Source organism: Calonectris borealis, chromosome 13 (assembly GCF_964195595.1).
Source record: "Calonectris borealis chromosome 13, bCalBor7.hap1.2, whole genome shotgun sequence".
NCBI lineage: Eukaryota > Metazoa > Chordata > Aves > Procellariiformes > Procellariidae > Calonectris > Calonectris borealis.
This window is the reverse complement of record NC_134324.1, coordinates 23,318,908-23,456,188: the sequence shown is the minus strand read 5'-3', so window position 1 is coordinate 23,456,188 and position 137,281 is coordinate 23,318,908. Positions and strand designations below refer to the sequence as shown.

At 47.6% G+C, this 137,281-nt stretch overlaps 7 protein-coding genes across 10 annotated transcripts; 4 read left to right on the top strand and 3 right to left on the bottom strand.

Annotated features, from left to right (window-relative positions):
* Nucleotides 1-24,229: 24,229 nt before the first annotated feature.
* On the bottom strand, nt 24,230-36,552 carry NSDHL (NAD(P) dependent 3-beta-hydroxysteroid dehydrogenase NSDHL). 4 transcript variants are annotated; one of them, XM_075162555.1, is made up of 8 exons: nt 36,521-36,552; nt 34,604-34,654; nt 32,116-32,277; nt 31,026-31,172; nt 29,482-29,610; nt 27,555-27,697; nt 25,942-26,044; nt 24,230-25,235 (listed from the first exon to the last, which is right to left on the bottom strand). In XM_075162555.1, the coding sequence occupies exons 2-8, from the start codon at nt 34,622-34,624 to the stop codon at nt 24,900-24,902; spliced, it is 1,041 nt and encodes a 346-aa protein (XP_075018656.1). In that variant the 5' UTR covers nt 34,625-34,654; nt 36,521-36,552; the 3' UTR covers nt 24,230-24,899. The 4 variants fall into 4 exon arrangements, with proteins under 4 accessions (XP_075018656.1, XP_075018653.1, XP_075018654.1 ...); XM_075162552.1 differs by having other exon boundaries at nt 36,480-36,535; XM_075162553.1 differs by lacking the exon at nt 36,521-36,552 and adding an exon at nt 36,461-36,491.
* Nucleotides 36,553-36,792: 240 nt separating this feature from the next.
* On the top strand, nt 36,793-41,029 carry LOC142087845 (centrin-2). Its single transcript, XM_075162551.1, has 5 exons — nt 36,793-36,912; nt 37,187-37,345; nt 38,481-38,609; nt 39,311-39,448; nt 40,290-41,029. Exons 1-5 carry the CDS (start codon nt 36,910-36,912, stop codon nt 40,377-40,379), a joined length of 519 nt encoding a protein of 172 aa, XP_075018652.1. The 5' UTR covers nt 36,793-36,909; the 3' UTR covers nt 40,380-41,029.
* Nucleotides 41,030-41,802: 773 nt separating this feature from the next.
* LOC142087903 (uncharacterized) lies at nt 41,803-45,454 on the top strand. The gene is made up of 5 exons (XM_075162691.1): nt 41,803-41,829; nt 42,140-42,298; nt 43,591-43,719; nt 45,004-45,141; nt 45,368-45,454. The coding sequence occupies exons 1-5, from the start codon at nt 41,803-41,805 to the stop codon at nt 45,452-45,454; spliced, it is 540 nt and encodes a 179-aa protein (XP_075018792.1).
* A 1,987-nt stretch (nt 45,455-47,441) lies between these two features.
* Nucleotides 47,442-52,998, bottom strand: LOC142087528 (glutamine amidotransferase-like class 1 domain-containing protein 3, mitochondrial). Its single transcript, XM_075161829.1, has 4 exons — nt 52,847-52,998; nt 50,490-50,661; nt 49,495-49,696; nt 47,442-48,161 (listed from the first exon to the last, which is right to left on the bottom strand). Exons 1-4 carry the CDS (start codon nt 52,952-52,954, stop codon nt 47,969-47,971), a joined length of 675 nt encoding a protein of 224 aa, XP_075017930.1. The 5' UTR covers nt 52,955-52,998; the 3' UTR covers nt 47,442-47,968.
* A 3,299-nt stretch (nt 52,999-56,297) lies between these two features.
* LOC142087537 (uncharacterized) lies at nt 56,298-65,358 on the top strand. Its single transcript, XM_075161841.1, has 9 exons — nt 56,298-56,358; nt 57,098-57,211; nt 58,813-60,498; nt 61,089-61,188; nt 61,865-62,013; nt 62,185-62,297; nt 63,097-63,186; nt 64,093-64,215; nt 65,035-65,358. Exons 1-9 carry the CDS (start codon nt 56,298-56,300, stop codon nt 65,221-65,223), a joined length of 2,625 nt encoding a protein of 874 aa, XP_075017942.1. The 3' UTR covers nt 65,224-65,358.
* A 24,701-nt stretch (nt 65,359-90,059) lies between these two features.
* On the top strand, nt 90,060-96,127 carry LOC142087527 (cis-aconitate decarboxylase-like). Its single transcript, XM_075161828.1, has 6 exons — nt 90,060-90,080; nt 90,665-90,719; nt 93,534-93,721; nt 93,872-93,964; nt 94,256-94,461; nt 95,209-96,127. The coding sequence occupies exons 1-6, from the start codon at nt 90,060-90,062 to the stop codon at nt 96,125-96,127; spliced, it is 1,482 nt and encodes a 493-aa protein (XP_075017929.1).
* Nucleotides 96,128-100,907: 4,780 nt separating this feature from the next.
* LOC142087844 (exocyst complex component 1-like) lies at nt 100,908-132,203 on the bottom strand. Its single transcript, XM_075162549.1, has 18 exons — nt 132,138-132,203; nt 128,833-129,039; nt 127,342-127,469; nt 123,096-123,255; nt 122,115-122,308; nt 117,488-117,715; nt 115,786-115,918; nt 114,528-114,637; nt 113,220-113,369; nt 112,504-112,597; nt 108,253-108,371; nt 107,912-108,022; nt 107,487-107,557; nt 106,656-106,896; nt 105,624-105,807; nt 104,192-104,391; nt 101,879-102,073; nt 100,908-101,761 (listed from the first exon to the last, which is right to left on the bottom strand). Exons 2-18 carry the CDS (start codon nt 128,954-128,956, stop codon nt 101,606-101,608), a joined length of 2,598 nt encoding a protein of 865 aa, XP_075018650.1. The 5' UTR covers nt 128,957-129,039; nt 132,138-132,203; the 3' UTR covers nt 100,908-101,605.
* Nucleotides 132,204-137,281: the final 5,078 nt, after the last annotated feature.

Sequence of the window (137,281 nt, the reverse complement as noted above, 5' to 3'; positions counted from 1 at the left end):
TGTTTCAGAGGAAAAAAATCAAGGGCAACTTCCAGCTTTTACAACCCTCCATTCTTTCCTTGCCAAAACTATCTGCTGAACCTGGATTCTTAAGTGACTATGTTATTCATTAATAAAAATGCCCAACCCTATTCGGGAGTCTGTGAATCTAAAATTAGGTTGTTATTATCTGCTGGTGGGCTTGTCCCTGCAATATTGCTGCGAAGCCACACGCCCATAAGGAATGCCGAGTGCTGATCTCATAGCATTGCTTCTTGGCAAAATCTCCTCCTTTGGCTTGTCTCAGCCGAAGATCCACTCCTCATCCAGTTTGCACTGGGATCATGAACAAGCTCTCTGCTATTACCCCAAGGCTCCCTCTCCCTTTCGCAAACACTCCCAAACATTAATTCAGCTTTCACCATGAGCAGACAGCCCACCTCTTTTCTTATCCTTCGCAGATCCCCCTTCCCACGCAAATTTAATTGAGCCTGCTATTTAGAGAGAAATAAAAACTGTAGCATTGTCCTAGATATCCATGAAGAGCCTCTAAATACTTGGGTGTCCTTATACTGAAGGAGGACGACATGGCTGCAGTCTGCAGGAGCACAGCTGACAGACCTGTAATCTGGCAACTTTGGGTTAAAAAGAAACCACAGCATCTTGGACCTGCACAAGAGAAGCCATGGCTTCATTACCTACAGTGTCTGAGCGAGGCAGATTCAGACCACAGCTACCCTGCCAACTGCAATTCAGAGGTGCATTGGGTGCTCTCTTCTACTTATTAAATTCTGGACAAAATGAAGCTGAAGCAAGTGGTGGATGAGAAGCGGTGGAAAAGAACTATCCCAAGAGTTTGACATGGCCCTGATCCAGGGCAAATCAGGGGCAGAAGTAGGTATAGGCTACGTGCTGTAATGGAGGTACTTGGAAGCTGGAGAGCTGTTACCTATCTAGCAGCATAACTGAGAGGCGATTAGACCCCCAGCACAGATCTTTTAGAGGACTAAGCAGAGGTTTAGGAGCATGTAGGAAAGATTCTCGGGAAGGGCTGAAGCGAGGGCTGGCGCTCACGGAGGTGCAGCACCGCAGCTCCACCTGGCACGTACTGCAGGCATAGCGTGCCAGCCCTGCGAGAAAGGACATCTCCATTTATTGCTTAAACAGAAACTTCGCTTCTTACTCACACAATTCCCCTAACAAATACACCCAAAAGGAAGGGAAGCCGCGAAGGGTGGCACTCAGCATGTGTATAAAAACGTGCCAGAAACTACACACTGGCCAAGCCTTTTCCTCTGGCGCTGCCTTCCCTCTTCCTGGCTCACATCATCCTGGGAGGGACCGCAGCAAACACTGTTGTACTCCACTGATATTTCTGGCTTTACAAACAGGTGTTGGAACACGTCGGTGGTGCTCGCTGGGCTTGGCTTTGGGGGACCGGCAAATGTTTTCTGCCAGCCTGCTTTTTCCAGCTATGAATCATGCGATGGCAGCAGCAGCCCGGCCGCTCCAGGTCAGGCCCGCTGCGGCGCTGGGTGTGTACCTGCACAGCGCGACCGATCGGGACGTCTCTGCTGCTCGACGGGCAGAAACCGCTGGGGGTTAGAGCCGGCTGTCCTCCTGCCCCACGCTGCAACAAAGGAGTCCAGAATGAAGCTTTCAGCAAATCTTCTGCGACAGGTGCAGAGGAGCGCAAAGGTCCTTCTGTGAGAGATGGAGGGAGTCAGCTCTTTGCCTCCTTAAAACATCATTTTCTCTCGTTCATTAATGAAGGCTATCAAGTGGCTATTTTCACCTTTCACCTGAGGATTAAGGCAATACAGCCTAAACAAGATCACCAGAAGCTGAGTGGGTTCAGCAAGAAAAGAGCAATTCAAGTACCCTATTTCTTGCCCATAATTTTTAATCACCTGCTGTAGGCTCCTGTTGGACATAGGATACTGGGCTTGGTAAACTTTTGGGTTTATGTGTGCTTAGTGCCTGCTCAGTGACTAGAAAATTAAAAGACAAATCAACTCAGGTTATACCATGAATCCTGCAGTTAGAATAACTCAGCATTTCTCGGATGAGAAACGAGAAGCTCATTCTCTTGTTTTAAAGCTAGCTGACAGCGATCCCTGGCAGATAAGCTGACATCTACGGATGCCAAGATAGTAGCTGTGATGAAGAAACAAGAACAAGAGAGACACACGGGACCCACTAATTCAAACCAAAGACAGACAGATAGGCAAAATCAGGAAAAATGCTTGCATCTTTCTCGTAACTGTATTTGTCCATGTTTTGATATTCCAGCAGTTGGTGATTAGAATAAGAAACAGTAGATGTGGCTTCTCGGGCTGCAACAGGCCGCAATGGGACCACATCCCAGTCCATCTGCTCAAACTATTCTGCTGTGCAGAAAGAAGTACAGGATTCATGGGGCCAAAGAGAATTAGCAAGAGGGTGTCTGGCTCTGGAGTACCGGTACAACACTCCTGGGAAAGAAAGTGCTCCAAGGACGGCTTAGAAATTGAAACAGTTCCCCTCTTTGGCAAAATTTGAATTTAGGCTTCAACACGTGCTATAGGACCTCAAAATACGTTTCAAAGCGTTTTTGCCTTTATATTCAAATTTTTGTGAGTCTGCAGTGCAGTAAATCTCAAAGACCTCAGTTCTAGATTTGGAGGGGGTGTCTTCAGCTGTTAACACTTGCCTACCGTTATTCCCACGAAAGGTTGTGACAAGCCAACATGGAGCACTTACTTACAAAATCTTCCTTACCAAAATGTTGCTAGGGAATGCGTTTCTTCAGAAATATGCTTTTATGCTACTGGAACCTCCAGGTGTGATGTTAAGTTACAAGGGCAAGAAGTGTTTTTGTTGGTATAGCGTATTTGGGAATTATTAGCTACAGCCACAGGATACAGCAATTTCCTCTATTGGTACAGAAACAAACGCACTTGCCTAGTGCTGGAACAGACTGTAGCTGATCCCAACAGCTCTACTTCCCACCTGGATAACAAGAACATTATCTGCCACTTGAATGAATCTTGGAGATCTGAACACAGCAGGTGAGGGGAAAACATTGATACTCAAAAAGCTTCCCATGGTCTGCAATTCCTCAGCTCTGAGCATCTCCAGACAAATGCTTTTTCTCCCAGTGGGTTAAGTCCCAGCCTTCACTGGAGTGGGTAGTATTTCTGGAGGTTTTAGGGCCCAAAAGCAGCGTTCCATCTTGCAAGACTCATTTAGAAGCTGGCAACATGGCCCATGAGTTTGGGAGCAAAGAAAAACCTCTCTTCTGGCAGTGCTGAGGGATACCTATGAATCTCTGGAGCTGGCTGTGAGCATAGTCTCCAGCTATACACCACTGCAGCTATTTTTTCAGGACAGATTCTCAAAAAAGCCCCAGAAGAAACCCTTTCCTCTACGCAAGATGCCAGAGGCATGCTGTTCCCTGGCCTCCTCTTGCCAGCACAACTCAAACATTAGCCCAGCACCTGACAGTTGTGGCAAAATGAGAGATGAAAGGGAAGAACGCAGTTCAGATGACTCGCCGTGGCCCAAAAATGATGCTTCAGGACAGGAAATATGGCAATGGATCCCTCTGTGTTTTGGACACTCCAAGTCCCCATGTCTACAGCATCCTATTGCTGACAGAGAGCAGTCTGCATGCACAGGAACTTCCAGACCTGTAGCACCACGGAAATGCACGTAGCACTGGAGAGGAGAACGACAGCAAACAACTCAATTCCTCTTTTACTGGTACGCAAAGGTAGCTGTCCCCTGAAACCCTCCGGGACCCTTATCTCCTTTCACCAACAAGCAAGTCTCAGATTTTCACGCACTGGATGAAAGACAAGCAGGTAGAGCTGAAGAGTTTGTAACCTTTCCCACTCCTGTCCCCCACAGAGCCCCTGACTACCTCTGTCCTTCATTGTCGCATAGTCCTTTCTCCATCTTTCCACTACTGCAGAATCCCATTTTATCTTTTTTTTTTTTTTTTTTTTAAAACCTATCCACACTGGCTTCCCCACCTCTGTAATCACCTGTTTCCAAACACACAGAAGCAAACTCTCGTCACCACGCCTACAAAATGCAGCGATCTCCACCTCTCATGTAGGCCAAAACCTCTTCTCCCTCAAACTAGACCCATCCCTTCCCTCTTGCCTTATAGTTAGAAAATAAGCTCTGCCAGGCTGGACACACCTTTTTGTCCTCTGTTTATTCATTACCTAATACAAAATGCTTCTGCTGTGTGACTAGGAACGTCTCTATTATAAAAGGACATACAGTAAGTCATCAAGTCACTCTGTTTTAGATACCAAACAGAGCTGTTCAGGAATATATTTCTTCTCCCAAACATTCACTACAGATATAAAATCTGAGACAAAAAAATCCATTTAAATAAAAATCCCTATTCCCTCGTTATTTATACAGAAGGTTTTCCTTCAGAAGTCCAGTGGGAGCCCTTCGGAGCCAACTGCCTCCTATTAAGTGTCTGCACACCACCAGTGCAATAGGCCCCTGATCCTAATTGGCACCCTTGGGTGCCATCGTTATGTAAATGAGCAATAATCCTTCTTCACTTCCTGATCCAAACAGTTATTGCAGGCTCTGCTGCACCGTTAAGCATTGCCCAGTTTACTCCGAAATGGCTGCACTTTGAAGAATGATTCCCTTACCACACTTTCCCTGCACAACCTTACAGAGCTGCCTCGGGCTTAATGTTTGCAAAGTGCCCTGGGATCCTAAAATAAATACGAGATTGGCTTGCAAAACACCAGCTCTGAGAGGTGATTCCCCTCTGAAAACAGTCACAGAAAGGAAGGAGTTGCATCTGGCTGCAGACAGATGTCCGTTTATTTCCTTTGCTGCTGAGTAGACTGAGGCTGCACCTGTACCACGGGACCTCCCAGGTTCCCCGTTCGGTCTGTGCTTCCGCCGTGCCCTGACTCCTCACTGGAACAAAGCCGGTGCAGGCACTGTATTTCCTCCCAGTTATATACTGATTTCTATGTGGACAGAGTGGTGTACGACAGCAGGTCTTTTACCGGGCAGAGAGAGAGATGGGACCGACATGAACTTGTGAGCATGACCTGCTAGGGAGACATCAAACAAGCGATAAAAAAGCCCAGACTGACCATGGTGCCTAAGCTTGTCTGTTGGAGCGACTCCTTCCTCAGCAGGGAGAGCTGGGCATTGCTACAGGCAATACTTAAGACACAGGTAGGTCCGTCCATGACCTACCCGTCAAATACAAAGTTAGGGAAAATTTCTAGGTAGCGTGAGGGGCAGAATTCAGTTCCTCCTGCACCTTCTTACAGACTTCTCCTGAGCTAAAGTAATTTAGATTTCATCTATTTTAAAAAGTCTGTGACTCACAGAGCCATGTATACTGTCCATGAAGAGCACAACAGAGTGCAACTTCAAATACCACCTACCTTCAAAACAGTTCACAGCAATGTCTGTAGGTTACAAACACTGCAGCACAGTGCACAACGCAGTGCACAGACTTAGACCAAGAATATATATGCTGAATCCTTTCTGTGGCTTAATCTGTAGTTAGGCATAAATGCATTATACTTTTTCTATTCTACATACTTCCTTTTTCTTTGGACTCAGTAGAGTCACTGCACATTGGTACTTCTGCACACGCAGCTCTGAATGGATGTTTCAAACGGTACACAACACTGGGACTTGTGTTCTTCCAGCAAGCATTAAGAATAATATTTGGACAGTGTTTTGTTTTTGTTGTTTTTTCTCCAAAAATAAATATTTTTGGAGAAAAAAAAAAGTAGACTGGCAAATATGTGACAATTTCACCACACTTTTTACTTTAAAACAAAATGAAGATGTAAGTGCTTTACTTGCAAAAGCACAGGGCTCTGTGAGAAACCCCTTAGCTGGGAACAGTAAGAGAAACCAGGGGAACTTCTAAGAGCTGTCACAGTAAGCCCCAATCCCAGTGATGCTGGACACAGGGGTTATTAACACCCGTGGCCATGAGAAACAAACCCCAAACCTGGTGAGCAAACACACCTAACTGCAAAAGACCCCTCATGGGCTGAATGAAACCAGCTACTGAATTTCTGAAGAAATAGCTTCACAAAAGCCCATCTGCGTAACAAGGTTTAAAGGGAGGTAACAGAATCGAAGTGATTCTGTTTCCCAGGATAAATACCTACAGGAGCCTTCATCTTCTGATCCTTAAAACCCCCAGGGTCCTGTGGACAGCTTACAAGAACAAGCCCTTACCGAATAAGTCTGGAAAGGCTACAGCCAGGACGTTTAGTCCCCAAGCAGTGAAGGTGCATCCATAGAAAATGCAGTCTGCAGACTGGAAAAAGCTGGGGGGAAAAAAAAAATGCCACAGGTTGGCTCTCTAATGAAGGGAAGAGCCCTGAGCCGTACAATGAGTGACTGGGAGCCTGTTACATAGAGGCAGCACCGCTGTTATAAGAGGGGTTAACTCCTGACTGCCTTAGCTTGAGGAAAGGAAAACCAAGTCCCCGGGTGCCATCTGAGTCTATTTAATAAAGAGGATAAAAGAAGAGGCCCAACACGCTACTCGGTGCCGCACGCAGCCCAAAGAAAACACCTGCCTCTTTGTTGAGAGGCGCTGACGTGGCCGGCGTCAGCAAGCGGAGCCGGTGGCATTGCCCGTCTCGACTCCCAGAGCGGCTTCGTGTCCTACACAAAGGCGTCCTTTAGAGGTCTTGAATCATGCCCCGCTGCTGGCACGTAGGGAGGGGGCATTCATCTCCCCTCTCCGTAATCTGCTTTTTCAATGCAGCAGTGCAACGCTAAGAGGAGTGGGAAATTAGCGGGTTATAGGCTTACTCATTTCTCAGGCATCATTAAGGAACAGGCAAAAGATGGAGGATTTTTTATTCACTGATCATTTCCAGTATAGAAAAAGGTTGTTCTGGTTTGACGTGAGAACACAGCTTTCAGCAAACGGAAAAATTCAGACAAGATCGTGACAAATCGGCCAAAGGATTTAATTACATGTTATACTGCTGTATATGTTTTAAACAAAATTAAATGAAAATTGAGGAAAAAAACCACATTGTTTCAAAACATAAAATGAAAATGTTTCGTTACAAAAGGCTTAAGTTAGCCTTTTGTTTCAGGTTTTAACTTTGTTTTTCTTGGGAACAAAAACTTAGTGAAACTTGCATGTATTTTTGAAAGGGTTCAGTGTTGCTAATTCTGAAGAAAAAAAAAAAAAAAAAGAAATTGCGCAAGTCTAACCACAGAGCTGTATCAGGTTCACCACTCCCAGTCCAAGCTCACAAGGCAAAGCAGCTACCAGCTACAGCCTCCCCAAAGTACTCCAAATGTCTCCTTTACCACGATCCTAGCCAAAAAAAAACCAACCCAAAAGCCCCTGAGACAACCCTTCCCCTTTTAAAATTCACCAAATGCTCTACCCAAAGCCCCAGCTTTGAATTCAGGGTATATCTTCACGTGATCCCAAGGACATACCTGTTTCAGTGGAGCTGGCCTCTGCTCTACTCCTCCGATGGATGTGTCTCCCTGCCACCCTCTGCTCTTAGGGAAGAGGTGAAGCTTTATCCTTGCTACAGGAGCGTTGTTCTCCTCCCAGCTGCTGCCTGGAAGCAGCACACCATGGGAGTGTTTTGCAGGAATACCCAGCGGTGGCCTGCTTGTGCCCTCATTAGCGCCTGTGGTGAAATCCTACCCTGGGAGCAGAGTTGGGACAGTCTGTTGAAACTTGGATCTTCTGTACCTGCTTCACACCCAGCACTGGATGCCAGGTGAGCAGAGGGGCAAGCATGGACCATTCAACCCTTTATCTCAGTGTACCGCTCCAAAATGGGATCCTTCTACAACAGGATAAATAGAAACTCTGCTCTTCCAAACCTTTCACCTTGTTCTCTTGGCTTGCTGCAGGCTTCTCTACCCCATGTTCATCTCCGGTGTGCTGCTTAGCCCTGATACCACTGTCATCTCTTTCATCTGTTATCTCCTTGTTTCCCAGCCCTGTCCTTCCCTCTTGCTGGATCTGCCCACGGCCAAGATTCAGATAGGCTGGCACCTTACTGAGGCTCTGACTTCACGGGATGTTTCCCACATGGATCATAACAGCACAGAAACAGGGTCAACTAAGTTGCCACCAATGCCTTGGTCCTACATGCGGGAGAAGTGACACGCTGGCCACCGGACAGAGCAATTTTTAAATTCATCTCCTCTCCCGAAGTTCTCATGAGCCCTTTATGAGTCAGGATCTGACCAGCTTCCAGGCAATTAAACCCAAATTGCCTCTCCCCTCCCTGCGATAGCAGGTCTCAGGTATGTAGCACAGGTGGAGCTACGTGCTGGGTATGCTAGGGAAGGTGAGGTTGATCATCTGAGTGATATTACTGGGAGAACCTCTGTTGATAAGCCAGGTTTCCTTCTCCATCAGCTATGCAGGGCTGATTTCAGGGAGCAGCAGGGATGAATTTGTTCCAGCTATGACAGTTTACAATCTCCTTAATTCTGCAGAGCACTTCAGAAGACAGAGGGATCTCCAGGCCTCCTCCTGCTTCTCTCTCCTGCCCTTCCCTATGAGCAGCATCAAGATACAGGAAACTGGTCATCCCTGGGCAATATGAATACATGACAGCTAGATGCTCTTTCTGATATTTGAAATCATCTGTGATTTACAGTCCAGCTCAGCCTCATGTTTCTAGTACAATATGGCCAAAACACTCTCACTGCAAGTCCCTCAACCTATATGCTGGCTGATTGCAACTAGTGCTCAGCTTTCAAACGGCAGCCTCTGGGATATAACACTGGGATGTCCCAGGCAACAGGAGACCTATAAAAATGATGTTACGATGGCTAAACTCCTGCTGACAAAGCATCCAACATGAGCACCCCAGCACAAGAAATAAAAGTTCTGCCTGTGCAGGACTGAAATCCTATTAGACTGTGTCCTGAGTCTGCATGCTTCAAATGGAGCTGCTAGCTAAATCCATGCTAACTACTTATACAAAAGCCCTGATTTTCAAAGGCACGGAGCACCACCAAGACCCTCGACCAAGCATGGTCCTTGAAATCACAAGCAGGTTATGTCCACTTCTGGGAACCCCTGGGGTGCACCAGCAGCTTTGCTACGGAGCTAGACAGGCAGACAGCCCTCGCTTCGGAGTCAATCTGCTGACTGCAGGCAGGAAGGGCACGGTGCCTGCCAATACGCTGTCTCCCACTGAAGACACTAACTCTGAAGATCTTCATCACGTGAATGAAAGCAATTACAAGCTATTTAATAAGGAAAGGGGAGCTGAAACCTTGTTTAGATTTTAATCTCCAGGGCGCGTCCGTCTGCGGGCAGCCAGCCAGCTCAGCTCTCCCTCTGCACGCTCCCGGGTGCTGCAGTGGTCCCTGCCCTGCCTCGGGTATTTCAATGCGCTTTGAGTTCTTAAAGCAGCTTCAAGGTATGGCATTGCTGCTAATGGGATAGAGAGTCTCTGTCGCTCAGCTGCGCTTCAGAGAGCAGCTCCTGGTGAAAACCCTCACCCTGCCAGGCGAGCAGGCGGCTGCGCTACGTGAAACACGCTGAAAAGCTCAGTTTGGCTGCCCGGGGCAGGCGATACACACACAGCCATAGCGGTGGGCACCGTCATCAGTGGTACCCGCAGAGGAGCTGAGAGATGGCTCAGGGACCACAAACTCCTCTCTTATCCTTAGCAGGGGGCGATCCCTATGGATCACAGCCCGTGGGCTGAACAAGGGAGTAACTACAGCTGTGCTCTTGTCTGTCCCCACGGCCACCGCTCTCCCCAAGGCCACGGAGGCTGCAGCTGGCAGAGGGAGAGGGTGATATATCCTTGCCCACTCACGCAGTCCTCTGCGAAGGAGCTGATGTACAGCCAGACCAGCACTCTTTGCTAATAAATTTTCCAAGTGCCTGAAATCAGCAGCCCATCACTTAATTGGGAATGATTTGGCTTTCCATGTAAGCCACTTAAAAAGATGTAATTATATCCCAGGAGATGAAACACTTACTATTCTTTAAAAGCTGACTGCAGCTCCTATTACCTGCAAACGTACAGAAGAAAAACCTGCCAGCCATCCTCCTTTTTGATGGCTCAACTGCAACTTTAAAATGTTAATAACAATTTTTTAGCCTGCTGTTGTCAGGAGTTTGTAGGGCACTTGCGGTAATAGCCCCTTTGCGCCTAATAGCCACCTTGTCCTCCGTTCATCTTGGTGATGAGCTGGATCCGACATTGGACCTAGTTCTGAGGACTAAATGAATGCCCTGGGAAAGGAAGCAGAGCTGCTTTGATCCTGTAAATACAGCTTTCCCGGGGAGCGCCACAGGGTGCCTTTAGACTCCTGAACTGTCCGCACAGCCCAGGCCAGCCGCCGAGTTCATGTTACAGTGCTCCCGTTCCCAGTGCCTCGCTGCCCGGCCTCAGGACGGGATCTCCCTTTGATGTCCGGGGCACCAGGCTCACTTTACCGTGCTGGTCCTTGCGAGAGCTGCACGGTGAGATGCTCTGCGCCAGAAAATGCCGTATCAGTCAGACCCTTTCTGGACGGGTACCCCACAGCTGACCCATGCACTGCTGCCTTCCCTAGTCCATGCAACAGGGAGTTAAACTCTTGGTGCCTCAACAGAAAAGTCATTAACAGACGACTGACTGTGTCCTAAACCAGTGTTACTTTCCTTCAGCCCAAAGCCCACGTGGCATCACTTATGCGACCAACTGCAAAGCAACCCTGACCCGCCTACAGTGATCCAGGACCGGCAGCCAGCTCTGGGGTCCGCTGCCTGCTAGCAGAGACCACCCGTGCTGTCACGCTGCTTTCCAAGGAGCTCTCAAGAGCTCCTCCTGTTCCGGGGTAGAAGCACAAAACTCATTTCACCAGCTAGGAACTTGTGTACTAATGGAGGACTTGGCCAGTGACCTGAATGCTGGCCCTCAGCCGCAAACAGGACTGAGGTCAGTCATGAGGAAGAATATCCTGGTTTAACAATAATTGATGCCTATTCTGACCTTCACAGTCCTCAAATTAAAATGTATTTAAAGCTTGCAAAAGATTTGAACCTTCTTCATTTGAACCTCCTAAACTCTGCTGAGAATTTTGTCATCTAGACCTAAATCCGAGTCCAAGTCCCTACTCACCAGCCCATATGGTGAAAGGTGGGACCTTGGTTTAACCCTCTGCAGATCAAGCCCAACTTTTACAAACCCACAAGAAGGAAAGCCAGGGAGAGAAAGCTTCTCCACGCAGGTTACATGCAGCCACGAGACACCCTGCCCCAGAAAGGCAGTATTCAGGCTGCAGGATTGCTAATCCAGATCTGTGCACTCTCAGACTGCCCTCCAGTGATCGGGATTAGGCGTGGGCACATACTTGCATTTCTCCTGCATTAGCCAGAGCACACAATGCAAACTTTGTGCCCATGTTATGCTTTTATGTCAGCTGTTACCTGATCTGCTGTGAAGTGAGAGCAGCGTGGATAGACTGTACCTGATCTAGCATAAACCCTGCCAGAACAAAGTTAACCCTTTAAATTCATTTCAGCAAGTTCGAACCAGTAAAGGAAGTTTATGCTGGATTAGCACTTTATGTCCAGCGGCTGTGACATTTTTGAGCCAGTATTCTTAAAACTAGATTTATTTCACCTTTGAACTCTGACTTGAATGACATCCCGTGCCTGGGAAGGGTGGACACTTCCGTCCCACTGTTTGCACTTGGGGAAATGAGTGGCAACAGGAATTACACTTCAGGCTTCACACTGTGAACTCACAACCTGCAATTTAGGATTTCATCCCACCTCATGCACGCAGGTGGCTGGATGTGTTTGAAGTGGGAGGTTGTCAGTCAGTCTCTGAAAGTCCAGACCCACAGCCCGAGGCAAACTCCAGGACCTGGACTGAGCCTCAATGGCAAATAACAGTGGTGTCCTGATATGGGCTCAGTATTAGGAGGAACTGGATGGCTGTGGGCTTTCAAATGGAGATAAACTCATGCATAACCGCCTCTGAACAGCAGAAAGGTTTATAATGCTAAACCCCAGCTGAATGGTCATCCATATAGGCAGGGTGATGAGTCCTCACATTTTAGACAATGCTTAGCTTCTCTGAAGGACCAGCTTTTTACTCTTGCCTTCCTCCTTTTCCATGCAGTGACTATTTAACACTGATGCTGTTACATATGCACTTGGTGATATTTAAGAAGCACTAGGAGATTTCTAAAGTCAAACTTGCGAACGATCAGGAATGCCATAGTTGAAGCAGTCCAGGCAACCTTAAATCAGCCATTCTAGGCTCGTGCAATACAACAGCTCATCGCTACCTTGTTCAGCGCATGCAGAGATGCTCTAAGGAGAAGCCAGGCTACAAGAGAAGTCAGGCGTCAGCTGGAGAGGATGGATGGTTGCTCCGCAGCAAGTGACATTTTTTGTCTCTGCCACAGTTCTTCCATGATGCTAGTCAAGTAATTTAAGCTGCATCATGGTCATCAAACTGCGTGCCCACCTTTTTCAGGGTGGCCAACACGACCCTGAATAGGAACCGCAGAAGCATCAAGCACTTGTAGCTGCAGCGGAGCCTGGCCGGCTGCGCAGGATCTCTGTGAAGAGCCTCAGCCTGGCACCGCGGTTCCTCAGGATCTTGGTCACCGCTACCTGGGGACAGTGAATGCCTCTTCTTCCCCAAGCATGGGGAAAAGAGAGATGAAAACCTGCAATTGCCATGGGAAAGCCTGCACAGAATTCATTAATATAAGCAATGCAGACATGTTTCAGCTGTGTCCAAGACAACAGCTGTAAAGCTGCAAATGCACAATTATAATTTCTTTTAATTCACTTGCAACCACATACCCCACAAAAAAAAAAAATTCAGTCCGACCAGATGAAGTTGGCAAAGACATGAGCTATTGAAGTCAGGAAAGTGTGGCATAAACTTAATTAGAGCAGCACGCAAACCTGCCTATCCCAAGAGATCATCTTGGGGCCCTGTTGTGCTAGGAGCTGTACAACCCTACACAGCATGACCACCCCCAAACACAAAAACTCACTGCTGTTACTGCCAAAAATTACTAGATCATTTTTCACTATACTGGGTATACAGTTTCATTACTCTAATTACAAGGCATTAATTCCTAATTGCTCAACTAATTTCTGTATTTGAAAAGGAAGAAGGATGTAAAGGATGTTTACCGCACCCACACGCCATTGACCTTAAGCCTTGATGTCTAAAGATGAAAGCAAGGAGGAAGGAAAAGTTCGTTTTCTTTCAAAGGCAGAGCTTTGCGTCTGTGATACTCACAAACAGAGCAAGACAGAAAATCTTACTTCTGACAGCTTCATGACATCACAGAGAGAGTACAAAAAGTTTTGCCAAGAAAAAACAATGTTTTTGTAAAAGAAAACTAAAATCTGTCATTTGTGGAAATTGGGACTTCCAATTAAAACATAATAAATTTTTGGGAACAAATTTAATGCTTTTTCTTTGGCTGGATGAATAAAATAAACTAGCCTAAGTACAAGGTCCTGATCAATCTGATGAGGGAGGACATCTCTGCTCTCCAGCTTGTGGTGAAGCAACCTGCCCACCTGAATCCAGCTCGTCCTCCTGTTAGGGGTTTGTTCTGGAGCAGCCAAGGGCCGAGCAGAGGGGTGGGGACGGGGAAATGGAAAGACATTCAGCAAGCTTGGAGGCAGGATGAAGCAAGGACTGAGGGAGGTGCTCATCTTCTCTGTACCAGCTTTACCACTCCCATCCCTTCCTTTCCAGGGTGCTGATTTCATACTAATTCAGAGAGAAACAAAACAAGGCAGAGCAGGAGAGAGAGAAAAAAATCTCTATCTGCACCCCTCTCCGTCCCACACGGGTCCTGGGGAGGTGGGGTTGGAGAGGCAGAAAGTGGTGCAGCTTACCCCAAGCCTCTCAAGAGGTTGTCAAGGGTCACAGGCTCCAATTTTACCCGTATTGTCCAGACTCTGCTCACTCCTGCCCACACAGACTTTTCCCCAGTTAGCTCACTGCCATGCCCCCGGCTCTACCTAGTAAATTAAGGGGGGGACAGATATTAGAAAGATGTGGGGCGATGGGCAGGGAGGGAACTCAGTGATCAGACAGGGGCAAGCAACAAAGACCGATATCCAAACCTCCCCTCTTCCGCCTCATTTGTGTACTTGTACTAACACCATCCCTGTAGTACCATTTTAGATCCACACTTTGGTCCAGCTACAGAAAAGAGCTTCATTTCCCCACGCAGGAGGAGGATTTAAGGTATCAGTTCAAGTCTCCCTCATCCCCGCCAGATCCCTGCATCAGCAGGTTAGGAAAGGACAGCCCTCCTCTTCCTCCTCCTCCCCAGGCAGACAGAGCAGGTGAAGCACAGAGGGAAGCAGCACCCCAGCTGCCCTCTGCAAGGCTCAGAGGACCAGCCTCCCTGCCCAGCCCTACCTGCGGAGGCTCCTCAGCTGTGGCTTCCCCCCAAAAGACCGATGCGGAGCAGTCTGCAACCAATCTCCCGGCACTTTTGCCCCCCAAGGGCTCGCAGCAGGTATCTCCGATCCTCCCTGGCAGCAAAGGCAGCTGTGGGCGAAGCTGAGCGCTTACCTGCCGGGCGGACCGAGAGGGCTGGCTCCTGGAAGCCAAGCCTTGTTTTGAGGAGGAGACTTGGGTGTGTTTTGCCCTTCAGGGGAATCAAACAGGTTTCTCCATTCAGACAGCATGGTCTCCCCTCCCTGTAAGCTCTCCTCTACATTCCTCGCATTCTCCAGCAAATGTCATGTTCCCCAGCCCTGTGCTGCAGTGGGACAGCAGAGAGCAGCCCCCCAGCTCTCACCCCACTGAATTTCTTCTCAGGCCAAGCATTGCCAAACAGGCTTGTGCCGCAGGAAGGGGGAGCGGGCACCCCACTGCCACTCAGGTACCGGCAAGCCCTTGAGTCTCAGAGCCACTTACAGCAGTGGTACTCAGGTAGCATCAGGGACTGGCACTGCAATTAGCACTCAACGGCGATTGTCTAGTTCTAACTAATTAAATGAGGTACACAGGTGTGATTATCGCTATTCACTGCAGAGGAAATTGCCAGGTATTCTGCTCTTCCTCAGTTTACTTCCCCTTCTAATTGCTGTGGTCACCGCAGGATCCCCGAGGGCAAGCTTTGGTGAGTCTCTGAACGGACACAGCAAGACCCTTGGATACACTTTTTGCCAATTCCTAAAGACCGGTGGTTGGGGACGTGAGTTTAGAGCACTTCTGAGAAGTCAGAGCTTCAGCCCGGGACTGCCACGGGTTGGTAAGAAGAAGGTGATGAAGCTCCAACCAAGCATCCGTCAGGACCTCTATACCCACCAGCACACACTGTCCCCTGCCCCTGTGAACCGATCAGAAGCAATGCCGAGTCTGTAGTAGATGAGCTTCTGGAGAGAAGCGTTCCTGCACTCTCCTCGCAGCTCTGCGATGGATCTGCTGTAGGATGGTGGGCAAACCACCAGCGGGCTGGGATGTGCTATAACAGGGCTAATAACCCATCCCTGGCTCCCAGCAGCACAACGAAGATAACGTCTGAAAAGCCCTGATGTCAACGTTATTACTCCAGTCCCAGATCTTTCTCTCTGATCTACTCACGCTGCAACACCAGCAGCAGCGCAGGCTCAGCTGAGCTTTCTCCCCCAGAGGCTGCTGGTGATCCCAGCTGAGATAAGCACAGGAGAGAAGACGTAGTATTCACAAAGCCACACCCTGAGCTCGGAGTGGGCACAGAGAGGTGTCCAACTCAGGAAAATTTAAAATGTTTAAAGTGGGCTGGTTAAAATGCAGCCCAGACCCTACCTCAGTAAAGCATTCTCTGCGTCAGGGCTCCAGCTGACAGTGCAGCTTTATTTTCAGTAACCCCTGAGTCATCCCATCGTTGCTGAATGTTCGTTCAGGTTCCTTCCTGAAATAATAGTGACTAATAGCCTGGCCAGCCTTTCGGGTACAATAGGTCCTCTGCCAAGCAAGCAGAAGGGACACCCCAGGGTCTAAGGACTATGCTTTTTTTTCCAGTGTGAACACACTGTTCCACAATGAATGTTCAAAAAGAAAAAAAGCACCTATTATGAGCACCTTAATATTAAGTACCAAAAGAAATGGATAAGGAGATCCTAAAACAATACACACAGGAGCTGAATGTTGTTTTACTAGATGCAGACAGCTATTTTGTTGAACTGGCATATACACAAGCTAAAACATTAGTTGTCTATGAGCATTGCTCTCTTCCTCAGAAGAAAGGAACAGCAAAGAATTGCTTTTCTAATTAACTAAGAGGAGATAGGTGCAGTATTAAGTAACATGCTGTTATTAGCTTGAAAATACAGGTCCAAGCATATGTACAAAACTTCCAAAGACAGGTCTTAAAGTCAGGGGTGTGGTGGCAAAGTAGAACAGCAGAGAATGTATTTCCGAGCTGGCAGCTCCATCACAACTTGGGTGCGCAAGTTGTTAATGAAAGACACGCTGCGCAGCACATAGCCTAGTGAGATACAGAAAAACGCGACGCAAGACGCTTCTCCTCCACAACATGAACTACCATTCAAGCCCTGTCAAACTTGACTCTCTAAAGAATCCTCAATCTTCAGCCTCTGTGTTCAACCTCCTCCAAAGCCCCACTGATTCAGCACTGACCTTACATAGCCTTCCTCCATGTCAGGAGTCAGCTCCCTTCCTACTCCAGTCTGAAATCTGTACCAGTCCCACACAGGGTTCTCCACGCTGTGCTAATCCTGTGGCAATGCTCCTGAGAGAAGGGACAAAAGGAGACACTTCATTTCACTTAATTTAGCCATGGTTTTCTGGTGCAAACACTACCTACGTAATTTCAGCTGCTGGCTAACACAGCTGCGAGACGTAAGGCTGTTGCACTGCAGCACTTGTTGAGTGAAGGAGAGCATTTGCTACTCACTGCAATACACCACGCTGGCCACATGCAGCTTCTTGGGAGTAAAGCAAGAGAAGAGTTAAGGCTTGTCTGGGAAAGCCAAGGGAGAGCTATGATACTGCTACAACTGCCACACATGGACAGCCCGCGCTGGAATAAAAGGGACTTTATTCTGCTACATTTACTCCCCCTTTCAGCTAATTTCCCATTTAAAGAGGGTACAGGTTCATTTTATTTAAGAAGCCATGATTCACTTGTGAACTGCAGTCCTGGGGAGGGGTAGCAACACACAGCTTCTCTTTCCCCTTATGTCCATGGTCCCTCCAGTGCCGAGGTACCAACGTCTCCTGAAAGTGCATTGCTCCACTGTGGCAACGCCTGCGCTTCAGCTGGTACCTTGTATGAAAGGTACCGGCTTATCATTGCAATTAAACCTGAAACCTATCCAGCAGCTCCGGTCGTCTGTCTCCCATCTGTTTTGAAGCAGTGTAGCCCCTCACTTCAGGGGAGTTCCTTTCATTTGCAGTAATGTGCAAGGAGAATCAAGCTCATGCATTTCAGAAACTCAAGGTCTGCACAGCAGTACCACCAAGGGCAACATCGTGTCCCTAAAACGCTGCACCCTCATCACCATTTAGCACATAGCTGACAAACACCACTTTCTGCAGAAAGAGTAAAGCAGAGAAACTCTTCTAACCATGGCTGTTGCTAAAGAGGAGCAGAGAAGTGGATGCTCCAAGGACAGCATGAACGTCACGGATCTCTCGGGGAGTGGGTTTCCCAATTAACAGCAAGAAAGAGAGAGCACTTTAAAAAGTCTGGAAAGAAGGAAGTCTCAAGAACAGTTGTCTTCCAGGACTGGCAGAACATGGAAAGGGAACTTCTATCTTTCTCACATGGCCTAGGACAACATCAGAGGATCAGAGACATTACATACCATGGGACATGAAGTATATATGTATATACATGTTAGTATACTAATGTAAACCACAGCTTTGTCTTTTATTTCCCAGTAAGGACAGTAGGATAGGAACACACTCTGTTTGTTTGTTTTTCTTTTTTTCCCCTGTAGAAAAGGCTTTTCATACTCTTTGTTCAGTTGAAAATAACCATGGCCAACCATGCAGACAGCTTACCTTGAACTGGCGATTTCCAGGGCTGTCGTGTCACCACAGGTCACAGTACTCCCATACTGCAAACAAAGCTCAGCAAGTACATCTGTGGTGCTCAGCAGCTTGAACAGTTAGGGACAATCAGTCCCAAACAAGTCTTTGTGGTTTTATCCCAATTAAGCTCTTAGATAAACCACTCTTTCCAAAGTATAGCTGGATGTCACTCACACCAGCAGGCACAGAAACCCTGATGGGTGTTTTTCTTCCTCACAATTACAGGAGCATATTCAGTTTTTAATGATATGGCATTTCAAAATCACAGCAGTGGCCAGAGGCAGGTTTTTTGCCAGCAAGTGGCAGGCCTGTGTGACATCTGGAAAAGCACCACGCCACAGGGCCGCTGAAACGCAGCACCACCAGGTCGCTCCAGACCAGAGGCTAAAAGACTGTCCAGTAAGTCTGTAGGGGAAGTCAATTTACTTCACCTTAGGCACTTAACTGAGACAATCAGATCAGGAGCTTCTAGAAGAGTCTTAGGGATAGAGACTCCAGATTTGTGTTAGGAATCCATTCAATATGCAGGGGGGGTGTGTGTGTGCACGTTTGTGTAGGGGGAGTGAAACTGGGTCTTTTTGATAATATATACAGCAACAACTACAGTCCGATACTACTTTGAAGCTAGCAAAACTATCGCTCTTACCACTGCAAGAAGTAGCACCTTTTCCAAGCTAGCAGCTACAGTTTAAATACTGACAAATTCACAATGCTTCAGGAGAAAGCTACCAAACTCAGTCTCACTGGCAAGACCAGCCTCATCTGGAAATAGCACAGTTAACCTGCATGCCTCTGGAGCAAACCCTGCACATACTGAAGTCAACAACAAAAAGTCCCTTATTTTCATCAGTCCGGGAGCAGAATCCCAAGAGGGGCATTTTTTCCTCTGTACCAGGTTAAAACCAAGAGGGTCTGGCTTGAAAACTCCCCCACCCTGCTGCAGATCTGGACTCCTTCCTCGGGCCACAAGCCAAAGGTGCAGTTAAGGCTGCCATCCAGGTGTGCCGGAGAAGCCAGCACAGCCCAAAGCAGGAGGAACGTCCTGTCGCTCTATTTCAACAACACAACCTTCTCCAAGGACACACACATGCTCCTGCAGCAGGGGAGGAGGGAGAGGCAGGACGGAAGAGCCACTCCAGTTAGGAAATGCTATTTTTCTGTAAAAGCTGTGGGTAAATTTGAGCCTGGAGTATCTGACTTTACCAGGAAATGGATTCTCCCTGAATCTCCTTTATGAAAAAGCAGAAGCACCTCTCATAAAGATGTTTCACAGTTAGCACTGGTTGATGCTTGTTTCACTGCTGTTTATCTGCATCCCTTATATTCTTAGTGCACTGCAAAGCAGATAACTTGGGATCAGCGAGACATGAGAATTACATCACACAAGGAAGCTGCAGCCACAGAAACCATTCGCAGGCTGCAGAGAATGCCTAACAGCAAAAGATTTAAAGGATTCAGGCCGTTTAGGTAAAAAAAGTTTAAAAATAATTTAAAAAAAGAAACAGAAGTGACTTTACCATAGCGTAAGAGAACTATCCAGGAGAGAACATGGCAGGTATGAAGGGCACTTGCATCCAAGAAATAAAACCAGAAAAATTGAGGACTGAGCTGCAAACTAGACACTTTCCAATGAGAGTTTTTTTGTTTGGGGGTGGGCTGGTTTGGCGCCTGTTTTTGGAAGAGCAATGTGCATTTAACACTGCCAGTGCTCTGAAACACCAACAGATGAGCTCTCCATCTCTTCAAGTCCAGAAGCTGTCCCAGAGAGGATCCCTCAGCCAAACGGCAGCAGATGAGCCATACAGAGGCAAGCGCAGGAAAGCTCACCGCTAGCTTCAGAAGGTCAGGCTAGCAGGTTTGGCTGGCTGTGAACTGCAGTTATGCCTACACTGTAGTCTCTTCTTGCTAGGGCAAATCAGCCTGCTCTAAGCTCTCTTCTGCCATGGGCACACTGCTACCACGTCCAGAAACAGCCAGTTTAAAACCAGTTTGCATAATTCTACAGAATGTTCCTTTCCAGAGGTGCAGTACACATACCTTTAGAAACAGCGATGTCTACGAGGCAGGAACCTGCTCAACGCTTGAAATCCAGGCAGCCAATTTTATGGGAAGGTGGTTGTACCAAGCAGCATAGCAATTCTTGTCATTCCTATGGCAGCAATGGACTTCTGCCCAGAGGCATGCAGCCTCCCTGACCAGTCCAGCTGGTATTTGAACAGTTACTACAATATATTCTTAAAAATTTTTGAGTATTTTCTAGTCATGAAAAAATTAGTCAACACCACTCAGAGCACTGAATTCCATTGGAACATTTCCTGCTTTTTCGATAACACTTTCTCCTGTGTAACTATCTGGCCCCCATCCTTGCACTGAAGGTGGAAGGAAGGTGACTAACCCATCGATCCTTTGGGCCTTTGCCAAGGTGACAGAAAACCAAAGCCTCAGTAGAGACTGAGCAGAGCTGTGATGAGTAGAAGGGTGTAAAACCACTACACCCATTTGTTACAAGGGAATCAAACTGGTTTTTCATAAGGTGTCATTACAAAGCACTGCCAAAATGCCAGACCTCACCTTCCTAATAGCAGGTAGCAGAACAGAATCGTATATCCTTGACTACTTAGTGCTAGAATACAATAATCTCACCCATGGTCATGAAGACACACCTGCACAGGAGGTCAGGAGCTCTCAGTGCTGAGACAAAATGATCTTGTCAGCAAACGCAGGGCAAAAGAGAGGCTGTGGCTACGTGCCAGCCTGATGGCATTGCTAAGACAGTAAAACAACATGTGCAATCTGGTAACAGAAACACCTCAAACATGCTCTGTTGCAAGTAGGGAGATGCCTATTTATTTCTCATTACCAGCTCAGCAAGCTTCCTCTGGGCTCTGAGGCAAACAAGTTGCTTTCCTTCTCCCATAATAAGGACCAAGTTGCACCATCACTTACATCTGTGGACTGGCACTTTCCAAAGGCTTGCACAAGCATCAGCGAAACTTGGTAAACAATTCTCTCAAGGAGCAGAGTCCAGCCCACTCGTGCCATGTTTGGCTCTGCAGTGCTAAAAGGTGTGGAAACTCATACTAGTGCTTGGTGATCACCAGCATCAGCAGATTTGAATAACACATGCAAGGATCTACTGAGTCAAAAGGTACCCCCTTTCACAGTTTCACAAAAGACTGCATTTGGGCACTGTAATGCATTGTAGGTCCCTGCATTTATAAGTCACAGAAGGTACTGAGCTTCCACAGTGGTAACCACACGCTTGCGTGATGCAAACGTTATCCTCCTGAAACCTCCTACATATCCACCTCCGGCTTGACTTAAGTTTGCCTCCATGCCTTTTTTGCTCACTGGACATGCAAGATAATTTCTGACCTGCTTTTTCATCAATTGCTCCTCTTACCTGTTTCAAGTAATTACAACCAAACCACCCTTTTTCCTTTTTGGCACTGAGGTGTGTCTGGACAAGAGCTTCCCTGACACTTTAAGGGCAAGACTGAAAGGTGCTTCTTAGACTGTAACACTCCTCCTGTGCATATGTCCCCTTTGCAGTCTCTCTGTAAGCAGGGAAATGGGGCTCTCGGTTACCTTAACTCCACCTAAAAAAGCACTTGTATTCCTCTCTCTCTTTCCCTCCCTCTCCTTTCTCTAGCGTAAGCAACAGAAGATATCTCCTTTATCTCTCCCACTGCTTGTCAAACCAAAAACAGTCTCAGGTCAGCAAAATTAGGAGCTGCAGCAAGAAAAAGCCAGGAAAGCAAAGTGAGAGAGATAAGAAGTTTGACAACAGTGCTATAGGAAAGTCTTTGAAGTCTTTAGCAGCTCCTCTTGAGCATTACTAAGAACGACAGATTGCAACTGCATTTGACCCTAGATATTTGGAAGGAAATATCGATAATGGCAGTTTTGCTTTGTAGCCTCCTGCTTGCTTGCTTGCTTGCTGACACGCTCACAAGATACAGGTTGCGAAGAGGTGGCACGACAAATAAATCACAGGCAAGAAATTACAGAAGGATCTCATTGGCTTGCCCAGAAAACACAAGATGGGACTTACGCAGGTGCTTATTAGGATGAGAAAATGAGTTGAGAGGAGGAGGCTTGATCAGGGATAGAAGAGGCTATGGATAAAGCAAGGTTCCTCCTCTGTTGTGGCCAGAGGTATAGGCTCTACCACAGCAACAATGCCTGTTTACTTCTGTTTTGGAAAACTCTTTTGGAAGCTAGTCAGCCTGCCAGAAGAAATGCTGGGACCTAATTATAGAGAGAGTACCAAGTCAAACCAACTTCAGCATGATGCAAAGCTTCTTTCCATGCCCAGCTCTGGGAAACTGCTCGCCCCCATACAAGCAAACCTCTGGTTTACCCTTCTTGCATTAACCAGACTCGTGAGGGAAACCATATTGCCTGCTGCTTTTTATCCAGCAGACTTGAACTTCCAGTGCCTCGTTTCTGTAGCACCTTCTGGTTGTTACCTTCACCTCTTACCTTGACAGACCTCCAGAGACATGGGGAGATGAGTAACCCTCCACTGGAACGGTGTCCAAGGACTGAGAGACAGCCTTTTTGTGACTGACTGAAGCTGCAAGGCAGATCTAGCTGGGAAATGCCATCTAGAGGCCAAAATGTGCTTTTACCTATTTTTTAATGTTTGATTTCAAGTAATCGTAGTGCTTGCTCCCTTCACTTCAGTACAATCCTAATCTCTCACCACCCCTCTGTGCGAGGGCAGTGTTATCCCTACTTCGCAGATGAGGAGCTGAAGTTCTCTGCTGTGCTGCACCATGAGTCCCAAAAGCAGCACCATCTTTTCTGCGTACACTGCATCTGAACTAGGACACGCTGTCCCTCAGGGCTTTCTGTACGTACCAGCTTGGGTTTAGCAGCTACCTCTACTGCACATAGCAGAGGTGCGTCCCAGTTGTCCATTTGCACAAAAGGCCATTCTTCCAGTAACAAGCTACAAGTTTAGTGTCAGTCAATTACATTACAAAAACTACAAGTGGGCCCAGCTTTACAGAAAGGAGGAAGGAACAAAAACAGTTCAGTCCTTCCTCACCCCTTAAAGCAGGTGAGATGCCTGGCCTTTTGCAAAATCTTGGGAATAAAGCCATGTCTCTCAGCCAGGCGTGGTTTCACCATGAGTGTTCTTTTTATATGTCACAATTTTTTTTTTTTTTTATATAGATGGGGCACTGGTACACACTTACAGAAATAGTGAGGGAAGAAAGGGTCTTTCCATTAACAGTGAATTTGTGCTGGCACATTGATGCATCACACGCAGGTTAACACAGCTCAGACCTTTGAAAGCAGCATCTGTCTCCCACCGAAATGGGATGTGGGATGACACAAGCAGATTCCAGAAAACCTAGGAACCTAGGTTTTTGGGGTTTTTTTTAACAACACGCTGCTATGAATTGCACTCTAGAATTCAAGCTTTAAATATTTCAGGCGGGGGCAGGGTGGGGAAGCCCAAGGTGGCTGACCAGTGCAAACCAGAACTCTGTGAACTGGCCCAAGCAACTGGCTAGTATTTACTTCAAGATCAAGCAAGGCAAAGGCTGGTAAAACTAGCTAGATGTTAAAGGAGCAAATAAAAATTTGCAGAAAAAAAAGCCCAACATAAAACTCTCCAGAAAATAACCAGAAGTTAAAATAGAACGGATTTCTAAGCAGCATATCAAGCTCCCAGATGAGGTTAAGGCTCATTGAGTGAGGCACTTCCCATACTTCTGAAATTTGAAATACCAAAACTCCTGGGGAGCCAGGAACTGGCACAGAGGGAAGTTCCAACTCTAACCTAAACTCTTCATTTAAAAACAAATCAGAACTGACGCACTTAGAAAGATTATAGGGTAAAGTACACTTAACATAAATGTCAAACTAAACAGCTTGGTTAACATAGTATTATGATAACCATTTTCTTGTGGAAAAGAGGTTTTTTTCATGTGCTAAGTGGTCAAAGCAACAAAAATCCCCATTACCAGCAATAATATGTCAGACAAGATGAGAGCTTTGTGCAGCAGGATCTTCCAACCAATGTAGTTCTTATGGGAAGTGAGCGAGCTACGGTAAAATAGTATGTGCTGACTGACAACAGCCACAGCAAAGATTTCTCCCCCCACAAAGGGAATGATTAAAATCCTGTTTATGCTGAGATGTTCAGAATGGGATCTGCCCTTTCAAAAATGGAACACAAAATTAGGAAGTCGCCTCTTCTTGATTTATTTAGGTTATTTTTGAATAGAAATAGGCTCCTACAGAAACAAAGGCACAGGCTTCCTTACAAAGAGAGGGCTAGCATGCCTTTTCTCAGGTTTCCTTCTGATGCCTCAGTAAGAAGCCAAATCACCCACCAATCATGGAGGGAGTAACAAAATCAGTTTCAATGATTTAAGAGATGGTGGCAGAACTCCTTTTTGGCATGACCGTCTCTTTCGTTGCTCTTGTATAGAAAAAAGCCAAACCACAGAGAGGCACCAGTCATGAGAAGTATTTCATGAACCAGTCTGCAGCTATGAGAAGAGGCGGCTGTTATCACCAGAGCAACAAAACAGAGGACAAGGGTGGAGAGGGAAGACGAAGGAATGCTGATGTGCTGGGTTGGGATTGAAGAGGGCACAGCAGGGTGTTTATTCATAGTCCATAAGGTTCAGCAGCTGTTTCAAAACAAGAAGTCACATCAAAGAAAAGAACTGTTAGCACAGCTCCTACATGAGTGTTTTTTCAACCCAGATAAAGCCATCTTGATAATGGCGAGGAGGAGGAGGGACTTCAGGAAAACTCCCTGGTCCAGAGAATTAATGAAATTTGCTTCAGTGTTCATGTTAAGATGTCAAAGCAATTACGAAAATCAAATCCATCTAGGACTTCTCAGGCCTTAGCCCGGCGTAGGTGGGGGTAGCTCTGCAGAGTCCTGTCTATTGCTTCATCCAGGCTCACCACTGGTTTGTAGCCCATGTCTCTTTTGGCCCGTTCACAGCTATAGTAGTGAAACGTTCCAGCTAATGCTACCCGCATAGGGGTAAAAGTGGGCTTGATGGTGACCAGTGGACTTAGCAGCCACAGCACTAGAGACAGGAACAGGGCCAGGTAATATGTCAGCCAATAGGGAATATGGTACTTGGGAGGATCGTAGTTCAAGCCAGTCAAGATACGGGACATGAAAGCCCAGAAAGGAACTGGTTCATCATTTGTGATATGAAATGCCTGAAAGAGAGGAAGACAAAAAGCCAGATGATAAAATCATTAGTTTTCACAAATTTGTCTCTGTGATGGCCCATCTCATGTTCACGCTGAGGAGACTGACATCCCTGACTTGACTGAGAACACATTTTCATGAGAAACTGCTTTGCACTAACCACCTCTCTCTGAAAAGTGATGAACCCCTTCTTTGCTAAGAAAGCCAGCTACCTCTGACACTCCAGAGGTTAAGATTACCCATAAATGGTCAAACAAACTGAATGACACAACACAATGCAAACACATTAAAGCATCCTAGCTGTATGTACAGTGCACGCCCAGAGCACGGTGGTGCCGTGAAAATCTCCTGTCCTGAACTCTATCGTAAAAGCTGAATCACTATGTTTCTTATGTACGCATCTTGCCTGCCCACAATTCTGCCTGGATTTCCTTTCACAAGGAGTTTTATAGCATGAAGTTAAAGTATATTCATACATCTTAGCCCATGTGGTTGCACACAATGGTCACCAGATGGGCAACCATTCATTACACCCACAGACAGAAAAAAATTGACCCATTTGTGTGCTAGTTCCACTCGTCTCCAAGACAGATGTTCAGTACAGATGAAAATCAGCATGAACTACAGAGCAGACACATGGAGCCAAGCAAGGCTTGCAGATGAAGTTCGGCTAGGGGACACCCACTCCCCTCCCCTTGCCAGGTCCCTCCTTACCTTCCCACACAGGGGAGAGTCTTTCTGAAGATTTTCTGCAGCTAGGATGTGTCCATGGACCACGTTTTCCACGTAGGTGAAATCTACCAAGTTCTTTCCATCCCTGCACAGACAAAAGGAAGAAGTTTAGCCCTAAGGCAAGTTAGGCTGAAAATCTGCTTGTGGCAAAAGGAAGGACTTTCACACAAGATATATTTATTCCAAGTTTCCTCTTCTCCCGCTCTCTTGTGCTGCAACTTCAGGCTATACCCTGTCAGAGAGATGAAATTGCTACATATTATTTTGGAGACAGAGGAAAGGCTATTATTATCTCAGCTCTTGTCAAGGCCCTCAAAGTTTACATTCCTGTAACAGTACCATTTTTAAACCTCACAAGTTACCAAGTTTCTAGGTGTTGCAGATCCTACAGGTCTCAGAATCAGCAGAGTGATCCACAGAAGCAGAACAAACAGAAACAGAGTGGTAGCTAGCACAAAAAAAATCCCTTAAGGACAAGATTTTAATTATGAATTTCTTAGCTCATGAAATTCTAACTTACCTCCCTCAATAAGCCAACTTCAGCCCTAGCTGTTTCTACACGGGTACAGAAAATGAAATGAATCTGCATATCACTTTCAAGAGCCCAGCTAAATCAAACAAATGGTTTGTTACAAAACCGTCACCACACTCATTTGGCCATAAAACCGGTATTGCTGCAATCCATCATTCTGAGAAAGAGTAATTTTTCATTTCCTATGTTCATGGATGAATGGCTATCTTATTTGCTTTCTTGGAAGGGATATACAGGTCTGTATAGCAGTAGGAAAACTCAGGAAAGCATGTTTGAGCTGGAAGAGAATGCAGACTTGCACCAAGTGGAAACCTTGAGTTTGTGTAGCTTTGCTGTTCACAGATCAGTTTGAGAGATCAATTCAGAAGTGAACTGTAAGGAAGAACAAGAACAAAAAAAACCAAATCCCAACAGCAAAAATCCCACAACCCTCTTCCTTTTCTTCCTTCTACCCCAAGCACATATTCACATGTGCACATATATACACAAACCAGCTCCTTGCATGTAATAAAAATCTATTATAAAGAGCACATTTCTTTTGAAGAGCATAATACAATCAAAAAAAATAGTTCAAGCTACTACTAAGGATATTTCTTGCTCTAAAATTTCCATGGTCCACTAGAAGCTCTGCAGGGCTTGATAACAAGGCAAATATCTTTGATCTTATAAACAGAAATATTAAAACACTGCCATATGGGCTTTTTAATTGCAAGAACCTCAAATACCAGAAGTGTATATTAATTAAATTAACAGTAAGTAATCTGAGCGCTCTCATATTTAAAAGGACAGCTCTTTAGACAATGCAAAGACAGCTCAAGCTATGTCAGCTTTCCCTACTGATATTCCGTTTGCATTATGAACACTTACCATCTGAGTGCATGAGTCCCTAACACAGAAGGATTTTTAAAAAAAGAATCCTGGATCACAAGTCAAAAATTAAAGAAATGTACTTTTTCCCATGCCACAACACCACTACTGATTTAATATTATTCCCTTCCAAAAGGGCTTTGTAGGTTCAGCATCAATTTTAACAAAAGCTATGAAATGACTGAGCCTTGCTCACCCAATTACGAACTTCATTTTGCCGCTCTGAGCTGCTTGGATGAGGATGGGAACCAGCTGAGGGTCTCTAGGACCAAATATTCCATGGGGACGAATAGCAGTAGTGAAGAAATTGTTGCCTGGGTCATTTGCACTGAGCACTTCCTGTAGGGAAAAAAGATAACCAAATCAGGAGCGAAAGGCTGGGAAGAAAAATATGGCTTAGTAATATATTCCAAGATCATCACTAAAGGGGGTGAGCGTTCCCCCATTTCCTTGGGAAGACATCAGTGGAAGAATTACTGTCCAGCCATATCTTTACAAATGAACCTTCCTTTGTTCCCATCTCTTCTCCCACTTCTCTTTAATGAGAAAAACAGACAAACATCTGTTTTCATTATTGAACACCTAATGAATTGACAGGCAAAGGAAAGGAACTCTTCGCCTCTCTCAATTAACACTATAGAAACCAGAGGAGCTTTGAAAGTTCCTTCACTCCCTGAATTCTTTAAGGACATGTTGGAGAAAAGGAGGACGCTAAGCAACGCAATCTCTGTCTCTCTCATCAATCAATGGAAGATTTCCATCACGGGCCTTCTCGATTGCATTCAGAAGGAGTGTGATCCCATTTTCCCAGTAGCACCAAGTGCAAAGCAGATTTAGCAAGGCATCTTTGAAGAAGATTTAATTCTATTGGGAGTTTCCAAACAACGTGTTCTACTAATTTTTAACAGCTGCTGGATTTTCTATTAAAAATCCAAGAACAACGCATACAAACAAACACTGAATACTTTCACTGTTTCACCCAAAAGAAAGACATAGTTACAAGCATATTGAGCTAGACTTGATTGCTACTCATAAGCTTCCACTTTATTAGTCCACTTTACTGCAAAGTGGTTATGCTTGCGAATAAACAGCTGTTTTTACGCTGTGTTTTCAATTAAGCTCTTTTCAAGGAACATAAGAAAAATTCTTAAAGGCTAATACTCAACTTTAGAGGACACACTGTCAGCTTCAGTATGGAAGCAAGTCTAAATTCATCTTGCAGGAAAAGCGTAGATTCTTTACATGATGTTATTACATGTTATTAGGCTGGTATGCTCCTTAATTCAGACCACATCTCCATCTCATCTTCGCTTTCCCCAGGGACTTGTTCACAATCCCAACTGTAATTTCAGGCTGCAAATCGGGTAGATGTGGTTCTGAAATAGCCTTCCAGAATGAGCAGAGAAGGCAAAACACTCCCCTCAGCTGCTCTTAAAACAAGAGCTGGATCAGTTAAGAAATGGGATTATCACATGGCTCTTGCAACAAAAGTGAGATCTCTGCCAGTTCTTTTATTCTTTCTCTAGAAAGAACCTGTGTAGTGTAATACACTATTTCATTCAACTTCCCTGGTCATGTATGTCACAGCTTTATTTTATTGTCTTTTTATTAAGTAATACACTACTTAGGAGTTTCACCAGCCAAGGAAGACATAACTGACTACTTATGTATTTGGACTGCTAGGCAGCTGCTAGGAAAGCATCCCCTGGACCAACCCATCGGCCTGCCTAGGGAAAAGGATGTGGGTCACCTGTGAAAGACGCAAGCGGCAGCCACCTGCCATACTTCTCTTAACAGAACAAATGAATCCACAGCTTGCTAGCCTCCATGCTGAGAATAAGAGGGCTAAAATCTGACAGATTTATCTAAAAGAAGGGAATTTTCTGTTTCAGTTATACTCTGAAAACTCTAGCAGGCATTGCTACATATGCATGATTCTGCGCAGATTTTCTTTGCAATGGTAAGAACGAGATACTTCTTTTTAATGAAAGAGAGATTCTGGAGAACAACAGAGATCTGTTCAGTCTTGAAGAGCCTGTTGTGTCCCCTAGGGCATGCCCTACTTTTAGAAGGGCAGTTTTAAGCATCGAAAATAACAACGTTAACCATATGATGACAAATACCTTCTCCTGTAGGATCTTCGTCTCTGTGTAATAGTCAATAGGTTTTTTTGCATAAGGGAGGTCTTCTGATCCATTTTTTATGTCTGTGCCCTCAAAAACTACACTGGCACTGCTAGTTAACACCAGTTTCTGCAATAGATGTGAAAGAAAACAGTTGTTTAAAGCCTAAGACAAAAGGGTCATTATTTACGAAGGCTGAGTAAAGACAATAATAATGTTTAATCAACTGATTCTACAGATAATAAACTAAGTCTAGAAGAACATGGGCTAACAGAAGATGATCTGAAACTGCAGGTAAGAAAACTCCCACTCTTTTAATTGATTCTGCCACATTGTTTAGTGCTACCTAAAGGAGCATTTCATTTCAACAAACATCCAAAGCACTCAGTCAAGGGGAAAACATCTCTAGGAAAATCAGAGTGCCCACTTGGCTTGGCACATTTTAGCACTTAACATGCAATGAGTGTTTTTAAGATATATTTGCTCATCTTGACGATAACAATATCACGGTAGATTAAATCAAAAAAGAATTCTTATCTTGGATGTTTTTGTTGGATAAAAACATACCCTAGTGGATTCAAAACAGGAAGTCAGTGATGTATTTGAGTAATCAGAAACATGTGGTTTTAAACAAGATCTACATTGTAATAGAAAGATGACTAGATCCAACAAGTTCCAACAAGACTTAACTCCTTGCTCTGACAGAATCCAGACTAAGCCTGAAGGTAAACACTGCGTGGCCCATTTCCTACAACAGCTTATGACACAAGGGGGTAAAAAAAACCCCAACAAACAACAAACTGTGGGGCTGGGAGTCCTATGGAATAGACATCATTTAATTCTAAACATTATCACTTCCATATTTGGACGTGGACACTGCACAAAATGCATGCTTTGGAGGCAACATCTCTGCCCAAAATCAGTAAGGGATCTTCACATGCATTGCGCTTGAAAATTTGCTACGAATTTAAATGAAAACTCCTGTGACATCAAAATAACATAAGGAAAAACAAAACAAAACAAACTTGCCTGAACAGCAGCCTGGTTTCCTCTGGCTCTTTCTTTTGTGAGCAAATGACTTTCTAAATCAAATTATACTGAGATTATGGCACAAGTGTGTTCCTTCTCATTATATGTCAAAGAATTCACATAGGTAATAGATACCATGAATACTTCCACTGCTGGAAAAGCTATCTTTAGACCTGTCCCCTTATTAAAGCATGAAAGAATCCACTTGCCAGTCGTGGTTCTCCCGTAGGTGATTCCCAGGCATCTAGCAGGACAAATTTTAATGGATGCTTTTCCTGCAGTTAGGAAGATTGCAACGTGTAGGTTTTCTGTGGCAAACATGGACTGAGCTTACACCAGACACTAAGCGGGAGACCAACAAAGTCTCTCTCTTCTACTTATTTTCACAGAACAATAGGAGTTCAGTATTTCAGAGACCTTTGCCCCTCTATCAAACTAGATTGAAATTGGTCCGTGCTGCAATTGTTATAGTCACATCAGCGTCTTATAGTCTCCTTGTGCTTTTCTACCCTTACCTGCACTCCAGCTTCTTTGCAGGCTTCAATGACTGCTTTGGTTCCCATAAAATTCACCTTATAAAACAGTTCCCTGTTGTCACTTGAAGGCGCTGGTGATGCACAATGAAATGCCACTGACACACCTTGTAAAGCTGGGAGCAAAGCCTAGAAGATACATCGCATGAGACAGCAATGAAGCAACAGCAGTAGTGTCTACTCAGAAAAAAAAAAAAAAAGGAAGGAAATAAAACACAGTTCTTTTTCTCATGGAAACAAAACCATTAAATTTCAAGTCATGTTCCTTCCATAAAGGTGAGCAGCTGGAATAGGATTAGCGTCCAGGATCTTCACAATGTCCTCTCCTTCCTGCTAGGCAAAAAAGCACTACATCATCTTTTCTTTCCAGAGAAGAACCTGGGAACTTTCTGAGACCTGGAGGCTATCTAGACTTAACTACTTGCAATAGTCTCAAGTGCAGGTATGAGACTCAAAATTACCTGGAGATAGGAGTTAGAAGACTCAGCAAGCAGCAGGTTTAACAGCCAACAGTACCCCATGGCACTGTCTGTGTTTGAGATGACTGTCATAAAGCTCTGAGACATGATACTTTATACTGGTGGGGAGATGTCTCTTAACATTGCACACAAATGTTTTTGCCGAGGCTCACACACATGACTGAGTTAAAGCAAGAGGTCTTAGCATGCCTTAACTGCTAGGAATAATGCATTCTGCTGTTCTCATGCAGCTGAGGTTAGCTAGGAGAGCACCCACACGCAATTACCAACAGTGACTGTAATTAGAACGTATATCTAAGCTAACAGTAATGCAAATCATAATACAGAAACAAGTTCTGTTCTTTTCAGCTTCAAGCAGACATCAGGTATAGTTCTTTAAATGTTCCAGATGAGGGTTCCACAGAAAACTGCTTAGGCTACTGACTTCACAGGGAAAGGTTGGGGGGCACACCTACATACCCTTTTACAACCTATGCAATGCCTTCAGGTGTTTTAGTGCTTCAGGCAAGGCTTGGTACACTGTTTGAACGAACATTTATTTAAACAGACATCCTTTCTATCTACTCGTGTCATGTACTGTTGTTAGTCTGTACCTCTTTGTCGCAGAGATCTCCCAGGAAGAACTGCACCCTGTCATTGTCAAACCTCTTCTGAATATCAAACACATTGACTGTGTAACCCTTCTCCAGGAGCTGCTCCACCATGTGCTGGCCTAAGAATCCTGACCCGCCGATCACTACACATTTCTTACCAGCCTGCAGAGACAGGGAGAAAAGCACTTTAGCAAGCAGAAATACACCAACAAACTGCACAAGTAAACTGATCTGAAATTCCCGAGATCTTAATGTGCCGGAATTTTGCACAACTCGTCAGCAGCTAGTTTAATTGGAGGAGTCTAAATTCAGATATCAAAAGACTCTTCAATATGCCGGTGCTATCACAGTAACTTAAAAGTTTAGACATGGTCCACATGGCTCACATGCTGGTTTGTATTTGGCAGGACTCTGCCTCACAACCAAGTGGTTCACGTAGTAGGGAAGAAAAAGAGGACTGGCTCCAACAAACTCTGCCCTGATGGTAAAGCAAACAATCTGCTTCAGCCACATGGCACAGATAATTCAGAATACTAAATCTGTCACTGGTAGCAAGGACAAAACCATTTTCAGAGCATGTGAAACTCAGGCTTCTCCAACCCATGACAGCAATCAGGTAAAGGCAAGGCTTATCCTTTTTAGTTAGTCATTAGTTCTTTCTTTCTTTTCTTAAGCTTTTTAAAATCAATGGCTAGAGTCATTGATTAACAGATTCCAGTCTGGTCACTCCTCTAACTGGACTGAGACTGAAGACCTTACCGCCAACACAAAACATACAAGCAACGAGTCTGAGGAAGCTTTTGTACAAAGAATGCTTTGTCTTGTTTGGAAATAGATTTGCTCCTTATTGTTGCTAGGCAAAAACCCACCTCTGCAGTTATACTATTGAGCTGAAGGGAATTTTAACCCAGTGAAATCACACAAAGACAACAACTCTTCAGAAGTTTCTAAGTTCTACTGCAAAGTGTCAATTATCCACAACAGAAATTAGAAGAGTTCACTGCAGTTGCTCAGTTACATTAAAGCATTACCAATTATTTAGAAAGATGCATGCAAAGTACAGTCTGATTAAAATAATTTTTAAAAAGTTCTGATGGGCTGGCCCAGTGGTCTATTTGGTTTTGATAGTTGCACGAGAACAGACGATATAGAAAGAATATGTGAGTCTAAGGACTCTCTGCAGTTCACTCTCCTTGTACTCCCCCACTACAACAGTTTTGCATCTGCTTTACCCGTGAGCTTCCTGATTCTCTAAACTCAGTCACATCCCTCCTCTCTGCGGTGTCCTCTCCCTGTTGAGGGGTCTAGCCTTTTCAGCTTCTCCTCAAAAGGCAGACGCTCCGTTCCATCGGTATTTTCACTTGTCTTCCCCTGTACCCTTTCTCATTCCAGTGTGTTCTTCATAAAATGAGAGCACCCGAACTGCACACTGCACTGAGATGTGCTGAACCAAAGTTTTACAGTGGCAGAATGACGCCCTCTGTCTGGCTCTAAATATCAGAATCCTTTTCTACCAGTACAGATGAGATAGTCCAGGCTTTTCTGTATGATAGTCTTCCACTCTCCCAAGTAAAGGACAGTATTCTAACCAGTAATGAGAAGCAGACTATTTAAATAATCTTTAGTGCACATTTATAATATGCAACATACCTCCTGGGAAAGTACTAAATAAACAACTCAATGACCAGAATCAGTATAACTGCAGCTAACAGTGCTGCACCTGGATTAATTAGCTGTTTTAAAAAATGCAGGTAGAAAGCCAGGCTACGCATGATTATATTGATTTTAGAATATGAATTACTACCTATCTAGTGTTGTGCTGTGAAGATACAATGGCTTGTTCATGCTCTCTAACATGATGCTACATTGGTTTTTTTTTTCTGATTTCCTTGTTTCCTAAATATCTGAGGTTCACTGGTCTTCCATAAGCTTCATATGAATTAATGAGAAAACAGTTCAGAAGGTAGAAGTTTCTCTATGAAGAAGAACCACAGGTAATGCAACAGAACAGCATAATAAATTGTACTCTTAAGAGTAATGTCCAAACATCTCTCTGAGCTAAGCAAAATGTTGTTCTCTTCATATTCTAACCTCCTGTATTCAATGCAGTAATCATAGAAAGAGGTTACAATGTTCTCATAGATCTCAGGGACCTCAACTGGGCCTTATCTGCACTACAACATGGAATAATGTTACAAGGCACGTAGAAATGATCCTGGAGTAACTAAATCTCCAGACCAATTGATTTGGCAGCACTGACAAAGCCACTGGTGTTCTTGAGGGGGTGGAGCATTCCTGGATCTCTTTTGAACTAACGGCAGCAAATGATTTTATGGAAAATCACATTTCCCCTGACAATATCTCTAGAGTTAGTATTAATGCAGGAACAGCCTCGTGTCTTCCCCAGTAATGTTCAGAAGAAATATCTATGAAAATATGTTTCTGCAAGATAAATCTTCATAAAGCATCATTTAAGTCCTCAACTTACCGATCTGAGGCGTGTGGCCATTTCTCAGATGATTCACTATCAACCTGATTCCTTTAAAAAAGGAGAATATTATTTTATTCACAATACAATACTTTACTTAAGCATGCCATTAACACAAACCAAACTTTTTTTTTAAACACGTTTCTAGTTATAGGAATCAAGGTTTGAAGCCATTATGCTAAAGCAGAAGCATGAAAAGAATGAGCTAATTCTCTCTGCTCTGCTGAACAAAATAAGCAGTACAAGAGTAACAGTGACATCAAATAGCTTTCTCAAACGCATAATTTTAATATAATAAAATACCCTTGATAACAAAGGCACCATCTTATTTTAGCTAGCATTAGCTTCATGCGCTTCCTTTAAGTCTAAATATTTAGACTCCAAATAACATGAACACAACTGCAGGGTTTGGCAATGTCCTCTTCAAAAACACAGTTGCTCAAGGGTGTTAGGAACAACAAATGAAACTGAAGTTCAAGCATTTCAGCAGCACCATGCCTGCCTGCTGAACAGCAGCAGACACTGCACAGAAGAAACGCCGGCACTCACTGGTGCCCATCAGCGAAGAAAGCGGAGCCAGTGGTGAGATTTTCCAAGTTTTCACATCACAGGCTGTTGATGCCACCAGTTTCATTAAAATACGCTCTTCCTCCCAGCAATAGCAAACAAAATTCCCAACTCAGCTGGGATCCTACTGTGCGGGGTATAATTGTAAGACAGAAAAAAGGCAAAATGCCTATTGAGATCTGTTTCCAACATAAAGACAAGCTGTACAAAAAGACTTCTGATGGCTTTACAGTCACTTTAAACCATCACTATGATAAACTAGTGCTTTAGAGGCTGATTTGATTCTCCTTATTCCTAGTCAGTGCTTCCCACTACCTCCTACTATTCATGCGCTGAGATGGATGAAGGCTATGACTAGCTGAAAATTAATCATTTTCTGCCTGGGTTGGTTTTCAGCCAGAGCAGCTCTCTGACCCGTCTCATTTGATGAACACCAGTGCCAACACAACTGGATGAGATCCAGGAACAGCTACACCAATGTTGCTATAAAATTATCACAGTGCCATGCCTCACGCAAGCAAATACATCTGTTGGACTGGCTCACCCCACAAGCTACACAGTTTAGCACTCCTCGTTTTTTACTTTTCTGAAAAGCCCTTTGAAATGGCAAGGATTTGCCATTTGCCACCAACCCCCAAAAAGGCAGGATTGGTGCCGATCCAGCCAGGAACACCAAGCTGGTTTGAAAGTATGGGCACAGGGTGATCCACCCTCCACTTGCCCCCTCTTCTCCCTCCACGTCTCCCTTAACACAGGCCTTACCCCTCTCCAAAATGCAATTTACGAACTGTTCCATCTCATTTCCTGCCAGCTCTTTCAGCCTCCCCGTCCCAGAGCCCCCCCCCCTTCAGCCACCCTCCACACACCCCCAGCTTCTCCCAACCCCAGCTTTCCTCACTCGCCTCTACAGCCTGTCCTTCCTCACATCCCTCACCCCCAGCACCTCAGACCCCAGCTGCCCACTCCACACACCCCACAACCTGCCCTCCAGCCCACGTCTCCTCACACCGCCCCCACCTTCTCCGACCCCCAGCCTGTCCTTCCCCCCGTGCCCCAGCCCTCTTCACATCCCTGCGGCCTCCCCCGCCCCCAGCTCCCCTCCCCACAACCTACCCCACGTTCCCTCACAGCCTCTCCTACCCCGCCTCACCCCTTAGCTCCCCAGCCCCAACATCCTACCCCAGCCCTCCTCACAGCCCTGCAGACTCTGCTGCCTCCCGCCCGCCCCTCCGCAGCCCCCATGACCTTCCCCGCGCCCCAGGCCTCCTCACACCCCTCAGCCTCCCTCACCCGACCCCTCCCCGCTCACCGCACCGGCGGCGCCCTCAGCCCTCCGTAGCCCGCCCTCACCCCCGGCCCGGCTCCGCCCCCGCCTCGAACCTGTCCCTCCTGTCCACCAATCGGCGCGGACGCTTCCAGCAGACCCCGCCCACTCCCGCCGCTTCTCCTCCCTCGCGTCCTGGGCTGAGCATCGCGCTAGCCTGCTATCGCTCGCTGATTGGCCCACGGCCTCCCCCCTTCGGCCAATCGCGTTGACGGAAGGAGGAGAGGCTCTTGGATCCGCCCCAGCCACATGTTGACCAATAACTATCGCCTAAGCATCTCCCGCGCTCGCCTCTCCACCAAATAGGAGTGAGGGTTGCCATAGCAGCGGCGTAGGGGCATTAGCCAATAGGAAGGGGCGGCATTGAGTCTGGGCCTGCCAGGACTGGAGCCGCCCCAAGGCACCGGCCGCCGGGATGGTGAGTGCGGCCCGGCCCGGCCAGGCCCGGCGCGGCGGGGCGCCTCCCTCACCGGCGGCAGGAGGGGTCCTCGGGCCCTGCGCTGCTCCGCTCCGGCTTCCCGGCCGCGGGGCTGCGGGGGAGGCCCCTGTCAGCTCGGAGCGGCCCCGGGGCCGCGGTGTGGGCTGGGGGCTGAGGCGGCCGCTGTCCTACGGGCCTCAGCCGCCCTTCCCGAGGCGGTGCGTCGCCGCGGCGGCGGCCTGATCCTCCTTTGCTCTTGTGTTGCTGTGCCAAGGCCTCCAGCTTTAAGAAGCCCTCGCTAGGAGCCGCGACCCAGAGGAAGAAAGCGAGTCCCAAGCTGGAGCTCACTGAGGAGCAGAAGCAGGAGATCCGGGAGGCTTTCGACCTGTTTGACACAGACGGCACCGGGAACATAGACGTTAAGGAGCTAAAGGTAAGAATTTTCCTGGTGCCAAAAGTGCAGTTCTACTGAGGTTATAAAGTAGACATTGAGGCATAAACGCCTAAATGACCTTAAACAGGAAAGGAGAGATTTTTTTTCTTCCTCCCAGCATAAACCCTTGTTGTCAACAGGTACATTTTTCTCTTTAATTATAGCTCTTTACTGCTGTTATCAGGTGTCTTTAGGGCCGGGCTGGCCAAAATACATTGACAGTTCTGTATTTTCTGTACTGTCTCCTTCTCTGTTAGTAAAACTTCAAAAAACCCCAACATTTTTGGGTTTTACTAACATAAAATTGCATATTAAAAAAGTGGGAGGTTTTGCCCTTTTATGTGTTGTTGAGAATTGCATGCTTTGCAAATTAGGTTATCCAAGCTATGGAATACACCAGTGTTATTCATTTTCATGCTTTTATTTATTGCAAAACATTTTTGGTCCCTCCCCACCCCTGTCCTTTGGGAAGAATAGTAATCAATAAATTAGGACTTTCGCTTTCAGAATTTGCCCTTCCTGTTTGCTAGCTGGATGTCCAAGTTACTTAAGACCATAGGGATGAGACCTGATTTCAAACTTTCCGCTTGTCCCTTTACCGAAGGAGGAAAAAGTGAAACGCGTAGGTGCACACGCATGTGTCTGCAAGTGAAGGCATCCTTGGATATGCTGCTTATAGGAGTGTTGTCAGAAAGGCACACAAAGTGTTTGAATTGTGTTTTCCCAACATTCATTGAAAAAGATTTTTGTCACTAGAATGAAAAATTAACTGATTTAAGTTCCCTGTGGTCTACCAGCTTAAGACCTTCCACGTTTGTGCCATCAGATCAGGTTGTTAGAGTTTGGTAGAGTTGCAGGTATGATGGAAACTTCTTTCATGGAGTCACTTGTCTTGAGGTTATTTTGTTGAGACAAACAACTCCAGAACATGAATGTTTGCATGCCAGTTTTCTGCACCTTGATGTGCCCTTGTGTGTAGAGAAGCATTGCTCTAAGTCTGCCCCTTACCTTGCTGTTTTCCTTGAGACACAGAATGCATATTTTAACATGACGTGGCATAAAGTTAAACTTTTTTTATCCACCGTGGTTTTGTTTATGGTTTTGAATGATTTATAAATTTTTTTTGTCCTTACAGGTGGCCATGAGAGCGCTAGGGTTTGAACCTAAAAAAGAAGAGATCAAGAAAATGATATCAGATATCGATAAGGAAGGAACAGGAAAAATCAGCTTCAATGACTTCTTGGTAGTGATGACACAGAAAATGGTATGTAAATTTTTAAAGCCAAAGTGAAAGCAATTTTTAAAATGGCTAAGTACCTTTCATTTCCTTTTGGTTTTAGTGGAAGATGAAAGCACTATTTTAATCTTAACAACAAAATACATAAAAGTTAGAATTGCAAGACAGGGACTATCCTATCTTATTTTTCAAGGTAAGGTTGAAATAATTATGTCATTAACAAGTTTCTTTAGCATTTTGCGTGTGTGTGTGAGAAAAGGGAAAAAACTGAAATCCGGATTTTTATCACAGATTAGAACCAGCTCTGGCCTGCAGAAAGCTGTCGGGAGTATTGACACGTGACCTGGATGACTGTGTAGCAATGCACTGTATTTTCTTTTCTCGAGTTTTAAGATACTTACAGATGAAATCTCTGGTTTTCAAAATCTTAAAACATGTTGAGTAAAACCAGATATTTAACAGTGGAAGATCCCGATACTGAAATCCCAAAGACATCTGGCTAACTATGAAAGAAAAAAAATTCCCTGAAACCCTAAGTTTCAGGAAGCATCACTGTGTCTCTGTCTTCCTTCAGCTTTTGCACATATACTTCCTGCTGGCTGGGCTTCTTTAAATTTGCTCTGAAGAGAGTTTCTCAGTCTTTCTAATGCTTGTCTTTTAAAACTTTGAGTGTTACCTAAAACATAACTACTGCTTTTTTTCCTTAAAATTATGCTTACTTCTTTAAGGCTGAAAAAGATTCCAAAGAGGAGATTCTCAAAGCTTTCAAACTGTTTGATGACGATGAAACTGGCAAAATCTCTTTCAAAAACCTCAAACGTGTTGCCAAAGAACTGGGGGAAAATCTCACTGATGAAGAGCTGCAGGTTTGTACCGGGTATATGAAACCACATCATACGCAAACGCCCACTGTCTGCCTTTGTGTGTAGTGAACGTAGAAAGGTCCAGATTACGCTGTGCCTGTTGAGTAGGAGGGTAGTCACAGAATGTTCGTGTATTACTTGGTTTTATATTTACATTCGTTTAAAACCTATGTAAATAGTCACAATCTAATTCTCCTTCCCTCTGGAGGGCTGAGCCATCTCTCTGACTGGTCTGCTAAGCACTGGAGCGAGAACAAGGAATGGGAATCTCTCTGTGGGGGAAGGAAGCCCTCTCAGGGTCAGTTTTTAGGTGAAGGCAGCAGTCTCTCGGTTTTAGGTGCTGTCCTCTAGCGTCCTGTGGGATCTTTGCACTTGAACTGTTAGGAAAATCTGCCCCCTCTCTCCTGGCAGAACTGGAAGAGCTTCTGTCCATTTGAGATTGGGAAATTGATTCTGAGGCCAAAGATGGGTCAAGCATGCATGGCTGTCGAAGTTGCGTCGATATAATTGCAGTTTTATGGAGCTACGGTGATGTAAAAGTAACAGCTCTGCTCCAAGCACTTTGTTTCTTCCAGGACAGTTCCTGTAACACAACATTTTCTACACAGATTTTGTATATGTGTGTATATATATGTATAAAATATATGTATATGTATAAAAACATGTATGTATAAAAACATATTAGTGTCTAGTTTAGTAAATATTTTGTAGCATAGTAGGTCTGATGTTGAGCTAACTCCCCTCCAATACAATTTATTGAAAAGTAGTTCTAATTCTGAATTAATCTAATAATTTTAATCGTAGTCTAATCTGCATCTAATTTCTGAATACAAATATCTTTCAGGAGATGATCGATGAAGCAGATAGAGATGGGGATGGGGAAGTGAACGAGCAAGAATTCTTGCGGATCATGAAGAAGACCAGCCTTTACTGAAGCAGAATTTTATTTATTTTTCACATGTGTATATACGTTTGGTAGGTGCCTCACTTTTTTACAGTCTTTTCTTTTGAGACAGCAGAAAATACAGGTCAATATTTTTTTTTTAAGTGGATGATCTTAAACTTGTGTTTGTGAACAGTTACCAACTGCTAACCTGTTTACATGTAGCAACATCGTTGCTTGTTTGTGCTTGTAAGATCATTTTTCAGTGACAGTATTCAGATCCTTCTTTGACTAAAACCATGTGTCAGATGTGACGGTTTGGTAAAGAGAGGACTCAAAACCAGATTGTGTAAACCCCTATTTCCCAGCAGCTGAAGTTTTTGGTTTAATGTCTTGGTTTGGGTGCAGCTATAGTGAACTCTTTGTATGACATATTTGCAGGGATCAGCTTTTTATACTCTGTCTTAGAGTGATTATCCACTCCTGTTTTTTAGTGTGTTCTTTAAACTGGAAAAAATGTAAGTAAATAGACTGCTGCAACTTAACTTACTGCTATTGAGTTCACACGTTTAAAGAAATCTCTTTGCAAAAGAAGAGGAAAGTTACCAGTGCTGCTGCTGAAAGCGCTGTATGTTTGCAGGAATATTCAGTGGCTGCAAATACAAGATTGTATTTAAAATAAAGTGTCTTCTTTTAAGCCATCAGAGTTGTGGAAAGAAGTGTACAAAACCACAAACAAATCCGCTCGTACAGCGTGCCCTCTGGTCTGCTGACAAATAACCAAGCAATTCTTCCCGGTACTTGAAGAGTTTCAACTTTTAGGTTTTTACTGTTAAGTCTTCCAAAGGGCCCTGGTTACCAAGTGCTTTGCTCCAGAGGCAGCAGCTGCAGCAGCGTCCGCCTGTGCAGCGGCGTCCGCCCGAGGCAAGCGCGTCGCTGAAGGACGGCTTTTGCCTGGCGTGGGAAGGGAACGAGCTCCCGTGCCCTTCTGCTGCTCCCGTTTGTCCCAGGAGCCCCCGGCATCCTCCCTCCCTGCTCTCAGGCGAGGGAAGGGCGGATTCCTCCTTTCCAGAAACCTGAACGTCTTCCTGACTCAAAATCTCATGTATTCCTTGGCGATTCTTGCAGTCTCGTGTGTCCCCGTGTGGTGAAGTAGCCCCATTACAGAAAACTGTGAAAACACGAGACGTACGCAGATGAATATCTAAGTGACGTCACTCTAAGTGACGAGAGTACGTCAAAAACTCTGATTATTTAATTTGTCAGCCAAGGTTAATGTAATAAATGCATGACGTGGGTCACTCGTTCTCAGCAATAACGTTCGGCTCCTCACCGGATTCGGACACCCGCGCAGGGCCGGGGAGATGGCAGCTCCGAGGGCGCCCGCCACCGGGCCACGAGCTTGTCCCGCCCCCGATCTGCGTCTCGGCCAATCAGCCCCCGCGCTTTCCCTGAGGAGCAGGAGAGCTAGCCAATGAGGAGCGTGGTTGCAACCGCACCGGTAGAGGTGGCACGGCCGGCGGTGGGATGGTGAGCGGGGCGGCGGAGCCCGGCCTGCCCCTGTCCGCGCTACCCCGGGGCTCCTCAGCGCGGCCTGGTGCCCTGCGGAGCGACAGGGAGCGGGTGCTCGGCTTGTGCCGACCGCCGCCTTGGAAACCTCCCTCAGAACCGCCCCACCCCGCCTGAGGCGTTTCTGAGGGAACCGGGGGCGGTGGCTCTGTGGGCCCGAGGAAGGACGGCGGGAGGGAGAGGGTGACTGCTCCCCGTCCGCCCGCTGGCCCCTCTGAGGGCACCGGACCTCTCTCCCGCAGGCTTCCAGCAGCGAGGCAGGTACCGCCGGGGAAAGCTCCCCGACGGAGCAGCCAGCCCCCCCGTTCCCGCTCAGCGAGCAGCATAGGAGAGAACTGCGAGAGGCCTTTGAGTTGTTCGATCGGGATGCCTCGGGCCTCATAGATGTCAGCGACTTGAAGGCAAGAAGCTGTAAAAATGCAGCGTGTTTACTGGTGAAAACAAAGGCTGTGAGGTTTAGTGACTCCTCGCTTGTCCTCATTTCCCTCCGTGAAGCCCCACACAGTTGCATTGCTTCTTTCACATGCCTCTGGGCTGTGGAGAAGAAAACCAGGAATGAGAACCTCTCGTCACAGTGAGCTTTTAGGAGTCAAGCTGTTCCACTACTCTCACCCAGAGGCCTTTGACTTTCCTATCCTGGTTGCGAATCTCCTCTGTTACATTTTCATCAGTGCACCAAGATAACGTTAACCTGTGCTGGAGGGACTTTTTTAGACAGGCCTGAAAGAAGACACAGATGTGCAGCATGTCCTTCATAATCCATTTCACATGTGGAATATCATATTACTGTAGTATTGCTGTTGTACTACCGTGCCTGCAGCAGGAGTTTATAACAGCATACAGAGCTTGTCATCACTCTGCTGCTGATTGAACTCGGCCCAGATCAGTCGGGGGTTTAGGTCCTTTCTCTGCGATGCTGCAGAATAAATCTCAGGAGTCTCCTACCCTGTCTTTTTTCAAAGTGACTCCCGTCCTCAAGAAGTTGAGGAGGAATGACATTTTGCAGGCAAAATTCTCTAACAATCCCTGTCCTCTAACAGCTTTTGCAAACACAGCACAAGTTTATTTAGCTGAAGGGCGTTCAGTCTGCTGCTCTTCGGCATGTGTTTGCACAGTCTGAGTAACCCAGCTCAGAAGCCTGAATCCCCTCAGGCTGGTAGAAATGACACAGTTGCTTTGTGACCACAGTTGCACTTGGAACTTGAATTGCTGTAGTCAAACAGAAATGACTGGCAGGAAACATAAATGTTGGAAATGGGGCTAATCATTTACAAGCACCTGATAAACGCTGCTGCGGAGCAGCAATGGAGCAACTGGTGTTTGCCACCTATTGCTTTTGGACCACTTGCTGTGCTAAGAGACTTTGCTGCCTGAACCCCAGCTCGTTATGCAGCCATCAGTGGTGTAAGGTTTGTGCCAGCTTACTGGCCAGGTATCCTTAGGAGGCACCGAAGCCTTCCTTCTTGGCCTTTGCTGACAGCTCTTCACTGCTAATTTTTCATGGCCTCATACTGCTGATGTTAGACAGCTATAGAACCTTGTTCTCTAGAGGCAAAATGGTGGATGAGTAGATGTTGATGAAAAGTTGGGGTTTTTTCACTGCTTTCATGTACCTGCTTGTTTCAAACACCTTTCCCTCTTTGTTTCCGTTTGATTTGTACACCAAGACATTGGTCTGTTTCTCTTTTGGCAGATAACCGTAAGGGCTCTGGGCTGTGAACTGGGGAGAGAGGAGATGAAGAAAATCATCTCTGAATTGAATGAAGAAGGGTCAGGGAAGCTAACCTTTAAGTTGTTTCTGCAGGTGATGACTCAGAAAATGGTATGTGAGCCCAGCTGGTTACAAAGAGTGAGATTCCTCTTGCCTAACTTTACAATGCAGGTAGCCACAGTAGATTGGGCCACTCTGGTTCCCTGCAGGGGAGAAAGAGGAGTTTCAGGAGTTTCACCTGAGCTATTTTAGAGATCTGCCTTGGGGTAGAATTGTCCTTACGCCTCTTGCCTCTTTCCTGTAGAGGAACTGTAGAGGGAGCAGGATGGCCAGTTCATGTAGAGGCAGCTGCATCTCATCAGAAATCTCCTTCCCACCCCAGAGTGCCCTGAGCACACACAGCACCTAGGAGCCCCCATTTCCCTTCCCTAAACCTTTCCACATGAGATTTCAGTTCTGTCTTTATAGTCACAGGGCTATTTATCTTCAATTCAAGACAGTGGTGAACAAATATCATACGTCAGATGAACAATTCACCATCTGTAGCGAAATCATTCCTCAATACGCACTGACACTGTCAGCACCTCCCGCAGGCAACAGCCACTTAAGCTCGTGCAGTGTCCGAAGAGCTGCTGTTCGATACCAGCTCTTTGCTTCGTGTTCCCTAGTCCTCATGGCCCGTCTGAGATTCCTGTGGCTCAAAAACCTCTGTATTCTCTAGTGCCTGGCTGCATGCAGACACAGGCTGTTCTCAAAGAGCACCAGCTTGCCTGGTTCTGCCTCTCCCATCCTTCCCATTTCATTGTAAGCCTTTGTGGGGTGCCTGGGAGGTGACTGGGGCGTAGCTGCCGAGGCGTCAATGCCATCATAGTTGCCAGGGCACGTGTGCACGGGACCCATGCTTAGAGGGCAGTGAAGATCCCCGTTTTCCCCTCAGTTCAGTCAAAGCCCACACCTAGCTGCAGGCTTGTGTACGCGTTGCCTGTGTGCGGTGAGTAAGGGCAGTAAGAGCCAGCATCGGCCTGGCTCGCTTTTGAAATAAAATAAAGCTGTAGCCATGGGATCATTCTTGGCAGCTGCTTCCTTCTCCAGTAGTAGTGCTAGTCCCCCTCTTCCTGACAAAACTTGGCCAGGGTATTCCAGGCCAAGTCCCCATGCCGCTCAGACAACTTCTCTTGGAGCTTTTCCTTTAATACACAGTTATACCGGGGGGAGGGAGGGGAAAGGCAAAGGTGAAATAGCAGCAGTAAATAACCCTCTTCTATGGCCATGTTTTCCCCAAAATGATGTCTTGGGTTTGATTGCAAATGTTTGCTGGCTAAAGTGCCTGACTAGGGATTGTAGGGTAGTATGATGTCATGTTTACACAATGGCGTTTTTCATTTCCTTGCTAAGGCGGAGCCATGTTTGAAAAAGGAGATCCTGCAAGCTTTCGAGGTGTTTGATTGTGATGGCACTGGCAAGATCTCCTTTGAGAATCTCAAGGTGGTGGCTAGTGAGGTTGGGGAAGACATCACGGATGAGGAGCTGCAGGTTTGTGAAGTCCAAACATATTCCTCTCATGCTCTGCTCAGGGAGGGCGGGGAGTGTCTTACTGGGGGAAGACTGGTCGGGGGATTGTGCTGTGTTGCTTTGCAACGGACACGATCTCTGTCTCGTTCGGGCCTTGCCTGAAGCCTTCATTGGTGTTTGCACTTTGTGAGCGTCCGCCCTCTCAGATCCAACCTAACCTAGTCTGCAAATCTTCGCTATCCCGCAGGAGATGATTGATGAAGCAGACGTGGATGGAGATGGGGAAGTGGACAAACAGGAGTTCCTACGGATGCTGACACTGACCGACCCATAACCACAGGGTTGGTTTTTTTTGCCTATTCCCATATAAACAACTAGTTACAATGTCACTTTTCTCCAGCTTCCTTATTTCTTGTTCATTGCCTTTCTTGGGTGTCAAAACACACCAAAATATTGTTAATGTTTCATCTTTGGGGTTGTTTTTCCTGCTCCACTAGTGGAAGCAGTTTTCCGCATCCTAGCAAACAGTGTTGTTACAGTGTTGTTTGTGTCTGTGTGGGTTAGATCTGAAGTTAGAGGTTAATTCAAATTCTTCAGCCAGTCCCTGGAATTCTCCCTATTGTATTTACATCCCATAGCTTTTCAGCCTATCTGATAAGTTAGTCAAAACTCAGAAAATCCTGTATAACTCTTAAAAGCTAGTACTTATGGCAGAAACTTCTGTACCTTGCCTGAACTGCATTGTGCAAAAGACAAGAGTTCAAGGGCTTGGGAACGATTACTTTCCATAAGGTAATGAACAGCTTAAGCTGTGGATTCCCCTTCAGAAGTAACAGTATGGGAGAAAGCTGTGCAGCTCTGAGGCCGGGTCTCCCATGGATTTGTGCTTCCTTCCTAATTAAATGCTAATTCAGACTGAATGTTACTCTGTGGTTGGGATACTCACCGCAGTTCTCTATAGGGGATTGTCGAAGGACCAAGGGAACAGTGGACTTTCTGTGCTAGCAAACATTTCCCTCCTCTTCCTGGCAGCTACTGTCCCAAAACTGGTCCTTCATGTCTTGGAGGCTTTCACACCTTTGCAAAAGGCTGTGTAAGGTGGCCAATGGGGTGAAAATGATTGGTAGCAGAGTCAGTGGAAAAAAGTAACACAGAAAGTGACTGGATAAGCTACATTTTCATTAGAAACTTGGGTAGAATTGCTGTGTTGTGCTACCCTGGGCTGTTCAGATGTGCCTGAACCCCTCTTTGCAGCACCACTGTGGCATGTGGGTAAATTTCTTCCCACTCTGGCCACCAGCCTAGTCTCGAAGGATCTTGCCACATTGGTGAAAGTGCAAAAATATGCCAGTGTTTTGAAAAGGATGTAAAAAGCTTGACGAGTTTGCTGAGAAGAGCCTCAGAAAATAGTTGCTGGCTTAGAAAACATGTCTTACGCTGAGAGAATTAAACTGCTCAATCTGTAATGATTATATGATGCTACCTGTATAATAAGAACCTGTTTAAGAAGAACATACCAGCTACCATCTAAAAAGCTCTTGAACCTATGGAGACAAAGCTGTCACCATCCAGGGGCTGGAAGTAAGATCTTCAACTATAAGAGAGAAATCTTAAATGACATTGATTAACTGTGAGAATGAGCTATCAAACACTATGGCAGCGTTTTCAGGTCAAGGCTGAATCCTCTCAGCGGGCTTGCTTCAGCCCAGTGTAAGTTGCTGTGCTCTTTACAGCTCCCGCAGAGTGGTCAGGTTACATAGACAAGTAAAAAAAAACCCGTGCCTGGCCTGTTATCTGAACAACTGTGCCTGATACCGGTGCCTTCTGCTTGCCAGACTTTGCTATCGCCCAGCCAGCTCACAGCTTGCCATTCAGGTTTCAGCTAGATGGGTATCTTCTCTGTCCCTGTTGCAATGCAGAATTGTTCCTTCCAGGTTCTTTCTAGGAATTTTCCTAGAGACTGGAAGGGACTGGAAATTGCACCGCCTTCTCTGGGATGCCTAGACCTCACCCTGGACTCTTTCTGCCTAGGAGCAGTATGGAAGGCTGCTCCCATGCTATCATAGCAGGTCTTCTGATAATACAAGGGAAGAATTTAACCTCTTCCCATTAGACCTGGATGCTAACATTTGATTCTGCTTTCACCCATGTCATATTCATGCCCGAGTCTGGGTTCTGACAAATCCTAGCAAAACAAGTGGGGTTTGTTGCTGATGACTTCTTCCTGTACTGTTTTCCCCACTCGTTGGCCAACCAGTAGCACTAAGAGCATCTCCTAATCCAGAGTAAAAGGCAAAAATGAAAGCATAATTCAGCCCATGTAAAAAGTGTCAGGTTTTATTCAGTAGCAGAACTGTGTTCCTTCCTTTTGCCACTAATTCCTCTGTTCTGTGAGGTATGTGGGGAACTTTGAAGTACTGGCAGAGATGGATGTGTAAGGAATCTCAGAAAGGGACAAATTCCTGTTGATACGTGATATACACATGTCAGGTCAGCCCAGTCATGGCTGACATGACCCAGGCAACTCCTCAGCCGCTCAGAACCAAAGGCAGCGGCTGTATTTGAGCCCCGTGGAAACCTGGCTTCTGCATGCCAGCTCAACGCGTGCCCACACTCCAATTACTGCCAGTTTGCTGTCAGTAAGAGGTGTGTCCTTGGCAGAACACGACAATGCTTCCATTGCTCCAGAGTTCTCCCTCCTCAGCAGCCAGCAGTGGTCCAGTGGGGGGGAAGAACTCCGTTTGAGTAGCAGTTTGCCTGTTGACATGTGGCTGTAAAAGGGGAAGAACGTTATCCGAGGCTCAGTGCCTGCACTCCAGAGGAAATGGATTCTGTGGCTTTGTGGCATTCAGGCAAGTGTGACCACTTCTCTGACCATTTTTCCGATGCCATCGTAGATCTCATGAATGGGGGCATTGCACATGAAGGCGCTGGTGGTCACCAGCTTGTTCTTCACATCCACGTGAATTTCAGTGACGTGTTTGTTCACGTGCTTGCAACCAAGCTCCTTCATGGTCTCAGCAGTCTTTGCGTAAGGCCATCTACAAGAAGAAAAGAGAATAAACCCTGTGTGGGGAAGCTGTCATTACACAGAGCAATTTGATGAAGGCCTAGAGTGAGAATTCTGTTGATTACAGAGATGAATGGTCCCTACAGAAAGCCTGCTTAATAAGATCCAAATCTTTTCCTGTCAGAGCAGTTTCTCCGGGACTATAGAACCAGGGAAACCTCCAGATTACAGTGAGTTAAAAATCTGAAGTGAAGCCAAATTAAGACCTTGGTGTTCCACTCTAGATGTTCCGCTACTTAACTCTGCCCACTCCAGAATTTGTATTTAGGTTTGGGGTTTTTTTTCACCAGCTTCCTACAAGTGACATTACTTCCTAGCCCTTCCTAGCAAGTTCCTTCCCTGCCATTGGGAGAATTCAGTCACAGTTTCCCGTATGAGTAAGGACAGTTTAACTCCCTCCCTCTCTTAACACTACCAAGTCTTGTGCAACCATCCTGTTCCTACCTAGGATCATGCACCAAGAGGTGCATGAGACAGGGTGCTACGTACATTGGGGAGGCAAATATAAGATTGTATTTAAAATAAAGTGTCTTCTTTTAAGCCATCAGAGTTGTGGAAAGAAGTGTACAAAACCACAAACAAATCCGCTGGTACAGCGTGCCCTCTGGTCTGCTGACAAATAACCAAGCAATTCTTCCCGGTACTTGAAGAGTTTCAACTTTTAGGTTTTAACTGTTAAGTCTTCCAAAGGGCCCTGGTTACCAAGTGCTTTGCTCCAGAGGCAGCAGCTGCAGCAGCGTCCGCCTGTGCAGCGGCGTCCGCCCGAGGCAAGCGCGTCGCTGAAGGACGGCTTTTGCCTGGCGTGGGAAGGGAACGAGCTCCCGTGCCCTTCTGCTGCTCCCGTTTGTCCCAGGAGCCCCCGGCATCCTCCCTCCCTGCTCTCAGGCGAGGGAAGGGCGGATTCCTCCTTTCCAGAAACCTGAACGTCTTCCTGACTCAAAATCTCATGTATTCCTTGGCGATTCTTGCAGTCTCGTGTGTCCCCGTGTGGTAAAGTAGCCCCATTACAGAAAACTGTAAAAAGTAGAATCAGATTTCTAATTGTAACACGAGACATACGTAGAGGAATATGTGAGTGGCAAGGGGTACATCAAAAACTCTGATTATTTAATTTATCATCCAAGGTTAATTTAATAAATGCATGACGTGGACCATTCATTCTGAGAAAGAACGTTCAACTCATCACGAGACTTCAGACACCTGGGCAGGACAGCTGAGACAGGGTGCTACGTACATTGGGGAGGCATTGCTGAGTCTGTGATGTTCATGGTGTGATTTCATATCAGCACTCCAGGGTTACTTACTTCTCACACTCTGTGTCATGACCCACAGTCAGCTCGCAACCTGGGAAGATTTTGGCTGCCAGCACTGGGGAAATGCAGCACAGGCCGATGGGCTTTTTGGCAGCGTGGAATGCCCTCAGGACGTCCTCCACCTCTTTGGAGACGATGCAGTTCTTGCCTTGGGTGGCCCAAGTACTCAGGTTTTTAGCCACTCCAAAGCCACCTGAGAAAAGAGAAACAGATTAGACCAGAAGATTAGTACTCCAGGGCAGGAGTTTTTCAGGTATTACTTAGTAGAATGTTAAAATGGGTTTGGTGGATGGCAGCATTTGTCCAATGTTGATAAAAGAATTAAAAACAGACAAGCTGAACCTTTGTGAGCTGACTGCCAGGAGATGAGACATCAAAGCACCTTCCTTGCTTCCCTACAGACTGAAGTGGAGAGGTATCAATGCTCTGTTGAGTACTGTGTTTCACCTATGAGCTCTTTTCTGAATTATGATGGAACATGCTGGCAAGTTTTCACTTGTCTCTTAATCCTTGCCCCAGGCCTAATCCATCCCCACTGAAATCACGTGCTCATACTTTCACTAACGATGAATTGCCAGACTGACCAAGCTTTCTGCTTTTCAGTCACCCCCTCTCTGTCCCAGCCTCTTCTCCTGATAAGGAGGTAGGTGTGCTCGTGAGGGACGGGACAGTTTTACATCCAGTCAAAACAAAGCTCAGCAGATGGTACAAAGGGTAATTCAGTTGGCAGTTATCTGCCCTCTCCTCTTGGGATAAGCTCCTGCATTGCCATGTTCTCTTTTAATATAAGTCCAAGCTAGCATGCCAGTGCCAGCACAGATGGAAGATGTCTGTCCTTCCAGTCCTCCCTGCCTCCAGCCTGTCTTCTTCCCCAGTGACTCTGCCCAGTTCCTCTCCAGCCCGTGACTCCCATGTCATTCAAGGCTTGTGGCATTTCTAAGCTGTTCCCAAGATTTTGGGCATGCAGACCGTGCGTGCCGTCCTACCTGGTATGATTAGGGCATCCAGCCCCTTGACATCCAGCTTAGCTAGATCCTTGATGTTGCCTCTGGCTATTCTGGCACTTTCAACTAGCACGTTGCGCTTCTCCTGAGTTGGCTGCCCTTTCACATGGTCCACCACATGCATCTGGTCAACATCAGGAGCGTAAACCTCTGCCTGGGGAGGGAGGAGAAAGGTCTATTATCCTTCAGTCATGTATCCTAAGCGTGTTAACGGTCATAGGTGGTGAATGAAAATGCTTCAGGAATGCAGTGACCTTCAGGCTCACCTGTATCTGGCATCAGGAAGGTTATTGTCATAGGGAGGAGAAAGGAAGAAAGGTCTTTTGTAGCTTCTGCGCAGGAACATTTACCCTGACCTTAAAGGAATGAGGGTGTGGTTAGGTGAAAGCAAAGCAGCTAGCCCATGCTGCTTGTTTTGGGGCCTGAAGTGCTGGAGAGGGAGCAGTGACTCCTTTGCTTCCTAGGAAAATGAGGTGTCCCAAGAGCCATCGGTGAAACCATTTCTTAGAGGTTTCCATCTGCATCCCAAGCAGTCATCTTCACCGGGGCGGCCCCAGCCCTGCCCCAGCTGCCCCCACAAAGCCGGTCATCCCCATCTATGATTCTATGATCCCCTGTGGGTGCTGACTACCCAGCAAGCCACTGTCAAACCACATGCCTCCCTCAAAGACAGGACTTGGAGTTTCTTCTCCCCAACCACTGTTTTCCCAAAGCCAGAGTATTTCCTTTTCTGAAAAATGCCTCCCCCTCCTTCAGCACTGTTTCAAGCTCATGTGCAGTAATTAAGAGTGGAGGACGGCAAACAGATGGGCGATAGATTTTGGGACTGTACAAGCTTTGCAGTTCTGAGCCCCACAGTTTGAGAGGATGTTAAGGTACTCGGAGGTGTCCAGAGGAGGGCAACCAAGCTGGTGAAGGGCTGGAAGGCCTGTCCTATGAGGGGCAGCTAAGGACTTTGGGTTTGTCTCGTTTGGAGAGAAGGAGGCTGAGGGGTGACCCCATTGCTCTCTGCAGCTTCCTGAGGAGGGGACGTGGAGAGGGAGGTGCTGAGGTCTTCTGCCTGGGATCCAGGGACAGGACGCCTGGGAATGGTTCAAAGCTGCATCAGGGGAGGTTCAGACTGGACATTAGGAAGCATTTCTTTACCGAGAGGGTGGTCAAACACCAGAACAGGCTTCCTGGAGAGGTGGTTGATGCCCCAAGCCTGTCAGTGTTTAAGAGGCATTTGGACAATGCCCTTAATAACATGCTTTAACTTGGTCAGCCCTGAATTGGTCAGGCAGTTGGACTAGATGATTGTTGTAGACCCCTTCCAACTGAAATAGTCTATTTATTCTATTCAGTGTTATACTATGCTATGCTCTGCTCTGCTATTCTTTGTTTCCTTAGGCAAGCATGACTGAAAAAGAAAAGGAAGGGGTTGGAATAACTCCTGAGTTCCCTCCACCAGAGGTCCCTGCCGATCGAGGGATGAGTGCGGGATGGGGCTCCGAGCCTGCCAATTCAGGGTACGGCAGGAGGGAAGCGACCGCAGCAGCTCCAGGAAAGAAGGGGCAAAATTGTAGACAGTAGAGAAAAGGTTTGGAGAAGTCTCAGCTTTAAGCCTAATAAAGAATACGCACTTTAAAGGCTTTGGAAGTGGGTGGGCTGGCTCTGCAGCACAGGTACATCACCACTGTGCCTTTGTATTTAATAGAGCAATTCCGATTCCCAGGAGAACGGCTCTGGGGTTTGTGGGTGGCTCAGAGCTGAGGGTAATGTTACACAGGACTTCTCTCCCTCCTCCAGTCTTGCAGAGTGGCTATCGTGACTGATGGCATATTAGAGCGGCTGCTTAAGGGTCACCTTTTTTACCCCTCTTCAAGCTCAATTCACAAGAACTTGTCTATTTTCAGTTCTAATCTTTGGGGCTTTAAAAAGACGAATTTCAAACAGCCAAAACCAATAGTAGTCTTTTAAACAGAAATACCAAAGCAGAAAAGAGGAAGTGTAAGCCAAAAAGAATAGAGAATGCATTTAGGAAAGTTTGTTTCAGAGTTTGGATACCCTCAAGACAGAGCACCAAGCCAATCCTCTCATGCAGAAAAGCTGTGAAAGCAAAGCAGAGACCGGGGAATTCTCCATGCTCGCTGTAGCCGCTCCTACTCTGTGCCGTTTGCTTTGACTCCAGTCACTTATGCTTTGCAATTACCCTAGCAGCAATGGGGATCTTGTGATTTGTCTGGCAAGCTGCAGAGCTCCTTAGGGACAAGTACCTTCTGCCAGAGAGAGAGGTTGAAAAGCAGAGCAGGGCAAAAGGAGCCGGAGGTGGGGCAGGAGCCTGCCAGGGTGCCTCTTACCTGTGCCCCCTCCCTGCTGAGATGCACCAGCACAGCAGAAGACTCGTGGATCTCACTCCCGTCGTACACCCCGCAGCCAGCCAGCACGACAGCCACTCTCTTTCCCATGGTCACAACCAGAGCAGGAGGATTCCCTGGAGAGCCCCAAATTGCTGTGCATCTCTGTTCAGTGCCTGGAGTCTTTTATAGCACGATCCCTCCCCCAGGAGCAGGTGGGGCCAGGAGGGTTGGACTGAATTTCTTACTGGCAAGAAGGTTTTATTTCCAGTGCCACAGGCAGGGCATGTAAATATTATTTGTTTCCTCAATTAACTGCTCCCTTGCAGATCTTCCTCCCAGCACGTTGTCTCCAAAGCATCCCCAGCTGACGTGACCTGTTCAACAGAGCAGCTGTGTTTTTCCTTCTCAGCTGTCGATTTCCATTCTATTTCAGACTAAAGTACCAAAGTCGTTGCACATAAGGTGGTATCAAAGGGAGCCTGCCCAGAGCAAGTATTCAAGCCAGTGCATTCTTCTCTGTGCCCCATTTTTTTAAACCCTATACTGCATAGGCAGCCTCAGTCTTTTAACACCAAGATTTCCTTTTCTGACCTTAAATGTCCTTATCCTCATATCCCATCTCTCAAGAGCAGACGTTCTGCACTCAATTGTGGTTGTTTCCTGGCGTTTGGGTCCTGAAGTTAGAAATTAATACCTTGACTCACCATCAACAGTACCATTTCTCCGTTTGCCAGGAAAGCGGTACCAGGAATTGGCAGCACCCTGACCTCTGCAGGGACATCTGTCAGCAAGATTCACAGCATGTGATGGGGAAATGCCCTGGCTCATGCAGAGACTTGTTCTTCCTTGTCCTTGATATGCTCACACCTGAGGTGATTATGTACCTCTCTATTTCAACTTTGCACTGCTGAAATAACTGTGGCCTGTTGAAGCTGTCTTGCCATTCTTCATAGAACAAAAAACTTCATGCAACATGGCTGAAGAATGCTTTTTGGGCGTTATTTGTGACAAATTTTCCTTGGGTCTTTATCTATTTAGAAGAGAGATGAAATACATCCTGTCTATAATGAAATAGTGTTTTGGCAAGTTCGTTAGTTGTAGCAGGCATGAGGAAGATACTCATTGCTAATGCACATGACTTCATTTATGGTATGCATCTCTTAAAACTAGTGAAATCGGGCATCACATAATCCTAGCTGCTACCTATACAAGCAGGAACAAAAAGCACATGAGAAAGGACTTGCAGTCTAGCTAATCTAACACAAGCTTTTCCTTTCAGTTACTTTTATCACCCAGAATAGGAATTAAACTGTGAGATATGTGTGGAAAACTCAAAGCCTTGTCACTGTTGTTTGTTGGTAGCTAAGGGATTCTAACTGTGGTTTAGAAATGTATTATTTCCTCTTGCATGAAAAAACAGCTGAATCATGCTGCAACTTGAACAGATAGTTTCTTCCCCCTTCATCTGGTTAGAGAGCAGTCCCGTTAATGATGGAACAAAGATAGCCAGAGGCTGATGATTTAAACAAACTTACTGCTTGCTGCAAACCACGTCATTTAGCTCTGCCTGATTCAAACTGACTGAGCTGGTTCCCCTTACTGATATAATTGGTTAGGTGTAACTGGACAAACCAGGCTTGTTCCAATGCTTGCTTCCTCATGTAATAAAATCTATCTCAATAGACATATTGAACCTAAAGATCTACCTGCAATGAACATATTCTTGATATATAATACTTTTCAGCTGAGTTATTCCATTCTGTGTGGGAATGTCTGCACACATTTATTATGGTAGAGGCATTGGGCTTTAATATTAACACCTTGCTTTAATCTGCATTAATATTCTAGTGAAGATGAGTGTGAAGGAACCCTGTTGCCTCAAAGCTCTTCTTGAAGGGTGAACACAGTTAAAGATTACTGTCCTCCAAAGCACTGAAGAAACCAGGAAGGTTTGGGGCCATTATAGGGATCCAGCTGTGCAATGGAAGCATGCCATCGTGCTCCAACTGGCTCAGAGAGCAGGAGGAGCAGGGTCCTTTGACATTATCTGTGGACCCTGACAGTCTGGGGTTGTTCTGGATGCTGCTACAGATCCAATGCCTCTTGGATGATCCTGGAGACCTGTCTTTGAGTTTGTGCAGCTCTAAGTCCCATTTCCAACAGCTTTCTGTCCTCCAGTCCTGGCTGTGAAGCATGGCTTATGGGGGAACATAGAGCAGGATCTGCCGAGAGGAACATCACAGCTTGCTGCTGTAGGGCCTCTGCAGAGTCATCCTTGACCAGCCCAGTAATAGCGTGAAGCTCTTTACACTGTTCTGCATCTTTTATCTCGTCAAGAGGCTGAAAGTGGAATTTGCTTTAACGGGGGCTGATGGGAACAGGAGCTGAGTCCTTCATGGGAATAGGCCCTACACTGCTCCATTGCACACAAACCAAACAGTGGATGAACGTACATACATGCAGGCAATGTTGCCCCTGTTTTCCATCAAAGCTCTGTTAGCTCTCACAGAACAGTTCTCTGCCTAATTCCCACTTGACGTGTGACCCAACATGATCCCGAGGCCAGTGTCCGCTGCTTTCTGCAGCCTCTCTCCTCCGCTGGTGAAGACCTTTATGCCCTGATCACATATTCCCCGTGGGAAGCAGTAGGAAGCTGTGAATAGGTCCTTCGTGTCGTCTTTGGGATACAGCAGCGATCGTGGCAATGACTGATACTCACTGCCCGCACGGTTCTCCTGGGAAGCCAGCACGGCTCCTCTAGATTTATGCTCACACTGATGGTCTCCAGACTGCATGTTTGCATTGACACCTCCCTCACGAAAACCACTTCGGAGGAGTTCCCTGTGAGTGTGCGCAGAGAGGCTGGATTAGATAGATGTGGAGTGACACATGGACAGAAATCACCTTTAAGGGAATGGCACTGAATCTGCCCAGGGTTTGCCCAGCACAGGACAGCGGTGCCAGGCATTCATAGCTGTGACAGGGACAAACAGCAGGACCATGGCCAATGTTAGGAGAAATTACTGGTCCCCAAGGAGCTCCTGGGCTTGCAAAGCGCTTGTTTGCTCCAGCAAGATGGATTCTTTAAAAAACCTTAATTTTAACCAGTGTAATTTCCTCACTGGCAGTAGCAAAAAGGCAGTAATAGTAATAAACCCTCAGCGTTATTTTTCAAGTGTCTTTTTTAACAAGGGTTAATCAACAGTAAAATTAACAGTCCCCTGGAGGGAGCTACCAGCAGTCCATGCTGACTCACAGACTGAAATTTATTGCAGCAAGTTTGCATTTCCTCCCGCATGCAGAAGGGAACACTAACAGAAGATGTTTGTAGGGAAAAGGGGTGGAGAGCAGGGAGGAACGCAGGCCAGCGGAGTTGCTTTGGTTATAAAGAGCTAGGGAGGAAAGAGAGGCAGCATTTCAGCCCGCATCTGGGTCTTCAGCGGACTCTGCGATGGCAGACAGAAAAGCTGAGTCACTGCATTCCTCCATAGGGCTCTTGGGCATTTCCGCAGGTAGGGATCGAGTCTTCTTGGCATGGGAAGATGGGGTTGGGACTAGCTTTCACGGACAATCCCCTTTTCAAAGGGGGCTAAAGAGTTTGTTTATTCTGAATCTTCTCTTGCCTGGGTAAAGCTTTTAGAACCAGAGATCCCTGTGCCTATTTCAGCAGCCAACAAAATATTTGTCTTGGCTTTAAAGTGCTGGCCTGAACTTTCCTGGGTGGGAAGCAAATCAAAACTTTTTGGTAGTCATTTCCATAAACGATCTTTATTTGGATGCACCTTCCTCTCTTTTCCTTTTCTAGCCGCTTTCCCTGCAGCTCTGTGTTCACTCCCTCTCATTTGCTCCTTCTTTGCGTTTCATCTTTCTGAGTGCTGCCCCTTTTCATTTTTAGGCTAGTTTTCTGTAGGCACAAGGCTTATGTGATCATCTGTAGAGTGTGCGTGCCTCTGTCTGCCTTTTGTGTAATTGGAATCGGAGAGCTGATTTTTACCTTTATCTGAAAACAGGGGAGCACTTTCAAACATGATTAAGTTCAAGTTTCTTAAAACTAGGCACCCAGAAAGAGGTGAGACCTTGGACACAAACCAAGTTACAACACCCCCCCCAGCTTCTTAGATTTCATTGTTTGCAGATCTTGCACTATCATTTTTTCTCTATTCCCTGCTCTTGCCACTCTGGTTCTCTCCCGGTTTTTTGGGCAAAGTTTACAAGCTCTCTCTTTTTTTCCACCTCCCTTCTCACACACAGGATCACTCTTACTGGCAGTGCATTTCTACAGTTTACCCAGAGCAGCCCCTCTGATCCCCAGCACAGCTCTAGGAGTCCTTCTGTTGATTTTATCGTCTCTTTTGGCGTATGCAGGTAAGACTCGGAGGATGGCCAGCTTCAGGGCCTCCCCCTTCTATAGCTTTGCATGTATTTGGTCTGTTTGCCAACAGATTTATACAAACCGTGGCAGCCTTGCCAGACCACTGATTCATTCTAGAGGAGTATGTCAGCACAGCAAATTTTTCCTGTATAGGCAACCAAAGAAATCAAGGTTAGTTTTGAACAAGTGCTTTACCAGGATCTCTGGGAGTTTTAGCAGACTGAATACATGATTTCTCTAAAAATGGTTCCCAGGCTTTCTCAGAGTACTCTAGTCATCTGTGGATTGAAATGGCATGTCAATGTGTAAATGCCAGGAGATCTACTTACCTGAGAGAAAAAATCACTGGCTATAACAAAGTCCACACTTTTTAGAATGAATGCTGAGTTATTTCTCCTTTTTAATTCAGAGCGATGAGGACATGAAAACCTAAGATTTGATGCTGGTATTTTTTCCTCTACAAAGCAGACAGCTTGGGAGAGACACTACATATTTTAACCCATAAAACAGAGTTCCACCTCTTCTCTCAGTCAGTGGTGGCACAAAGCATTAGGAGAAAGCACTTAGAAGCAGCTGTCTTGGTGGGACTATATGGAATGGACCACTGGGCAGGTGATGTTTCACAGTTGGTGGGAATCAACAGTCTCCTACCAAAGGCAGGAATTTCTGTGCTCCCTTGTTCCAAGAGATGCATGCTTGTGTGATTACAGTCCTCTGTAGCTTGGGGACTCATTCAGCAGAGCTCTTGCTTCCCTTCCCAACTTGAGTCTGGCTCACAAAGCTATACCAGTTTGAGGAAGAAATGAAGCCTAGGTCCATTACAAAGCTCCAGCTTGGAAGGAAGCTTTCAGGTCTGTCCGTGCTGATCGGTATCCTCACAGCTTAGCAGTAAAAATAAGGTATTTTGTGATGTTGTTTGGGAGTAGTATGTGGGTTCCATTCAACTTGAAGCATTTTAAATCAAGGTCCTCATCATTTTGGGGATCACAATACCAAACAGGATAGTTCTTGAGAAGGAATGAGTTTTGCAATTCCTGTGCTTCTGTCTTCTGAGAAGGCCCAATTATTTTGGGGGATCCAGCAGGTTGTATGACACTTGTGGTTCAAACATTGGACCTGACAGCTTACAGCAGGAACAAAACAAACCACCAGGTAACTCAAAAGAAAGAGGTGTCAGGACTTGATTTGCGTTAATATATTGAGTTTTGTAGGCATCATGAGGAAGATAAGACAATGGCTTGTTCAACCTCGACTTCATTAGGGCAAACTGCGTGCCAGGCCCGGTACAGTGCTTAGTTGAAGGAACGCAAGTACTTTGAGCTCACCTCAGGCATTCTGATGAGCACAAAGTGTTGTGCTGAAGCAGTCTTTACGGTCATGTCTACACAGTGTAATGGGGCATGGTGCAGACCTACCCAAACTCATGATAGCTCTGTCTAGCATCATGCAGGACCTGTGCAGCTCCATGCTAGCATAGTGGTCATGCTTCCAACACGCCATGTGCCTATAGCACAGCTGCCTGTCCTAACTACTGCTTTCTGTAACCTATTGTCTCGAAATCACAGTTCTGTCCCCATTGTCATTTGTTTCACAGGAATTCGGAGAAGCCTAAGAAATGCCTCCCTGTTCTTGTCTCTCTGCCTGACCATCTCAGTGTTCTGGTGTGGCTATGGAGTGCTCTTCATCCTGGGAGGGCAAGGAGTTTTGAACGACACTGGTGATTTCCGCAATGCCCTGGTGCCTGGCCTGGTCACATTTACTTTGGCACTACTCATTATTGCAGTGGTGGGATTCCTTTGCAGAGAGGTCATCCTAGCTATGATTGCTTCTGCTGTCTCACTTGCCAGTGCTCATGAAGTTGCCATGCGTTATAGCACAGCTTTTGGTTCCTCTGCTGTGGCTTGCAATTATATGATTGTCTGCTTGGTTGGTGGTTATTTTGCTCTGGGAAGGATTCTCTATTTCCTAAGCAAAGAGAAAATTGCCTTCCCTGGCACAGATCTGGCCAAGAAAAAGACCCGTGACCAGATCCAGTCCACCAGTGGCAGCCTGAATCATTTTGCAGTCACAGGTCTGATCCTGAACATGCTGTCTGCCAGTGTCTTTGGCTGTAAGCTCCTGGGTGTCACTGGCAAACTATTTATCGGCCAAGTGCCCTGGCTGTGGGCAGCTGGGATCTACCAGATTGGCATCTGCATTTTATCATACCGTGCAATGGATGTGCTAATGGCTACATTCTTTGGTTTCACTTCCATCCTGAAATTTGCTGGAGGCTATTGCCTTCTGTACCCAGTCTGGCAACCAGAAGAGCCATCTTTCCCTACTCCATTCCTGGTGGTTTTCTCAATTCTTTTTGCGGTCTTGGCTCTTTTTCTCACTCTTAAGAGCCCAGTGGATGGCCTGTATTTGCTGTTTTATGTGGCCTACTGCATTGCATTAGCTTGCCGTCCCAAAGGATTTTTTGAAGGTGGACCCCAAGGCGTGGATGTGGCCATCTTTGTGGCCTCAGCCTTGATGACTCTAATTCACCTGTACAATGTGAAAGCAAGTGCCAAGATCCCAACAGGGAAGGGTGCAGTGAAGGCACTACTTGCTCGCAGCAGTTTTCTGAAGCTTCGTGAAGGGGCAGACCTTCACGCTCCCTACCTAGGGTATTCCAAGTATGCAGATGCAGAAGTACTTGGCTATGCATGCAGTGTCCTCGCTTCTTTTGCTATAACAATGACAGGGGACCCCCAGGCTCCACTTGCTACTGTTGTAATTCCATGGGTAGTGGTAGCTGGTGGGATCCTTAAGCTTCTAGGCGGCTCAGTGGCCTTTGCCCGGGGTAAAACCTTGGAGAGCAGTGCCTTCATTCTCTATGCTGTCATGTGGATCATCTGGGGCTTGACAAGATATGGTGGCCTCTCTGGCACTACCAGAAGCTTCCATGCAGCGGTAGGCATCATTGCGTTCATGCTCTTCAATGGCTTCATTGTCTTCTGCACTCTCTTCTTAAACATCGCCTGGTTCTTTTACTCCCTCACTTTCTTGCTCATCGCTGTCAGCTTCTTGCTGGATGCCATCCATGCTCTTCCAGCTGGTTATGACATTGCTGCCACTCTCATCTTCGGTCTGGTCAGCTTTTACTGCTTCCTGTCTGCCCTTTTCAACAGCACCTTTGAGGGTTCCTGCTTACCAATGGGTAGGCCCATTGTGCACCTTAGTGGTGTGGGGGGAGGAATGACCAAGTGCCTTCACCTGCCTGCCAGGAAAGCTTCCTCAGTCAAGAGAATTGCAGGTAAGGGAAATACATAGGGCATAATGTGGGGGTGGAGGGTAAATTCTGGGAGGTTTTGTAGCAGCACATTATTAAAAGAACAATTTTCCAATCCAGATGTGGAAACCATGATGATCTGATGACATTTTGACCAAGTGGGCCAAGTTACAAAAGTCATTAGAAGCTAAATACACTATGGGGGAAATAGGACCAATTCCTTGATAGGAGCTGGGTTCAGCAGTGAATTTGCTGCCATCTCTCCTGTATCATATCCCTGTCTGCTCATCCAATCTGAGATACATGAATCCTCCAGGCTGGGGCTACTACTGAAAGCTTTGTACAGAGAAAGCAAGGCAAATGCATGGTGCTTGGTCTCTGCACAGGGCTGAATGACTTCTGGCCCTGATGAACGTGGCCCAGAACTCCCCTAAATGCCAGATCTCCTGTTGGATGAATGCTAGAAAATGCACTGTCAGAGGAAATGGTTTGTTAGTTGGGAAAAGGAGACGAGAGCACCGAATTGGCTGTTTTGTCTGTGACAGCTCTTTTGAGAGTTACAGCCCCTCACTTCTAGTCACTTAAGGGGTTCTGCCCTCTTCACCTGCCAACAGATATCCTGAAGAACGGAGGGACTTGCGGCATCCCCACAGATACTGTGTATGTGCTTGTGGCAGCCTGTAATCGGCCTGATGCTGTGGAGAAAGCTCACCAGTAAGTATTTGTCTTGCTGTCCCAGTGAGGGCTTCCTTGGCCAGTCTAAAGAAGCCTCTGGGACTTATAGCTGCTACTGAGTACTGGCTACAGCAACCATCGGGAGCAAAGAGACACATAGCTTAGCCTTCATGGGAGCAATAAGGTGATGAGCCTGGGGGAGAAGATCCGAATGAGGAAAGGAGGCAGTTGAATTGTCTTCTAGGATATTGAAGGCTCCTGGCAGGTGGTGGAGCCAGGTAGCTTGGATATCACAAGGAAACACAAAGAAGTGGCAAATGGGCCAGGGGATTATTGTACATATTTGTAGGTACATATCATCATAACCAAAATCCCTCTCATGTTTAACAAATGTCTCTAGTTGTACTTTTGTAAGCAGCTGGGACCCCTCATGTTGGTGGGGTTTCCTCAGAACTTGGGCAATTGGGATTTCTGCCCATCACTACACAAGAAGCTAAAACCTTGATTTGGAGTAGGCATTCCTGATTGGGAGTAGTCATTAATGTCCCTTCCTGTCAGGTCGTCTGTTGAATGATGACAGCACTACAGACTGGTGACCTGGGACAGAGCCTACACACCTTGTCTTAACTCTAGGCCTCACCATCACAATTTCCTTTTCAGCTTGAGATTAAATCCCCATTTTACTTGAGGCTCATTTTTCTTGCCTCCTTCCCAGGTCCAAGCGCCAGGCTCAGGATCGCCCCATGTCACTCTGGATTTCTAGTCTAAAGCAACTGGAACCTGCAAAGCATTTGTTCACTCCCCTCCTCTGGGACTTCATGGAGGCTGCCTGGCCATCTCCTATTAGCTTGGTGGTTCCCAGAGGTGAGGAAATGCTGTTACTTCCAAGCTCTCTGGACAGCTTTGGCTTTGAAACTCCAACTTTAAGTCATGCATCCCTGCAACGCCACATGGTCCATGGCGGTAGTTCTGGTAAGATCATGGTGTTCGGACTAATGTACGTCCGTAAGTGCTGTGTGACTCTTCCTTGTGCAGGTGAATGGGTGGACTTCCTGGGAATGAAGGACTCCGCTAAATACGTCGGTACCCCTCAGAGCATCGCCATCCGCATCCCCGACTGCTCTGTCACCACACACCTCATCGACTTGGTGAGTGGCCAGAGCACACTCATCCCAGCAGCATGGGTGACCAGACCTTGCCATTCCACTGTCTAGGGAGCAGGCTTGTTGTCAGTCACTAGCACCCAGGTCCTCTGGCCTGCTGCAGGAGAGAAGGACAGTGAGAGGCTGGAGCACTCTGCCAGTCCTCTTGGCATGTCACTTCTCCTCTCTTGTTTCTTTTCTCAATGAAGTGAGGATCCTAGCATGTTCAGACAGGTTTGGGGAGTGAAAAGTGCTAAAATGAGTAACTCCCGCAAGAAAAATATCATTAAGAAGGGGTGAGGTATGCAGGCAGCTGGTACCTGATTTTATTGCAGAAGAGAGGGTAAAAGGAAAAACCACCAGGTCAGAAAGCTGGAAAAGATGTAATTAACAGACACTTTGTCTAATTTCCTACATAGAACACTTCTGTGGCAAGCACGGGCTTATCTGAAGCCAGAATAACTTCAGAAGGTCCGGAATGTGGCGAGAGGAACTGTGATACCCTGCATATTCTGCTCATTACTAGGACAGACGTTGTAGGTCTTTGACAATTGCTATTGCTGAAAAACAAAATGCTCTTTCCTGATCGACATCTGTAAACCCCAATTCAGCAGGGTGTTAGTCACTCGTACACAGATTTGGTGGGACTGTAGTTGCCTACAAAGTAGGTGTCTCTACCTGGGTGAGTCACACTGAGTTCTCTTTAGAGTCACAGAGACTCACTTGAACTTCAGTGAACTTCAGAATTCAAGTAATCTGTTTTACACAGCAAACAGAGCTTTTATTCCCATTTTTCTGTCACCAGGTTGGCCCCATTGTGGTCACATCAGCTAACCCAACGGGAGAGGCAGACACCACACACCACAACCAGGTGTATGCCAAGCTGGGAGATAAGGTAATTGGGGCTCTGTGTCTTTTCATTCCGGCTGGTCCCGAAAGATGTGGGGATAGAAGAACACAACCACTTTGTTTCCAGTAGGCAAATCAATAGAAGATATCAAGAATCTGGGAAAGCACCTCATTAAAAACATCTCATGGACACTCCTCATGTTGGTGTCATAGTGAAAGAACAGTGTAAAATACAGAACTTGATGGGAAACCAAAATTCTTCTAATTTATACAGTATAGTTATGGCTTGGCAATGTGAGTTAGTTCATCTTCCAACAAAGAATGATATGAGCAACAAAAAAATGCTTCTTTGCTTATAAGCAATAAAACCACTGATGGCTGAATGCGTCAGGGCTCCAGCTGGCATTGAGCTGTCGGAACACAGGGGATTCCCATCTAAAGCTGAAGCTGGTCTAAAACTGGTGCCAAAGCTCTAAAATATTCCTGGCTTTTAGAACTTTCATAAGTTCTGGAAGTACAATGGTCATGGCCATTCAAATGGCTGTCTTTCATTTCACTGCGAAATCCTGAGTGTACTATATTTTGTATATTCGTGGCAGCTTATGTGAGGGTAGTTTTAAACAAAAGGTGGTACAAATCTTCCGCCTGTAACTCCTCAAAAATCTGGTTTTCTACACATTTGCTTTGTGGATGGGACTTCTTTAAAGCTCCTCAGCTGATGTAAACCTGCCTTTGCTGTACTGCTGACCTACACCCCATAGAGCTCTCTCTCTCTTTGCTTTTATTAAGTTCATTCCTTCCAAATTCAGCCCTTAGTTAGTGTCAATACAGTGGGGTGGGAAGGAGCAGAATTGCCTTTGATAATAATTACCTGCTGTTGAGAGGGGAAAACCACCCTCTCTTTTCCCAAGTGCCTGAGGGGAACTTGGTGTGAACATCTGTGGCTCTTCAGGTGGATGCAGTTCTTTGTGATGGGCCTTCTCCAGAGAACATTGCCTCCACTGTTGTGGACTGCACCAAAATCGACAGTGGAAACATAGGATTCTTCAGAGTCGGTATCATCCCCAAGTCTCAGGTAAAATTAATCTTTGTTTTATTTCTGCTCCCTTTCTCCATCTCCATTAAGTGGGTTTCAGACTTGGGGTTTCCTAGTTCCATAAGGAGGTGAAGAAATCTATGATGGCATGAGGAGTTATCATAGGGTGGTATGAAAGAGCAGAAAAACAGAGTTCCGTGTTCTGATCCTGCCTCCGGACCACCATTGCACTTCTCTGTGCTAAGCACGTTGCTGAGGGACGTGCGAGGTGAGACTGATTCGTTCGTGGAAGGAGCTCCAAGATCCAAAGTCGTGGACCTCCACGGGGCAGGCTCTCCATTTACACCTGTCCCAGAGACCTCTGAGCAGACAGAAACGTTTAGTGTAATCCCAAGACTGAGCCCAGACACGTAGCTTAAATCATAGAATCATTAAGGTTGGAAAAGACCTCTAAGATCATCCAGTCCAACCGTCAACCCAACACCACCATGCCCACTACACCATGTCCCTAAGGGCCTCATCTACGCGTCTTTTAAATACCTCCAGGGATGGTGACTCCACCACTTCCCTGGGCAGCCTGTTCCAATGCTTGACCACTCTTTAAGTAAAGAATTTTTTCCTAATGTCCAATCTAAACCTCCTTTGGCACAACTTGAGGCCATTTCCTCTTGTCCTATCACTTGTTACTTGGCAGAAGAGACCAACACCCACCTCACTATAACCTCCTTTCAGGTAGTTGTAGAGCGCGATAAGGTCTCCCCTCAGAAAGAGAATAGGGCATTATTTCAATAGCTGGAGAAGAAATTAGTGCTTTCCCCTAATTACTAACCCACTCACAGCTGTGTTTGCTAATTCCAGGTGCTGCAGATACTGGAGCAGGTGCAGAAGAAACAGACATTGGTTCCTAACAGTGGCACCACAAAAGGCCAGGAAGAACATCTGAATCATAGCCATGCAGTGCACAACGGGGTGGGCATGGCTGCCTCGGAAGAGACGGTGCCGGTGCAGTCCACCGATGACGGCTGCGAGAATCGCACTCGCCTCTGACTCCGTGCAGGTCAAGCAGTTACGTGCTCACTAGGAAGGTGTCTGCTGGAAAATGACATATCGGTCAAATTGGGGAATGGGAGAGGTTTCCCAGCTGCAGGGGTGACTTATTCATCTTTCTATGGATACTGCTAAAATACCCCCGTGCAGAGCTGACTTACAAACCAGAGTCACTCAGAAGTAAAATTTTCACTTACGGAGACAGCCAGCTTTCACTGAAGATCAGACATAACCAAAGAAAGTGTTGTATCGGTGACTGACTGGCCCCAGTGTAACCAGTGTAACAGAGCTTTTTTCCTTTCACTGGGAGTTAATACCTTCAGTTTGGGACACAGAGTAACGTGAAGTGTTTCATGATTACATGTTGGGGGAAAAACACCGCATGAAACTTGAAGTGGGAGAGGGAGAAGGGAAGATGTATTCAGGTACTGTGCTGGTGAATACAGTGGACTTTCTAAAATAGGTGAGGCAAAGCACGGCCTCGGGAGCTGGGGCTATCTTCTGATTTGTCTTCTCAAAATGGAGGTCACAGAACCCAACACTAAAAAGAAATGCCATTATCTGAAATGCCATTTTGTGTATTTCACAGTCAGTGTGAGGGTGGAATTACCGTTTTGATGACTCCAGTAATATCTCCTTAGAAGTGCTGGAGCGTTATGGAAGACCCTCCCTTCCCATGTTATCTTATGCAGAGTATGAATTTCAGGAGAATCATCTGCACTGCATTTGAGGATGCTAGAAGCTGGTCTCTTGCCTTATAGCATAACTGTACACATCTCATGGTACGTTTCCTCCAGAGTGCAGATTTAGCGCAGAGTGGTAGCTGCTGACCCAGAGGAGGTGAAAAGAAGTTTCAAACCAAGGCGAGGAGTTTTCCTTGGCAAAGACTGCGTGGCTGGGCAGTTAGTGGCTTTGTTTAGCCTCTGAAAACTGTTGATCTTATTCTTACCTGACTCAGGTGCAAGGTGCTGATCAAACTCCAGCTGAAACCAATGAACTGATTCATTGATTTCACCTGAAGTTCTGCTGGAACTTAAGCATAAATGCTGTGCAGTCAGAGGAGCTCAACCTCTATGAACTACAGCAAAACCAGGTCTTCTCAGCTTGTTCTCACAGAACTGGCTCTCTTCCTGCAGAGAAAGAAAATGCCAGGTAATTGAGTTTGTTAAATAATTTTGCTGGTCTACTTACTGTATCTCTTTGGGGTTTATGAAAACTGATTTTTAGAAAGCAATAAAATATTTTCAATAAACAGTCATATGTCACACACACATATATCACCTGGAAAAAACCTTGCGGGTTGAAATGTTATGGATTTCAGCATGTCAGGGTTCCTGGCCATGCATGAAGGATCGGATCTTATGAGGGAATCAAATTGCATCACTTTCCAGGGTGGGGAAGAGGAGGGAAAAAGAAGATAACTCTTAACATCAACCCCCTGGTGCCAGCTCCCTTGCTGAGGAGTGCTAATGAGCTCATAAACACCAGGGCTGAATGTCGCCCCTTTCCTTAACTCAATAAAAAAACCCATAAACACTGAAATCTGAGGGAGTGTAGTAAGAAGCATTAATCTGGAGAGATGCTGAAGCATCCCAAAGCCTTTTGCTGTGGGAAAACAACCTTGGCTTAAATATACTAGGGATGCCGCTGCCCTGTGCGGCAAATAAAGATACATTTTATTGTGCCACAAGTTAAAAGTGGTTTAAAAAGCTGGATTCTTCACAAGATGCCTCGCCTGGGTCCATTTTTCCTCTTTCACTCTCTCTCCATGGTGCTTGATTCTTACAGAAAGTTTTGATCGCAGTTTGAGGACACTGGGAGAACATGTCGGGGAACCCTTCCTCACTTTGCTGAGCGAGGTGCAAGACGGAGATATCTCATTGAAGTTCAGTCCTTATTTTACCCCACCTGCAGCTCTCTTGTGTACAAGCAAACTGGAAATAAATAGTAGGAAGGAGGAGATTTAAATGGGATGTTTCAGCTTAATCAAGGCAAAAAAATTTCTAATGTTTCCAGAGTTTTCCCGGCATTCAAGGTGAAGAAGAACACTTTTAAAGAGAAGTGGAAAGAGAAGAAAAGCCACTGTTCTAAGTGGCAAATCCAAACCACTTCAGTATGCAACTGTTGAGATGAACATTTGAACTTTTTTCAGCATATTTTCTGAAAAATCACAGATCAAATCCATTTTGAGGTATTGACAAGAATTTATCAAATATATTCATCACTCTAAAAATGTAGGTTTTGGTCAAAACCGGTTGCCTAGCCCTCCTGCTCGGAGACTCTCCTTGAGCCCTTCTGGTGCTGTTCCTCTCCTGTCCAGCTTAATGGGAAGGAACTGCTCCATCGCAATGTACCAGAGGAGAGGGACAGAAAGGGACTTGAGGTCCTCAGACCTCCATCACAGGAGTTGTTTGAAGTGACTGAGAAAAATTAGAGACTGCTGAGAAAGGCCAATTTTGGTTGCATTGTCAATGACTTGGAGGCCGTTAGGCCTGAAAGGTCACCCTGGGAGACAAAATAATCTCATGAATGGGCCTCTTTGTGAAATAGCCAACACTTTAATCCCACTGGGGTTGGAAACAACCCAGGAAGAAGGGCTGTCCCACCTTGATTTTGCCCTTTGTGGAGTCCAGACATCCATGTCAATGGAAAGAAAAAAAAAAAAAAGAATGGAAAATAAAGAAGTGTATTTTCCAGTCGCAGGAAAAAAACAGCTCACCCTTCTGAGAATAGAGCTGTGCCATAGGAACAGGAACTGACTCAAACATCTTCGAGGATGCATGTTGGTATAGTGGGTGGACCTGATACTAGAGTGGGTAGAGTGGTTCAGAGAGGAAGGGCGGCATCACAACCACCTCTTGAGTGTGACCAGCCGAGCAGAAGCCTTGAGACATGGGCAGAGTCATGAATGTCCCTTGACCACCTCCAACTTAAAGAAACACCAGGAACAGGGAGCTCTGTAGGGACAGAGCCCTCTCCTCTTTGGCGCCTGCTCCCGAAATATGAAAGTCAAAGTCTGCCTATAGCTTGGGATGGGACATGAGGTGGAGGAAAAGGCAAAAGCAAAGTCCTGCTTAATTGGGTGATAATCAGTCAAAGCAAAACCCTTTGATCTTGGCACTGTTGAGGGCACAGCATCTGAAAACACAACCCGCAGTGATTTTATGTCATACTCACCTTGCTGCATTCTTCCTGGTACTCCTCCCTCTAACATCAAGGGCCTAGGGTTATTACTGCAAAGTGACCAGATAATCTGGTTTGTCGCTTTGTGGGGGAACAACAAAGAAACGGCATATTTCAAAATCCTGGGCCGATCTTCGGCTGCTCCACAAAACACAGCTCGGATTTACATACCTGATAGCAGAGCTGCGGTGCCCAGCCAAGAGCCGGTCAACCTCTAATGGTCTAGAGCCATCTGGGAGTCCCCGGCGTTGGTGCCAGCTGTAATACTGAATTTACGGAGCAGCTCTGAGCCGAGGCTCAGAATAAGTCAGGGCAGTGATAGCTGGGTGACAGCAGCTGGTCACTTAACCAAAGCAGACAATAACTCTGTTAAAGCTGTCTTCTGCTGCATGTCTTCCTCGTTGTAATTCACAGAGCACCTGAAGTTGTCTGGTGTGGAACAGCGGTAGAGAATTTATCTACCTAGTGAATAAAATCGATTGTGTAAAAAATCTTGGGGAAAAAAGCAGCGGTCTGGAAATGGAGCTTCTTGAGTCATAACAAGAATTAACAGGATTAACTTCCAATTGTGACTTCATCATATTCTTCCTTTCTGCCCCTACCAGAAAAGCGTCTGATGGCTCCACGTCTTTCATCTCCTCTTTATGCACGACACTGTCATAGCTGGGGCTGGGGAAGGAAAGGCTCTGTCGTAGCTGCATCTTTGGGCAGGGACCGGTGGGTTTATCAGATCACTGTAATCCCCTGCTCCATTTCCATGGTTGCTGGCATCTCACTGCCAACAGAGCTCAGTTAATAACCGACCACGTGTGGAGGGCTTGTGTTCAGCTCGGTGGCTCCGTGGTGTTTCTCTGTGACCTCTGATGGAGGCGATCCTGCACCTCCAGCTCGGTCGGTGTGGATGCCTAACCCAGCAGTTCTCCGTTTAGATCCAGCATGCATCAGTGGTGAAGGTGCACAAAGACATTGGGCACAGGATCCAGCCCTCTGCACTGGTTCCTCTCTCAGTACTCATGGGATCCCACAGCAGCACCACCGTGGGTCCCCAACTTCTCAGCCCCATGGACTGGATGGAGGAAGATAGGCAGAGCGCGCTGCGGAGCGGTCAGTGCAAGGGGTCATGTTGGGGGGCTGGATGGGGAGGTCTATCCTGTACACCCAGTTCAGCGCTGCCTCTGGCCATGGCTCAGCAGCCGTAATAAATACCTCAACTGAAAAGCCCATGTTCAAAGGCTCAGAAGTGTTAGTTCTTGTGAAAATCACCCTGTCATTCCTTCCTGGGAAACACAAAGAGATCTTACTCGTGTTATTATCTCTTCCTAGATACCAAAAAAGCAGGAATTGCAACAAATTCTTCTGCTCTGGCCATAAGACAGATGTCAGGGTTCAGACAGTTATCCTGAGATAGATATATCTGTCTTGGCAGCTGTGGAACAGAGACACTGCAGTCCCTTCAGGACCACCCAGCAGGAAGTAACATGGGCCTTTCATAATGAGACGTTTATTGACGAGTTTCGGTAAATAGCCGGCTCTGAATTCCTTCTCTGACATAACACCAATTACAGGAGGTACCACAACAACCTTCCTCCTTTGACCTGACTGCTGGTTCACACCAAACAATTGCTCTCTTATCTTGACGGATGCATATAACCAGTTTCTCACCATCACAGGTTCCATCGTGACCTTGTGCAGTCAGCGACAACACCCTGGGTTAGCAGGATTAGCAGATTTCCTTTCAATGCCCTGTGCTTAAGAACCTGGAGGGTGGGTAAGCACCAGCTGGTGAGTAAGCACCAGCAGCACTGACTCCGTCCCTGACCAAGCTCACCTTAGATAAGCTCATAATTCCCATAAGTCCCCTAACCGCCTCTGGCATACTTTCCCCTTCAGCCTTACTAAAGACCATGTCCTCCCACACTAGGTTATCAGATCTTACATGACCCAAGGGGTACCAGAGCCCCCGTTCTCCTTCTTACCACCCCCTACAATTGCTCCAGGTCCTCCTTGCCTGCGGCTGCCAGCAGCTGCGTTCACTTGCAAAATAAACCAAGTCCTAATTGGTAATACCAGAGTCTCTTGTGGGAAGTAGCAATGGCAGTAGAGGTGGAGGAGGAATAAGGAAGGAGCAGACATAGCAGCTTGCTACAGTTCCAGGCGTGAAGAAGAAACCAAATCCAGGAGGCAGCAATGACCATGACCACTGGGACACAGGATACAGGCTTGCTTCTCCTTGGCCACAGAAAGAGCTGAGATGGGGTTTCCACAGACATAATTAATGTTGATTATGTTCTCCGTCTCGCTTCCAAGGTCTAGCTCTCCAAAGACACAACAAAGTATGAGTCAAAGGAAGCTAAAGGCCTTGTCCATTTCTCTTCATATCTAAACTTCTGATATGAAACAAAGCAGCTTTGGGGTCTTCATAACTGAAGACCGGCTTTACACAGCAGCTCTTGGATCCTTTGAGGTTACCTTGTCTGTGATGCAGGTTTTGGTGACTTTTTGAACTTTTTGGACGTGCTTTGCCCAGAACAGTACAATTCATTCCGTCTATTGAGGAAGTGAGTCCCACCAGATCTCTGGTGGAAGGGTAAGAGTCAGGTAGGAGAGTGCGTGCATGTGTACAACAAACGCTAGAGACTGGTTATTTTTTCCCGCTACTCTGCATGTAATTATGTTTAAAATGTGCATCGATAAAATGCAAATTCATGGAGTATGACCTCACTGCCTCCAGGAAGATGCCTTTTCTTGACTCATAAAATTATATTACAGATAAAATGAAGGCAGTGAAAAAACAAGAACAAGGAAGGAGACGGGTATGGGCACAGCAGAACCGAAACCAGATAGCACAACTCTGGACATTGTCAGCTCCAGGAAGGGAGTAACCAAATCATGGGACCTGCTGTCCTGGCTTAGGAATGACTGTTTCTTATCTTCAGATTAAACCATGGTGAAAGCTACCAGCTGAGAGTCCAGTAGAGTGGACATGTTGGTTTCCTGTGCTGAGACAGAGATGGAAATTCAGTGCTCTGGGAAGCTGAACTGACCAAATCTTGCTTTCCTGAGAAAGGAAGCGCTGCAGAGGCATTGGAGACTTGGTGGTGCATGCACGTGTGCTGTCACCCTCCAGGTGTTGGTCTCTTGGTCACAGAATGGGCCTGTCCTTGGAGAGCTGGAAGTTCCTTTCACCAGGCTCCAGCATCTCTCCTGGAACAGAGATGTGATGCCCTTCACCACCAGTGACATTTAGTTTAGCCGTTTGCTTCCTTGATGATGTGAGCAGACATTCAGTTTTGCAACAACATTTTGCACCAATGTTTCTTTTAATAAAACAATTACTTTCTGTCCCCTTGCCTAAAACTTCCTCTCCCATCCCTGCCCCTGCACCTCTTCCCCTCTCCCATCTGATTGCACACACAAGTGGGCTGCTCGTCTCTGCCAGATCTGATGCCCCATCCTTGAAAACGATTTCATTAGAGCTCAGCTCACTTCTGAGCAAACGCTGGGATGAGAAGGGGGACAAAATGAAGAAACCCATCCACAGGAGAGATTTAGGGACAACTGTGACATGGTTTACATCCTTTACTCCTAGCTCTGTTAGAAACCAAAAGCCCGGTTGCTCATTGCTGGTTCCCATTTGGAAATGAGTCTTCAGCAATATATAGCATCTCATAACAGAAAGCACAACAAGAAGCATTAAATATTAGCAACAGCCCTAATGAAAGGACCCTGTGTTTAGAGAGCTTGAATAAAGGAATTGAGGGCTCCCGTTGTTGATCTAAGGGAGGTGTGTTTGTTTCCCTCTAACCTTGCAGAAACGCTGGCGGGGGCGGTCCAGACCTGGGGAGTTTGCTTTGAGTTCCTGGGAAGAATTGTGGGTACGTGACCACGCAGACGTTGCTCCAGCTCCCAACCTTCTTGCGCTGAGTTTAGGGAAAACAGAGACCTGTTATGTTCACGGAGTCTGGACACGGTGCTGCTCACGCATGTCGGGGTTGGTGACTAAGCCATTTCCCAGCTTAACTTGTCATGATAACAGTTCAGAGCCCAGCGACGAATTTTGTCTTATATTTGGCTAAAGTGGCAGAATTGACAACCTGATTTACAGACCAAAATCACAAAGGATCTCTGGAGATCCGACGGCTAGTGCTAATGCATTGGGCAGGATCTCATCACACGTGCTCAGGATTTAGAGTTGTTGCTATTGGGAATACAATTAAATTAAAACCTCTCGGAGCAGACATGGGTGACGACCTTGGAAAATTTGGACTTTTCTTTGGCATTTGTCGAGGGTATTTGCTGGGCATGAGCTCCCAAGCCAGACACGTCTTCAATTGGTTCAAGTTTTACAGTTCCTCTATTCCCATGGTCTTGCACATGCAATTGGGCATTTCTGACCAACATCACTGGAGATTATGGAAGAACAGGTTGGCTTGTCAAGAGGACAATTGTGATAAATCTCAGCTAAAACAGCAAAAAATTAATGTTATTGTAAAATACGTAATTCACAGCGTTTTAACAAAAAGGCTTTATCATGATAATAATATAATGGGGATTTACCCAAATACATTTTTTAAAGGAAATATTCCACTCGATTTAGCGGCACTGAGACAACACTGAGAAATCAAATTTATTTCCTTATTTGCAAGAAAGATGCTTGTTCCCAGCATAAACTGGGGGAAGATGATTGTGCGGTTTATTGTGTTAGATAAAAACATCGATTTTCATTTTTATCATGCCACACTGATGTTGGAAAACAGGTACAGTGCAAACACGTCTCTCCCATAATTTCTCATGAGTCAGCAGAATACTTATGAGACAGTGAGTGTCAAGGTAAGAAGACTATGGTGAATGGGTTTTTTTTCTGTAACATCATTTGTTTGCTTTCTTATTCAGTAAACCACAATTAATGCATAAAAGAGTCCCCGTCTCTACATCTCTGGCTTTCACCCTGCCCGTAAGTACAGACGGTTTATTGATTGCATTGTGCTCTGCTGGTAGGTAATTCTTTGCATAAGGATGTTGCCAAAGGAAATACCATTCATGGTTCTCCCTGAAACGAAGCCATCGTCTGAAGCCAAGAGGCTCCTGTAATTTTCTTATCTTGCTTCATTTACGACATAAATTATAGATTTGTCCATAGCTGTGAAGTTGAAAAATAGTTTCTGTTTTAACCCCTGATTTTCCAATCACCACAATGCTCTCAAGTGCTTTCCTCAAAGGCTGAGACATCCCAGTCTTGATTTACCTGCCAGATAGCAGCAGTGCAAGGCGAGAGCTGCTGCTGCTACCAAAATGCTCACTCTGCAACGTCCCAGGAGCCCACAGCCCCCACTGGTGACTCTTCCAGCTGGGCCAAAACTTGCGTTGATTTACCAAATCCTGGGCCGTTTGGTGTGTGCACTGATCATGGCAGATGGGGAACTGCACATCCTTCCCTTGAGCTGAAACGTCCTGTGCCACCGACATGGAGACGGTCTAATGCAGACCCATCGCCGAGGTGACAAGTCAAGAAGGGACGTTCTGCTTTTAGTTTGTTCCAGCAGTTTAGGGCCAATATTAAAAAAAACTCATTTGCTCAGAAAGGTCAAGTAGTTTTTCAAGTATTAAAACATGAGAGAAGTCCCATGTTGTGGGACTTCACCTCATGCTTAAAGTTAAGCTTCTGCTGGATGGTGGTGGACCTCAGCTGGCATTAAATGCATTTATTGAATAAGTGCTTTATTGTACTGGGGCTTGCAGAAGGTTAACAACTCTTTGCACTACACTAATAACTCGGTGTTGCAGTGGCCTCCTCTCCTTGCTTGTCTAATATAGTTACCTAATTAATTTATCTGTACATTTAAACTAAATATTCTGTGTCAGCATCTGCAGCTGGGATGCAGATACTCTGGGAGCACAAGAACCACTGTAACTCTGTCCCAGGGAAGCAGTAGGATTTTATTGCACTGACTTATTGATGACTTTGTTCTGTGCCCTTTTGGGTCTGGGCCAGAGAGGATGACGGTATTTTAAAATTTCCCGAGAAAACTCCGCAGTAATCTTCAGCTCACTCAGTCTCCCGCGGTTTCCTGCTCCTCTCCCAGCTGGTCCACCTCACCCTGGCCATGCTGCTGACTTTCCCCTTATCCAGATACAGCTGATCAGTCTGATCCGTGCTGGGAGGTGCGTTGTGTCCTGGAGAGGACAAGGGGCCGTGGCTCAGCACACGATGAGGAGGGGGATGCTTGGTCCAAAAATCGGGGAGAACTCTGCCCTGGGGAGAAGGGGTGGCACAGAGGTTCTGCCCCTCGCCTGAGGCTGAGCGTAAGAGCAGCGAGCCAGAGCCCTCCTGGCTCACGTTCTATCCCGGGAGTGCCCTGGGCAGCCTCTGGAGCTGGGAAAGACCAGCAGATGTTTGCTCTGCTTCGCCCCTGCTGTGCCCGGCCGGCCGCGCGGGAGGAGGGACGGCACTTTGCGGAGGTCAGGGGGATGTGCGGTCCACTTACAGCAAGAGGAGGGAGCCGATTTTAACCTCCGGGGAGGAACAGGGGCTCCTGACACATAGACTGGACATATAGGTGCTGCCCTGGCCGACGGCTCGGTGAGGCAGGACACGCGCTTGTGCGCGAGAGAAGGGCCCAGTGTGTGCGGAGGCTTGTTTAGCTGTCATAAGGTGTGTGCAGGGAGGAGAGCGTGGCTTAATTCCACCTACAGATGCTGGCACAGGCTGGGAAACCACAGGAGGCTGGGAATACCCGGCTGTGCCCGCGCGGAGCAACAGTGGCTGCCCTCAGCTCGGGAGCGGAGGGTGCGAGTGGGTCTGCAGGGTCAGGAGGCTGCAGGGTGAAGGGGAGCCTGTGTTCAGACCCGAGGAACAGCTGCCAAGGGTTTTTAATCGGCAGTTTGGGGAGCTGCTTGAATGAAACAACATCCGTCACCTGGAGCCAGAGTAAAAGCTGCTATTTATGGTGACTTCTGAGTGCAAACTAAATAGCAGGCTGCAGCTCGTGGAGGATCAGATGGACAACAACCCCGGCGCCAAAGCAAGCTGAGCACGGTTAAAACTGGAATTACTGTTTACATGTTAGTAATGAAGCGTGGGAGGAATCCAGCCCCAAACGCTCCCAGGTTTGGCTGCTCAGGTCCCAGAGCAGTGTCGGGTGAGCAGGGAGGGAGCGAGCTCCTGCCCGGAGACGTGGAGGGGACGTGGCTTGAGGGAGAAGTCCATGAGCAAGACAGAAAGATGCTCCAAAACAATGACAAGGAAGAAGAGAAGGGAAGGGGCTTGTCCCTCGGGTGGTGGGAGGTGGTACTGTGGCTGTGCCGAGGGAGCAATCTCCCTGCCCAGAGCAGGAGGGAGGAGAAGGAACAACTGTAAGGAACTGGCAGAGAGCTGCCACTTGGACGCTGCCTCCAGTACAGGAAAAAACATTACAGAAAACCTCCAAATCTGTAATGCACATCTCCGTGTTTTGAAGCCAGTCTCTTGCCTTTGGGCCCTAACTCATTGTTTCCTTGGTTGAGATTTGTCTTTATTAAGAGTGAATTTCCCTCGTCCCTGACTCCCCCTGGGTCTTACTTGCTTTGGGGGAGAGGAGAGTTCTGTTCTCTGCTCTTGGCAGAAAACCCCCTCCCCTCCCCGCCGCGTAACGCAGGTCCATGTGCTTGGGGACCAGCGTGGGGGTGGCCAGGGGCCACCCGACCCTCTGCAGCTCCCAGCTTGGCCACGGACCCACGTCAGCCTCTGCGTGTTGCGAGGAGCCGAGCGTCCCGAGACCGGCTGGGGACTCACCTGGGCCAAGCAGGGAACGGCTGTGAAGGTGCCGGAGGAGGAGAGGGGGTGAGTTACTTGCTGTAAGCCCTCTGTCAGAATTGCGCCTTCCAATATTTATTCCTTCCTCTAGTGTTTAGCCATGGAGCAATTTTTGGAGGGCGAATAGCTCGGTGGAAATCAAATGAAACTCAAAGCCTTTTCCTTATGTTCCAAAAAGAGGATTTATTTAGTGGATTTTAGCCGTTTAAAATACACAGATGTGAGTGTTGTGGAAGGGGATACACAAGCAGGCATGACGTTCACAGTTCAAGGCGTTTAGGAAACACAGGCGCTCTGGGAATTCCTGCAATAAAGCATCAGCTCCTGATCCTGCTGGCACTCTGTGGGCAGGTCTCCCGGCGGTTTCAGGCACTTACTGGAGATAAACAATAAATAGCCGCAGAAAGCTCCCGGGAGAGACGCTGGGTGGGGAAGTGCTGCTGTTTCCCAAGGAGGTAAGTGCTTGATCAGAGAAGGTATGGCTGTCACAAGGCCACGTGCTCCAGTGAGGCATGGGATGCCTCATGTCTTTTAGCGAGACCAGACGCTGTTCCTTTGCTTAGGGAAGGTTTCCTTGCGTTTCAGACTGCTCTGTTCTTCACGCTTTCAAATATCTGCATCACCTTGCCTGCCGGTATGCAGCCTTCTCTCACGATGGTGATGCCGCCTTCCCGGAGGAAGAATGAGAAAGTTAGGTTAATCCCCAAAGGGTGAAAGAGAGGGATGGGGATATAAAGGAACATCTTGGACCAGTAAAGCCATCCAAATGCTCAGGACATCCAAATAATAAAGTTGTGTAACAAGAGGACCAGAAACTGTCAGAAAGCAAGAACGCCCACCAACCCTGCACTTTGTTCAAGAGATTAGTTTTCCACTAGAGAATCCCACTCAAACGACAACCCAGATCCAACTAACGACACCTCAGCTTGTGCTGTTACATCATTGTGGATGAGCTCCTGTAACACCTTCATTCTGGTGGTCTACAAGGAGTATACACCCTTCCTTTCAGAAGCATCCACCCTCCCACTTGAAGCATTTTTGCCCTTACAAGGCAGGTTTTGCTTACACAACCATGTTTCTCCTCACTGCCTTGTTCTCTGTCAACACAGAGGTCCTCCAAGGACATCTTTTGTTTGTTGCTCTTCATCAACATGTTTGCAAATGTCCAGGCACTCAAGAACTGTTACTCTTGGAGCACACTGTGCTGCCAGATTGATACTATTGAAAGGAATGGAAACGTCCCAGGAAAATGCGATTGCTGACATGGAAAGGGTGGTTCTTACACTCACTTTCATCAATCTTCGTGCAGTTGACCACCGTTGATGCTACCACCTCATCAGATTCTCCATCACAGAGAACACCCTCCAGCTTATGGCCAAGACGCCTGTAGGGAAAAAAAAAAACAACAAAACTACACGCTGCTTCGTATTACATTGTGCTGAAGTTCCCCTCAACGCAGGGCATCGAATCGTGACCTATACACCACTTGAACTTGCTGGCCACCCACCTGACAGGTGGTCTGCGCTGCGATAGAAATGCAGGGTACTCACGAGATGACCATGTCGTGGTGTGTGCTGTCGACCTCTCCACTGGGATTGGCAGATGTGATTGCCAAGGGTCCCGTCATGTCAATGAGGTGCACCAGGACAGTCAGGTCAGGCACTCTGATCATGATACTGTCTTGAGTTCCCACTCTGCTGTAGCCTGCTCCGACCCCTTGAAAGACAGGCAGAGGACATTGGCAGAGACAAGACTGGCACGATACCTGGCATGGCATCAGAGGGAGACCTCCTGCTTTCTTTGGAAGTGGCCCTGCTCCGCTCCCCAAACAAAATTGCGAGTCTCTTTGTATAGTTTCAGAAAGGTTTCTTGATCAGAAATCCACAAAAGCATCTGTAAGATTTTGGGACTAACTGCAAAAGGAAAAGATTAATGGCTGAAGCTCAACATAGCTGCCTTCAGGGACGTCGGATCTACCTATATCACAGAGTCCAACTTCTTGAGATCATTGCCTGCCCTCCCACCCTCTGTCACATCCCTCTGCCTGTCAAGCATGCATAACTCCTACTCTTTCTTCAGCCTTCAGTAATTTCACCGATTCCCAGAAGCCAGGTTTGAGTGTGGATCATACTGCTGCTCACAGTGTTTTGACTTTGTCCATACGGTAGGAGGGATGCCCATAGGAACCCCGTCCCAGGGACCTCTCATCTGTCTTTGATGCTCCACCCAGGGGTTGCTCATTCCTAGCTAACAGCTACGGGCTGGAAAGAGGTGACCCTCCCAGGCTGGTGAGCCTCCCTTCCTCGAGTCTGACTGGGTTAAAGAAATCATCATGCTGGCTCACACTGTTAATGAGTCATTCCAGCTCATTAACACCCTCTGCTAAACATTTACCACGGCATGTAAGAGCTCCAGAGATGATTTCTCAGGATAAAATGAACAGAATCTCTCCGAATTGACATCCAAAAGGGTGTGGATTGCAGACCTGCTGTGTTGAAAACATGAAAGAGGGAGAGAAGGGCTGTCCTGTTCATCTCACCTAACTTCTTCAGCCACTCTCCTTTCTTGATAATGCAGCCAATGCCACCAGGGTAAACATTTTCCATGAATTCCCAAAGCAGCGGGCTGATGGGGGGAGCAGCTGCTCGCAGCTGGTCCAGGTTTGAAATAAAGATGCAGATGGGCTTCTCTTGAGGCCTGTCCTGCAAAAACCAGGAAGAGAGGAAGGGAAAAAATAGATGAAGAGAGAAAGTTTGTGTTGAGAAAATCGAAGCCCACTGGAATCCTAGTTTGTGTGCTTCCCAGGGACCAGGAGCTCCGAGCAAGCAAGATGCTATCATCTCTGCACAAAACGCTGAGCACAGGAGGGGACTGCATGCTGTGATTGATGCCACGGCTCAGATCTGCATGTGCAAATTGAAGAAGAGAGAGAAGAGTGGTCTGCTCTTGGGATCTTGGTGGGATGTATCCAAATCCCCTGCTTTAGACACAACCAACGGAGGGATGGCGATGCTCTGCCCGTTATCGGTGCTTTGAACATCTTACACTCCCAGGGCCTGATTTTCTTCTAACTTAAGCTGGTATAAATCAAGGTCAAACCCACCAGTTCATGACAGGATAACGGAAGGAGAGCCTAACCCCCTGGAAACCAACATCTACACGACCACTTCTTCAGTTCTTTGGTGCCTTGAAATGAGCTTGCTGTAAAATGAAGAGTGATATGGAGGGAAAATAAAAAGAGCTCACAAAGCGGTGTCATTTCAGTCCTCAACTGACATCAGTTTCAGCAGGGCCAAATGACTAAGGAACTGGGCATGTATTTACATTCTGTTTATATTATCTCATCGACAGGGAAGGTTAGCATTGGCACCAAAGCAGGACAGAAAAGACTGCCTTTGTTGCTGATGTTCACACTAAGTGCCAGCTGAGATAGTCTGTTATGCTTATTTCTCCAGGCTAGCCAGGAAATTGCCTCATGGAGAATAGACAGGGCCAGGCTGCAAAAGTTGTACTGAAGGTGCAAACTTTGGGTCCGATTCCAGCACTGAATGTCTCCAAAAGTCTGGGGAAATTTAGACCTGGGATTCTGATTCAGCACTTCGTAAGATAGAGAGGACAGGTTTGGACCCACTTGCGACAAGCGTCGGGGCTGTTCCAGTTTGGGTTTGTGCTTTGCTCCCCCCAGTGAAGCAGAACGTAGCTGCCTAATTCCCAGTGCCCGGTGCCCAGAGCAGAGGGTGCTCTACCCAGGTTGCTCAGCTCAGAAAATGGTTGATGACGTTTTGGTGTGGCTGCTCATAAACTCTATCCACCGTCAAATTCTGAGTCTTAGGCCAACTTGAAACAAGGGGGTCCCATTTCTGCTTCTGTACATAACTCATCTATAGGACATAAGCAGGATCCAAGTAACAAGACGTCTTGTGTTCACACCTTGATTCTGTAGACCTTCTCGATGGCTTGAGGGTGTTTGCAGGAGGCTGCCAAAGCATACACAGTGTCTGTCGGGACCCCACAGACTGCCCCTGTGTTCAGCAAGGCAGCAATGGTCCTCAAGCCACTCGTACAGTGGGACTTGGGGCAGATGCAGGGTGGAGGATCTTCGGTGTCCTTCTTAGAGCTCTCAACCTGGCAATAATCAGGAGGCAACAAATCCATTACAGTGGGAATAAGCAAACATGAAACACAGGGTAGGATTCAGTCCACCCAAATGCAGGTACCTCCCTGTGCCATGCTCCCTTGATAGTCAAAGGGCAGAGGCAGCACTTCTAGGGTGCTTCACCTAAAGCAGGTGAGATGAATTACAAGGCAGAAGTGATTAGTTCTGTCCCAGTAATAAAGTCCAAGAGACTAGCTCAGGTGCAGACATTTGAACTGCTGATGCCTAAAATTACAGGAGACAAATCCCACCCAGCACTGTGACTGCTTCCTGGAGAAATAACTCCTCTCCAAAATGACCTAAGGAAACTGGTAGGGAATCTTAAATCCAGAGGAACTTGAGTAAGATCAAGTTTCAAGTGCTTTCTGATGAGTCTGCGTGGCTAGAAATTTAAACGATTTAATGAAAATGTTTCTCTGCAGCAGGAATTAGAGCTGTCAGGTCAATCAACCCAGTTAGGTGGAACTGCCTTAGTCAGACATACAAGATGGTAGAAAAAGTTTAAAGTTAACAGATACAGTGGGGAGCTCTTGCCGTCCACTTTGGGAGACATTTAACTCCCTGCTTCCCTGCCCGCAAGGTTATGGCCATTAAAACTTCAGTTTGTCAACAATTCTTGGATTGGAGACGGCTCATTCCACAGGACCACAGAGATAAGCATTTTGGAGCGAGGTAGAAGTTTTGCAAATGTCCCTGCCCTTTCTCCAAGTTTCCATACATGTTATTCATAATGGAAGAGAGCTTGTTTTCAGCTCATAGCTCCCTACAGAAATGCTGTGACTGGGATTTCAAATGGCACTAAGGGATTCAAAGGAAGGACATTCAATGGAAATTTCAGCTCCCCTGGGTAAGACCAAAGACCCCAGGATATCGCTCCTGACCAGGGAAGCTGCACCATCATGAAAAAAATCTCTTACTGTGAACAGAGGGGGTCCCATCATCATGAGATCCTTCCCAAACATGCTGTTTGCAAGTGATGCTGTTGCTCCATAGAAGCAGATGATGCTGAAGATGCTTAGCATCGCAACTGGAAAAAAAAAATCCAGAGAGTCAAAGGCAGGAAGGGTGATGACAAAGTTTTATTTTCTTCTATGTCTCAGACTTCCCAGCACTGCAAACTTACTTCAGTCTTTCCTGTCATGCAACATTTGCAGTCCAGCATATTTGTGGGTCTAAAAATTCAAGGTATTTCCAGGCTTGCCTACCTGTGCATCTTCTGCTATGTGGCTTTTTTTTTTTTTCTTTTTTCCTGGTGGAAAAGCTTCTACAAAGCATCTTGCTAAAACACTCTATGTAATTACAAATAAAATTCTCACTTGCTGCAAAGCCGAAGCTTCAACAGATCTACAGCCATTCACACCAGTTGCACGTTTAGTTCATCCCAAATCTTAGCTCACTGAACAACCACTAGAAAGCAGGACTGTACAGAAACTCAGGAGGTTGTCTTGATTCAGCGGTATCAGCCACACCTAAATGTTTATTAGAAATCTCAAGGACCTGGGGGTGATATGAGGATGGAGCCAAAAGGCTCAGCGTCTGCAGCTTGCACACACACCAGTCTTCTAGGGAAAGATGACACACCCTTCTGCTTGCTTTTTCCCATATTGAGCTTGTGCAGAACATTGCTCCCCAACCAGGGACCCACGCACTGCAGTCTATGGGTGAAGGTTTGAGGACCAAGTGCACCTAAAACTCACTTTCAAATGGCAAAGGGAGGTTCTCCAACGTAAAGAGCAGAAAACAAATGGTCAAGAGCTCCATTGCAAGGGTCATGCAGAGAAGCACCACGTTAAAAGAGGAAGCTGTGAAAAGAAATAGAAACAAGAGGGACTCACCTCAGAGAATGGCCCATAAAAATGTATGTGAAACAGCAGAAGAATTCCTAAATCAACTTAATCTATTCTGATTAAACTGAGCAGTCCATGATCTGACTTCCCTGTTCATGGAGGAACAGAGAGGTACGGCTATGGTTTCAAGAGTCAAGCTGCCAAACCCTTAATCTGCCAGTACACTGTGCTCACATGGAAAACACTTCTCGGGCAGCCAAGAAGATTCTGATTTACAGCAGCTGGGCTGGAGGGTGGCTGTGGATGTACGCCAGTGGCCCAGTCTGTCTAACACTTTCACCTTATTTGAACCTTTTATTTTCTTTGAAATGTTCTTCCATTCCCTTATGACTGTTTCTTCTAAGCCCAACTCAGCTTCTGTTGCTGGCTGTGGGCAAAACATTTCAGTTCTTGCTTAATCGGAGTGACAGAGGGCTGAGGCTCCCTCACTTGTGCATCTCCACTACAGAGTGACCACAGATGCGATTAATGATCTGACCCCAAATGCCCCTCAATAAACAATCACATATGGTACTGAGACTTACCTAAAACAATTAAAAAAGCATTGAGCACCAAAAAGGCAATAGAACCAGCAGTGAATCCTTCACTGTTCCCCGCACCGATGTTCACCAAGTGGCCTGAAATAGGACCAGCAGATGTGGTTGTGAGTAAACCATGACGTGCAGTGTAACAGAGGAATGACATATCTGCAGTTGGAATGACTACAATTCAAACTAATTGATTCAAACTCTTCCCAAAGACAATCTACCGCATCGAAACCCGTTGCTTCTGCAATGCAAAACATTTGAGGTATTAACTGAAGAACTGGTGGTGGTTATTCAAAAAAGCTGATTATTTTACCTCCAGCTTGTAATAAATAAGGTCTGGCTGAAAACATTAATAGCTTCTTGCCATACCTCTTAAGCAATGGCTTTAACTTTCTCCACAGGTGCTCATTTTAGTGGGACCTGGCACGGAGGCTGTATGAACATGCTGCCCACCTGGAGCTAAATAAGGCTTTTTAAAGCCCAGGCTCAGCATTCTGAGGTCTTCTTTCATGGCTGTGACCTGCTAAGATGAATTGCTCCAGGCTTCTGAAGGATAAATCCAGAACCTGGAGTCTTCCACTGCCTAAAAAGGTTCTCCTGAACTGTTATTATTCTGAGATAACAGCCTGGAGACGGTCCGAGTGCTGTCTCACAATAGTTTAGCAGGGAAATCTTGCCCTCTGTTGGAGCTGAAGACACAACCTAGACTCCTGTAGCTGTGAGAGTAGCAAGTGACTGCAGCAATGGCAATCAATTACGTGAGTACAAGCTGGGGTGTTTGGTCATTAACTTTTAACAAGGAGGAATATTGGTAAACCCGGTGTCATTGAACCTCCTGCGAGAAGAAATTATGTTGGAGAAAGCAATCTGAAATTTCCTAAAAACATCCCTTTTTTCTGAGTAAGCAAAACAGTAATCCTGGTCTTGCATTACCTGCAAACCGAAGCCAGGTCCACGCTCCCCAGAAGGCGGCATAGCAGAACGGAAGAATGCAACCAAACCTTCTCCCTCCTTGAACCTGGATCCTGCAGACGTACAGCTGCACGATGGCTCCTGGGATGAGCACAGAGGGTATGGAGAGTTGCTGTCTGCTGGGGTCACTGAAACTGCCCTGGATGGCAGAGACTGCCGCCAGGCCGTTGCAGATGTAGAACAAGGCATCTGGCACTTCAGCACTGGTGCCGCTTGGGGAATTCTTGGACCGTGTGAAGCAGGCTTTGGCAGCCATCAGTGTGGTTTGAAGAGCTGAGCTGGACATAGCCTGGGCACCAACTGGAATCAAAACCTTCTCCCCAATGGAGTTGATAAGGCTGGCAAAAGTGGCGTACATTGAGAGAGCAGTGCAAAGGCTGCAGGCAGCCCCGAGGAACAGGTAAGCACCTGGCATTGGGATCTGATGGATGGAGGCGGTTGTGAGGATGATGAAGGAGGCATTTTGCAGCATCTCCAGGGTATCTTTGTGGGTTGACATCAGAAAGAGCATGCAGGCAATGGCCAAGAAGAACCACCCTCCAAACATCCCCAGCCTGCTTTCCTGAGCCTTAGGCAGCTCAAGGAAGGTGGTGAGTGTAAACTCTTCCCAAGACATCACCAGCCAGTAGAGGCTGTGGACACCAAACTTGGTAGTGTAGTAGACATCACCTCTCAGGTAACTGTAGAAGCTGGACAGCAGCTGGCAGCTGGAGATGATGGATATCCACGCTGCTCCAACACAGAAGTTCTTCATGTAACCAAAGAAGTAAAAGGCAAATAAAAAGGGAGAGACAGTATCGCAGATGTTGCCTAGGGCCATTGGCTCGGCATACTTTGTATTCTTTTTCTTTTCTTCCCCAATGGCCTTGGAAGAGCTCTTCTGTGCTGACCCCAGTAGCAAGACATTGAAGAGAGGATGCCCAAAGCCCGGAAGGACGTACCGTTGTGTGATGCCCTTGAACAGGAGAGCCACCGCTCCGTACAACCCGCACATGACAATGACAAGCTCAATGACACCTGACACGACCAGGGCCCACTGGCCAAAGAGTGCAACTGCTTCAAACACCAGGGCAAGCGCGATGGCCCCGAATATGAAGGGCATGATGTAGTTCACTGTGGCTGAGCAGAAGGAGAGGATAAAAGAAATGGAAATGTAGGCCACCAGCCCAGCCACCGCACTTTGGCTGGCAGAGAGGTGGGCCGTGCCAGTGGGCAGGAGGTGGCTGGCATTCCCCGAGGACAGCGTTATGTTCTGCAAGGAGGGGTAAGCGGCCGCAATGATGCGTGTAGCCCCGTAGCTACTCCACAGAGCGGAGAAGGTGAGAAAGGCTGCGCCTCCGAGGTGGTCATACTTCCGGAAGGCAAGAAATCCTGCCAGGATCTGGACAAAGCCTCCAATCAGGATGAGGTGGACACCTGAGAGACACATGAAGGGGTCAGGTAGGAAGCAAGTCACAAAAAGGCTTGAGTTGCAGGAAGCAGTGCTGTGTCTCCAAGCTCTGGGGGACACCCCACCGCAGGTCCCACAGCCTTCTTGTGGCCTGTCCTATGGCCTCTGCCTTCTCCTCTCTTCCCACCTTATGACAAATCTCTGTGCTGAGCCTTGGTGTGTGGCCACTGAGCCCTTTGGTATGCTCAGTACAGTGAGCAGGTCCAGGAGCGGTTTGGATCTATGAAGGTAGGGGAATGGCACATGAAAGCTTTGGACCAGATTCCTGACGGTTGCTGGGGAAGGAGGAGTAGCCAGACCTTCTGTACATTGGAGAAAGCCCACGTTTCCCCACCTGTCCCACCAATGCTGTCCATTGACCCATGGGATGACTCTCAAAGAGCCCATCCTGCCTGGAGCTCTTGGGGAAAGTTGACCTCCGACCAACAGCCCCAGGGTCCCCCATGAGCAGCATCACCCACCTGCGAGGATGTCCTCTGCTCCCTGTGGCCTGAGGCCGGTGTGCGCCACGGCGAAGTTCTGCAGGCAGAGGAGGAAGGCGCTGACCACGTTCGCGAGGAGCCCCAGCACTGCCGGCTCGCTGTAAAAGACGGCCGCGAAACCCGCCGCGCTCGCCATGGCCCTTCCAGACAAAACAAGAGTGTCGGCGGTCGCCCCCACAACCTCACCGTCGTCGGCGTCTAGACCAGCGCTGCTTTGGCTCGGGCGCTCGGCCAGCCTTCAGAGCCGTGCCCCTGCTCCAAGGAGGGAGAAACTGGTGACAGGCTCAGGTGTTTCCATAGTGCCTCCCCGCTCGTCGCTCCAGACAAAGGCTCAATTCAAAGCAAAACTTTAGGTGCCTACTTTCCGGAGTCCTATCCAGAAAAAACACACACAACCTATTTAGGCTACGAGGATTTCTGGCAAAAACATGTTTAGGTGCCCCAAAGCGCTGCAGGTGGTGGTGATGGTTCCTGCCCCCTCTTCTCCAGGCTGCTGGAGATGGAGAGGAATGAATAGCCTAACACAAACGAACAAACATTCAGACGAAACCCACAAGGTATTTTTGAGCCATTGCAGGACATTTCTTATCCACTGTTAGAGACAAACAGGCAGGCACGACGCACACATACACAGTCTCCCTTCCAGATGGAATTTTCCAGCTCCATCCCTTTCTTGAAACCCTAGTGACTAAATAGTCTATTTTCAAACCCTTCATATTTCTACCATTAACTCGTCTATTTGCAGGCAGCCCCCACATTTCCATTCCTCTGCACTCCTGGGTACCATGAGCTGGAGTTTGCTCTCTGGAGGTTTTTGTTAGGAAACAAAGATGAAAATAAAACAGCAATGTTCTTGTTATTCTGGTATTTTTAGAACATTTTATGACCTAAAGGAGCTGGAAAAGGAGAGAGTGATGTATTTTGTTCTCAGCCATTCCAAAAAGCCTTTTGGAAAGAAAGGAAAGCATGCGGCACTACTATTGATATGGGAAGTGAGAAGGAGTGAAGGAGCACCACCCGAAGAAGAAATAGTTTTGTGAATATTAATGAACCTAAATCCCGGTGTCTACTCTTAAACACACAAATTCCTGGACAGACATATACGTTTTGCAAACATCAGTGGCCTCTGGACCCTTTTGTTCCCCTAGAACCCCCATGTTTTCCTTCTCTCCATTTATTCGAAAGGATGTAATTTTCACAAAAATGAAGGATGGAGGATAAATGGACTCCTAACAGCTCTGAACTGGTTCAGCAACTTAAACTCTCATGAAATGTGGAAAGGATAAAAACTTTCAAGTGAACCTTGGGGGACAATTAATTCATTCAATTATTTGGTTGTGCTAAAGGTTAGATTTTTTGGTTCAGAAAGAGATGCACCAAATCACGGGAGGAACTCTTTCTTTTAACGTCAAGCATCTGTATAAACTACTGACTTGAAGGAGGCCCTAAGAAACGATGCACCCTTAGGAAGAGCTGAGCACCTACCTGTGGAGTCCGTGACGTTGTCTTTTTTTTTTTTTTTTTTAAGTAACATTCAGCTATAAATAAGCAGTTTGGTTTAAATGGTTATACTTGGAGGTGGGCCACAATATTAAGTTCCTCCAGATGTTTTGCTCTGAAATAGCTCAGACAGTGGCTTTCTAGGCATGCTGCAACAAGCCCCTGTTTTGAGTCGGTCTCTGGAGGAGGATGAGATGGGTTTTCTGGAGGAAGATGGGCTGGCCAGTGACTGCTTGGCTCACAGAAGTGGTTTTCAATTTGCCAAGGCTCGCTTTGTTGGCGGTTCCTGTATAACTAGCCGTGCTAGCGGTTTTAGAGCCTACGACATACAGCTTGGTTTTGTGAAGGATGTAGAGACACAAATAGCAGGGCTGGTTGCCTCTGCTTGCAGTGTGGTCCTTCTGGGACATCTGGGAAGGGGGGAGAAGAAATACCAGAATATGCCATACCGGGCTACGGAGGCGTAAAGGGAAAGGATGTGTGAGGATTTAGACCAAGATATGGAAAAGGAGGAGGATGAAGGAGCTTCCCTTGGGAGGAGAAGGTTGTGGGGTTGGAAACAGCCGCAGACCTGCTCTGCTCACACCTACCCACAGCATCCGCCCGCGCGCTGCCAACACAGGCTTCTGCCCCCTGTCCTAAGGCCATGTCAGCATTTGTGCATTGCCTCCCCTCCTCTCTTTCATCCAATACAAGGACACATCAAATAATTAATCCCCTCCCGTTGTGCTCTCAGGAGTAGCAGCACTGGGAATGCTGTGGGCTGCACCAAGACCTGGAGAAGCGTGGAAACACTCAGGGGTGTTTTCTGTTCAAAGTATGTCCAAGCCTCGTTTGTCCCTGGGACAAAACCTCCCATTGCTGCTGTCACTATCCGCTTCGTACAGCTGCTGCCTCTGGCACTTTGTGAGGACCTGTTTCTCCACACGCACTGCACAAAACTGATAACGTGACCCCTCCGCCCCCCACTCCGTGCAACACAGCAAGGAGGGATCTCCCACCACGTCCTTCCTTTGCGCTGAAGTCTGCAAGCTGGGCGTCCTCAGCTGGGACTGATGCAAAGTAGCTCTTTGGGTGGAGATTATGCAGGCAATGCAGGGCGGTACGGAGGCAGGGGAGCAAACGGGAAGCCCCTTTCTGCCATCTGGGGTTAGCAGCTCTCTGTACACACGGGGTACCAGCCAGCACAGCCACTGTCCGGGAAACCGCGAGGACGGAGATCTCCCCACGGTGAGGAGGCACCTGGAGATCTGGGGTGCTGCCAGGCCTTTCAGAGAGCTGGCTCTGCCGAACGGATGGGGCAGCCCGGGGTGATCTGTCCCTTGCAAAAATCCCTCGTGCAGTGAGGGCAAAGCCAAAGCCATCCCCTCACTCACCCAACCTCCTCCATCTTCTTTCCTTTTCCTGCTTGCCCCTGACATTCTTCAGCCTGGGGTTTGCAGAAATGGCTTGTGAAGTCCTCCCTCCGTCCTGGCTCTTCTCCCCTCAGCGTGACCTCTGAGCCATGCCCACGTGGCCAGCGTGCCAGCTGGGCTGCAGCCTCTGAACACCTTTTCCTTTACTTGCCACCTTGCTCGCAATAACTTCGCTTCATCCCCTCCAGAAAAGGTTGTCCCCTCTGCACCCCCTTTCCAGCTTGCTGTTATACCTGGGCTTTGCAGACATCCCTGCGTGCATCCGCTTTGCACTGACGTCTGCGCCTGACCAATATCAATGGGAATATGCTGGTGTATGGACGTTGTTTCCACAGGAGGTTGGAGCAAGGCTTAGCATGCCACGGGACACATATGTAAATACCAGGACGTTAAATTTTCAGACACTGATTCCCCAGTGGCATTTTGCGATTAGTTTTCCATCCCACCTTATTAATGATAACAAATGTTTATATAGCTCTGAGAAAATACTGTGTCTCTCAAGATAAACATGTTAAGAGAATGAAATGCAATTCTTCTTGGATAAGCACACAGCAAGATTAACAGTGCACAACAACGCTACACAGCTGGAATAAATATCACAACCCTGACTCTCCTCTGGTGACAAACAGCACGAAGTTGCCTGAGATGCATTGCTATGTTCACAGTGATCAAGGGTCTGCCTAGTATTTAGTAGAAAATTCAGGCTGGTTTTAATGCAAGATGTATCACACCAGGCTGTTATTCTGTAGGAAATAATATGCAGCATGTTAAATGTCCCCAGGTTTCACTACTGGACAAAGCAAAGAGCCATGGCATTCCCCCACAGTCCAAACATCCATTTGGGAACGAAGGGTCCCCGTGTCTCCTGGAAGCTACAGAGTTCACGTCCGCACTAACATTTCAGTGAACCGGCAGCACATGGCAGGCAACATCGCAGAGCTGAATATTTACAAGAAGGAGAGCTACGAAAAGATTCAGCCAAATGACAAAACACTGAATGTATTCAAGAAAAGCATCAAAGAAAAACACCAATGCCACGCTTCTCCCTCTGCAGCTTGGATTACCTGGTTTGGTGACCCTTCAGCTCAATGGGAGGATGCTCTTGTCCCTCTCATTTCCTGGTAAGTACCAGTTTTATAGTCCTCCTCTGTAGGAGGAGCCTGGGGCCAGTTGCTTCACACATTGGCACCTGCGGCATTTTGGAGACAGGAGTTTCCTTGAACCTTGTCAGTTATTGTCCTAAATCTTTTTTTATTTCCTGAAACCAAGGGGGTTTCCCTTCTGTTCAGCAGAGAAAAGCCACCCCTCCTCATCTATTCCCCCCACCCTCTCGGTCCCCAGAGGCTGATGTCATCACACTTGAAATTCAGTTGCAAAAAAACAAAAAGCAAATTGCCTTTCAGAAGCATATATAAACCCTGACAGCAAAGCACCTTTCAGCCAGACACCTCTCCCATCCCTCGAATAGAGCAGTGCAGAGCTGGGGATTAAGCAGTGGTAACAGCCACCAGCATGGTCTACTTAACCTTACAGGTAACTACGCTTTCATGTAAAAACCTATTCAGCTCTAATCTTCCCTTTTTCCCTTTAAGGAGGTGATGTCGTTTTCCGGGCGGTTCCTCAACTACTCAAAATTGTCGTGACATTAAATGGGAACCTGTCCCAATACTAACAAAATCAGATGGTTTTCACAGACACTTTTATTCATAGTTAACTAACCTGTTCCTTCCATGCCTGTTCCTTTTATGTGTCCAAACTGTTTTGTACAGTGCCATGGCGGGGCGGTTGTTGTTGTTGGGATGTGCTGTGTGGTTTTTTTCTCCTCGTGTCCTCTCTGAGCTGGTCCTCCTTGCAGCTGTAAGAGGATTTCATGGTAGGTCTGAAAAGGCTGTGCTGCCCCTTCTCCTGTACGGCTTTATTTCCCTGGCTGTTCTTGGCACTCCCGCTGGACTGAGCTTTGGAAAATATTTTTTTTCTCCTTTAAATATGTAGTTTTATCCGCTCGTTTGATCTGTGAGTGTCTTATAATGCCATGTTAGAGGCACAACCAGTAAAACGGCTCTGAAAAAGTTCAAGCAGCTTAGGTGACAAATGCTCTTTCTCTGTCTTTGCTCTAGAAATCCCAGAAGTTCTTGGCAAGCTCCCGGCAAGTTCACAAAACTGCTGCTCACGGTTTGTATCTCTCTGCAGAACAGCATTCCCTGTCCTTCTTTAAAGAGCATCCCTAAATAATCATGTCATTACTTTAAAAAAAAAAAAAAGTGCTGGGCTAAGCGCACTGAGATAAACCGCTCACATTCTTGGAAGACAAAGCATGCCTGGGGGGTCTTGTGATTATTGCCCTCGGTTGCTAAAGAACAAGGAGAAAAGTAACAAGTGGTAAAAACGTTGACTGCTAGTCCTGCGCTAAAAGAGAAACTTTACCTGATTTAGAACCAGACTTTCCAAGTTCTTACTCTTCGACCACAAATGTAAGATATTTAAATTGTAGCTGTCACCGGATTGCTCAGATCCTTAACTCCTCCGTCAGTCATTACTTCTTCATTACATCTGATCTCGCTATTCGCATTGCTTGAAGTGATTCACGGATCATTCCCCGTGTCTCACAGCCGGTGTGCTGTCTTCTCCAGCACTGCATGTCCACAGCTTCAGACAAGTTAAGCAGAACTTTGCTGTGTAGCCACTTGGTCTATTGTAAGTTTGTCTATTAACTTATTTTAAAATGTGTTATTAATACAATAAATGCAATGCATGTTACCTAATGAACACTTGAGTCCAAGAGAAATAATAATAATCCACGCAGATCTATTTGCTCTGGGACAGAGTCTTTTTTTTTATTAAGTTCTGCAGCACAGAACTGTTGTCCATACCAGGACAAAAACACTGGGGTTGTGAAATGCTTTTAATTCATAGAATTTATTATTATTATTATTATTATTATTATTATTATTATTATTATTACTATGGAGGGTTAAAAAATATCGCTGCCTACTGAAGTGACAAAGAGCATTTGATGATGGGAATGAAGCAATCAATATTTTATGGGTGCAGAGTGATTCGAGCAGATTTTCCTCCTGCCTCTCCAATCTGGTTTGACTTCACTGTTCCCTTCTCCTGGAGGGCGTTGGTGCTTTCGGTGGTGGTGTACTGAAGATGCTCTCCGGGTACACAGAGAGGACACAGATTTTTGTCAGCAGAAGGTTTCCAAACTGCTGAGTGTTACAGATTCCGATAGCAATATATTTCATAGAGCCGCTGCAAGGGGTGAATTTTATTTCAGTGAGTCACAGCAATGATGACATTCCCAGCTGTGTTTAAAGGAGATTTTAGACTCCTAGGCTCTAGGTGAGTCCAAACACATTTGCAAGCAAACTGTGAGTCAGTAGGCATGACATTTAAGAATGAATACAGGCTAGTGAAATTAGGGAATGGTCATTTTTTTAATTGGGATATTTTCTGTTTAAAAAATAAAGTGTCATATGTACCTGCTGATTTTGATGAGGTTTCCTGTAAGATGTTGAAGCAAAGTATTTTTATTTTCTTGCTTCACTCATCTTGAGTTTTTCATGTGATTAGTTTCATTTGGACATCAATGCCATCTTTTATGTCTGTGTGTGTACCCCCCACATACATATATATATATATATATGGCTTTGCAATCATGCAAATGTTAGCTATATTGAACTTTATAGTTCTTCTACTCTTGTGCACTCTCAAAATGATATTATAAATTATAATGGGTCATAATAATTATAATTCTATGAATTATAAATTCATCAAAGCAAAGCAATTTGTCACTGAAATTAAAAAGTACAATGGTCCCAAATTGGATATTTTCCACAGAATTTTAACACCTCCAAAGATTTGGAAACAGTGACTTCCAAATCCAAAAGTGCCAGTAGCTTTGCTGGCTGCCCAGCTCTACCTCACAGGTCAGAAATCCAGGCACCGATTTTGCCTGGGGAAGCTCGACGTGTTGCTTCTTGTCTACCAGCAAAGGTGCTTCCAGAGACAGGAAAAACTTTCCTTCGAACACCAAGCTCAGGAGATCTGGTTTGATCCCCTTCTGAAGCGTAGGCTGAATCCTCTGATATGCTGAGCTAATGAAAGAACACACAAAGGCCTTTTTTTAAAGCACTAACATCCTTTTGAGCACACAGGCCTTAAGAGCTTTGCTGGCTGAGTCAAGACACCTCAGTGCCTTCTAGGACCAAACTTCTGGATAAATCCAGGCTTTGGGTCTAGTCCTGCTTGCCAAAAAGCGATGGAAGCTATAGGAAGTTTTATTTTTGTGTGATCCGCTCCCGACAGGGCACCACTGGCAACGGGGCAGGGCACCTGCTCTGCCTTTTCTCCTGATAAAGGGACATGATTTGTATTGACCCCCCAAAAGATGGTTGCTTGAAACCCGGGGTGGGGGCATGTGGCTGAGCCCCGAAACTGCTTCACTTGGACCTTCTTGAAGCCACCCCAGGAGGTGCGCAGAGCAGTCCTTACAGCACGTGAAGGCAGTAGGAGCCAGGACGTGCTGAGGACCCTTGGAAACCCATGGAGGGGGACAGGATTCACACCAGCCTGCTCGCCTTGGGCTCCTTGTGCTGGCGATGAGGGAGAAATGGCACCTCCCCGCAGAGAAGATGCCAGTCCCCTCGCCAGGAGCATCTCTCCACTGTTTATGGGGGAAGCCTGGAGCAATGGTGCTCCTCTCCTGGACTCCGCCAAGTGCCTGAAGCCACAGGAGGTGGCTCTGGGTCCAAAAGGCATTCTCACAGCCTGGGACAGCACAGGGAAGCTGTACGTCACCTCCCGAATCCATAGGGCCCTATGCAGCCCTGTGACCCAAGGGACATGCTGGGCAGCTCCTGCACTCTCCAGCTGCCTTTGCCCTTCAATAAATTCAGCGAGACCGGAGGGTGAAGACCTGTGAGCTATCAGCACATGGCCCACATGTGTCTTTACCCCCTCCCCTCTCTCTTGGTGCTGCAGTGGTGGCCAGGAGTGCTCCGGAGGAGACCGTGACCGGCAGCTTTGCCTCCTTCATCCATGCAGTTCGACCCGAGCACTTGTCCAAGACCGTCCGTCAGAGAAGCAAGAGGATGATCCTCGACAGCATTGGGGTTGGCCTTGTGGGCAGCACGACGCATGTGTTCGATATCGCTCTGCAGTACTGCCGGGTAGGAACAGCCCCATATTGCCATTACGTGGTCCCCACCCTGACATCACCACCCTAACCAACGCCTTGTTCCACGGTAGAGGGGTGTTCTGGCATCACACAATCACTGCTTCACCCAAGGTCCTCACCTGAATTTCTCTCCCTTTCGCAGGAGCTCTACTCTTCGGTTGCCGTGAGCTCTGTCTATGGCAAGCCAGGCGTAAAGCTCTCCCCCACGCTGGCTGCGTTCACCAACGGAGTTGCGGTAAGGCAGGCTCTTCCAGGAGAAGCTCTGCTTTGTGGTGCCTTCAGAGACACTAGTTAGCATTACGGAAGCAGACTGATGACTGGGAGGGGTAATGGGGGACAAGAAGTCATGGGCTCCTCTGTAGTCTTGCACACCGCTTTTAAAGGGACCAGAGAGCCACCAAGGGAGCCCTAGGTGACTGGTGGATGTTGTTACAGATGTAGCCTCAGCAATATCAGCAAGGACCCCTAGCTCCCTCAGCTTCCAGCCCCCCACACCAGCATGTCCTTATCTCCGTTTCTCTGGCAGACTCACTCCATGGACTTCGATGATACCTGGCACCCTGCTACTCACCCGTCAGGGGCTGTTCTACCAGCTCTTCTGGCAGCTTCCCAGATGCTACCTCCAAGCACCAAACCCAATGGCACGGATTTCCTGCTGGCATTTAATGTGGGCCTGGAAGTGCAAGGAAGGCTCATGCATTTCTCCACTGAGGCTCACGACATTCCAAAGAGGTAAACCTCCTTTTCTTCATCGCATAGGAAGAGGGTTGGTGAATCTGTTAACAGGCCTACTCAGGGTTTCAAAGTGTTAGTTTAAGTCCAGCTGAACTCAGGATCAGGGTAAAGCTAAATGCCAGTTCTGCCAGAGCTGGTGCGACACCACTTACTTCATATTCATTTGGAGACCTCCGTCAATCTTGCCTCAAAAATAACCATCGAGAGGACTACCACTGAGTCTGCAGTGTTGTCATCTAAAGTAACCAGGGCAAGAGCACAGGACAGGCAGTGGCCCACAGCCATCCAGAGAGTTTAATTGTGGGCACGGTCCCTGGCACAATTTCTGCCTGTGCCAACTGCCATTCACCAGGCAGTGCCCTGGTGTGCTCCAAGGGATAGCATCGACCAGGAACTGTTACCTTTGGGCATGTTGGATGAGGCCACCTTATTTGTCTGGGGGAGAGAAAGTTTGGCTGAATGGACACAAGCCATGCCAGCTACTCGTAGGGAAAATTAAAAATTGCTTTCTGGAGATGCTGAGCTCACTCTGTTGTCTCCAATGAAGTTTCAAGTAGACGCTTAGTTTTTAGGTGGCTAAATTTTGAGTTAGGTGAGTCCCATCTGCACTGGAGCCATGAGGGATTTCCAGTGGCTGACTTGGCAGTTCATTTCCAGTCCCATGGGCAGCTCTGGTAGGTGAGGTGCTTGGGTGCTCCCTGTGCCAAGCAGGCAGGGATGCTCATATCTGCGTTTCCCCTTCAGGTTCCACCCTCCCTCGGTGGTCGGTACCATGGGCAGTGCTGCGGCCACTGCAAAACTGCTCTCTCTCAGCACGGCCCAGTGCACACACGCTTTGGGCATTGCTGCATCGCTTGCGGGGGCACCCATGGCAAACGCCGCCACCCAAGCCAAGCCATTGCATATCGGAAATGCCACCCGCCTGGGCTTCGAAGCAGCACTGCTGGCTGCCCGAGGGATGGAGGCTAACCCCTTAATTCTGGATGATATCCCTGGCTGCTCTGGATTCAGTGCTTTCTACAGTGTCTATCAACCCAAACCACTGTCCACACCAAGTGACCATCATGAGTTCCTCTTGGAGAAGCAGGATATTGCTTTCAAGCGATTCCCAGCCCACCTGGGGATGCACTGGGTGGTGGATGCTGCCTTGTCTGTCCGGAACCTCTTCATCAACTACGCAGGGTCCTTCTCTCCCTCTTTGATCCGCACCATTGTGCTGAAGATCCCAGTGTCGAAGTACATCAATCGGCCCTTCCCCAGCTCTGAACACCAGGCCAGACACTCCTTCCAATTCAATGCCTGTACTGCCCTGTTGGATGGTGAAGTGGGCCTCAGCTCCTTCACGGAGAGCAGCATCCACCGGCAGGAGCTGAGGGAGCTGCTGGACAAAGTGGTGGTGGAGCACCCTGAAGATAATGCGGCCAACTTCGACAAGATGTACGGAGAGGTGGCACTGCTCCTGCACAGCGGGGATGTCCTGACAGGCAAATGTGACACTTTCTATGGGCACTGGAGGAAGCCTCTGAGCAAAGAATCGCTCCTGAAGAAGTTTCGATCCAATGCCTCTCATGTGCTTCCAGAAGAAAAAATAGAAACCATCATCACTATGGTGGACAACCTGGAGGATCTGTCAGATAGTTCCCAGCTGGCCTGCAGCCTGTGAGGGAACAGCAAGTGGCTTTTTTTGTAAGGGACTTGTCCCGGTGAAAATCTGATTCCTTTCTTCATTGGTGCTTTACTATTAATTTCCAATGACAGGGAATTTCCCACCCCTTGAAGTCAAAGTAGACGCTTTAATACCAAAGGAGCCCACAAGGCAGGCGGTGTGTCTGTGTCAGTAATCAGTACGCAGATTAAATTTCAACTCACGGTCGATGCTGTCTGAGTAGCTGAAAGGCCACTACAAATAGAAAAAAAATCCCATGGAATCTCTGAGAATCCTGGGGTGTCATTTGGAAGCCAGTTCCCCAGAAGGAACTCTGTCTAGATATTTTTAAAGCTGCATTCAAAGTTTTTTCTGTGCAGGATGCCTAACCGCTGAGTCTGGGAAGAAGAGGAAGTTCAGCTGCAAAATGTGTGCTTTTCTTAGTGCTCTTCTGGGCACTTTTCGGATCATGGTTAGTTAGTCATGCTGGCCAGCTGAAAAATCTATCAGTTACTGTAAACAGCTCTGCCTGCAAAACTCTCAGGCAGAGAGGGATTTTTTTTCTTTTCCAGTAAAAGCCTCCCATTTCTCCACTTGGAAAGTGTTTGTCACTTCTCTGTGTACAAGGGGTGGTTCAAGGACCCTTAGAACCTGTATGTCTTTTCTGAATGACAGGCAATTGGTAGGTGAGGAACCCTACATTAGTCCTACACCTACATCCTACGCCTCCTGTGAGGTGATCCCTGCCAATCCTCGGGCTGTGCCACGTCGCCCAGGCACCCATTCAGAGCTGGCAGACCAGAGGTGGTCTCTGTAGTCCGTGTGGAGACGGGCACCTCTGGATGGTGACTTGGGCACATAGACGCTGTGACTCGCATTGGGAAATTCCTGCTTCTCTCCCCTGAGAGGAGGGAAAGCTTACTGAGACTCAGTCCTTAACTCATCTTTCCAGCTGGGATGAAATCAGTCCGTGTGCTCCTGAGCAGCCGTTCACTGAAAGGCTTTCTTACCCTGCGTCCTTTCCGAACAGTAAGGTGGAGAACTAGGCAATATCCCTCTGCACCTTAAACAAATGCTGTGACTGCTGATCCGAAGGACTTGTTTCCAATGTGATCACGATACAGGTACAGAATGTGTTGCGGAAGTTAGGGTTGCCTTCTGCAAGGGGGACCGAGGTGGGACTAGACAGGCAAGAAGGAATGTGGGCCGGTTCCTTTTTAGTTTGCTGGTAGTGGTCTACGCAGAGAACTTCCCAGCCAGAGCAAAACCCTTTGCCCACCTGTTAATCCACTCTCTCATGCTGTCTAGCATATTCACACTGAATCTTTCTGAATAAAGAATTGAAGTAAATTAATTTTCTGCATAAGGGTTTAATGCTACGTTATGTAGACCATCAGGTTTTCAGTTTTAATCTGAACATATGCAATACAGAGGCTTTTCCAATAGATGGGCAGCCCTGCAGAGGCTAGGACACCAGCTAGAAGGCTGACCTGTGGCCAGTGATTTCTCCAGAGTCATATATTTACATTGAGCCCTGCAGGCTGTTTTTCCTGGTGAGTACGATAGCTATGAGCCAGCAAAGCCTGGCTGTGGTTAAACACGATCTCTCTCGGCTGTCTCATCAGATGCGATCCTGACACCTTTCAGCAGACGATGTGTAAAATTAGGAAAGGAAGGCACAGGAAGGCTGATAGGTCCAACTTTCCTTTTATTCGGCCCTTTATCAGTTGCAGCAGTAAGTGGCTTTTCCAGAGCATCTAAGAGCTACAGGCATACCTGAGATTTTTTTCATTCATGGTGTTTCCTCTAAAAGCCTCAGAACCTGAAAACGGCTCCAGTATCCCAGCCCAGGAAAGTGTCTCACTCGTTATTTCCAGTTTCAAACAGCAAATGTTTCATATCCTTAACTAATTAGGAGGTCCAAACCACTGGCAAGGGAACCGAGGCCGTAAAAGAGCCAAGGAAAAAAATGGCCTGTGAAAATTATAGACCAGCTTGTGTGACACTGATTTGTGTATTCAGCAATTAATATGGTGCCACCAAAGTCCCTAACTTCTCCTCTCAGGCTGAACAAGAAAAGAGCCATTGTCCTTCTGTCTACTGCTGTTCCAAGATAAATGATATTTAGAAGTAAGAAGAGGAAACATTTCTCCACAAACATATTTACGGTAGCAAGCTCAGTGAATGAAAGGACACTCGCAGTGCAGAGCCAGGATCCGTGTTAGTAATCAATGAACAACCACAATCCCGCGCCAGAAAATTAACAGGGCTCCGCGGGCAGGAGCACTTGGCCAGGGAGAAGCCCTGACCAGCAGAGAGCGGGGGGGAGCTCCCTCTCCCGCGGGCATCGGTCCTCTCCCGTGGGTAGGACCCACCCGAGGGTCCCCGTGGGAGGGCCGGGCACCGCCGCGGGCCCTCAGCACCCTGGAGAGCAGCCGCCGGTCGGGGCTCCGCTCCCCGGGGGTCCCTGCGCGGGGGTCCCTCCCTGGGGGTCCCTCCCTGGGGGTCCCTCCCGGGGCTCCGTTCCCAAGGTGAAGGTTATGAGGTGTCTGTGGCTTTCTCCCACGGCAGCCCTTGTCTGTGGTTCCCACCATGGATCAGCTCCAGCTGAACGCAGCTTTCAGCCCCACGGCCAGCACCGGCACAAGTTTTGATAATCTGAGGCACTGAATTTTTTAGGGCTATGCATTTTTTCGCACTGTGGAGAATTTTGGATTTCCCACGAAATGCCAGCAGAAAAAAAATGAGTACAATTCAGGGATTATTTCAATTTTAGAGAGGGTTTTGACTGTAGAGGTCAGAAGAGTCCTCTCTGCCTCGCAGCACTATTTCCGCGGCGATAGCATTGCTACCGCAGTGTGGCCGGCTGGGGAACTGCTCTCCTTGAAAAACCCCAAGTCCTTCTTCATTGTTTTATGCTTTTTAAATAATTGAGGAATTGCTTTTTAAATAATTAAAGAATGAAGAAAACGTAGGTCAGTCCCAGAAGTAACTGAGTGCCACCAGTCAGAGCCAGAGCGGGCTCTGCAGCGGCAGACCCCTGCCCGGCTCTGCTGACAGACCTTCCTCCTCCCCACAGGGATGAGCCGTGCCTCCCTCCATGCCATGCAGGCAGCTCCATGCCAGAGCTCCTGGAGCAGCTCTGGATGCCTCTTCTGGACAGAGGAAGGCAAGAGTGCTGGCTTTCCTCTCCCTGGTCCAGAGGCTCTCCCAAGCTCTGGACATGTTGCCATGGGGGGTCAAGTTTTGCAAGGAGGCTGCTGTTCCAAAACTGAATGGCTGAGACAAACAGTCCACAGGAATGTGTCACGCATGGGGATGGAAAGGAGGAGCAAATCCCTTCCAGCTGCAGTACGAGGTCGCATCCTTCCCTTGGCAGCCGGGATGTGCAGACCAGACACACGCAGCTGGTGCAGGGGCCAGAGCAGAGCCCTGTTGCTGCCTCACTGGGAAGACAGGGCAAGCAGGCTGGGCTGCAAGGGGAGCCCATGCTTTCGGCCCGATGCCAGCATCTTCTTAGCACCTTATTTCCCCCTCACCCCTGCGTAAGTCTAGGTGAACTCACTGACCTTAGACACTCCCCCCCATGCAGCCATCTCATCTCTGCACTTTCCCATCCCGGGTGACGGGAACCCTGTAAGTATTTATGCAGAGCTGAGTATGAGGCACAGAGCTTCAGCCTCAGGAGCACTCCGTGTGTCAGACGCTGAGGCCAAGTTCCCGGTTCCCAGGCAGGACGAGGGTTTCAATAGTCACAGCTGGATTTAAACCGCTGGCTCGGTGTGAGAGCCACCGGTGCCAGCCAGCCCGAGTCAAGCCAAGCAGGCAGACGGAGAAGGGAGACAGAAACCTTCAGCTGCATAAAAGTGACTATTAAGAGGAGAGGAAAGGGGCTGTTCCTCCCCAGAACGGTGGTCTCCTTAAGAGTCCTCCAGTGGGGGGACTGCCAACAGCCTCAACACAAAACAACAGAAAAGAAGAGGATGCCAATGCTCTGAGTGGGGAAGGAGGCTCATAAATCTGTCCTGAGGGTAATTACAGAAAACAGACCATGTTTGATTTCAAAACACGGGTGACAGCCCACTCCTGTGGGCTCTGCAGCAGCCTGGTGCCAGCTGGCCCGGAGCGGGGCAAGCAGGACAGGGAGCCCTCGGCTGGCGCTGCAGCCCCGCTTGAAGGAGGCTGTTGGCACCTCTTCCCTCTGCCAGCCCCTGATGTTCACCAGACATGCAGGAGCTGACTGTCTTGGGGATTTCTGCTGTCCTGTCCCCTCCAGGTTGAGAGGTTCAATAGCTCCACAGTGGGGCGGGCAGACAGAGGGACAAGTGGCAGGTGGACCTCCCAAACCTCATTTTCTTGGGAAAAATCCTAATATCTTTTCTTTACTAAAACTCCCGAAGTTGTTCCCACAGGTGCTAGTAACAGGACCATTGACGCTGACACCTGACAGGGCTTTGAGGGCACTAATTGGCCTTAATAGCCCTGACCAGCCTCACCTGGGGGCTTCCACCCACATCCATGGGTCCTGGAGCATATTTAAGCTCTTCTCAGGGCCTTTGCTCCATGTCTGAGTTTTGGTGTAGGGTGCTGGTCTCCAGCCTAGCCCCAGATGTTCTTCTACCTGGCCAATGACCCTGCTGGTCTGGACTTCAGCTTACAGACTGATATCCTGGTCCTTGACCCGGTGTCACCACTGTGGACCTGGTTGTTATTTTGTACTGAACCAAAGAGTTCAGGATCCTCAGTTTTTTAGAGAGAAGGTTATAATGGACAGCATGTTGGCTGCATGATTATCACCACAAGATACAGAGGCCGTATTTTCAACAACAAAAATATATTAGCGAGTTGTGATGTTGCTAAAGGATGCTTCGTAAGAAAATGGGGTAAGAACAGGCAACTCCCTGAGAGACCAGTTTGGATCTCTAGAACTATGGCATTTGCTCTGCTCCAGTTTACAGGCAAGTAAATCCTTTTTTAGCTAAAAGCAATAAAACTTTTTATATTAATAACTCTGTCTCTACTGAAGAGCTGGCAGAGCAATGGTGCATGTCCTGATACCTGCCTATAGTAACATTACACACATCCCTCTTGTTTTAGCACAGGTTCACTGTGAAATCTGAGAGCAGATAAAAAGGAGAGAATTCCTGGAAAGAAGATGCCTTTCACTGTTCAGCTGTGCTGGGAAGTGGTCTGCTGAAGAGGTACCGCACCGGCACTCACTTTGGCAGAAATCTGAGGTTTGGGAGGTTTTTTTTACTAGCTGCATAATGGTTTCTTGGAGCAGGGAAGCTGTGGTTTGGGTCTGAGAACTCCCCTTCCTCAAGGGAAATCTAGCCTACGACCGAGAAGTCAGAGGCACTTTGGCATTAAGTTCGGGATGGGACACCCATATATCAAACTTCAGCTGGGAAGGGCTTTGAGTTTAGCTCCTTAAAAGTGTAGCTGCAGACAAGGGTTCCTGAGCTGCTCCCAACAGACATCCAGAGAGCATTGCCTTTACATGTTGGACAGAGTGATGGAGTTGAAGTAGCTCAGCAAGTCCTCCATGGTGAAGTCCATGGCAATCCCTGACCCTGCATAACAGCGTTGGATCAGATCCTCAAACTCTTGGTACTGACGTATGAACTCCTGCTCCATAGCGTGCCACACCACCTAGGGAAAAAGAGACCGTCAGCTCCCTTCATCATATATAGTGACAGCTATACATGCTTTGCAGTCCTGAACCCCCCAAAACATCACAGCGTTACACTCAGATCACACTCCAATTACCGGCAAAAGATTTTCCTCTGGGGAGAGATACTTGTGGATTTTCCTGTAGAGGGTCTCCAGGGCTCTTTTTACTTCCTTGCCAGGGTATTTTTCAATGACCTTCCTCAGCTCTTGCTTGCTGTAGGCCAGCTGAAAGCTGACCTCTTCTTCTTTCACCCCTTGAGCCACACGGGCTTTCACCCCTTCAAAGAAGTGCTGGAAAGGCAAGGAGACATTTACTGATGAGCTGTCCTAAGGTGGACTCCTGCATCAGGGCTGAAACCTGACCACTTTCCTCAGTTCCTTTCCCATGTCTAATTAAGGGGAAATGAAGTACTGGAGATTGTTCATCCTCCAGGCAAGCAGGGCATAGGGAATTTTATCAGTTCTCTTCCCTCCCTGCTCGGCAAGCAGCATCTCTAAGGGTTGCAGTACCATGGAGCAATGGGACTGCTGGAAAAATCGCTCACGTTCCTTGGTGTTTCATACAGCTTTGCTTGGAGCCAGGGGTGGGGTTGGGGGATCCCAGAATCTGCAGAACTGTAAAGCAACTCAAGTCTTCTCAGTTCTTCTAGGATATTGTATGAAAGCAGGAAAGGCTGTTCTGTAGGGAGGAGTTTCAACAGGAGCACATGTCCCACCCCAAGCATGGCTGTTGCTTGAGACGCCAGGGCTATGCCAGCCCCAAGGGATACAGACCTCAGCTAGCTTCCAGGAAAGTACCAGGAGCAGTGTAGCTCCACAAAAACCTCAATGCTGACAAGTATTTTTTTCTGCCTGAGCTTTTCAGACACAGAATCTGTCAGGCTGGAAGGGACTTCAGGAGGTCTCTCTTTCAAACTCCTGCTCAAAGCAGGTTCAACACTGAATTCAAACGAGGGTACTTGGGGCATTTCTCAAGGTAGGTCTTGAAAACCTTTAAGGATAGAGACTGTGCAACCTCTGGACAGACTGTTTCAATGCTTTATTATCTTTATAGTCATTTTTCCTTCTATCCAGCTGGAACCTTCCTTTTTGCATTTTCTGAGTGTTGTCTCTCATCAGCCTGCTGTGCATCTCAGTAATCTTCTACAGAAGGTAGCTACTAGGTACCCCTGAAATTGTTTCTTCTTCAGGCTGACCAAGTCCAGCTCCTTCAGCCTCTCCTAACCGTGTTGGTGGCCCTCCACTGGCCTTGCTCCAGTTTAGCAATGTGTCTTGTCACAGGTGGATGTGACATACACCTCTATCTATCTCTTCCACAGCTGGACATGGTATTTCACATCTGGTCTAATGAAGGCTGAAAAAAAGGGAATAATAACTTCCTTCAACCTACTGTCTACCCTCCTGTTCACACAGCCCAATAATATTTGCTGTCTTGGGTATTTCCACTGCAATTTTGCTATGGGGAAATACCCTAAATCCTAAGGATTTTCAGAGGGAAAGAGGTTCCTAAATGTAGAAGCTGTTTTCAAAAACAGAAATGGGCTCCTGCATTATTTAGGCCCCTTTGCAACTTCTCTTGATGTTAGGGAATTGTGCTCAAACCTGAAGAGCTATGTGGTCTGCTAGAGAAGGCCATGCCAGGACTCCAGAAATCCCTGAGCAGAATGCAATCCAAGTACCCTCATATGTTACTCGCTTTGCTTTGTTGTGAGCAACGAAATTATACTTTCCCTTACAGAGGAAGGGTTTGAAGCCACTAATGTAGCAGGGCTGCAGGTAGCATGAGACACTGAGCTGATCTTCCAGTCAAACCTACAAGATGTTTGACAGCAAAGACTGGAAACAAATTGAAAGTAACAGGCCCTATAAATAATTCAAGCTGCTCTCAGTCTGTGAGACATTTTAGGCCAGTGAGAAGAGAGAAGGAGCAGAGGAGGGGTCTCGGGAGCAGCCCATCGTCTCTGGGAGGAAGGGGGATGCCTGTTTGAGTTAGCAAAGCCAGGTGCTCTTAGCTCAGTTAACAAAGCAGCCACCTGGGCAGGGTGAAGCTGTGTTAGATTTATTAGTCCAGGCAGCCGTGCAAAAAGAAACCAGCATCTGCCAGACGCAGGCACGCAACCTGAAGCCAGGGTCTGAACAGGTCCTCACGCCGCTGCACGGAGGCCGAGCTGCAGAGCTGGTACCAGCACCTGATGCTACTGAGCCCTGTTCTTGCTGGGGCTGTGCTGCGTGGTGAAACCCAGCAGCAAGTGGTCAGAGAAGGTGTGGGAACATTGGGGATGTGACAACACACTAATATAATCCCAGACTGGATGGGGAGGGGTGATTTGAACACCAGTTAATTCATAATTTTGGGAAGTGCAGTTGCCCTTTGAGACCCAGGCAAGGGTCAATGTATCCTGTACTCACATTGAGCTTCTCCAGTGGCTGGCCCAGGTACTTGATGACATATTTCTCCATGTGCTCACTATACCTTTGCCTGGCTTCTCTCTTCTTGCCCTCCAGGCAGTGGATCTTCTTTTGGCACAGGAAGCAGTGAATGTGGTGGAAATTTTCCATCATGACCATATCTATGTTCACCTTCAGGTTTGCTGAGGACAGGCTATTGACTTAAAAGAAAGGAACACATCAGGTATGGAGAGAAACCCTGCAGGCTGGGTGAGAAGGGACATGAGATGCAGATGCTCTCAGGCTTTGGTCACCAGTGGAGAGTTTAACCAAGAGCTGAGGTGAGCATCATCACAGGTTGTTCAGCTCTTCAACCACCTTGGCTTGCAGAGCTTTGGGGTCATGACATTTAATAACTGTTTACCCAAAAGGGTGCAGCGACATCCAAGTCCAGCCCTGTCCAAATCTGTTTCCGACCTGGGTGCCGGAGCAGCAGGTCAGCGTGGCACACACTCAGCCCGCCGAGCGGAGGCACGGCTCACCACACTGCCAGCCGCTTGCCAGCTGGTCTGGAGAGGGCGAGAGCTGGAGTAGCTCATTGGGCATGCGGAACAGAGGGGGCCCTTCTCAGTCATGGGGGTAAACGTCGTTAGGCTGTCTCATTTGAACCATCTGACTTCTTCCAGTATCGGAGGGGGTAACTATCCATAACGCAAATACTGAGCCCTGTTCATTACCTTGATTCCCTACCTCACCTGCTTCGCTGTAAACATTGTGGAGCCTGGAAGGGGCTGTGTTCATGGATTATTGAGCTGCTATTCAGGGGGTCACCCCAGGCTCATGCGCTGGTATGAGCTGCCTCTGTACAACACCTCGTGATCTGTGGCTCGGAGGCTTGGAGCTGTTACTTCTGCAGCCCTTCAGGTCCTCTCCAAGCTGGGAAACAGGGTCCCTCCACTGACAAACAGCTGTGAGCACCAGCTGGGACAACCCAGGCACCTACTGAAAGCTACCTGCCTCGCTCTCCCAACCCCTCTCTCCCTACCAATACGCCTTGGTGTTTTGGGGGAGTTGCTCTTTGGCTGCCACTGCTCCCAAGATCTCTACGCTTGTGAGAAGAGTCTGAACTGTAGTGAGGAGCGACTCCCTCTGCAGTGGGAAAGAAGAGGTTGACATTAAATTCAAAGCTAAGCACATGTGTCTCAGCCCTGTCACAACTGGGACCATCCCGGTGTGGCAGACACCGTGCGCCTGGCATGCCACGCTCTCTGAATTTGTCTGATGCTCCCAGGCTCTTGCTCAGTGAAGGCAGTTTCAGCCCCAGGCAGTGCCCAGGAGGCAGGTAGCCTGCACATACCCTGCTGTGGCGGCTCAGCCGATTGCTAGTAACTCCTGAAGCTGCAGGTATACATTTGCCCAACTGAGGCATCCAGCCGTCAGCCTTTGTACTCACTGCTGCTGAAGACGCTGCTGGCCAGCCTGAGATGTGCTTTGTCCAGCTCTCCTCTCCGCCGAGCTGTCCTGAACACCTCCTCCGAGAAGTTCACAAACTCCTCAAAGCAGCTCACGGAGGGCAGGATCCCGCCTTTCATCTCGCTGGGCATCTTTGCCTCCTCAATCTCTTTGCACAAGGTCCCCTGGCAACAACACACAAGACATGGCACTCTCAGGTCTGACGTGGTCCCAGCCTCATTTTACGGCACACTGAGGCATAGGCCAGAAAACAAGCCAAGTAGCCAGTTGTGTGTACCACTTTTTCCATTTACATGATCTTCTATGGGAAGATTTGTGAGCTGCTTTGTTTGAGGCTGGACGTGAAGCTGCGCTAGCTGCTCTCCTGGAGTGGGCGTACCTGGTCTCCCAGGCTATGCGGTTCTCTGCTCAGACACACTGCTGCAATCTCCTGATGCAGACACCCGCAGCTCCTAGGGCAGAGGTGTTCACTGCCATTTCTTGCACCTCTCAGGCTGGTTTATGAGCAGACTTGCTGCTCCAGGTCTTGGCACAAACACAGTTAATGTCAACATGTGGCTTCCCTTGACCTCAGTGGGCTCAGGGCCAGGTTCCTTGGCCAATTGTGATGGGCTCTCGACTCCCCTACACTCCCCTCCCCACTGCTTGGTCCTGGAGCATGTCCTGCTGTGCCAGCAGGAGAACAGGAGACCTTGGCTCCAGCCATCTGACATGCTGCTGTCACTCTCACAGCCTCCCGGTATCCTATATGGGGGAAACCCCTTTGGTTTGACCATCCTGGTAAGAGGCACAGATGGCACTTAGGTTTATTGTGTCCCACCTCCCTCAGACACAATCGTTGATGCAATGAGGGTCTAGTCCTCCCAAAACCAAAGAGCCAGATCCCTGCCAGATCATCATAAACCGTGAAGATAACATGATCTTCAATGAAAATCATGTTAGAAGTTAGAAGATTCTGGAGGAGGTCAAACATCACTCAGGTCTACTTGGGCTTACTCCTACTGACACTCACAATGCATTTGTTGAAGCTGCTCTTGGCCAGGAGCAGCATGTTGCCCAGGACAGTGTTGAGGAAGGATGAGGAGAGAGCTGAGGAAGATCCCCACATCTCAAAGATGGAGTCATTCAAGGTAACCAGGACCTGCAAGCAGCCGAATGGGTGGACCTTATTGCAGACATCTAGAAATCCTCTCAGCTCCGGTTCCAGGCAACTGAAGATTTTGCTCAGCAGCCGGATCGTAGGTCCTTCTAGTCTTAAAAAAAACAACAACAAAAAAAACCCAAAAACGTAAGCAATTAAATGGGGAAGGGCACTGGCCCTGTGGCCAGCTGCAGAGGCAAGGGCAAAGCTAAAGAAAGAGTCAAAGCCTTCTGTATTGCAGTGGAGTCTGTTTATGCTTGGATCATCCTTCAACTCTTCACCGTCTCTGCTTGTGGGTGGACGTTGAAATGTCCTGTTTTGCCAGCCAAATGAAAAATTTCAGTGTTTTTATGCTGACATTTTTTATAAGATTTTTGTTCCATAGTATATTTTCACTTTATGACATTCCTAATAATGAAATAAAACCAATCAAAACATAGAGTTTTCCATGAAACATAAACCTCACTTTCTGATCCACCCTGAGGCAGAGCCACTGTGCTGGGGAGAGGCAGAACCAGGAGGCTCTGCTCAGCCTCTGCATGCCCAGCTGTGATGCCTCCTGGTTTCTTGCTACCTAGGGTGCAAACCTGAGACCACTTAGTTGACATCAGGAGTGAAAAAAAATCCCTCCATCGGTTCCTGTAGGACACTCCAGACCATGCCCCTGTCAGAGCAGCCAGCTGTATCTCATCACCCACGTACTGGCTCTGAGGCTTGGTGCAAGGAGGGTCCTCTGGAGATGCTGTGCTCTCTCCTCCCTTAGTGGCAGATGTCTGAAAGAAAGAATGGGATGGAAATTATGATTCGTCTGCCCTCCCTCAGAGAGAAAAACCTGAGATCTGCTTTTCATTTCTGCTGCCTCATATCGGAGTCCTGTGTTTAATGCTTAAAGATCCTGTGATTTTCCTCAATTAAGCTCAATTCAATTCTCCTCTCCTCCTGTCATCAGGAGGTCTTAAGCTTCCCCACTACTGACACCACTGACAGTTGCTAGAGGACAAGAGCCCAGGAGAGCTCAGGCATCTGATAGAGGTAAGCGGCCACCCCATTGTGCCTGCTGAGCCTCGTATCAAGCCGGAGGGAAGACTGGCTGATGGGACTGGAGAAGACGTAGTCCTCACACTTACCTCCAGCACCTGCAGGTCTGCAGCATCCTGGCTTAGCTGGAAGAATTTCTCAATGAACTGCTGCTCTGCAGTGCAAAGGGGTTGCAGCTCTCTCAGCACCTGCTCCAACATCTGCTTAGAAACCATCAGGCATGTTAGAAAACCCTTCTAGCACACACTGAGGACACCGGAGTAGATGTCCATGTCCACCTGAAGTGACATCTAAGCCAGGTCAGCAGTACAGAACATCTCTGCTTCTGCTCCAGGTACACAGCACTAGAGAAAGGACCATGAGATGGGTTGCAGCACTGGCACAGCCCCTATGGGACACGTGAACCCTTTAGAAAAGCTCAGCTCTTTACCTTGATGACGTTGCCTTTGCCCGGTGTGTCCTCCTGGTCTTCTCTGCTCCCAGGGAGACTCCATCGAGACTGCTGCCTGCTCCCCATCGCCAACAGCTTCTCCAAGCTTTCCTGAAGACCTGCACGGTGTGTTGGTAGGTGGTTAGACATCTCCATCCCTCTTGGCCTCTCCAGCTCCTTTGATCATTTTAACAGATTTAAATGTCTCTTTTTATGTCTGGTCTTATGCGTGAATTGGCCTTTTCCTGCTGGATTCAGATATACGGGGGATGCAGGTTTTGCTCTCATTTTTTATCTGCCCTCTCATCTGTTTCTCTCTCTTTTTCATTATTCTCTTTTTGTTTCACTGTCTGTGATGCTTACCCCTTTGCTCTTTAGTGCTTACTAATACTAACTCTTGAGGACTGGGGAGTGAAAAATCCTAGGTGATAAGAGCCTAAATTGGCAGAAGGGCCTGCAAGAGTTTCAGGAGAAAAGTTTGTTGCTTAGTTTTGATGGTAAATTGCCATAAAAAAATATCCAGGCCGGGGAGGGGGGGTTGGCTTTTTTCAAAAAGCAGCCTTTAAAAATTATAAACATTCACCTGAAAGTTAAAATACTTTTCAAACATTACCAGTTTTTAGCACACTGTTTTCAGTGGGTGCCTGGCTTAACTGGAAAATTGAAAAATTTCTTTGAAATATGCATTAAAAAAATACTATTATACTCACTAAAAGAAATCAGTGGGGAAACATCCCTATTATTTTCTAATTAATTCTAAAACTTGGTATCATTCCACTAACTCCAGAGGTCCCGGGTGAGGCAGGCCAGCTTTCCATTTCTCATAACATCCAAAATATCCTTATTCAAGCCACTACCTGCAGAGCTTTTACCTTTGGAAAGGATTTGTCAGATGCCCCACATGCTGAGCAGGGATGAGAGATGACAGACAGCCCTGCTCACGACCTCAGCCTCGCTAAAACCATGGAGAAAATTAATAAGCTGCTTCATAATCTTTTTCCCACCCTTATGCAATGGGTGATGATAATTTCACTTGCTGGGAAGTGGCAAAACCAGGAAAAAAATATCTCCCCACAGCAAACAGGAAAGAATTTTATGAGCCTGTAAATTTTAGTGTGGAAAAGGGATGGGAAAATGAAGAGAAAAGACTTAATTATTGGCTCACAATTAATTATGAACAGCTTAGGGTTTGCCTTTTAAACTCTCCCATAATACTGAAACAAGGCGATAAATCATCAGGGGGTATATTTAGAAGCGATCGACATAAATAATCCTTCATAAGGGCAGGGAGTCAACCCTAAAAATTCACTGCCATGGTAATCAGTAGAAAGAAAGAGGCACGGAGAGCTAGAGCGAGCCTGGGATATTTTAAAGCAGGGATGAGGGATGATATCAGGCAAGTGTCCTTGCAGCCTGGGCTTTCATCCGCTCAGCGGCTCACCCCATGGAGACGTCAGGAAAGACCTTGGATGGGGTTCCCGCAGAACTTCATCAAAGCCAAACCTTTCCTGAGACCAACCAATTTTGCACAAAATATTTCAGCAGGAGTCTCTGAAAGCCCCCGGGACCTGGGAGAGGCCGTGCTCGCTTTCAGTGTCCATTGCTGCCAAGGTCCTTCAGCAGAAGGACACGTGCATGCATCTCCAGGGTGCTGCTGACCCTGCTGAGCCAAGAGGAGGTCAACTTCACCTCCGGAGGGAGGTGATGCTCTCCCTCCTGCTTTGTCCAGGGTCTCCAGGGGCAGGTGGTGAATCTCAGCTGGTAGCACCGCAAGCCCCAGGGAAGGTGCCTTTCTGCAGCCGGCAGAAGCTCCGTGGATACAATCTTCTAAACATTCCCCCTCTTACTAATTGCACTCTACAATGATGCGGTGGCTGTAGTTTCAATGTGCTGCTCACGGTAACGATGGGCTGAGCAACCCCAAACAAGCCCGGGGCTTCCTACCCGCCCCAGACCTCTTCTCACCCCGGGAGCAAAGCACGGCGCCAGCACAGCCCAGCACAGACTCGTCTCGTCTCGTCCTGCCCGCGGGAGCAGCGCCTAAGACACCTTGGGGAGATTTATAACAGTGCGGTAACCAGCCGGTAGGACATCCAGGTGTCCTGCTACTGCTGCTGGTTTCACAGCCACTGGATTTTCTCCTGGGATTTTAATTACTCCATTTTGCAGAGTGTATTTCCTATCACCACTTTTCAGCCTGTCCCTTTGATTTAATTGCCTGTTACCTTGTTTTTAAATTACAAGCAATAATGTCCTGTTGACTTTCCCTACACAACTTATTTTTGACCCTTTTTATCATGTCACTATTTATTTTTTGATCCTTTTTGCCATGTCACTGCTTTTCTGCTGGAACTAGCAGAGAGATTTTGATCCCCATTTTTCCTTCTCTTGGCTCCATAGTTTGGCAAATCATTCTGGCAAGGAAAAACAGGTTTCTGGTGACTATGAAAATATTTCCTGGAGGTGTTCGCTTTCTCCATTTCTAGCAAAATTTCAAAAAGGAACATTTTAATTAAGGATTAATCCCCGAGCTTCTACTGTCTCTTTCTTCCTTCAAAGGGGATAAATTTTTGAAAATGACAAGTAGTGGGGAGAAAAAGCCCAAGTGTTTTTCCTTTTCCCCTCCTCTTCTTTCCAGTGGCAAAAGACTATTTAGGTGACATTTTCCTTCTTTCTTTTCAGGACTTGTGTGCCCCGTTGCAGGTACATGTACACTGCCAGCACTGCCCATCCTGGTTCGGTCCCGTGGTTTTGAGGTCTCCTGTTTTCCTGGTATGTGTGGCTGAGTGTCTTTCCCAGGGGAACGGGCACTGGGCAGGGAGGAGCTGGAAGGGGTGGTGGGTATGTTGATGTGATGCACACCCAAAAACAGGAGCTGAGTGCTCCCACACGGAGGGATGCAGGGCCAGCCACAAAACTTGGGATGCGGAGGAAGCTGCTTCTGTTACCCCAGCGTGCGAAGAGCTGCCAGGAGAAGCACTGTCCTATTCCCACTCTTCTGCAGGTTGCTGCTAGCACAGGCTCTCTCTGTGCTGCTTGAGACTCACCAGGTTCTTCATAGATCCACAGGGCAGGGAGGAGATTGCAGCAGAACACCCAGGTATTAGCTCTTCCCTTTATGGCCAGTTCTGAAACTGAGGGGAAGGGCCCTGGAGGGCTACAGAAGTGGAAATCATGTGCAATGGTCTGATCCTGCAGCCTGGTGAGCTTCAGGGTAGCTCCTTCCAGCTGCCCATGGCCCGGGCTCCCGAACTATCCCTTGTACCCCACAAGAATGGCATGGACTTCACTCCAGAAGACAACGGATGGGCAAATATCCAGGCAGTTGTGTCAGCTGGACAGGGGCTGTGATCGCTCCAGCAGCTGCGGGGAGGCAGAGCCCTTCGCCAGGATCCTTCAGCCACCAGCCCCGTTTCCTTCCCTAGGCTTCGTCCTCTGGCTCCGGGATCTGGACACAAGTGATGAAGTAGGTGCAGAGCTGGAAGAAGCCGAGCTCGCATTCTGATAGACTAAACACACTGTGCAAAGTGGTTTGTGACATTCAAGCGGGGCCAAGCTGGCATGGAACTTTCCATTACAGTGCTTTGTTTTGCTGAAGGAAAATGTGACTTCTGTGCAATCAAAAACTTCCCGAGGAGACAGATCAGTTTCTCTTTTTATCTTCAGAAACACCTGACTGGAATATTTTGAGTCAGATGCAGCGATTCCTGTTGAAATTATCACCTTGGGACAACACAGCCCCACAGTCAGCTCACTATGAAATCATTCTGCTCTCACAAATATTGCTATGAATACACTCGTGTCTTCAGGGACAGCCTTGGTGACATCTCTTTACAGGGAAAAGAGTGTCTGAGGAGTCCATGACCAGCTCTGCTTGCATGAAATATGGACCGGGCATTAGCCCGGCAGTCCCCCTCTCTTACGGCTCCTCAGGACACGATCTCAGCCACCCATGCATCATTTGTGAGCCCTGCAGAGGGAAGGTGCACGAAAGCTACAGCTCTGAGAAGCAGCTAAACAAAACCGGAGAGTACACGGAGCCAAGCTCACACGAACCTGCCTGGTGGAAAGCAGGGTCAGCTTTGTCACGTGCTGCCACGTGCAGCTGCAGACCCAGTCCATGGAGGAGAAAGTAAATTCGTGGCATAAAACCTGGGGAAGGCACCTGTGATAGAGGATGGTTGCCGTGTTCCCTACTTGCAAATAAATCACTTCTCAGCAGCACAAAAGTCATATTTGCAAATCACTCACTTCCTTTTCTTCTTCCTAACAAGAAGGTTTTGGCTTGTTCAAAAAAGGCTTTGATTTCCCGGTCATAGAGTCTTCTGAGGTGCTGGGCATAGACCTGGAAAGTCAAGACAGACACAGAAATTCCTGGTGTATCTCATCTCTCTATGAACAGTGCCCATTTCAGAGCTTTTTCTTCAGCTGCCCACTTAAAAGTCAGTAGATTGTAACTGAAACAGAACTATTGCTTTTGGTGTGCAAGACCTTCGGAAAGGCAAAAACCAGCATGAAGAATAGAAACCAAGCCTCAGTGATATAAAAAGAACCATCTCAGTTACTTAACAACATCCCTATTAACAGAAGAGGCCAAGGACTTTAAGAACCCCTAGAACCCCTTAAATAAAGCAGTGTTGAATAAAACACAAGATTAACCACATTCATTTAATGCTTATCACTCCCATTCAGTAGAGAAATGGCCAGATGAAAGCAAAAAGACCAAATTTTAGCATTTCAGACCTTTTCCTTCAACATAATGTCTGCCACTGAGTCCCAGACTGCTTTCTGCCAAGCACAGAGGTCCATCATGTGGCCAAGTTGGCCAGACACTCTCCTAGAAGGGCCAAATGCTGGAAGCTCGTGGGTGGGTTTGGTCAAACCAAGCTCTCATCAGGAATTGACCAGTTTGACTAATCTGTTCCTGGTGGATGGTTTGCAATATTTGTTCAGGATTTCAGCCTTACCTTGGGGAGATCACAGAACAGAACTGGGTTGGCGTTCCTCAGCCAGGCCATGAGTGGGGCATAGGGCACCAGTTCTTCATGGTGGAGTCCATGGCTTGGTGCAGATAGCTTGTTAATGGGCTGCTCAAGAGCAGGGACCTGAGCATTACCCTGAAGCAACAGAAACGGCAGGAAGAGTCAAATAAAACATAGCCTTGAAAAGCTCTGGAAAATAATTGCTTCATAATTGAATTGCCAGTTCTGAATACGTTTGAGAGGCAAATTTAAAGGGTGAAGCAGAGCATGCATGAACTCACTTTGAACTCTAGTTTTAAATCCCATGTCGTGGGAACAATTCTGAGCCCAGAGGAATGAGCTGGCCCATCAGTACTATGTGGGGTACTCCAGCTAAGCACAGTGGTCAGGAGAAGACACAGGAGAAAAGCTCGTTGTTCAGGAGCATGCTGGAAACTGTCCCTCCAAGCACTGGGAGGTGAGCGTGCCTCTGGGGGGGGATGCAATGGAGAGGACGGATGCTGCGCAGTTGATGCAGCCCATCTCCCAGGGCCCACCAGTGCTGGGACATCGCACCCACAGACTCAGAGTCATGTAGGTGGGACGGGAGCACAGCAGGTTCAGAGCAGGTCCAGGTAGAGCGGCTTGCTCAGGGATGTGTCCAGTCAAGGTCTGAAAATCACCAGGGATGGAGGTCCCACAGTTCCCTCGCAGTTCCCTGCCAGTCACATTCCTTCCCAGAGTCAATGCTTGAAAGTAAATGCTAAAGATTTAAGGATATAAAGCTAAGGGTTTGGGAGTAGCTCCTTTTCTCTTCATGAAATGAAATCTGGAAGAGTAATATTTTTCTTTCAGATTTCTCCCCATGGAGATATTTCCACCATATCTTTTAAATTGCAAGACGAGCGCTTGAAAATGTTAACCAAAGGATCAAGGGATTGGCTTTTATCCTGGGATTTCATGTTACAAACAAACGAACAACCACCACCACTCCTGAAGCAAAACAAGAAAATCTAAAGCAAAAATCTTCAGGCCTAAGCACTTTTTAACATGACCAGAGGATTAATGACTGTCGCGGGAGGGAGCCGGATAGCCTGATAGACGCAGAATTGTGCTGGATTTCTTCTGCCTGCCTGCAAAACCAACCCGAGGGCTGGGGGGCAACAGCAGGTGGAGGCATGTGAAAAGACCTCCTTGAGGAGACACTTTTGGAGAATCCTCTTACGGTGGCATCCCCTATACCGCTGGTACTATTTTACTAGAATATCCAAATCTCCCAGGATTTTGAGATGCCACATGAAGAGCAAAGCTCACCTGCAGCTCGAAGATGCTCGTAATGTGACTGATGAAAGAGTTTTCAAAGTTCTGCTTGAGTGTTTCAAACATGATCAGCTGCTCAGCCACAGACTGCAGTTTCCGGTAACCTTGAGGAAAAAAAGAGAGGGTATCGTGGTATGGAGCGGCACGAGCGGTCGTGGCTGCAGACCAACATCACTCAGCACACTGGCAAATAAAACAGGTCTTCAAGAAGTAATTTCTGGGATAAATACTACCACCTAAAAGCCAACAAAGGGAAAAAGATTTGCTGTGGTACCAAGGAAATACAGAGAGGGAGGGAGTTTAAACTTAAAAGAATAATAATTGCAAAGCATCTATCAGTCCGACCATGGTCAAGGACAAACACCCAGTCTCTTCACAAGGAAAGCATGGGGTTTCATGCCAGGATCAAGTCCCTGTACACCAGCAGGTCTCCAACAACACCCACAGTGGATACTGCTACAACAAATTATCATTTTTCCATGCTCAAGTACAGACAAGTGGGTTGCCCCAAAAGACCACGATTGCTAAACTTGTCTTTCCACCAGTTCCTTTCTGAACCGTAAGAGGTGTTGTACACAGATGGCAGACAATGTTGCCTTAGGTCCAGGTATTTAGAGGAATTGTATCGATGCTTGCCATAAGTTTGCCTCAACCTTAGTGTAAACTGGACCAGCCGGTGCCTGAGTCCAGAGGGAGGTGCCTGCAGACCTGCCTGTGGTGCGTGGATGCCCCAGCTTGGCCGTTTGCAGCATGAACTGGGTTTCTCTAGGAGTGGAGCCAGTCCTCCCCCAGCTACTGTTCTCCATGGATGTTCAGAGGTAATGTCGCATTGGCTTTCCCAGCCCTGCTTGACCGTGTGAAGCTGCTAGGTGAAGCTGCTGAAGACTTTGAAAGCCTCAGCAGTATCTTCAGAAGAAAGCCGACCCTGCAAGCCTGTTTCCCCAGTTCGCAGCTCCAGGTGTGCTGCAGCGTGCTCTGCACCGTACACCCCTCGTACCCCCAGGTCAGCGCTGCTGCTTAGCTTCCCAAATGTACGCCTGCCTTCTATTTCTTTTCCACTTTGCCCCAGGCAGCCTGCAGAGCTGCCCAGCAAGCGTGTGAGCTAATTCCTGGGAACACACACTCCGGCTTCAGCGGTTCAGGGCACCTGCAGAGGCTGGGCAGCACAGGATGGTGCTGGGTGTGCAGCACAGGTTGTGGCGGAGCTGGTGGCTCTGCCATTTGCAGACATAAATCTCTGCTCTCTACTCACCGGGCGGTATCTGGATGTTCATGCAGCCAGATAAAGCCTCTGCTGCCGCAATGCAGGCTTTCACTCTGCTGGGGCTGGAAAGATCTGCCCGGCTCAGGGCATCGCAGTGTTCCCTGCTGAGATTGAGGTGGGTCTAAAAACAAAGCCAGAAGAGAACAGGTACAAGCACAGCCAGCTTCTCGTCCCTTCTCATCCCACCCAGAAGTCTGCTGGCTTGAAATAGCCAAGTGCTACCTTCAGCTGCCAGGCTGCATGTGTCCATCAAGAAGACCATGCTGCTCTATCCCCACCAAAACCAAAGGTCTGCACAGTAACAACAGCAGCGGTCACCAGGGAAGCCCTGGCAAACCTCAGCAGGAGTTTCCAAAGGGCCGGCACCTCTGGGATCACTACTGGCAGCGAAGTGATGGGGAGGAGAAAGAAAAAGCTGAGGAAACTGCAGCTTGAGTTACTCAGGAATGAAAAGGTCAACGGCAGAGAGGTCACCGTAAGCAGTGGAAGTGAGGATTAGCTGTGCTATCACAGCACAGTTCTTGCATTTATGGCATGTTATGTTCGTAAATAATTTGCTTTCCCATAATCCCAGAGCTCATCAAGAGTCTTTCGACTGGCTGTGCTCTGCCCTCCGCCAGTGCCTCTGTGGCTATGAGGTACTGCAGAGAAAAGCTCCTTACTCCACGGTGGATGCTGAGACAGGCTGAGGTGCACGAAGTCCACCGCTGATGGCAGACATTGGCTTAACGGTTAAGTTACCTTCAAAGGTGAGGAAAAAAAAAAGCAAGCAAAGGAGAGAAAAGGAATGGGGAAACTCCCGTCAGTGGGAAGTGGGACGAGAAGCAACAGGGTCCCTGGACAAACAGCCTCTCCAGGGCTCCTCTCCAGGGCAACAGGGAGTCCCCAGAATGCTTTTCCCATGGCAGATGTATAGTTTGCCTCAGGACCCAGCAGTTTCTCTGCACGTGTGAGGTTATCAGTGCTGATGGCAGCATGCTTTGATCGGGGGGGGGGTTGCATGCTCTGGCTCTAACTGCTCGTTAGGTACTGTGCTTGCGTATTCCTGGGTAATGGTCATTGGCTATTGAAATGTCTATTATCTAATGAGAGCTGTTTTTCCCTAGTACAAAGATATAAACTGAAAGCTACCAAGTGAAGGGAGGAAGGAAGCAACTACTCTCCGTGACAATTGCTTCCCACACGTAACCCCACAAACCAGACATAAGCACGCCTGGAATTTGAAGGCACAAGGCTGAGAGGATCTCAGTGCTTTGGGTGCAAGGGTAAAAGCACTGCCCCAGCAGCCTCTGAGCATGTAAAAAGAAGGTCCCAAAGCTGATAGTGAAAGGCAGACCACAGCATCCCAAGTGAAAGGCTGCAGAGCTGCCTTTGGAAGGTCCTTGGCATTACATCATTTGAGGCTCATCTTGCCCATGAAAAGGACTTTCAGGGACCCCTTTTACAGCCCTGGACCACAGTGAGGGTACTGCACATCATGTCTGCTGCTGGTCTACCTGTAGTGCATCCCAGCTGTGTGGACGTCCTTATGTTATCAAGACAACAAAGTCCCTGATTTCTAGGCCAGAGAAGCTCTGTAGCCTTTGCAGACAGATAATAGTCTTCAGAATGTTTGAGGCTCACCAAAACTCAAAGTTTTTTCTAATAGCTTCAACAGGCTGAAGATTTATGTCTTTGCAAATCCACGTACTGTGAGGAAGAGGATCTCATCCATCAGCCTTGTCTTGTTGGAACTGATGCGATGTAGCAAGGAGTTTCCCTGGTGGATGTGGTCCATCTGCTGCTTCACGCTTCCCAGTAACTCATCGTAGATCTGCAAGGTCTCCTCCACTCTGGCCACCTCTGCCAGGGCCTCGTCAATGGAGCTCATCAGCTGTGTCACCTGCTTCTCAGAAGAGATAATGGCTCTAAGGTTGGCCTGTGAAATGGAGAAACAGAGGGCTTCAGCACTGTAGCAGGGACTGATCACCACCATCTCAGAGTCAAATATCCTGACCTTCACCCTCCCAAGTCAAAGCAGAGACCCTGTCATTATAACGTGCAAGATGCTGTTATGATTGCTCTCCTGCATCACTACCTGCACAGGGTCAATGTCTTATCTTTGCACTTGGCTAAACTATATCAGCAACCATCTGCAAGTCCCAAGTGCCAGGGGAGAACAAACCCCTTCCCTGAGCAAGTTGTACGCTCAGAGGACTTTCATCTGCCACAGCAAAGAGTTGCTGTGGAGTTGCCGGGCAAATCCAACCATGAGCAGAATACAGTCTTTGTAGGTTTGGAGAAGGTACCAAGCCCTGCTGGCTTCTGCACCCCACTTTTCCCTCTGTGCAATAGGAAAGTCCCAAGTGGACACTGCATGGGGTCTCCAACCCTCAATCTCCACAACTGGTGAAGTTCCCTGAGGACCTGGGTGTCCATCCCACAATATTTGTAAGGAAACATGCCAGCTTTGAGGAACTGGCCATTTCTTTCTGGTTCTAACGCATTTATGCAGACCATGGCCATGCCAAGTGCCTGTCACAGCACGTTTAGCACAGCTCCAGGCATTGCCACTGCTGCCGGGGTGTTACCCAGCTGAGCGGCTCTGGCAGTGGAATTAATAAACAGTTAAATCATGCATGAGACATGCACATATATATGTCTCTAATATGGAAACTGAAGGCACAATTTGCCTAGGGAGGTCTCAGGCGTTTGTTTTGACAGGTGGTAGAGATATAGCAGCGTGTTAATTGCTGCTGACAAGCTCCGCTAGAGATTAACTGCTTCCAAATGTTAATTGTATCGTTTTCAGGGCCTATGTACCATGCGGGATATCAAAGAAAACAATCAATAGACACGGGCCTGGGAGGCATGAGGCTTCCAGACTGCTATTTTTCTCTCCATTAATAACGCTTTTAAAGAAGTTTGTTTTTTCTGATATTTCAACTATCTGACATCTTTTTCATTATAATGAAGAAAATCAACAACAGAAGTATCTGCACCCCCCAGTGTGCCCTGCGCTCGGCTCGCCGGTGGGAAATGATGGGAAGAAGAGCAGCAAAGTCTTGTCCACCCAAGTCAGGTTGCTGTGGCTTGGACCTACCCTGTGCTCCGAATTAGGAATGTGTCTGAAAGCACAGTAGATGCTGGGCATCTACAATCCCCGTGTTAAGGACTTTCTCTTCTTCAAGCTCCTCCTGCATTGCTCTTGGGATAAAGATGAGCTGGCAGCTCCAGCTCTGGAGGTGGTACGTGCAGGACAAGGTGCTGGAGCAGCGCGGAGGTGCTCCTGAAATGTGTGAGAGCCACTCTGCAGCACACTCCTGGACTGGGCGGCTTCGGTCTCACTGGCAAAGCATGGATTATGCTCTCCTGTGACAAATGTAGTGCCGTTTTGGGAAAGTGTGGGAGAAAGGACTGTGGGGAAAGGCTTCAGATGTAGGCAGATTCCCAAAGGATGTGGAAAGGTCAGAGGAATTCTGTAGAAAAGAAAAGCCTGATATCATAGCAAACACAGCAAGGCATCGCCATCAAAGGGTAGAGATGCAGCTACCACACCGCAAAGTGAGGCGGCTTTCCCACAGGGAGCCCAGTGATGGCAGGGAAGGCAGAGGTTTCACTTGCCGGCAGGCTCAGCAGTCGGATTTGAAGCGGGGCTTGCTAATGCGCGTAGATACTCATCTCCGAAAGCACCGACGATGCTAAGCAAATGCTCCTTTTGCCCAGAGCCCAACCAGCCTACGCAGGACAGCACAAGGGACCTGCGAGGGAGCAAACAGCCCCGCTCCCGGACTGCTGCTTTCCAGCCGCACGGCAGGGACCCTGGCCCGCGGCCACGGGCTCTGCCCGGAGCTTCACATTTTATTAAATGTTCCTAAATTACAGCCATAAACCTCCCACCAGCCTGTCACCGCCGCGCCTTCAGATTGTCGTATTAGGGTTTAACAGACCCGCCGGGGCTCGCGTAGAGCAAAGCATCACCGGTGACATCGGCAGGGCAGCTGCTGGCAGAAAGGGCTCTCCGGAGAATCGCCGCTCGGGTAAGGGTAATAACTCTCCCGCTGGAGGTGGCACAAAGCTGCCGGGAGCTGCCTGCGTTTCAGCGGGTGCTGGGATCCTGCGAGTACGTAGGAATACCAATGTAAAAATCAGAGCTTGCGGCCTCCCAGGTGCCCTGGCCGTGCTCTCCTCCCCCCCGAAGCAGATAAGCATTCTCTCGCTGTTGGTGCAGTGTTTCGCGATCCCCAGAAGAGATGGGTTAGCAGAAGGGGATTAGTATTGTAAGAGGAGGACAAGGTGTTATCACTGGGATGTGGGAAAAAACATTTAAATACATGTATGTGCTAGTCTAACTTGCTGGTATTAATAACACTTAATATCGTAGATTAAACCTTAGAAATAGAAACATCTCATTAATTAATTTGTCTTAGCAATAAGTGACATTTATTCATTAGAGGGCATTAAAATAATGTATTCGACAGCGCCTTTCATCTCAAAGAACTTAATAGAGATTTATTAGTTACTCTCTTAGGGTTTTTTGCAGCTGGGAAACAGAGTCGCAAAGTGCCTGTACGACTTGCCAAGAGCAAGCAGGAGCAGACCTCAGGAGTTTGGTCTTCCAGATTAACTACTAAGTTTCCAAGTGTAATAAGGCATATATAAATACAAATTGGGAATGCAGCAAATACTGGAGCTAAAGGAGGATTTAGAGTTTGCGGTTTCTCGTATGTTTTAGGATATTTCCTTTGGCTTATTTTCTTCCCTTTGTTCTTCAGTTACCTACCCATAAAATCCTAGCACCAGATATATTAGCGTAAGATAAATGCTCGAAGCAGCTATCTCATTATTTCGCTCCAGCACTCAAAGAAACAAGTTATCCTCTGCAGAAATGCAATAAAATACAGCAACTCTAATAAAGTAAATAAAGCTCACTAGTCTGAAAATAATGTGTGCCCTCTTCACTGGCCCTTTCTACTACAGTTTATCTTTTACTTTTTATCTCCTTCCAGCTCAGTTTCATTTTTTTCCTCTTTTCTTTCTCCTTAGCTGCTGCTTTTCCTTCTGTAGGGATCATTGTTGGCTCTTTCCTTTTCTTCCAGGCATCCCTGCCTGTCAGACCACCCTTTCTGCTCTTCATCACCCCCGACTTTTTACATTCATCCCCTCCCTCCCTATGCAGCAGCCTTTATCCTTCCTACCCAGCTTTTCTCTGTTCTCCCCTTCCCGAGGGGTAACTAATGTGCTTGTGCTCAAGTTAAAAAAAAAAAACAACGGAAATAACAGGAATTTTTTATGTATTTGTGATAGCCCTCATGGCAACGTGGCAGGACCTGTCCCCACCGCTTCTGCATGTCCGGCTTGCGGATGGCCACGCTGGACTAGGCACGCCGTGAGCTGCAGACCTGGCCGTGGATTTGGCAGAGCCTGGGGAGCTCTCGGTGCCCCGAGGTGTCTGGCAGGCTAACCCTCCCCGTGGGACACCCGGCCCCGTGCAGGCAGGGAGGGGAAGACACACAGCGTGGGCATCGTCACCACGTTGTCCCCTTGGGACAGTTCCTGTAAATCATTTCCAGACGTGGTTAAGGCTGTGGGATTGCTCAGGATCGCTGCTGACCACTGACCTGGCTGGAGGCACAGCTTGTAGACCCAGAGGCAACGCCCTAAGACAAATTTCTTCTGCACTGGTGACTGCAGAAATGATGGTCCTAATTCACATTGCGTGGGACGCAGAGACCTTCTGCGCAATGCGAAGGAGATCCTGGAGCTCCCCATCTCATCCACCTCCCTCAGCCAGCCCCAGAGCACCCCGCTTCATTTTGCCCCGCAGTTAGACCTGCGCTGCCCCAGGAACTATAATCCCTCACAGCTACACGTGCAGCTGGGCTCCGTATCCCTCCCTGCAGCTGGGTCTGTGCCAGTGTTTTGTTTTACTCCTTTGCAAAACTGACAGAGGGTTTCATCTGCCCCGAGCTGGTCAGGCACCGTGGTCACCGGCGACACCACTCAAGCCAATGTCTAAGGGCGGTCAAGCTCAGCCCAGACAGACGTTTGGTGCCTGGCTGCCAGGCTGCAGCTACTTGTTTAGCCCCTGCAAGGGACAGGCAGCCCCACTGTAGTGCCCGGTGGGACAAACACTGACCCTCGAGACGGGAGCAGCCGTGTCCTCCTGACTTGCACATGAGCTGCCTTTTGAGCTGAAGTAGCACAACACCAAGACGACTTTCAGATCAAATGTTCACAGCAAACGAAAGAGCTGTCGATACCCGGAGACTCGGTCCAGCGCCCCTACGTGCCAGGCACCTTCTTTTCAGTTGAGTCACAGCCCGTGGCCCCCTTACCTCATCCAGCACATGGAGATCCTTGCTTAGCTGCTCTGCAAAGGCCACAGAGTTGTTCACAAGGGGCTCGTACTCCTCCATCAGCTTCAACACATCGGCAGCTTCCTTTGGTGTCATCTCCTGGTACGCACTGAGCTCCTCCTGGCTCTCAGTCTCTGCAGTGTCCTTCCTGTCTTCTTGGGGCCTTTGTCTCCCTGCATGGACAGGAGGAGATGTGGAGATGGCCAAAGCCATCTAGCTATGTCATTTTATGGGCCCTGCTAATATTAGCCCCAGAGGTCCCATTGAGTCCACGTGATGTGAGTCCAGTGGTCTCAGTCCGCTGGTCAGTTATAATAAGATCACAGCATGGAGCAAAGAAAGATGTGGATGGGATAAAGGGCCAGCTTTGTAAGAGGGACAAAACAGGCATTTGAAATTTAATTTGAGCTCTTGAGTTGTGTTTTTACTTGCTCACCTCTCTAGGATTGTGTGTTGGGGCATGTTGATATGTTTGTTATACAAAGCTGAGACAAATTTCAGAGATGAACAGGCTTCTTCCAATCAAATATACTGATAGTCATGTGTTGTAGAGTAAAATATATTTTTATACCCATATATATCTGTATTTCTTGACATATTGCTGGGGAATGCTACCAGGCAGGCAGCCAGTCTCCCCTGGCCTGACATTACCAACGCTTTACTGCTCGCCTTCCCCAGCCCAGAGTGCAGGTAGCATCTCGGGAGATAAGAGAAACTGTCCATCTATTTTTCTTCCCAGCCTAGCACTCCATGGCAAGGGCCAGCCGATAAATCGGATGGCTGTGCCTCCAGATACGCAAAACATGGATCCTCCTGCTTCCCTCTCACTGGTACCCACCTCAGCCTCTCTCGTCATCCACATTCACTGTTTGAAATTTATTCACCTCCCGTTCCTAAAGTGATGATAGTGATGATGTGAAAAACCCAAACCAGTCTCAGCGTGACAAGGAAACTAATTACCTTCCACTGCACAGGAGGGGACATTCACAAATGCGATAGAGCTGGCGAGGAATCGGTGGTTCAGCTTCCACAAGCACCTGATAAAGGTTTTCTTCTCATCAAAACTGCTAGCGGTCCACTTGTAAAGCTTATCAAACTGTAGATCAAAATCCAGGCTTGCCTAGAGGTCAACAGTTAATTACCACATCAATTAGATGCCACTTGCCACACCAGGTATGCTCAGCACAAGTTTGCAGCACATTTTAATGGCAGGCGCTGAATGTTGTGAAAACACCTTGTGCACCGGGAGGAGAAACTCCTGGCTGGAGGAGGGAGGGGGACGCACCTCTGCGCTGCAGTTTCGAGCTTTGGGGGTTTCAGTGGCCCCAGGAAGCCACATTGTGAATGGAGCCTAGCACAGGGCTTAGATGTTAGAGGGGAGAGCTCTGCCTCCGCAGGCAGCTCAGCCCCTTCAACCACGGGGTCCCGCCAGCTCCCTGAGACCACCTGGCAAAAAGCCCGGCTGGCATACGCTGGGGAGGTGACCCCAGGGAGACCAGTGCTGCTAGCCACATCATGTCGATGACTAGGCTGGTTTTGGTGGAGCTGCACAGGTATAGTCAGGACTCGGATCTGATGGAGGGCTAAAATGGGCCATTGCGCCCAATTCCCCACAACTCCTGATGCGGTGGACACCGACCGTACCGTGCCCAGGGTAACTGTTGTCAGAAGTTTGATTCGAAGTCTTTCCATCAATGAGTTCCCTGACAAGCTCTGTATTTCCAAGCTGACAGCCCACGATTCCTCTAGTTAACATCAAATCCTTCTTTGTGATTCTTTCCTGCAGATATAGACATCTTCCCTGGACTTCTGCTGCTATCCCAGAGCAACTGGGTAGGATTTGAGAGGTATGTTCATGGCACTTGGCAAATAATCATAGGCATGATAAAAGCACTGAAAATAAAAGGATGTACAGCAATTCTGACCCTAGAAGTGGACACCAGGACACCCATAGTGGATCAGACCAAGCAATCAACCAGTCCCAGTGTCCCGATCCAGCACACTGATTTCTTTTCAGATTATATAAATCCCTCACCTTTTACTGCAGGTTTTGGGAGATGAACGCTGATGAATTTTGACAGTGGCCAGCAGCAGATGCTTGGGAGAAAAAGCATTCAAAGGGCAAGTCCAAAGTTATATTGCCTTCAGGATTCCCTGCCAGCCTGCAGCAGCCCGTGATCTAGCAGCTCGCTGAGCCAGAGGTTGTAACCACAGCACTGTGTTTAACAGCCCTTGAAGGACCTACTGTCCCTGATTTCCTCTAATGGTTTTTTGAATTTATTCATAGCGTTGGCATCTACAGCATCCTGTGGCAATAAGCTCTGCAGCGTAATGATGTGCTGAATGAGAAAGCTCGAATCAACTGGAGTTAAGCGTTTGGGGTAAGCCCAGCACCCACCCTGCCTCTCACTGCAGATATTCCCCTCCGCAATCCTCATCCAACCTGAAATCTCAAACCTCTCTTCACTCACGAATTGGGAACACCCAGAGAAAACCCAGAAACAGGCTTCCACAAGCTCAGCCCTGGAATCCCCACAGCAGCACTGTGGAATCACACATGCTTCACCCGGCATCTCCCAGCGGCCCCAATTCCTGGCAGGGGAAGGTCACCTGAGACAACGGGAGCATGGACTGGCAAAAAAGCACCCTTGGCATTTCCCCATGTGGTTTTCATCCGTATGAGCGTCAGTATCTCCACACCTATCTATGCCCAAAGGATGCAGTCTCACGGAGGGGAACTCCAGCCACAGGAGACGCAGTATTTGCCACTAAGCAGTATATAGGCGGAGAGAATAAGGGAGGTTGCTGAACTAGGAACATCCTACAGAAAGAAACTCCTTGCACCATCTCATTAGCTCTGCGGCACAGCCTGATCTCATCTTCTGGAGAACTTAGAAGCCGCACTTATAATTATTGATACTAATCATCATAACACGCATAGAGTTTATGAGGGTTGATGCAGTCCTGTGACGCTTTAAGGGTTGCTTTCTAAACACCTTGAAGCAATACATCACGCCCCTGCATTGCTTTGCAGGCAACGGCGCAGAGCAGTGGTGGCTGGGGGAGGAATTTACAGTGCGCGCGGTTTATAGCAAGCGTTATGAGGAGCTATTAAAGCAGGGAGGCATCTGTTAATCGCTTCATAAATATTAATACTGTTTTGGTCGAGGGACCTGTAGCTTTAAGCACCGCTGGACTTGCAGTGTCAGGACTTTGCTGGTGCCAGGGAACAGAGGGCTTCCCAGCGGACCAGAGCAGACCTGACGACCAAGCCCTTGTCGTGTGTACTGAATACTGACCCACGATGTTTGGGGTTTGGCTGTAGTCGATACTATCTGCTAAGCAACAGAGGAGAGCTCTTGTTTTGATTTCCATGGACCTGCCAAGCCATGCAACAGGGCGGGACCGTGCTGACTTGAGCACTGGGCTGCACTGGGGAGCTTCCCTCCGTGGTGGGACCTGAGAGACGTCAACATGTCCTGGCTGCAGCCTACGGCTTCAGCCTCTCCTCTCCTGGGGACCTTGTGCAGCAGCTTCAGCTGGTGAGTAGATCCCATTTTAGGAATTATATGGACAATTCTGGCTGTCTGCATTCAAGAAAGATCCATTCAGCCTGGAAGAGGCAAGAAAGAGGGCTCCAGACCCCATGATAAGGTGAAGAGAGAAGTCAACAGAGAAGAGGAGACTAAGGGGTCAGTCTGCTTAGCCTGCCAGAAGGGAGGTTAAGAGGGGAGGTGACTGCGATCTAAAAATACATCTGTGAGGGAGAAGAGCTGTCTAACCTAAAAGACAGCCATGGCACAAGCACAAATGGGGATGATGTGGGCAAGAATACAGGCTCGGAGTCATAAGAAGGCTTTAGCCATCAGGACAACCAAGTTTGCTATTTACCTCCCAGTAGGAGGGGGGTCAAAAATACACCAACACTTCAAGGTGGAGTATGATCAGTTTTTCTCATTGGGTGGCAAATGAGGGCAAAAGGACTGAAAATCCTGGAGGTATCTTGTACTCCTAACTCCTCAGGAGCCAAAGCAGTTTAGGAGACTTGGTGCAGCCAGGCTCATCTGCTAGAGGAGAGCTCAGGCAGGATGAAAGCATGTATTTCCTTGCGCACGGGAAAATGTAAGACAATGAGATATCTGTTCAGTTCTACCCATAGGATCAAGATGCCCTGCAATGTGATTTTCCTTTCAGACATGCCGTGCAGATGTACTTTATTTGTCCTGGATGTAGAACTGGAAAGCTGTTCTTTTTCTCATTTATTTCTATGCTCATGAAAACCCAGGCACCTTGCCAAAGCCCCTGGAACATTCACATTAATAAAAAACCTAATTATAACAACTTTAACAACACTCTGCCAGCCCCAGCGGCAGAGAGGAAATCTCTTGTCCATGCTTTCTTTCCCAAAAACCTTAATGTCACCCTAAAAGCGCAGACTCACGCTGACTCCAGCTCTCTATAGTCCTTCTTTCAGTAAATGGCTCCATTTAATCTTTAAATAGCCTATGCAAATGTCTGTCAAGAAGCTTTGTCAACATGGATCGACAGATGGGCCTGACAACGTGTTCTGCAAATGCTGGAGACCTGACAAGAGCAGTGCTCTGCAGCCCATCTCTCCAGCCTCTGAGGGCTGCTGCAAAGAGCTTCAGGAGGTCCTCTGCCTGAGGGATAAGGAGGGTTTGCCCACTGATTTTGATGGAAGCGGTGTCCACACAGCGGTCCCCCACTCACTGCTCGCCCTGGTCAGGTATTTGGCCAGCCTGACATTTCCTAACTTAGAGAGGGATGACTCAGGAGGAGGAAATCGCTCCAGCCTCAGAATCCTGGGCACAGGCATCTCCCTGGAAGAGATGAGGGAAACGAGAAGTCCAAAAGCACTGATGTAGGGTGGAGGAACCATCCAGGGAGACAACTCAGTTCACCACACTCTAGGAAACAGCTCTGAGGGAAGGCAGAGGGCTTTTAAATTATTTTGATCGTGGTTGTTTCCTCAAAATTAGCATCATTCAGGCTGGTTCGGTCCTATGTTAGAAATCACACACACACACACCCCCTGCTGCTCTTCCCACCATCTAAACGTATGGACTGAGCTCCAGAGGACCCGAATCCCCCTATGGATCCTGGCCTGTGTCTCTCTAGCTTCATATTCATATCTCTCCCCCATGATCAGTTCTGCCCTTTGCCACAGAAGGAAAATCAATCCTACCTGATTGAGAGTCTTGCCATCTACCAGCTTCAGCTCTGCTAAAGGCCACCTGTAGGCTATCTTGTACTGCTCTCCTCGGTCCACCTTGACCTTCACCAGAAACGGCTGCATTGGCCTAAAGATGTCCACTGAGGATGAGGGACAGGGAAAAGAAAAGCAACCCACAATATTATTGTTAGCCAATAGACAACAGTTCAGTATGAGTGGACAAGTAGAGATGGACACACAGACACCGATTTTGCATTGTGGTTGTATGGAGAGATGCTACAGGGTTTCTACTGACTTTTCTCTTGATTGAGTATTTACACACGGTAAGTGCTCTCCGGGGTCTAATCCAGAGTATTTTGAAGTCCACGGAGGGATTCCCAATAATTTCAATGAGCTTTAAACCACTACCACCTCTACGTAAAGCACAAGTGATATTTCAGCCAGATCCAAAAGTGACAGGAACAGGGCGCCCTAGTGCAGTAAGATTTATGATAATTACATACCATCTTGCTGGCCCTACAACAGGGTCCAAACGCACTGCATTGTTTGACTGATACCCACACTAACATATCCCACAAAAATCAATTCCAGTGCCAATCAGCTTACAATCACCTCTTGGTTCATCTGGGAGGTGCTCACTATACATCATTCTTGCATTTATAATTTAGATCTCCCATATGAGCTCGATATCTCGAGAAAGCTGACATGGACAGTTCCAGGAGTAACTCATGTATTTTAGATGCTACTTATAGAGTGGCTACATCACCCCTTGGAGATATTCCTCCTGCCCTCCCTTCACTACAAAGGGAGTTGAAGCACATCATTGAGGTCAAACACTATGGCTAAGGCTGTCAGAAATTAATCCTGTGGTAGGTGACTGTGCTGACTAGAAGCTCATTGGCAGGAAAGTCTCTCCCCTGCAAGTTTGTCAAAAAAATCTATGCTAACAACTTCTCAGGAGTGATGAAGACTAGAAAAACATAGACCAAAGGAGATGGAAAATTTCCCAAAGCACTTGCACGTTTGGGTCCTAATCAAATAGCTGCTTACTCCTGAAATGTTTGGGTAGTGTTAAAACTTTCACCAAAACTATGGAGAGACAGAATGAGGCTCTGATACTGTGTCGTGTTAGAGTGGTTTGTTGCTGACCTCTAATGACAGGTTTGATGCAAATGGTAAAAAAATAATCTTACGTTGCTGGAGGGAGCAACAGTCCCGCAGACCCCAGCTCTCTCTAGCCAGCTAAAAATCATCCGATGATCAAGAGGGAACTTGTGCTTTTGTTGCCAGTTCTTGACATACTATACTGACATGGCACAGCTTCTACCTTTGGATTAAGATTTCCTTCATTTAATCTTAAAATACAGCATTCCAAGTAGTGGTCGTATCTCTTCTCCCAAAATAGGAAAAGAGCCATCAGAGACCAAAGTCTCTGACCAGAGCTGCAAGAAACCTCCCTGGGTTTGCAGCTCAGCCCGTCTCCCGGCCCCTCGGGGTTCTCACCCACAACACAGAGAATGGACATCTTCTTTTTCTTCCCTGTCTTCCAGACACGAATGGTTTCCAGCAGCCTCTTTTTCTGCGGGTTGAACACATCTTTTTCCAGCGAGCTCCAAAGAGAAGCCATGGTGATACCCGAACACAACGGCAAGCGGTGGCCGCGTCTGCCTCCCGCAGATGCTCGCGGTCACGGCGGCTGCGCGGCACCTCCTGTGAAACACAAACAGGCTGCAGAGGTGATCCACGTGCAAGCTGCTGGCCCACCGGCAAAATACATTACCCCCACATTGATTTCGTCTCTGTTGTCTTGCAGACAGCATGAATGTTAAGTAGCTGTTGTAGATTTGAGGCCAGAAGGGCCTTTTATAATCAGCTGGTTTGAATTCCTGCCCAAGCAAGGACATGCCAGTGCATCCAGCCCAGTAAGGCCACGATACAACTTTCCTAATTTCTCCAAAAAACCCTCCTTTTTGCTTCCAACTCAGCATAGTGTCTTGAAAAACAGAACCATGTCCACGGCTGGCGAAACAGGTTAGCAGCTACGAGCCATCCGTTGCCTGATTATTTTTGTTGGCCCACATTATTTCAGCACTCCCAGCTCAAGAAATCTCCTGCCTGGGTCACACAACGCGATGTTCAAACTGAGCCGGGGTGCCCTGCAATCAGGGATGGACATAGGTGACCGTGCTGCAAAAAAAGAAGCCCAGCTCCGCTTTGGGAGCTCAGCTCTGGGGCACCTGCCCTTTGGGGATCCCGGGGGCATTAGCTTAGCAGAAATGCGCAGCAACCCTCCCAGGGCAGATCAATTTGCCGATCCAGCTGCCTTGCCAACCTCGTGCCACGCTGAGCAGCCCAAGCACGCAGAGACACAACTCACTGAACTTGGGGTGATGCTGGAGCCTTGCAGGAGTGAAAGCAGGGCCCTGGCTGCGGAGGGGGCTCGGGGGGGCTCACAGGGTTGCAGTCTGGGCACGGAGGGGCTTGCTAAGCCATCTGCCTTGCAGGAGATGTTGTGCTGTCTCTCCCATGCCAAGACCGTATGGGGCTGGAAACGCACAGCTTCTGTGACCTCCCTGACCACATCCTGCCACCACAGCCTGCACCCACCTTGCTGTGCCCTTGTGCTCCCCAAATCTCTCCTCTCTTGCCCTGGGCTGTGCTCTGCTCAGCGGCTCTCGCCACTGCGGACCTCCAGCTGCTCTTCCTTCCTTCCAGGCTGACAGCTCTGGAATTCCCTGCTCCCTTCTCGGTCCCCTAAAAGACTCATTTTTGGAGAAATAGCAAGGACAGAGGGTCCTCAGGCCACCACTGCTTCCCCCTCCCCTTCCATCCCCCGTCGCCCTCCCAGGGGTCCCCCTCTGGTCTCCTGCAGCCGCACAGACCAGGGCAGGCGCTTCCCCAAAACGGCTGGCTGGCCTTCCCGAGCCCCCTGCCTCAGTCCCCGGGGCTCGGACCTGCGAGCAGCCGAGCGAAAGTACCCAGTGCAGCGCGGGAAAGCGCTCGCAGGTGTCACACACTTGCTGGCTCATTAGCAAACCTATATTAAGAGCCAGCGGCTCCTAAACTCCCAAGGAGACCCCTGCTCTCCCGCTCTTTCGAGCTTCCCTGGCTCCAAGCTAATCAGCTAATTAACCTGAAAGGAGGGGGGGGAACCCAGAGGGAACGGGGAGCCCAGGTGCGGTCTCAGTTACGGGGGCTGAGCCCCTCCTGCAGACCGCCACGTTTGTGTTCCCTGGCTGCATGCTGTGAGCAAGCACTTCGTGGAAATGTGCGTGCGCCCACGTCTGAGCTGAACAAGTGCAAATTTTTTGGTTTCATAGTCTAAGTGGAAACAAACCCCAACTTCTTCTCCCCCTCATTTTGCTTACGTAGCTGAAGGTGCTTCTCCACAGCCCGAGAATCGCAGCGTCCAGCTTTAAACCATCGCAGCATCTCATGACATTGTGCAAGAGTAACACGACCACCACTTCACAGACGAGGAAAGTGCGGTAAGAAAGCAACCTAATCAAGGGGCTCTCTCCTGGCTGCCTCCTTAAAAGCAATGCTCAGAACTCCACGGGCTCTCAGACGCAGGTGCCGTAGGAGAGTCCAGCCTGCAGAGAGCAGGGGAGACGGCCGACTGCAACCTCCTGAAAGCTCAGGCAAGCTCAGCTTAGTGCTAGGCTGGAACAAGATGACCCGATTCAGTTTGAGGTATTGAAATACAGTGATTCAGGTCAACCCAATGCAAGAAGGAAAGGATTTGTTTAAATCATCTTAGCAGAAGCGGTGTTTTTAGGAAGAATGCATTGCTTGTTCACAAACTGCTTTGTTTTAATCCACAATATTCTTAATGGAAAGTTCTCACACAACTTCCTAGTCAGACCTAAGACTCACAGAGATATATTTCCACTGTGAGTCAAACCCAGCCCTATCAGGGAGGAGATGGCAGTTCGTGTCCTGTATGTCATGTATAAAACCACTCAGAAACAACCAGCAGTTATATTACAGCCTTTGGTCTAGGTGGTGAGGGAATAAGCAAAGTGGCTACAAGTAAAAGTTTGCATTTAATGCAAATATTTTGGTAAGAATTAGGGATAAATAAAAATATAGACTGTAGGAAAACAATAATATTTAGAACACGCACTTTGAATGTTTTCTAAGAGAAATTCATTGTTATTGAAATTTACTGGTTGCTCTGCAATGAACTGAAACAAATGAAACCTTCAACAGCTCCCTCTCCATAGTGATGGGGCTTTCAGCTCAGGCACATAGTTAACGAGCTTGAAATCACATCTGCAATTATTTAAACTTCTTCTACCATGGCTGTGACAAAAAAAAAAAAAAAAGAAATTTACTGCTGAAATGATTCTGTCACCATAGCATCCCTTTGAATGCAGTCCCTCCCCGGGTTATCTCGGTTTCTCCATCCCCGTCAGCTTTTCAGCCTCTCTAATGGCATTCACCTCCAGAGGCAGCGGGATGGCAGCCCAGAGACCCGGCCGCCTCTGCCCGCTATTGCTTTCGAACTCACTAATTCGTTTATAATAGCACTTGAGCAACAGCTACAGGAAAATGATTGAAAGCCAAAGTAATAGAGGGCTCACTGCTCCCTCATAAGTTAATGCACAACGCTTTCCGCGAATGTAATTGAAAAGCTGTCTGTAGCAGAGCCAGTTAACCCCCCCGTTTTCCAGAGACAACCTGTAAGACTCAAAGATCTCAGTGAAACCTTCCTGAAATTTTCACAGAGGGGCACATCACCCATCCAGACAGCTGACAGCAAGGAAGAGAGTGTTAGCGAAAGGAAGAGCGTTCAAAGACTTTACCAGCCACGTCTTGCTGAGGATAAATTGCGGGATTTCAGTCGCAAGAAGCCTTAGAACAGGAAACAGTTTGCTGGTAAAAAGAAAGCTTTAAGAGAAAAACAGGAAGCCCGAAGAACCTGAGTGAGCCTCCGGCTTGAGGTCAGGGCAGGAAATCCCTCGTGCAAATGCTGCAGAGACCAGGTGCAGCTGAGGGCACAGCGGAGCATCCGAGCAGCGGGGCATGAAGCGGGTTTTGACTAAAAGCAAAGCAAAATAAAATTGCCCTCCATTTCCTCTTTGTTTCGTTAGGGTCGAAGTGCTGGACAGAGAACAACTGTGGTTCAACTCTAATCAGGTGCTGTCTCCCTCATCCTCCTCCTTTAACAAAGGGTCTCAGAAACCCACGAGAGATTTAGGAGTCGGACAGGATGCTAATGGCACGGTACGTGCCCTCGTTAAGCAAGATGCATAATCACGATGCATAATTTAGCTTTAAGCATAAAGGAAGCCTCGTGCTGTTTCCTTGTAACACCTTGGGATGCCCTTTAGCAGTAACCAAAAGCCAGGTCCTCTTGAAGCCAGAGGACCATACGCGCTGGGGACAGGCATTGGTGCGAGTGCTATCCCGCAAATAACTGAGGTCCGTGCTGGAGCCAAAAGCAATAACCCAGAGAGGAGCCGGAGTCAGGAGCTGGGAATGAGGATTTGGAGAAGCAGCCTCAAGGTGAGCTGTGGGGCAGCAGGGCAGTAGCTGTGAACGATGCCGTAAGGATCACTCTCGTGGCCCAGGCGGAAGGGTTGGTTCTTCCGTCCATCCTTTGTGGTCCTCAGCTGGGGAGGAAGCCTGATATATTTTTTTGGTGGAAATATTTTAGGGGAAATGAAACTCCATGTTTCCCTAATCTCTGGAAGTTTCATGGCCATAAACCGAGGAGGTAATGCTCTGGTCCCAGCCCACGTGGGCCTCAGCCTTGGCTTCAGGAACTGCGCCAGTGCAGAAATCTCAGTCTTGAATGTAGCTGGGGCTGGAACCACTGACACCTTTGAAGGGTAACACAGGTAATCTGGCTTTCAGCTGGTGCCAGGAACTGCCTGGGAACCATGTGCCTGGAGTTGAACTGCGCAGGGTGACCTTAGCCGGGAAGAAGGCAGACAGACCCCTCTGGTGCAGCCTGCATGTTTAGCTTCAGAATCAGGTTTTGCAGCCCTGTTCCCATTGAGGATTCCGATCATTCACTGAGAAGCTCTATCCCAAACCTCTGCACCAGCTTACGTGTTTTGATGTCATTGGCATATACCCATGCCATACTCTGCCTCAGCATGAATCTGAACTGGTAGAACAAGGGCTTAGAAAGCAAGTCACTGGGAAGCGGCAATGGTTTAATTGAACTATTCATTTACCAGGTGTTGATGGGTACAGGGGACATTGTGAACCACAGCCCGCAGTGAACTATGGTCATTTCTCCTTCTCCAGATGTTAGAGTGGGGCTGTGAGTGAGCACTGGTTAGGTCAGAGAGGTTGTGCAGACCCCACGTTAATGCTCCGGTGTCATGTCCAGGTGCCACGCATGGCCGAGTAAAGCTGTATCTACATGCCCATTGTGTTTCGTGCCTTGGAAAAATAACTTATTTAATTTGCGAGCTTCAAGGACATTATGGGCACTCTGGAGGGTAAATTAGATGGGGCCAGCATTATGGAAGAGGGAAAAATACGATCGCACGGCACAGCAGGACTGCATTACCACAGTATCATTTACTGCGAGACAGTAAAGATGCTATGCCAGCGCTTCCGTTCATAACTTCCTGTTATTTCCATAAACTTGGTCTTCTTAACTTCTTCTCGCTCGCGGAGTGGATTTGCTGCTCTTCCAGCCGGCTGCGCACACCTTCATTATCATTCATGGGTGTCACAGGAACGCAAGGGGGGAAAATACCTCCCTTGCACGAACGGTTGAGCAGAATAACTCGTCCAGACGCCAGGCTGGCACACGAGCCCTGATTCCATTGGGAGCAGGGAGGTTTTTTTAAGTTAAAGGAAAAATTCAGGAATAAAAGAGGAAAGAAGGAGTTCGCATAGGATTTCTGGCTTTACTCAGGCAGTCCCGGGAGCTCGCAGAAAGCCGCTCTGTAGCACTGCAGTCTCAGGCACCAGCGCCCAGACAGATCATTCCCCTGGATTATTTCCCTTGAGACTCAAGGCTGGTGCAGACACTGAGGAATCAAAGCTTTTGCTTTAAGCAGAGGGTACGTCTAGCCTTCTGAAGGCTGGGGAAGAAAAAAACCAAACAAACCTTGAAAAAGCCAGCCGTTGCTGGCAAGCGTTTGCCTGCCCACATCTGCAAACAGGATGAAGCAGCTGTAAGAGTGATGCAAACGACCAATTAATCTCAATTGCTGCAAACTCATAATCCTAATGAATTACTTTTAGAAATACAGGAGTGTTTTTAACAGTTTTCATGCAAAGAGAAATTAGGAAATTGCATGTGCAAATGAGCTAATAAAGAAAAGGGAATACAAGTGTGGAAATACAGTGTGCCTTGCATTAATTTTTCCACCCAATTCCAAATGCAGTAATAACTTGATTATTTTAGCATTCAGGCTGAAGGAATCAAAACCATACACGATTTGGAGTGTCTGATTGCCGTTCCCTGACCAAGATGAGCAATCTGCAGTAGTTTGCTTCTCTCTTCCTTCCCAAAACAGGGAACAGAAAGCTGGTTTTGCTGCAGGGCACAGCAGAGAATTTAAGGTATTTAATTTTCTGCTGCGGGGACTTGTAGTCATTATTTGATGTCGAATCTTATTTCTGATGCTTAAACAGCCTGCATTCCCAGAATACCCAACCATTTCAATGTTTAATGGACGGCTCCTGCCATTGCCCCTAAAAAAGAGGTGGCAACCAGGACTGCTCAGGAAGGACGTGCTCTGGACCATGAGATGGCCTGATACGCATGGACACTGCTGCTTCAAAAATGACCAGAGGTCCCAATCCTTCTCCTTGCTCCTACTCTGGATTTTCTTCAGCCTCCTTGCTGCACACGAAGAAAAAAATCCCCTTTGCCTTGCAGCAGCAGCAGGGTGGGATATACCCACTCGGCACACGGCTGCTGCCCCGTACCAGGAGGGGTGGCTGGAGCCCAGTTACGCCACAGAAGAATGGGGAATGGCTTAGTATGGGCAAACTGGGAATTTTCCCAGTAAGTCAAGACTGAGATAACAGTGATAGGTTAGAGCAAGGCAAATGCAAGAAAGCAGTTGCCTTGTCCTTGTTGTGTTTAACCTCTGGAGGCAGTTGTGACTCGTGTTGAAGGGCAAGCAGCAATGCTGGTGCAGAGTGGACACAGTTTTCTGCCCTCTCCTTTTCCCAGAAAACTGTTCCAGTGGGAGAGCTCCTCCCCTGTGCTCAGCACGGTTGTCCTGCTCCTGCCTTGGCCCCACCGCCTGGTCCTGCTGATCCTGCTGGCGGGATCCTTCCCTCCACAAACACCACTTGCCCCGCAGCGGAGAACGGGTAGTCCAGGTTCTGGTTTCTCATTCCTCCGATGCCAGGCTGCGTGCAAGCCGAGGAGGGAGGGAAGAGAAAAAATGCCGTGCCTCAGAGCACCCTAAAGACTGTGCAAACTCTGTGAGCCATAGAAATCCCACAGTGAGCTCTGCACACACCAAAGGGGAAATCTTTAACCTCCCTCTCCCGCCCAGTGTTGCTCAGCCGTTTGGGAACCCAGTAGGAATATCAAGAATTTCACCCACCCCAGGGTCAAATCCCAGCTGGGTTGGCCCATCTTCCTCCTTCCCAGGGACAGCGGTTGGCAGCACGGTGTACTGCAACAGGACCTTTAACGTTATGATGAAGGATGAGAGCTGACTTATGATGTAGAGGAAAGATGAGAGCTGAACAAACAATTTACTTGATGTCTTCCCCTTTTTTTCCTTTCCTCTCCCCAGGACCAAACCATAAGCATTTCAAGAGATTCACATCCTTACTTTCTTCGATAAGGCCTTGGCAGTGGCAGGTGACCAGCAGTGGAACGCCGCTCCTCTCTCCAGCCAGCGCTCCAGAGCATTGCGAATGTGCCCCGGGCCGTGTCTGGCTGAGGCTCTGCAAGGTGCCAGATGTCAACGGTAAAGCACCGAACAGAGATGTTCTCAGAGCCTCTGTCAAAACCATGCATGGAGTAGGAGGAATTAAGATTGCAGAGGCAGCTGCAGAGCTGGACTTCCTTAGCTTTGCAGTGCTCTGCTTTGTAAACTCAGTAGCTGTCTTGCGTCTCTACAGATTTGGAAGGGAGAGGGAGAAGATGGGAGGAACAAACGAGCTAAAGGGTCCCCTGCAAGAGTACGACGCTTCAGCACCCCTGGCTCCCATCACTTAGCCCGGAGGGACCTGCCCTGCCACACAGCAGGCTGAACTTTGAATCTTAACATGCCCTGGACCTCCCAAGTGAGTTTGGACAAGGTTTTTCATTGCTTCCTTGTGCCACGAAGCTGCAAGCTGCTGGGATGGTGCATGCATGTGTGTGTGTGCGTGCAGTTTTTAGGTATACGGACAAGACCTGGCACGTGGTAATCGCCACGGCCTGAGACGAGCTGTTCATCACCTGCCTGCTGGCCTTCGCTCCTGACCTGCCGGACTGCGGTGACTTTGGTGACTACATCGTGCAGACAGGCATGCGTGTGTCTATCCATCTTCTTAGTAGGACGATGCTATTTAAACATAAAATAGTATGATTAATAAAACATAATGCCTTGTTTTCCCCCACTGTTTTCACCTCCTGTGCTCTCTTCTCACATTTTTGCTGGGCTGATGGTTTTCTTACATGCCCTAGATAACTCACGGAGTTTCATCTTCACTGCTCTTTCCTCCCGCCTGCTCTTCTTTCATTTTTTATGAAGACTCTTTCTCGCTCTGCTAACATGTTCTTAATCTCACTGGTAAATCAAGGAGGCTGTTTGTCTTTAGCTCTTTATTTGCTTTCCTGAACACAAAGATAAATCTAGGCACTGTGCTGGAGCTGGATCAACAAGAAAGCTGATTTCTTCCCTCTTCCCTCCCCATTCACAGTTGTGCACAGCTGGCAATAAGTTGTGTTTGGGATCTAAGAACGCTCCCTCTCCATTTTCTGGGGTGAAACTGGTAAAACAAATAGAAAGACTGAGAAATGACC

Coding starts and splice junctions, on each gene's coding strand:
- LOC142087903 (XM_075162691.1), top strand. CDS start 41,803: ATGAGGAGCGTGGTTGCAACCGCACCG. Junction 41,830..42,139: donor GCGTGGTTGCAACCGCACCG/GTAGAGGTGGCA, acceptor TCTCTCCCGCAG/GCTTCCAGCAGCGAGGCAGG. Junction 45,142..45,367: donor TCACGGATGAGGAGCTGCAG/GTTTGTGAAGTC, acceptor GCTATCCCGCAG/GAGATGATTGATGAAGCAGA.
- LOC142087845 (XM_075162551.1), top strand. Junction 38,610..39,310: donor TAGTGATGACACAGAAAATG/GTATGTAAATTT, acceptor TACTTCTTTAAG/GCTGAAAAAGATTCCAAAGA. Junction 39,449..40,289: donor TCACTGATGAAGAGCTGCAG/GTTTGTACCGGG, acceptor AATATCTTTCAG/GAGATGATCGATGAAGCAGA.
- NSDHL (XM_075162555.1), bottom strand. CDS start 34,624: ATGGCCACACGCCTCAGATCG. Junction 32,278..34,603: donor TGGCCACACGCCTCAGATCG/GTAAGTTGAGGA, acceptor CTGTCTCTGCAG/GCTGGTAAGAAATGTGTAGT. Junction 26,045..27,554: donor AAAATGAAGTTCGTAATTGG/GTGAGCAAGGCT, acceptor TTGTCTGTGCAG/GGATGGAAAGAACTTGGTAG.
- LOC142087537 (XM_075161841.1), top strand. CDS start 56,298: ATGGCAGACAGAAAAGCTGAGTCACTGCATTCCTCCATAGGGCTCTTG. Junction 60,499..61,088: donor CTCAGTCAAGAGAATTGCAG/GTAAGGGAAATA, acceptor ACCTGCCAACAG/ATATCCTGAAGAACGGAGGG. Junction 64,216..65,034: donor GTATCATCCCCAAGTCTCAG/GTAAAATTAATC, acceptor TGCTAATTCCAG/GTGCTGCAGATACTGGAGCA.
- LOC142087844 (XM_075162549.1), bottom strand. CDS start 128,956: ATGGCTTCTCTTTGGAGCTCGCTGGAAAAAGATGTGTTCAACCCGCAG. Junction 117,716..122,114: donor ATCTCCATGTGCTGGATGAG/GTAAGGGGGCCA, acceptor TCCATTTCACAG/GCCAACCTTAGAGCCATTAT. Junction 105,808..106,655: donor GCAGCTTCAACAAATGCATT/GTGAGTGTCAGT, acceptor TGTTGTTGCCAG/GGGACCTTGTGCAAAGAGAT.
- LOC142087528 (XM_075161829.1), bottom strand. CDS start 52,954: ATGGGAAAGAGAGTGGCTGTCGTGCTGGCTGGCTGCGGGGTGTACGAC. Junction 49,697..50,489: donor GGATGCCCTAATCATACCAG/GTAGGACGGCAC, acceptor CTCTTTTCTCAG/GTGGCTTTGGAGTGGCTAAA. Junction 48,162..49,494: donor CATGACACAGAGTGTGAGAA/GTAAGTAACCCT, acceptor TTCTTCTTGTAG/ATGGCCTTACGCAAAGACTG.
- LOC142087527 (XM_075161828.1), top strand. CDS start 90,060: ATGGTCTACTTAACCTTACAG. Junction 90,720..93,533: donor TCACAAAACTGCTGCTCACG/GTTTGTATCTCT, acceptor TTGGTGCTGCAG/TGGTGGCCAGGAGTGCTCCG. Junction 93,722..93,871: donor TCGCTCTGCAGTACTGCCGG/GTAGGAACAGCC, acceptor TCCCTTTCGCAG/GAGCTCTACTCTTCGGTTGC.